The sequence below is a fragment of the Anolis sagrei genome, chromosome 6, assembly GCF_037176765.1.
Source record: "Anolis sagrei isolate rAnoSag1 chromosome 6, rAnoSag1.mat, whole genome shotgun sequence".
In the NCBI taxonomy this organism is placed as follows: domain Eukaryota; kingdom Metazoa; phylum Chordata; class Lepidosauria; order Squamata; family Dactyloidae; genus Anolis; species Anolis sagrei.
Window position 1 is genome coordinate 39,493,757 of NC_090026.1, and position 144,179 is coordinate 39,637,935.

At 42.0% G+C, this 144,179-nt stretch overlaps 1 protein-coding gene across 1 annotated transcript; it reads right to left on the minus strand.

Moving 5' to 3' along the window:
• Nucleotides 1–25,915: 25,915 nt before the first annotated feature.
• IGFBP4 (insulin like growth factor binding protein 4) lies at nt 25,916–103,218 on the minus strand. Its single transcript, XM_060781029.2, has 4 exons — nt 102,708–103,218; nt 34,314–34,483; nt 33,663–33,797; nt 25,916–32,339 (listed from the first exon to the last, which is right to left on the minus strand). Exons 1-4 carry the CDS (start codon nt 103,054–103,056, stop codon nt 32,205–32,207), a joined length of 789 nt encoding a protein of 262 aa, XP_060637012.1. The 5' UTR covers nt 103,057–103,218; the 3' UTR covers nt 25,916–32,204.
• Between the last annotated feature and the right edge of the window lie 40,961 nt (nt 103,219–144,179).

Below are 144,179 nucleotides of genomic sequence, written 5' to 3' on the forward strand. Positions count from 1 at the left end.
AAGTCAATATCTTGTATCCACATTTCTGTCCTGCTGCTTCCAAAGAGCCAAGACGGTCCAAAAAGAGAATCAAGAATATACCACGTTTTTAATATACTAGCAAAATCTCCAAAACTATGAGGGGCGATTTGGATAGAAAGATGTATATGGAGTAAGGGGCTACTTTATACCATGCAGCAATTCTCTTTCATAAATGAGTTTGTGGGAAATTCCTCATTTCATGTTGGTTACAGTCAGGAAACCCGTGAGGCGTGCCTCAATAAAAGACTGGGCTGGAATAGGAAATAATTCTCTAACTTGAAAAACTGTCCATCTGCTTCCAGATGACAGAAACCACCCACAAATCCCTCTAGTCCTACTCTTGTTGATGATTTTTGAAATTCAAAACCTCATTTTTGTTAAACGTTGTAATATACTCAGCTGTGTTTGGCTTCTTTAGGCTAAGGTTTCTCCCCTGATACCTAATATAGAGGTTCTGGAATAACAAAGGATATGACTGCTTTTCATTCTGTCATGATTTCCTACTCTGTCTAACATTTTCACCACTGTGTGCAAATTGGATTTTGCATCCAGTGTAAGTCCCAGAGTAAGCCCTTAATATCAATTAAATAACAAGCACCATTTATTTATTTTTGTATGCATATGCACCTTCAAGTTGCATTTTGACATATGGTGACCCCCATGAACTTTATACGGTTCTCTAAGGCCCATTCCACATTGCCCCTATATCCCAGGATCTGATCCCAGATTATCTTCTTATCCCAGATTATTTGCCAGTGGAAACTCATATAATCCAGTTTAAATCAGGTAATTTGGCCCCTACCACACATTGAGTTGGATTATATAGACTCACATAATCCAGTTCAAAGTGGATATTGTGGTTTATCTGCCTTGATATTCTGGGTTATATGGTTGTATGGTAGGGCTCTAAAACACAATACTGAAAGGTGGCTTTGCCAATTCTGTCCTCTAAAATATAGCCTACAGTACCTGATGTTTGTTGGCAGTCTGCTATCCAAGTACTAACCATTGCTGACCCTGCTTAGTTTCCAAAATCATGTCAAATCCAGTGTTCCTAGGACAGTGATGGGCAACCTTTTTGAGCTTGGTGTGTCAAAACTCGCCAAAAAACTGAGCATAACTCAGGTTGGGTGTCACTTCGAGAAAAAAACCAATGTAACAAAAATATATTATTGTAATATACTGTATAACTGTATTTAATAAACCAAAAACTAATTATTTAACTTACCTGCTTTTTTCTATAATGTCATATATCTCGGCATTATAGAAAAATGCTGGTGCAGGAGCTGAGGATGAAATGTCCTCGGGATGCAGCCCCATTCTTCTGTGTATGTGGCTGCATGTGGCCGCGTGTCATCAAAAATGGCTACACGTGTCAGTGCTGACACACATGTCATAGTTTCGCCATCATGGTCCTAGGGTATTTACATGGCTGTTTATTTCAATAGCTTAGGTCAATTCTAATTGGAAGGGAGTCGGTGTAGTCAGTGGTTTTACTATTAGACTGGCAATCCAAGAGCTCAGGGCTTGAATTCTTACTCAGGCCCCCTCTACACTGCCATATAATTCAAATTATCAAATCAAATAATCCACATTATCTGATTTGAACTGGATTACCTGCGCCCACATTGCCATATAATCCAGTTCAAAGCAGACAATCTGGATTTTATATGGCAGTGCAGAAAGGACTTTAGCCATGAAAACCCAATGGATGTCGTTGAAGGCTTTCATGGCTGTAATCACTGGGTTGTTGTGAGTTTTCTGGGCTGTATGTCCATGTTCCAGAAGCATTCTTTCCTGACATTTCACCCACGTCTATGGCAGGCATCCACAGAGGTTGAAGGGTAAAGGATGTTTGCCATAGATGTGGGTGAAACGTCAGGAGAGACTGCTTCTGGAACAGGGCCATACAGCCCGAAAAACTAACAGCAGCTCAATGGATGGTAAATCACACTATCTCATCCTTATAAGAGAAGCAATGTTAAACCAGATCTAAATATCTCTGAGCCCCCAGTGGCACAGTGAGTTAAACCACTGAGCTGCTAAGCTTGTTGACCGAAAGGTCACAGGTTCGAATCCAGGGAGCGGCGTGAGCTTCTGCTGTCAGCCCCAGCTTCTGCAAACCTAGCAGTTTGAAAAGGTACTGCTCTGGTACTGCTCTGGTGGGAAGGTAACGGCACTTCATGCAGTCATGACCTTGGAGGTGTCTACGGACAATGCCGGCTCTTCGGCTTGGAAATGGAGATGAGCACCACACCACAGAGTTGGACACAACTGGACTTAATCTCAGGGGGAAACATTTACCTTTACCTAAATATCTCCTGCTCAGAAAACCTTAGGATAGAGTTGCAATAGATTGGAGCTTATTGAAGGCAGTTAACAACAACGCTAGATGGAGTAAGTATTGATCCTTTTGTGTTTATTTCTGTCTTTCTATTACCTATACCAAAAATGCTATTTCTCACCTTCAGTAGAATTTTTTCAGTCCAGTTTCTGTCTTTTCTCAAACCTTTTCCTAGGATCATAATTATTCTGTCTTCCTCCATCTGAGGGTCTATCCATGGATTAATTTTTAATTCCTGCTATGATTTCCTGTAATGATTAATTGTTTACAACTTCATGTTGTTGATGTAATTTCCTGGTAATCCCATTTGCCATTTCAAAGATGTCAGCGCTGACTGCTGAGCTTTGAGCTCATTGCAGTGTCATAATGATCTACTACTGCATAAGAACAATAAAGACACCCTCGTTATTGCATCAAAATTACAGTGCAGGTCACTTTCTTGACCTAATCCTTCCTTCTTTTCAAATTTCTATTCACCTTTTGTGAGGAGAAAAGCCTTAAATGTTACCTGTATGCTTTATTTCCAAAGAACAAATAAAGGTCTTGCTGGAGTATGTCATATTATTATTCCACTCGTTTTCATGAAACTGCTTATTGTGACTAATACTGAATTTAGCTCAAAAGAACAGAAGGGCAAATACACCAGCTTTAGCAAGAAATCATAACTGAATGAAACCTCAGTTGTGTCCTTCATTTTTCAGAAGATCTTTGTTATCCTGTAGCTTGAGAACAGCAGGGTAGTTTAGAAGGCACTGCGTAGAATTAGGGCACAGGGAAAACCAGCTGATCCCTAATCCATCTAAAACACAGACATGTGCCTTTCATCTCAAGAACAGACAAGCATCCCGAGCTCTGAGGATTACCTGGGAAAGAATCCCACTGGAGCATTGCAGCGCATCCAAATACCTGGCTGATAGCCAGGTATCAGCCAGCACATCAACAACTTAAATCAAGACATAGTTTTCTTAGATCTACAGAGACACTTGCTGGAACACCTCAGCAAGCGAGAGTCCAAAAGTGGCAGGACCAAACCCAGCACCTCAATCCGTGGGTGATACCAGATGAGAGAATCCCCCCTGGGCACACAGAAGACTGGGCGACTTGGAAGACGCTGAACAGACTGCGCTCTGGCACCACGAGATGCAGAGCCAATCTTAAGAAATGGGGCTACAGGGTGGAATCCACGGCGGAGAAGAACAAACCACTGACCATCTGCTGCAATGCACCCTGAGCCCTGCCACATGCACAATGGAGGACCTTCTTGCGGCAACACCAGAGGCACTCCAAGTGGCCAGATACTGGTCAAAGGACATTTAATCAACTACCAAGTTTGCAAAATCTGGGGGGGGGGGGTGTTTTTTTAAAAAATCTACAATGGTATGGTTGCTGATGACACAATAAATAAATATCCAAATACCTGGGAGTCACTCTGGACCGTGCCCTGACCTACAAGAAGCACTGCCTGAATATCAAGCAAAAAGTAGCCGCTAGAAACAATATCATACGAAAGCTGACTGGCACAACCTGGGGATCACAACCAGACACAGTGAAGACATCTGCCCTTGCGCTATGCTACTCTGCTGCTGAGTATGCATGCCCAGTGTGGAACACATCTCACCATGCTAAAACAGTGGATGTGGCTCTTAATGAGACATGCCGCATTATCACGGAGTGTCTGCGCCCTACACCACTGGAGAAATTACACTGTCTAGCCAGTATTGCACCACCTGACATCCACCGAGAGGTAGCAGCCAATAGTGAAAGGACCAAGGCAGAGACATCTCCAGCTCATCCCTTGTTTGGGTATCAGCCAGCACGTCAATGGCTTAAATCAAGAAATAGTTTTCTAAGATCTACAGAGACACTCGCTAGAACATCCCAGCAAGCGAGAGTCCAAAAGCGGCAGGCTCAAACCCAGAACCTCAATCAATGGCTGATACTAGGGCTGGGCAACCATGGAAAAATTTGTTTCTAAATTCGATTCATTTTTAAGGGGGTTTTTGCGTTTCGATTTTTGAAAGAATTCCGAATTTTTTTCTTTAACAAAGTTCGAAATTTACGAAATTTTGGAAATTACGAAACAATTACGAAACAATTACGAATCGATTCGTTAATGGCGGACGCGACCGCGCAATACGCTAAAAAACCTCCAAATGGGACAGGGGGAACTTCTGAAGCTTCCCTCTCCCTCTGTTGTTGATTGTTGGTGTGATAATTATATTTTTTTTCACTGATAAAACAAACAACTATAAAACTTGCACCAGACATGCGGAAATAATAACGAAACGATTTCGAAACAATTACGAAACAATTACGAAATGAATTGAAACATTCGTTTTGATTTTTAGTTGCTCCTGAATGTTCAATATCGCTTTGTTATCAAAAAAATAACGAATTAATAACGAATCACGAAATTAACGAATGAAACCGCCCAGCCCTAGCTGATACCAAATGAGAGACTCCCCCCTGGGCACACAGAAGACTGGGCGTCTTGGAAGGCGCTGAACAGACTGCGCTCTGGCACCACGAGATGCAGAGCCAATCTTAAGAAATGGGGCTACAAAGTGGAAACCACGACATGCGAGTGCGGAGAAGAGCAAACCACTGACCACCTGCTGCAATACAACCTGAGCCCTGCTACATGCACAATGGAGGACCTTCTTGTGGCAACACCAGAGGCACTTCAAGTGGCCAGATACTGGTCAAAGGACATTTAATCAACTACCAAACTTGCAAACTTTGCGTTTTGTCTGTTTGTTTGCTTTGTTTGTTTTGTTAAAAATGTAATACAACCGTCTGGTTGCTCCTGACACGATAAATAAATAAATAAATAAATAAATAAATAAATAAATACCCCATTGACATATCTGTTGCCTCAGGAAGGATCATACTTGGATAAAATCAGTTTATTGGGTATGTAAAAGGTTTCTGGAAGAAACAAACTCTACATTGATTTGTCTCTGCTGTGATACAGCCAGACAGAGAGAAAGAGAAACACATACCTTGGGCCCAATTAACTGCTCAGTTATACAATTGCTCATTTATTTATTTATTTCATACACTTGTACCCCGCCCTTCCCAACCGCGAGGGGGGACTCAGAGCGGCCTCACAGCAAGCACCATTTGGTGCCATCACAATCATAAAAACATTCAACAAATTCATTAAAACAACATTAAATAATAACATTAAATAAACAAAACGCCAGTTAAAACCAAAGTCCAGGTCAGTTCACTGTCACTTCAAATTGTTTATGTCCTCTTCTCACTTGCCGCTATTCAATTATCAAATGCTTGGACCCACAACCAAGTCTTGAGTTTCCTTCTAAAGGACAGGAGGGAGGTGGCCAATCTGGGGAGGGAATTCCATAGGCGGGGGGGGGGCACTGCTGAGAAGGTCCTGTCCCTCGTCCCCTCCAATCGCATTTGCGGTGACAGTGGGATTGAGAGCAGGGCCTCTCCAGATCATCTTGTGGCCCCCAAGTTAGAAGGTTTGCCCATGCATTGACCTTGAGTTTGGGAATTGTAGTTCACCTACAACTAGAGAGCCCTGTGGACTCAAACAATGATGGATCTGGACCAAAAACTTGGCACAAAAACCCAATATGCCCAAATGTGAACACAGATGGAGTTTGGGGAAAATAGACCTTGACATTTGGGAGTTTTAGTTACTGGGATTTATAGTTCACCTTGGATTTTGTCATTTAGGAGTTGTAGTTGCTGGGATTTACAGTTCACCTACAATTAAAAGCATTCTGAACCCCACCAACGATAGAATTGGGCCAAACTTCCCACACGGAACCCCCATGACCAACAGAAAATACTGTGTTTTCTGGTGGTCTTTGGCGACCCTTCTGACACCCCCTCATGATCCTCCCAGAGGTCCCAACCCCCAGGTTGAGTAATGCTGCCTTAAGGCCATCCAGTCCAACTACCTTCACCAGGGCAAGAAAACATAATCAAAACCCTCCTGACAAAGAGCCATCCAGTCATAGATAAAGATAGATGATAGATAGATAGATAGATAGATAGATAGATAGATAGATAGATAGATAGATAGATATGATTCATACACACACATACACATATGTATATGACAGATATAGTATCATAGATTTGAAAGGGACCCCTAAAGAAGGACAATTATTTGTTGCCTGTTCCAGAGTAGGCAAACCAGACAATCTCTACATCAACACTGACAAAGAAACAAGAAGGAATACTTCAACCATCTACATAGGGACCACCAAACGCAGCGCCCAGACACGCATCAAGGAACATGAAAGGCACTGCAGACTACTTCAACCAGAGAAGTCAGCCATTGCAGAGCACCTGATGAACCAGCCTGGACACAGCATATTATTTGAGAACACAGAAATGCTGGACCACACCAACAACCACCATGTCAGACTACACAGAGAAGCCATTGAAATCCACAAGCATGTGGACAGTTTCAACAGAAAGGAAGAGACCATGAAAATGAACAAAATCTGGCTGCCAGTATTAAAAAACTCTAAAATTACTACAGCAAAACAACAGAGAGGAAACAACCAGGCACATCTTAACACCTCTCAACAGAACATTTTCCCAGACTCAGCCAAGCCTTCAAATGCTAATGAAGGTGATCAGTTGAAACATTCACACCTAGCTCCAGCAAGGAAGAGCTCCTTGCCCCACCCCAGCCATTCCACAGATATATAAACCCATTGTCCTAGTTCCAACAGACCTCACTACCTCTGGGGATGCTTGCCATAGATGCAGGCGAAACGTCAGGAGAAATGCCTCTAGAACATGGCCCTATAGCCCGAAAAAACCCACAAGAACCTAAGAAGGAATACTGTTTACCCACAAGCATAAAGAAATCACATATATTAGAAACCAACAAACCATAATTTTATTTTCCAGATCACCAGAATGGGCCACAGCAATGCATGGCAGGGGGCAGCTAGTGATATATAAAATAAGTTTTTCTCAATTAATAACATACTCAAAAAATCATTTGAAACTTCTTTGCTACCAGTTTACAACCTTTGGAGGAAAGAAGGCATCCTTGACCAATGATAGAAAAGGAGTGTAATTTTTACCTGGAAAGAAGGGAAGGGGACAAAACGAGGGGATGGAGTTTATTGTTTCCTGTTCAAAGGTTTTGCAACTTTTCCTTTCCCTCATACAGAGATTGCAAAATTTAGTGGGAGGCAAATTTCCTGCCTGTCATTCTCCTACATCATCAACTTGGTTCTCAGAAGCTGTAGCAGAGTTACTGTATTTCTCATTAATGTGGCCTTTTATTTATACCCTTAACCAGCAGGGGGCAGAAGTATTATTGGGATTTTACATTTAGATTTGCTGTTAGGATTGATGTGTGTTGATTTTATGGGAAAACCAAAGCTCAGAAAGTTTATTTTTATTTTTAACGACACTTTCTGGAATCACCCAGTTGGCATAGCCAACTAGATTCTGGGCACTGTAGCCCAAAATACAACTTTTCTAATCTGTGGCTGCTCTGAAAAGAGTTTTATCCTGCAAAGCACGATGTAAACATACTATAATGAACAAAGTAGCAGCATATCTTTCTTTTGTACAATATTGTTACCCATGTTCATTTCTTTCTCTGTGTGACTTTCAAAACGCCTTCGCCTTAAGTGTATGTTCTAATAATAGGAAAGGGTGTTTCTAGAGCAGTCTTGAGTTGAGAAGCAGATTTTGGTTCTATACTGGGATAGTCCTAGGGCTTGTCTACACAGATTAAAAAAAACAGAATTCATGTTGAATCAATTTCTAGCTATCTCCACAAAGCATGGGGACTTCCAGAAAATATCCTGTTTTTTCTGGCCTTAACCCGATTTTGCCCTGCTTTAGGCTAAGTGGAGGGATACTCAGAGTATCCTGGGGGTTTATGGCAGTCTGGACAGCTGGATTGGGTCCATTTGGCCAAATCTTCTGAGCAGATGGACACTGTCATCCTGTCCAGATGGACTCTCTTTTACTGCCTGAGTGATACCAACATGACACTACAATGACTTTGGGCTGGTACATCTGGCCACCATCATGGTCACTTTGAGACCATGCTCCAGACTGGCCCTGGCCTGAGTGCCCAGTGTAGACATGGCTTTAGTGTGTACTTTCCCTAGAGTCCTTAGACAAGGATTTAGGGTAGGCTTGGGCGATCAAGAAAAAAATTGGTTCTAAACTCGTTTCGTTTCTAGGGTGCGCTAGCGTTTCGAAATTCTGAGGACTTCCGAAATTTAAGATTTCAAAATTTCAAAATTTCCGAAATTTCGTAAATTACGAATTGATTCGTTGATGGCGGATGCGATTGCGCAATATGCTAAAAAAAAACCTCCAAATGGGACAGGGGGAACTTCTGAAGCTTCCCTCTCCCTCTGTTGTTGACTGTTGGTGTGATAAAACAAACAACAACTATCTTCAGAGCAATTAGCCCACTCTAAGCAGAGTTCTCTATATGGCTAATCTACTCTACCCAGAGAGCAAACCACTTGTGCAAAACCCACACAAGTACCCAGGTGACTACTTGACCATCCTGGCCAATAATGCAGCCTTGCCTGTCACAACCGCTCTCTGTCAGAAAAATCCTAAGCTCAAAAATACCTCTCCTCTCTTCAAGTCCCAAATCCAATCTCCCTGCTCTCTGTGAAGCTGACACTTTTCCCTCTCTGGACTTAGCTCCTCCCATCTGTCCTAACCAATCCCAAGAGAGCTCCACCTCCTCCACTCTTCTCATTTTACACTCTCAAGATGTCTGCTTCCTTTGCTGACACTCCCAAAATGGAGGCCTACCTCACTGATATCCCAGGCTTCTCCTTTGGCCTACGAGGTAAGAATCATTACACAGGATCATCTCTTGCCCAGAGATTTCTAAGACAAAATCTGAGATCTAACAACAACAGCAACAACAGCAACAACACTTTATTTATATTCCACCCTTCTCCCTGAGGGGACTCAGTGCGGATTACAGCATATAAACAGACACAGGCAAACATTCAGTGCCTTGTTACAATGAAATACAATGGGACAAATACAAGACAATGGCAAGGGCCTCTCCTTTCATTTCCAGCTCTGGAGACGGTACTTGTCTCCAGTTCTGGGGGACGTAGCCTTCTCAGTTTCCAAGCCGAGGAGTCTGCATTATCCGCAACACCTCCTGGTTGTGTGGCTGGCATGACTTCTTAGAGTGTCTTTTTGCCTTTTCCCGCCAAAGTGGTACCTATTGATCTATTCATAATTGCATTTTTTTTAACTGCTAGGTTGGTAGGAGCTAAGGCTAACATCAGGAGCTCACCCTGTTCCATGGATTTGAACTGCCAACCTTCAGGTCAGCAGCCCCAGGGTTTAACCCATTGCACCACTGTGACCCCTAAAAGTAAGCCCTGGTGAGGTCATGAAGCCTGGTGATGCTATAAAGCAGTGGATCCCAAATGTTGGCCCTCCACTGATTTTGACTTCCAGCAGTCCCAGCCAGTTTGGCCAACAGTCAGGAATTATGGGAGCTCCAAAATACCAGGAATACCCAAGTTTTGAAAACATTTCTATACAGCATCATGCATTAAACAGCAATCACAGTTGCTCACAATTTGTCATTTGGAGAGACATGCATAGGCAGAACCTATTTTGCTGGTTGAAAATTAAGTTACAAAGCCTGTTTTAAATCAAATAACCTTTGCAAAATGCAGCACATTTCACAGCCAGCTAGAAAGTTCTCTGCCTGGTTGGAAGCTTACATGTAGCCTCATCTCTTGCTTTAGAGCTGAAACTGAAACATGTGAAACTGCAGCATGTGAACCTATCCTGTCATCCAGGACCCTTCCAGAAAATGTCAAAATTACTTTTTTTTAAAAAACAACTCTCCAAGGCCCCTTCTACACTGCCATATATCCCAGGATCTAATCCCAGATTATCTGCTTTAAACTGCATTATATGAGTCTCCACTGCCAGATAATCTGGGATACAACTAGAATCTGGGATCAGATCCTGGGATATAGGGGCAGTGTGGGAGGGACCCAAGATGCACTGGCCCTTATATGTGCACATGCGGATATCTAAAACTACACACAAACAGATTTGTTATTCTGTCTCCTCACCCTGCTGAAAATTCAAGCTCGGTTTAATTTCATAAAGATCAGAACAAAGGAATGCTTGCAGAGATTTCTCATTGTAATTGCTTTCCAATGTGCTTCCATTTAGCTACCTGTGTGCCCATTAAAATGTGCACATGTGCTGGAGCTGTCCACCCCAGCATATATGAACAAAATCATGTGTTTTCCTTGACTGCAGGAATGCAAATATGCATATTTTCTGGCTGAAATCAGATTTTAAGCATACCTTTTAAACATGTGTTTTCTAGCTGTTAATCCAAATCAGCGCACATTTTCATGACATCATTTAGTGTCTCTTCCCACCCCACCCCACCCCCCCCCCCCCCAGTTTTATCTTGCTTTCTCCCATGTTTTAGGACTTGTGTAGAAGGGCCCCCAGAGGTAACTCACCAAATATGGGAACTCCAGGTGGCAATTGAGATCCAGACTCTGGGAACAAATGCACTGCTTTCTCAGCTTTTGTACAAGTTTTCTCCATGTTCCAAGAGGTCAAAGCGCTTCCCCTAAAACATAGGTGCTGTCAGCAAGAATTTTAAGTTAAACTATATTGGTTTGTTTGATTCCACACACACACCCTTCCCATGCCCACCACTAAAACACAACCCTCAAGCGGTTTGCTTTACTCTTGCTTAAGATTAATGTACTATATTTCTTCATTTCTGAGATGCACTCCCCCCCCCCCCCCATATAAACAACTCTAAAAATAGGGTGTGCCTTAGAGTCGCAGGTGATATATATATATATATATATATATATATATATATCTGTTAGTAGTACTGACATTAGTATGAATCTTACAATTGATGGTGTCTTAGAATCGAAGGAATATGGTAATTGATTGTATCCACGCTTCAGGCAGAGAGCAGTTTACATTGTTAGTGATTCATGCCCTACTTACAATATATACAAACTTTAGCTCCAGTGTGCATTTTGGCAAGTACTATATCATAGCTATGCAGATATAATACTATGTAGATATGTGGAAAATGTGAGATAGTTACTGTTCGGAACTGTGTATGCCCAGAGTGAAATAGAAGAGATTAATCTTTGAGCCCCACATTTTCTGTTGCTTTTCAGTGTCCCATTTTTTTTTCCTTCTTCCTCTTCCCCCCTTTATTATTAGCTACTCCTTCAGATTTGAAAAGCATGCCCTCTATTCCATCATCTGACTAATTGATAAAGATGTTGAATAGAACTGAGTGCATGACAGAACTCTATGGCACCACACTAGTTGATTCTCTCCAAGATTATTGCTATTTTTGTTGGTGTTTATGTTTATTTGAAGTTTATTTGTCTGACTCTGGGGGGTGGTGTGCATCTCCATTTCTAAGCTGAAGAGCTGGTGTTGTCTGTAGACGCCTCCTAGGTCATGTGGCTGGCAAGACTGCATGAAGCACTGTTACCTTCCCGCCAAAGCAATACCTATTGATCTACTCCCATTTGCATGTTTTTGAACTGCTAGTTTAGCAGAAGCTGGGGCTAACAATGGGAGCTCACCCCGTCCCACGGATCCAAACCGCTGAGCTTCTGGTTAGCAAGCTGTGCAGCTTAACAGTTTAACCCACTGTACCACCTCTCACTTTTTCTCTCCACAAAGGAGATTCAAAGCAGCTGAAGGGCACTTTTCGGTTCAGATCTTTTGGGTTTTCAGTAGGTTCAAACAAAAGCAACCTGCTGCAATCTCTTCTAAGTTGTGTATCCTTCCTCATTAATAACAGATGCCATATTGACCTCACTCTGATGTTGCTTGGCTGCACATGTTCCAATTTTAATTTGTGAAATATTTCAGGATATGAGATGGTGCAGATGGCACCACGTAGCTCTCTCTGGAATCCATTTGTATATGCAAAGCATATATCTCTCTATAGCTGGTCTCACAGCCTGAAGTGAGGAAACTGTTTCCTGTGGCTTTGGAGTTGAGTAGCATGTGTTTGCACAGCTATCTTGTTTTATTTTTCATGGCCTAAATTCAACGATTATCCCAACTAGCATTGACCCATTGAATCAGTGGGAACTTAGTAAGTCAGCATGTATATAAGTTCCATTCATTCAGCGACTGTGCTCAAGTTAGGACTAATAATTGGATTTAGATCCCTCTTTCCACATATACAGAGCACAAGTTGTCTTTGCTGATTAAGAAGGGATTCCTTCATAGTGATTCATTTGTTTCAGAAAGCCTCCCTTGTTTCAAAAGCAGAGAAGTTAGGTGCCAACCAGCTAGATGGGACTTCTCTTTTTGGCAGCTGGGTCACTGCTTTAAGAGCAGTAAGCACTAAGCAGCGCTCTGTCACAGTCATCTCAAATGTTAAAGCCTTCCCTTCTTTGGATATGATAACTGGGCGGATTGGCAGAGAACCAAGGGTGTGATTTTAACCGAACAAGTAAACTTGTCTCTCCGACATTCAACATATTCATGTGAAACAGAAGCCCGTGGGTTTTCCAAACATGAGAGCTTATTTATGCTGGGTGAAAACAGCCCTGTTTTTTGCAGCCCTTTTCATAGCCAATGTTGGGACTAGCATTTTAAACCCTGAAATGGGAGAATAACTATCCAAGTTCCAGTTCGTAATGTATTGTGCGATTTTATTTCAGTGATCAGACTGGCTCAGGTTAGAATAATATATAATAATGTTGTAATAATAATAATAATAAGAAGAAGAAGAAGAAGAAGAAGAAGAAGAAGAAGAAGACTGTGCAAGGAAGCTGATGAAACCATGGACCATATCCTCAGCTGTTGCAAGAAAATCGCACAGACGGACTACAAACAGAGGCACAACTCTGTGGCCAAAATAATTCATTGGAATTTATGTCACAAGTACCACCTACCAGCAGTAAAGAATTGGTGTGATCATAAACTGGCAAAGGTAGTGGAAAATGAACACACAAAAATACTGTGGGACTTTCGAATCCAGACTGACAAAAGTTTTGGAACACAATACACCAGACATCACGATTGTGGAAAAGAAAAAAGTTTGGATTATTGATGTCGCCATACCAGGTGACAGTCCAATTGAGGAAAAACAACAGGAAAAACTCAGTCGTTATCAGGACCTCAAAATCAAACTGCAAAGGCTCTGGCATAAACCAGTACAGGTGGTCCCAGTGGTCATTGGCACACTGGGTACCGTTCCAAAAGATCTCAGCTGGCATTTGGAAACAATACATATTGACAAAATCACGATCTGTCAACAGCAAAAGTTGGAGCCCCCAGTGGCGCAGTGGGTTAAACCCCTGTGTCAGCAGGATTGAAGACTGACAGGTTGCAGGTTCGAATCTGGGGAGAGGTGGATGAGCTCCCTCTGTCAGCTCCAGCTCCTCATGCGGGGACATGAGGGAAGCCTCCCACAGGGATGATAAAACATCAAACCATCCGGGTGTCCCCTGGGCAACGTCCTTGCAGATGGCCAATTCTCTCACACCAGAAGCGACTTGCAGTTTCTCAAGTCGCTCCTGACATTACCCAAAAAAAAAAACTGCAAAAGGTCACCTTACTTGGATCTGCACGCATTATTCCAAAATACATGACACAGTCCTAGATGCTTGGGAAGTGTTCAACTTGTGATTTTGTGATACGAAATCCAGCATATAGATCACTTTTGCTGTTACATACTGTGTTTTTATCTAATAATAATAATAATAATAATAATAATAATAATAATAATATAAACTTTATTTCTAGGCTGCCCTCTCTCCCCCAAGGGACTCAAGGCAGTTTAAACACACACAAAGGACAAACATCCAATGTCCAAAATAAATACAAACACATCAAAAATACAAATAATAACAGAAAATGTATAACAAAAGAATTAATCATCAAAATTAAAACAGAATAAAATAATCCAATAGAACATGATAACACTAATGGCATGAGTTAACATTAAAACATATACCCTTTAAGAGAATTAAAATACATTCGAAATGGCTACCACAGGTGTTCATTTAAAATGTGTCATAGCCGCCATGAGGTAGCAATAAGCCAGCGATCTGATGAGATTAATTTAAAGTGTTCTAGTCCTCCTCCTCTCCATATGCTAAAATGCATAAGTGTGTTTTCAAGAGTTTTTTAAAGGAGAGGAGGGTGGGGCCATTTTTATTTCTTTAGGGAAGGAGTTCCAGAGATGAGGAGTGGTCACAGAGAAGGTCCCCTTTCTCATTCCCACCAGCCGCATTTGAGACAGAGATGGGATGAAGAGCAGAGCCTCCTCCGATGATCGCAGTGCATGCAATGGCCTATATGGGGAGATGTGTCCAGACAAATAGCCTGGGCCCAAACCATTTAGGGCTTTATAGGTAACTGACAACCAGAACTTTGAATTTAGCCCAAAAGCGGACCGGCAACCAGTGGAGCTGCCGCAGCATGGGAGTAATCCTCTCTTGATATGATACTCCAGTTAGCAATTTGTCTGCCGATCTCTGCACCAGTTGCAGCTGCAAGTATCTTCAAAGGCAGCCCAACGTAGAGATCATGACAGTAATCCAAACAGGATGTGACTAAGGTATGGACTACCATGGCCAAGTCTGGCATCTCAAGGTAAACTTGGCTTCACTTTTTACTAACTCACCGACCCAAGTGACTGATCACAAATCCAGACCAATAAAATAGAGCATGGTTCACCTTCCTAACACTTAGGTCTATTTTTGTTTTGTGGTGTCTTCCAAACCAGCACAATCTGTCTTGTATATATCGCATGTCAATGGGATGAAGACATGCACAAAGTCAAAACCAAAGTCCATTTCAGAATCCCTCCTTTGCTCTCTGCATTTGCTGCAGTTTGCTCCCTAGGCTGCATCTGTACTGTAGAATTAATGCAATTCGACACTACTTTAACTGCTATGTCATAATTCTATGCAATTATTCAATTTTGTGAGGCACCAGCAGACTTTGGCAGAGAAGGCTAAGGACCCTATAAACTACAGCTCCCATGATTCCATTATATTGAGCCATGTCAGTTGAAATGGTCTCAAATTGCATCAAATTTCCTATTTTAAGGAGAGCATAACTGCAGGCAGTGAGCAGGTGTGTTAGTTGTTTCTGTGAGCATGTAGTAAGAGTGCAGGATGTGGTATATGGTGCCCAGCTCAGCATTCTGAGAAAAGGGAGAAGCAGTCGCATTTAGCCATTATTGTTGTGGTAATGTGCACAAAAGTGTGAACAACACCTGGTGAGAGTTCGGAAACCAAAGCCATGCTATATGAATTTCCAGTGTCAGGTTGGGCTGGGTTATTTCAGATTATTGCATAATACTTTGGACCATCCCATGATTAACAAAAACAAAGTAGATTGTGCAAAAGAAGCAAAATGATGCCAAAAAAAAATCTTAATTTGTCTGATTTATACAGCTTGTCTTTTCTTTATGCCAAAGTATTGTTATTTAGCACGTAGTCCATATTTACTGTTGTTGTTCATGTTATTTCTGACTTATGGCAACTTTATGGCATTTTCTTGGCAAATTTTCTGCAATAAGAGGTTTACCATTGCCTTCCTTTGACCTGTGTGACTTGCTCATGGTGTTTCATGGCTCAATGGGGATTTGAATCCTGGTCTCCAGAGTCATAACCCAGTGCTCAAACCACTACACCACACTGGTTCCAAGAGCCATAGTGGTTTCTTTTTATGCCTCTGGAAATGGAGCATTCCCCCCAAAAAGTGCACTTGGCAAGCCAGCTTGATTAAAGTTCCTCTCTTTAATCAAGGTGTGAAATAATGATTTTGTTGTTGTTCACACTTTACCATCCCTATAATTACCTGATTTCAAGATAACTTACACCAGATGTTCAATGATTTTAATTTTGGAATACCAATTTACATTTTCAAAGGGATGGCTCCCTCCACCCCTTGCAAGCTTAATATTTAGTTTAGAATTCTTAGTAAGGTCAACTTCCCACCACAATTCCCATCACAATATATGTTTTCTATTTTTTTTTTATTCAGATGTCACATAGACCTACAAACTTAGCTGGTATCAAATAGCAAACAGGATGATGTTATCCACTCTGACACAAGAGATTTTCCTTCCTGAAGTTACGGTCAAGATGACACTCCATTCCACGTATGGAATCTGATCTGACTTGCTTGTAGGAAAACAAGTCTGCAAAACAGAATTTTCTGTGGTTCCTTCAAGAGTGTGGGTGCACCTTCAGTGGAGAATGAATGCAGTTTGCCATCACTTTAATTGTCTTGTCTCAATGCTACGGAATCCAAGAATTTGGAGTTTGGTGAAGCACCAGCACACTTTAGCAGAGAAGGCGAAAGACCTTGTAAACCTACAACTTCCATGATTTCCATAGCACTGAAACAAATTAGTTAAAGGGGTTAAAAACTACATTAATTCTACAGTGGAGATGCATCCTTAAATGTCAGGCTTTCCTGAAAGACAATTTGACCACCATTGCTGAAATTACTTTTCTATATGAAGTTGAAGGAATGAATTGGGTACATTTTTAGGGCATGGTTTCACTCACAGCAGTCCAGCCAACAAGGTCAATGACTCAGCTTAAGTCAGTGTTTCTCAACCCCGGAGTCGGGACCCCTGGGGGGGTTGCAAGGGGGTGTCAGAGGGGTCACCAAAGACCATCAGAAAACACAGTATTTTCCGTTGGTCATGGTGGTTCTATATAGGAAGTTTGGGCCAATTCTGTTGTTGGTGGGGTTCAGAATGCTCTTTGATTGAACGTGAACTATAAATCCCAGCAACTACAACTCCCAAATGTCAAGGTCTGTTTTCCCCAAGATCCATCAGTGTGCACATTTGGGTATATTGATTATTCGTGCCAAGTTTGGTCTAGATCCATCATTGTTTGAGTCCACAGTGCTCTCTGGATGTAGGTGAACTACATCTCCAAAATGTAAGGTCAGTGCCCACCAAACCCTTCCAGCATTTTCTGTTGGTCATGAGATTTCTTTGTGCCAAGTTTGGTTCAATTCCATTGTTGGAGGAGTTCAGAATGCTCTTAGATTGTAGGTGAACTATAAATCCCAGCAACTACAACTCCCAACTGACAATATAAATCCTCCCCAACCCCACAGTATTCAAATTAGGATGTGTCAGGTACTGTACCAAAGTTGGTCCAATAAATGAAAATATATCCTGCGTATCACATATTTACATTATGATTCATAACAGTAGCAAAATTATAGTTATGATGTAGCAATGAAAATAATTTTCTTATTGGGGGTCACGACAACATGGGGAACTGTATTAAGGGGTCGTGACTTTAGGAAGGTTGAGAAACACTGGCTTAAGTTGTTGTTTTTTGAGACCGTTACCCAAAATCCAAGTTGGAATCCGTAGGAATTCCTTGGCAGAAAAATCAATGCAGAAAGAGTTTGGTGAAGGTAGAAATTTTGAAAATAGCTATAGTATCTTAAGCAGATATGTGATATCCCTGATATATGAGAACTTTCAACTAGAGATGTCTGGTATTGAACATGAGACTTCCTAAATTCTAAATATGTGGTCTGTCACTCCAACAAATACTCCAAATACTTGGCCTTTCTCCAAATGTTTGCTGATGTAGAATTCATCTTTTAAAAATGGATCGAGAAAAATTGAAAAAAGGGGAAGGATGGCAGTAACATATATCAATTCCTGTATACCCTAAAGTTCATCAATGAAAAATGGAATGTGTGTAATGTCAGAAATTGGCCAATATAGCAAATGTTATTAATGAGAAAGAGCACAAAAGCTGAGAAAAACTGCAGCACTTTGTCTTTGCCTAAGCCTACTGGGAAAGGCAAGATTTCATACCCCTCCTCACTGTTCAGCCAACTGAGTGCAAACTACTTTTGCAATTCAATCTCAATCTGGAGCAATTTACTTAAACTGGGGAGACCAATGGAAGCAGCAAAAGGAGAGAAAAGCAGGGACCCTTAAAAAGAGATGAAAAGAGGGATCACAGTGGATTCACTGAGATTATCCCTGCCAAATGGGGACAATTGGAGGCTATAGTTCATCTAGAGATAATTCATTGGTGATTTTGTATTCTTTGATGCAATTGGTATGCATGAATGCATCCTGTCCTTCTTCTTTATTAAAGATTTTTCCAATTAACATAAAAAGATAATGGGGGGAAGGATAGAAAGGGAAAGAGAGGAAGGTACGTGTAGGCTGTGTCTAGGGTAGAGGGGTTAGGGTAGGAAAGATGATGATATTCATTGGGTGAATTAAAATGGGTGGGGTAGAGGGTAAGGGTTAGCTATGGAATTAGGGAATGATAGGCTAAGAGGGGAAAGGGGGTATAGGGTTGGTTGACTTCCCATCTTCTACTTTGTAGGATCTATTTTCTATTATTCTGTCTTCTTTTGTGTTTCATCCTCTTCTTCTTTGTAAGTTAAGGGATATTTACCCTTCTCCTAATAAGATTATATTAATATTTCCATTTTCTCTTGTTCCATAAACTTCATAAATAAATTCCAATCTGTTGTTAAATTACCTTGTTGATATCTAAGTTGTTTTGTTAGGCTATCCATACTTCTGACTTCCAGCATCTTTATTAACCATTCTTTTAGAATCGGGTTTCTTTCCCCCTCCAATATCAAGTGTACAGAATTCTAGCTGTGGTTATTATGTAATTAAATTTTATATCCTTATTTCTATCTAAATTAAAGTCTATAATTCCCAATAGGAAGTACTCTGGTTTAAATTGAAATTTTATTTGAATAATCTTTTGGACCGCTCCATGAATTTCTCTCCAATATACTCTGGCTTTGTCACAACTGTAGTGGAATGCACCTCTTTCTTTGTCACAGTTCCAACAGTTCACATTTAGAGCTTTAGATTCACTGGTATTGAATACTAGAATATTTATCCAACATTCCCTGAGTTGATGTTGTTGATTTCACTTATGATATAAATGCAACAAGCCTTTAGGTAATAGAATAGAATAACTTTATTGTCATTGCACATCGTACAACAAAATTAAATGCTTTCCCCAGCACACAACACATCCATCCCTCCACATTCCCACCACCACCACACAGCCCCCAATGCCGCATCAATGCAAAACCATGGAGTTCAACATAGCCACAACTCTAGGATAAAATCTGTCTCCTAGTCTGTGTGTCCTGGACTTTGTCGCCATGTATCGTCTGCCAGATGGTAATAACTGGGGGGAAAAAAAAGAAAATGCTGAGTGAGATGGATCCTGAGTGAGCTTTCTTTAGGGTGCGGGACTCATGAAGTTCTTCTGACGAGGAGGGAGGGCAACCAATGATTCTTTGTGCAAAAGTGGTGACCCTTTGAAGCGCCTTCCTATCTGCCATAGATGCAGTAAGTTAGGACACTCTCTATAGCACAGCGGTAGAAAGTCACCAGCAGTTTTTCATTCAGTTGGTGGTTTTTAAAAAGTCTCAGGTAGTACAGTCTCTTCACTGACACTGCTGTATGGGTGCCCTAGGTCAGATTCTCCTTAACAGTGACATCCAAGTACTGATAGCAATTTCTTTCACATCAAGTTTCACACAAAATATATCCAAATCAGCATTTTTTGGAGAGAAAATTCGTGTTTTCTCAAACATGAACAAAAATGTTTGCATTGTCAATTTCACTTGAAATTCGTTAATGTACATTCCATATATATATATATATATATATATATATATATATATATACACATTAGGGCTGGGCGGTTTCGTTCGTTAATTTCGTAATTCGTTAAAAATTCGTTATTTTTTTTATAACGAAGCGATATTGAACCATTCAGGAGCAACTAAAAAACGAAACGAATTTTTCAATTCGTTTCATAATTGTTTCGTAATTGTTTCGTAATCGATTTGTAATTGTTTCGAAATCGTTTCATTATTGTTTCATTATTATTTCCGTATGTCTGGTGCAAATTTTATAGTTGCTGTTTGTTTTATCAGTGATAAAAAAAATATAATTATCACACCAACAGTCAACAACAGAGAGAGAGGGAAGCTTCAGAAGTTTCCCCTGTCCCATTTGGAGGTTTTTTTTGCGTATTGCACAATTGCGTCCGCCATTAACGAATCGATTCGTATTTGTTTCGTATTTGTTTCATATTTGTTTCGTAATTTCCGAAATTTCGTAAATATCAAACTTTTTTAAAGAAAAAATTCGGAATTCTTTTAAATAACGAAATGCAAAAAATCCCTAAAAACAAATCGGCTTTAGAAACAAATTTTTCTGTGGTTGGACAGCCCTATATATATATATATATATATATATATATATATATATATATAAAATACATATTTGAATGGCATCAGCTCAATTGATGCATTGATTTTCATCTTCATTTTGGTCTGAATATATAATATACCAGGTTTAGTGATTTTGTGAGCAAATGGGGATTTGTATAGCATAAAAGATAGATGATCAGACAAACAACCAGTTGAAATTCTAGTACAGAATAATTACTTTATTATGTACTGTCTATTTTATAGGCCCTGAAGACATGTTACAAAATGAAAATAAATTAAAGAGCATTGGGTTGTCGAAGGCTTTCATGGCCAGAATCTCTGGGTTGCTGTGGCTTTTTTGGGCTGTATGGCCATGTTCCAGAAGCATTGGGTTGGTTTTGGAATGCAACAACAACGCAAGAACCATAAGTCAGCATCTTGGGACATGCTGTTACTTTGTTTCTGATTTCCCAATGGTGCTTAACTGTGGCAAAGCACACCTTTTAAAAGTTACTTTTTGATCCCAAAAGAACTTTTCCTTGTAGTGTGACAGACCTATAATAATGGCAATGTATTATGGTCATCACATACCTTTCAACTGACCCAGACTGGATGGGACAGTCCCAATTAACCTTCTGTCTTCCCCACTTTTCAGCTGCTTTTACAACTTTCCCTTCTGCATATACACTTACCCAAATAATCCAGAGTACTGTACGCAGGAACTGCCACAGATGCAGCACAGGGGCATCCCCAGAGCCCTTTTGGTGTCCAATGGACAGATTGTCTGAGATCACATTGGGGTCACCATTGCCACTGATGTTTCAGCCAAAAGTAGAGCCTTGCTGTTGACATCACTTCTCATGAGATCATAACAGGTCATCAAGTCATGTGATCACTAAAAACAATGCCACACCAGCAATGCTGTGCTAGCAGGGGCGGCTCAACCCATTACGCAAAGTAAGCATTTGCAGTATAGTTGATTTTGCCCAAGGGCGCTCCTGAGGCGCTCTTGGGGGAAAATAGACCTTGACATATGCGAGTTGTAGATACTGGGATGTATAGTTCACCTACAATCAAAGAGCATTCTGAACTCCACCAATGATGGAATTGAACCAAATATGGCACAGAGAACTCCCACGGCGAACAGAATATATATATATCAGTGATTGGTGGTGGGGGGGGGGGGGCGCCAAAATACTGTTTGCTTACCATTGAAAATTACCTAGGGCCGCCTTTGTCTGCTAGGTAGCTGCTTCTAGCTAACGCCACAGTAATGGGTCAGCTGCATGTGTGGATTCTGGATCAGGCTAGATTTAGGGCAACCCAACTGTCCACTCCCCCAAAATACTAGGGTAACTCTGATACTTCCCAGAAACTCCTGAGTAAATTCTGATTCCCTTTTCAGTAGATTAATGGCTGATGCTGTGAAACCAGTTGTATGTCATGTAGACAGGATTTCCAAAGCGAGTTCTCTTTATCTGACCCATGCAGATGCGGTTCCAAATTCTCTCTCCTTCTTCAGCTCTCCCTCTTTGCCCTCAGCTTACTTGAGTTGTTGCAAAAGTGTTGAGTTCAAAATGCAAAAGTGCCATAGTTTATGTTCAATTAACTCAGCAGAAGGAAGAGACAGAATCACACCCTTCCCAGTAGGCTCAGGAAAAGGAAACTGCTGCAGCTTTTCCTGGAAGTCTGTTCTCTTTTTTTGCCATCTTGAATTCACTCTGATTTGATTTGGCCACAAGTATTCCAGTTTTCTAATGCTGGAGGATGTGTCATCATTCCTATGGTAAAATGACACAGGAGGAATTATTTTTTTCACTTTTCTTCTACATGCCTGCACACATATTCAGAGAAAGAGCAACTTCTTTCACCACCACCCCTTCTTTGCCCTTTGGAAGAAATCTATCTGCGAGTGAGGGACGCAGCTGCCTTCTTTCCAGGCCGTCTTGCCCCTGCCTCTATTACTATATGATCTCACTGTCTTCTCTCCTTTCTATTCCCCTCTTTTCAGAAAGCCGATATGCCCAAAGAGGCAGGACAGCCTGCCAGAGGTGATGGGAGAAGACTTAGCGAGCTTTTGGCGTTTGTTTAGAATTCATGCTGATGGGACCCTTGGCCAGCTGCCTCTGTCTTGTGCTGCTTTTCTCTCCGTGTTTACCAGGCAAGTTCTACAAGTAAGGTAGGTCGAGGGGGAACAAATAGGCTGAGAGCTCTTGGACCACTTGCCAAGAAATGAAGCAGCAGCTGGAAACAACATTTATCTTATCTGCACTTCATTCCCAAATGGAAGGAGAATTAAAATGAAATATTCCAATGTGAAGGCCTGCATAACATTTGTCATTAGCTGGCATTGAAGACAGGGGTGGAGATGCATAAATCTATTTTCTGTGCACACAGTTCTTGCTGCAGTCTTGATACATGCTTAGGCAACAATCAGCCATTTTTTCATCAATCAACCACCACAAATAATTAAAACTAAGTCACCTAGCCAAGATGGGAATAACTAGCTGTCCGATCATGTTGCCAGCAAGTATAAAAGGGTTAGAGCTGAAGAAAAACTAAACATGTTCCAACAATATCATGTTCTGGGACAAAAGGGCATGCTAGATTTCCTCATAGCATCCACGTGTTTATATGGCTTGGCTGTTGGGTGTCATGAAGAGGTTATTGGGTTGGATTTGGTTAATACATGAGTTTGGTGAACCAGTGGTCTACTGTATGGAAAACATTATCAAGTTCGAAGGGTCTTAGATGAGACAGAGAGAAGTCAAACACAAGTTCTAGGCTTTAAGAGAGCTGTCTTCAAGAAATTTAAGGAAATATTGAGTGTCATTCCATGGACAGGAATACTAAAAAAGAAGGGATTTAATGATGAATGGGAGTTTCTTAAAAGCGAGTTACTGAAGGCACAATTGCAAACAATGCATGCACAGAGAGAGAAAAATAAGAGAATTATAAAACAACCAGAATAGACCTCTAAAGAACTTTTAACTGAGCTAGTTTTAAAAGAGACATTCACAACATACAGAATGGGTAATGCCTGGCTTGACAACAGTCCCTATGAAAAAGATCTTGGAGTCTTACTGGACGACAAGTTGAACACGAGCCAACAGTGTGATACATCAGCTTAAAAAGCCAATGAGATTTTGGAATGCACCAAAAGGAGTATGGTGTCAAGATCAAGGGAAGTCATGGTGCCTTTCTATTATGCTAGTTAGACCTCACCTGGAATACTGTGTCCAATTCTGGGCACCACACTTTAAAAGAGATATTGACAAGCTAAAAAGGTGTCCAGAGGAGGATAACTAAAATGGTCAAAGGTCTGAAGACCATGAATCCCTATGAGGAGCATATTAAAGAGCTGGGCATGTTTAGCCTGCAGAAGAGAATGTTGAGAGGAGACATGATAGCCATGTATAAATGTGTGAAAGGATGCCGTAAGGAAATCAGGCCTTGAGTAATGGGTTCAAATTATGGAAGATTCCATCAGAACATTAGGAAGAACTTCCTGACTGTAAGAGCTATTCAGTGGTGGGACTTTCTACCCTCGAATGTGGTGGAAGCTCCTTCCTTGGAAGTTTTTAAACAGAGGCTGGATGGTCATCTGTCCAGGGTACTTTGTGCTTTTCCTGCATGGAAGGGGGTTGGACTAGATGGCCCATGTGGTCTTTTCCAATTCTATGATTCTAAAGGACGAAAGACGGGGCCTTCTCAATAGTGGCCCCTCGGCTGTGGAATACCCTTCCTACAGATATCAGATCGGCCCTCTCCTTATTGGCATTTCGGAGGAAAGTGAAGACCTGGTTGTTCGAACAGGCATTCGATTAGGCAGTGTAATTGATTACAGGAACACGGAATAACGGATGATGAGACTGGATTCTGATTCTGTTGACGAGACGCGAATGATTTGTCGTATTGATGTTTGTTGTTATGCTATTGTTTTTAAATGTTCCAATGGTTTTGTAATGTGTGCATTGAAATTGCTGCTGTTAACCGCTTTGAGTCGCCTAAGGGCTGAGAAAAGCGGTATATAAATGAAGTAAATAATAAATAATAAGGATTGAATTCTCAGAATTTGAAAAACTGAGTGTTATTGGTATAGTGGCTGAAATGTTGTACTTTGTTGTTCATTCATTCAGTCGTCTCCGACTCTTCATGACCTCATGGACCAGCCCACGCCAGAGCTCCCTGTCGGCCGTCACCACCCCCAGCTCCTTCAAAGTCAGTCCAGTCACTTCAAGGATGTCATCCATCCATCTTGCCCTTGGTCGGCCCCTCTTCCTTTTGCCTTCTACTTTCCCCAGCATAATTGTCTTCTCTAGGCTTTGCTGTCTCCTCATGATGTGGCACTAGGACTTCAGATATCGAAGTGCAGAATCTGTAAAGTTTCATTGATCAGCTGGGTCATTTTCTCTGAAGTCCATAGGAAGCTTGTTGTTAATGTGAAGATACAATGGGGATGAGAAAGCCATGTTTGTAGCTTAGAGTCCATTCAACACAGATGTAAACAATAAATAAATAATTGCATCCAAGATGATGTGGCAGTACGAAATCTGTCACTGGATCTTTGGTGGATTTTACAAAATCAATTCCAACTATGTTGAAAATACAGTTTCCATTTGGACAATAAAAGAGGGGAAATTAAACTTTTGTGGTTTGCTTTTTCCTCAGTTTATATTCATTGCTTGAGACTTGGACAATGCTTCAGTGTGTCAGATGCTGATGTCTGGAACATACCCATTAGCAATGTGTGCTTGCTGTACCATTTGTCATTTAGGTGTTCCTTAGACATAGGTTTTCCCACTGTGATGACAGCCAGTGAGATTTGAATTTTGGCGATTATTACTGACTGTGGAATAATCTCATTTTATTCCTTTCATGAACTTTAGATAAATTCAGCTGGCAAATGTTGACTTGGACAAGGTCACCCGCTTTGCTTCAGAACCTAAACTAGATGTTTTATCAATTCCAGCTCTTTGTCCTGTGCAGTGCAACACATTGCTCCTAATTTTAATTGTATCAAGTCATCTGTAACAAACACACACGGTCCTTAATGTAGAAAGTCCCAAATCTACTTTGTAAAATGAATATGAAGTTTACAATTACGACGTTTGACACTAATGCTCTAAAAGACGTGCATTTCATCTCCTACTATCTGTGGCAGGAAATGTAGTAAGCTGCCTAAGAGTTGTGTTATGTGATCCCACTTCTCTAAGTGGAATTGGAGCTCAATTCCAGAACAGTAATAATAGCCCCAGGAGTTTGATTTCCTTTGGATGAGAGATTGCTAGACAGCCATGGTTTCTTTTTAACATTTGCTTTATTTACAAATATACAAGCAGAGCAGAAGTGGAAGCAAACAGACATTCTTAATGCAGGTTTCAAAAATTATTCAAAAAGCAACTTTAATTTCCTCCGTCTCCTCTTCCCCTTTCCCATTGCATTGGCTATCTCTGAACAAAAAATTCTTTTGAGTGTGTCTACACTCTAGAATAAATGCAGTTTGACACCACTTGAACTACCATGACTCAGTGCTTTGGAATCATGGGAGCTTTAATTTGACATGAAAGTATCTCTGGGAAAGAATGTTGGTATCTCGACAAACTACAACTCCCATGATTCCTTAAACCCCGGTGGCGCAGTGGGTGAGCTTGTTGACCGAAAGGTCGCAGATTTGAATCCAGGGAGCAGCGTGAGCTTCCGCTGTTAGCCCCAGCTTCTGCCAACCTAGCAGTTTGAAAACATGCAAATGTGAGTAGATCAATAGGTACCGTTCCGGCGGGAAGGTAATGGCACTCCATGCAGTCATGCCGGCCACATGACCTTGGAGGTGTCTATGGACAACGCCACTCTTCAGCTTAGAAATGGAGATGAACACCACACCCCAGAGTCGGACAGACTGGACTTCATGTCAGGGGAAAACCTTTACCTTTACCTTAAGCCATGGTAGTTAAAATGATGCCATGCTGCATTAATTGTACAATGTAGAATCAGCTTTAGTCTTTCTGAACTAAAATGTGCCAAGGTAAAATGAAGCATGTTAAGATAGAGGTGGAAATCATGTGGCCTGTAAGTAAATAATGTGGCCTGGATTGCTGTTTCTAGCAATATTCAGCATTAGCTATACACTCTCCCTCCTTTTGCTTAGTTATTCCGAGTACAATATTTAACCATGTGAGACAAAGGACACAATTTCTTTGGTGCACACACATAAAACATATCAAAGCAAAAGTTTCATTCTTATTTTAACCCTAGCACTGCCCTGTTTTCAGGGTTGAGGACACCATATCTAGAGAGAGGAAAAGACGGAGGCTCAGAGCAATAGTTGCCAATGCCCCAACATCTTCAACCCTAATGGTAAGCCGGCTCTTTTGGTTCTCCACTTTTGATCCCTGCTTGCAGGAGCTGCCTTTGCAAGTGTGGGAGGGTTCTCTCTTTCTCCCATTGCTACAGCCCTAAGAAAACTCCCTTATCTGAGGACCCTACTTGTACTGGAAGGAAATTTCTCATTGTATTTCCTCTGGAAGGGGAATTATCCTGAAAAATGCAACAGGAAACTTTTAAATTCCTTCTCACTGCTTGTAAGGACCCTGTTCATTACGCTCCCCAAATACACAGACATGGCTGATGTTAAAGTTGCATCCAGCTTGGCCCTCCGTTTTTTTCTTCTTAACATTGAAATGTTTGAATTGATCTTTTATTTATTTATTTACTTTGTATCAGGAGCGATTTTCGAAACTGGTGTGAGAGAATTGGCCATCTGCAAGGACACTGCCCAGGGGATGCCCGGATGTTTTGCCATCCTGTGGGAGGTTTCTCTCATGTCCCCTCATGGGAAGCTGGAGCTCAGAGACGGGAGCTCACCCTACTCCCCAGATTCAAATCACCAACCTTTTGGTCAGCAGTCCTGCCAGCACAAGGGTTTAACCCATTGCGCCACCGGGGGCTCCTGAATCGTTTATGGCCAGCCCAAATGGTTAGAGGCAGCACACAGAAGCAGCCCTTCAATTTGGCAGTTGGAGACAGTTTTATCAATACCATACTGTGAATGGTTATATCATTTGAAAACTGTTTCAGCTATATGTCTCTAGAACATGGCCATATAACCCGGAAAAACCTACAGCAACCCAGAAGTACAGAGTGTTTGAGGACTGGGACATCCGTAGGGATACCAAGATGCTTGTTTATAAAGCTATTGTCCTCCCAACCCTGCTATATGCCTGCGAAACGTGGACTATTTATAGATGTCACATGCAACTCCTGGAACAATTCCATCAACATTGCCCCCCAAAAATCCTGCAAATCTCTTGAGAAGGCAGGCCGACAAATATCAGCATGCTGGAAGAAGCAAAGACCACCATCACTGAAGTGATGGTCCTCTGTCATCAACTCCACTGGACCGGCCACATTGTCCGAATGCTGATCATCGTCTCCCAAAGCAGTTACTCTACTCCGAACTCAAACACAGAAAATGTAATGTTGAACGACAGGAAAAGAGATTTAAAGATGGGCTCAAAGTCAACTTTAAAAATTGTGGCATAGACACAGAGAACTGGGAAGCCCTGGCCCTAGAGCACTCTAGTTGGAGGTCAGCTGTGACCAGTAGTGCTGTAGAATTTGAAGAGGCACGAATGGAGGGCGAAAGAGAGAAACGTGTCAAGAGGAAGGTGTGTCAAGCCAACCCTGAACCCTGACCGGGACCACCTTCCACCTGGAAACCAATGCCCTTACTGCGGAAGGGACATGCAGGTCAAGAATAGGGCTCAACAGTCACCTACGTACCTATCACCAGGACACCGCACTTGGAGAACAATCTTACTCGGACAACGAGGGATTGCCTAAGTAAGTAAGTATTTGGGGATTGCAATTCCCTGAGTTCCTCGACAAGTATGTCTGCGGTTAGAGGATTCTAGGAATTGTAGCATCAACAATCTTAGGTTGAAATTTCATGATCATACATATTCAACCATCCCCCACCCTTCGAAAAAAAATGAGAAAATGTAAAAACCAGAATGACAAGGGAAAAATATACTTCCCTCACCTCGCCTTGTCTTGCTGGAGCCAGCCAGATTCTTGGAGCAAGAAAAAGTTTGAAGATAAAATTTGATCTTCTGCCCTTCTTTAGATAAATTATTTAGCGTTTCTTTTCTTTTTGTTCCTTTTCTGTTTGTTGTTTGCTCTATTTTATTTTCAAATATTTTCTGTTGCTAGGCCTTTGTTGCTACCATGTGTTTTGTTATTGCATATTATATTGTCTGTATTATTGGAATAATAACAGGTTTTCAAAAAAAGAAACTCTGCATTTAATATTGTGCTGGGGGGGGGGGGGGGTTAGTTAAAATATAGACCCCTTTTTAACATGTGGGTAATTTTTCTTTCATGGGACAATATTCCAGCATGTGATTTCTGGTACCCACAGGCTGCCAGATCATCCAGATTATCAAAACAGGCAAACCAAATTGTCTGCTTTGAACTGGATTATATGAGTCTACACTGGATAATTTGGATTTTATATGGAAGTGTAGATGGAGTCACATTTTAACAGGAAGTTGAGCCATGGCTCTTCTAATCCAGCTGTGGCTCCAATTTCATAGAACATACTAGGACTGGGCAAGAAAATAGATCCACCATTGTTAGAGTCCCTTCTTAATGGAAACTAAGGCCCCTTCTACACTGTCATATAATCCAGATTATAAAAGCAGATAATCTACATTATTTGCTTTCAACTGGATTTCGGAGAACAAGCCCTATAAGGAGCAACTTAAAGAGCTGGGCATGTTTAACCTGCAAAAGAGAATGCTGAGAGGAGACATGATAGCCATGCATAAACATGTGAAGGAGGAGGGAGTAGGCTTGCTTTCTACTGCCCTGGAAACCAGGATGCGGAGCAATGGCTTCGAACTACAGGAAAGGAGATTCCACCTGAGCTTCCCGTGAGCTGTTCAGCAGTGGAACTCTCTGCCTCAGAATGAGGTGGAAGCCCCTTCTTTGGAGGTTTTTAAACAGAGGCTGGATGGCCATCTGTCAGGGGTGCTTTGAATGTGATTTTCCTGCATCTTTGCAGGGAGTTGGACTGGATGGCCCACAAGGTCTCTTCCAACTCAGTGATTCTATATGACTCTACACTGCAGATAATCTGGATTTTCTATGGCAGTGTAAAGGGGGTCTATGATCTTTCTGATATTATGCTAAAGAGAGAACTCTTGAATCCAAAAGTTTGATTCCAAACTTCCAATGATGCATTTTATGGCCCTACGTCCTGCCACACTCTCCAAAGAGTTGAACTGCTGCTCCTAGAAGTCCCTAAAACAGCAATCTTTTAAATATATTGCATTGTCATCATCCCATGCCGTTTTAACATCAAAAATACCAACATCAAAGCCAGAAGTGAGTTTCTTAACATTGATTGGCTTTGCAAGGGAGGGATTTCTGGCAAGCCAAGCACCTCCAATGCTGGGGAAAATAGAAGGAAAAAGGAAGAGTGGCCAACCAAGGGCAACATGGATGGATGGGATCCTTTAAGTGACTGGAATGACCTTGAAGGAGCTGGGGGTGGTGACAGCCGACAGGGAGCTCTGGCGTGGGCTGGTCCATGAGGTCACGAAGAGTCAGAAACGACTGAACAAATGAACAACAAAGCACCTCCAGGAGGATGGAAAATTGCTCCCTATACCTGGCATGCTTGGCCTGGTCTTAAAATAGGGTTCCATAGGCCGATGGGAGCCATTTCACTGTATGCCTGTGACAATCTGAACATGATGCTGCTACCCTTCATATTCATATAACCAGAATGCTTATATATTCTCAAGGTTTGCATACTGGGGGAAAGCTGGCTTTGCTTCTGGATGCTGGACTGGATGCCTTGAGCCATGAACAGCTTAGTATGTTTATTCCCTCAAGTTTTTAAGGCTGGCTTGGAACTATACCTAATCCAAATATTACTTCTTATTTGGGTTGCATGTGTCTTCCCTTAGAGCAGTGGTTCTCAACATGTGGGTCCCCAGATGTTTTGGCCTTCAACTCCCAGAAATCCTAACAGCTGGTAAACTGGCTGAGTTTGGGGAGTTGCACCTGGCAACCCACAGGTTGAAGGCCACTGGCTTAGGGCCCTACCACATAGCCATATAACCCAGAATATTATGGCAGAAAATCCCACAATATCTGCTTTGAACTAGGTTATCTGAGTCCACACTGCCATATATTCCAGTTCAAAGGAGGAAATGTGGAATTTTATTCAGCTGTGTGGAAGGGGCCCTAGAGAGAACAGTGAAAGCAAATTTATATGCTGGACAGAGCTAACCCCCACCTTGTATATAAAGAAAACCAATTAAGCCATTTCTGCATATACTTTTCTTATTTTATTTAATGCTGCCGATTATGAAGAGGGACAAAGTGCTAACATTCCAACCATAAAAATCTTGGTAACCTCCCGCACCTAGCTTCTGAAATATCCGCTACACTCACAATTTCAAACCCATCATCACAATCCAAAACTCAAGAAAATACCCTTTCTTTTTTAAAAAAAAATGTACACCCAATTGTACCCAACACCAAAGTGAATTTCCCACCGTTTGGAGTGGGAAATAATTTTGTGCAGATTATACACAAGCATTTTGTTTGTTTCTTTTTCCTTACTAGTTTTGACAAAAATTGTGATTCTTAAACTTACTTAGAGTAGCCTAGTTTCAGGGTATGAATTGCCCTGCTGATACATCCACTCCATTTATCTGTTTCTGAATTTAAAAACAAAACAAAGCCGAGCCAGTCCTTTCATTGAAGACCAGGAGGCTGGGTGGACGGGCAGTTTGGAAGTATCCCATTCTTTCCTCTGACTGTAAGACTTGCATCCTAATCCAGAAAAATGGAACCCAAGATAAGCTGTTTTTGTTGTTTCGCTCTGGGAGGTGCACTATTTACATGTTCAAAAATCACCCTTATTGCTTCGCATGTTCCAGGCCTGAGCAATGCACAGTGCAGAAAACAAACTCCAGCTCTGGATTTAAATTATGCTGGTTTTGCTCATCCTTGGTTTAATCGATCCCTTATCCCCAAAATAACAGAGTACACTAGGATGGGGAAGGGTCCGGCATTGTTGAGCCTATTTGGTTTTTGTTGTGTGGAGCCCCACAAAAGGGTGAGGAAGAACACACCGGTCATCTATTCCTCTTTTTTGTTTCCCCTCAGCAAAAATACCCTTAAAGAATACACAATTCTGCTGTGTCTTGTGCTGAAAGCAAAAGCAGATTTACTTGGGGAAACCCTCTTTCGACCCATCAGATTACGTAAAGCTTGCAGATTGTGTGTGTGAAAATTTTGTAATCAGTTATCATGTAATCTCCAAAGTCTACATAGGAACCAAATTATATACCAGAGTTGAGGGCTGGTTGAGCCTCATTGATTAATGCAGTTAAAGTTTGTACAGGGATGTGTGCTGATATTACTGCTGTTACAATTCCCATCTCAGGGAACAAAAAAATAAGTGTCATGGTGATAGCCCCAGTTTGCATTCCATCTGCTCATCAAACAGCACCATTTGTTTCCTTGACAGTTCATCAAGGAAAGCCTCAGTGTCCGCTTCTCTTCAGCCCAGTCACTCCTGCACGGCATCTGCAGGTTGATGGCAATCCAGATCTCCTTTCATCTCCACACTTCCTGGCAACTTGACTCCAGTTTTCCGATCCACACACCAACATTTCCCTCGTTGCCCATCCAATGCTGGGTGACACTGAAGAAGAAAAACAGAAGGACAACTCATTATCAGGATAGGAAATGAGGGAGTCTAATAGTAGACTCTTCTATCCACCCTATCCTTTAACTAGTTTCACATATTGGCCCCTCTCCCACTCCAAAAAATGAGTCCGTTGTTGCTTGTTTATTATTGTTTATGCTGTTTTATGCTGTTTTAATATGCTATTGTTCTGTTTTTAATTGTATGTTGCCTTGGGCTTGGCCCCATGTAAGCCGCCCGAGTCCCCTCAGGGAGATGGAGGCAGGGTAGAAAAATAAACTACTTCTTCTACTTCTTCTTCTTCTACTACTACTACTACTTCTTCCTCCTCCTCCTCCTCCTCCTCCTCCTCCTCCTCCTCCTCCTCTTCCTCTTCCTCTTCCTCCTGCTCCTGCTTCCGCTTCTTCTAGAGCAATCATGTCTGCCTCCTCCTTTACCTCCCCTTCATACAACAATTATAACAGGACAGGAGAGAAGGGGCAGACCTAATCTCGCCAGGGAGAGAGTTCTATAACCGGGGGGGGGGGGGGGGGGGAGGAACCACAGAGAAGGCCCTGACTCTCATCCCCACCAAACATGACTGCGAAGGTGGTGGGACTGAGAGCAGGGCCTCTCTGGAAGATCTTAAAGTCCTTGATGGTTTATAGGGGAAGATATGTTCGGACAGGTAAACCGGGCCAGAGCCATGTAGGGTTTTGTAGGTTAAAACCAACACTTTGAATTGTGCTCGGAAACTAATTGCCAGCCAGTGGAGCTGGTGTAAAAGGGGAGTTCCAGTGGTTTTCTTCCTGTGGATCCCCAGACGTTTTGGCCTTCAACTCCCAGAAATCCTAACTGGGATTTCTGGGAGTTGTATGCCAAAAAAATCTGGGGACTCACATGTTGAGAACCACTGATCTATCTAGTAACCATTGACACTCAGTTCCCCCCAACACAATACATGGTTGTGCTGATGGAAAGTATAGGATGGGAATAACCAAACAAGGATCATCTGTCAATTGTTATCTAGCAGCCATTGACACACAGTCCTCCTTGCTTGGCTGCCTCCCTCTTCCTGTTGACCACAACATGGTTGGAGAGAGAGCAGAAAAGAGGACAGGGGAAATTTTCTCCTCCCTGTGGATTTTTAAAGATGTCAAAGAGAAGTTTGTTTAAATTACTTATTCTCCCCCACTGGTACAAATAATTTTAACAAGGACATCCTTATTACTGGCTGCTAGAAGCAATAAATGCAAGTAAAAATCAGTCAAAAGCAAACAGACTGCTCAGAATTGAAACCCACCCATCTTTGACATAGGTGAACCTATACTCTGGTATTACCTGTTTGGGGTGAAAGTTCCCATTGCGGTCACAGTTGGGGATGGGGATTAGGTACAGATCCTCATGGGTTCGGGTTTGGGATGCTGCTAACCTCTCCAGTGCTCTCTGAAGTTCACTTTGACATGAGCCTTGGACCTGTTGACAAAGCAATGGATGGAAATGATGTCCAAATGTTGTGACAAGAATAAGCAGAAAGGCAATTAAGAGTAATTCTATACCTATTGAATTAACTCTTTGCATTTGAAGAGAAAAATGTATATTTAGAGCACTAACAGATGAATCTCAGCCCTGTATTTTTTCTCTCCATCATAGACATAAGAGAGTCTGCAAAACAATACCTGCTCCCTTAAGAAATAAACTGCTGCCGATTGGATGAAAGTAATTGCTTAGATTAAATCAAATGTAGGCAACTGCGGCCTTCCAGACATAGATGGACTACAAGTAGGAGAGAAGAATGCTGGTCCTCTATATGTTCATGAATTCCATTTCCAACAGCCCTAAGGAATCATGGGGGGTGGAATTCAAAAATACTCAGGGGACCACAAATTGGTGCCCCTGCGTCAAAGGAACAGCAAAGTGAAGCAATGGATAATGAGATTCCTCACATTCCTGGTGGTTCCCATCCCCAGAGGAGAAACCAGAACACCTCACCACTGGTCGTGTCTCCTCCCGGATAGGTAGGATCCCACTGTTCCTCATCTTGACACCACTGTTTATCCTCTCACGTGCTCTTGCTTGCTGCTTCTGGAGGCATTTTCTGTCATGGCTGCTGCAGGGGCTGAAGTTGTTGGGCTGCGGGAGTTCAACAACTTCCTCCAGTTCTGAAGAGAAAGAGAAAGACAAGACCATGAAAAGAGTCAACAAAAAGGGGATTTGTGTTGTGAGGTTGCAAGAAGCAGTCTTTATATAAGATTAAGAATACACTGTTTACTACAATGATTACTTTATTACAGCCCATTACTGCAAAGATTTCTTTTATTTTAAGTTGTTCTGTCGTGTGCTGGGCCTGTAAAGAATTTCCTTTAGGACAGGACGTGCAACGTTTGCCCAGCGGGAAGCCAGGGGGCCAAAAGAGAAGTTCTCAGAGGTTTTCCTCCACAAATGATCTTTAGATGGCTTGTGAAGTATAACAAAGTACTTTATTAATGAACAAACAGAAACTTTTCTTGTCTTCAGTAAAGTTAAACAAATGATTCCAAGCTTTTAGGCAACTGGTGAATTCCTAATCTTGCCCATGAAGGACAGGCAACTGTCTTCAATAACTTCTTCTTTAAAGGAAAATCCCCTTTTTAACTTCTCCCTGGCTGACTGTAATCTAACCCTTACTGATGTGGGCTCCACTACTGGGTCAAACTGCATCTTGAAGCACTGAGTGGACCTACCAGTTAAGGCTTAGATATTCTCCAGCTGGAATTCTTTGGTCTTTAGGGCTGTTTCCCTGGAAATCTTTGGAGACTCTTAAGACTGTTCTCCCCCGGAAAGTCTTGGATGCTCTTAAGACCCCGGAAAGTCTTAAGGGTTGAAGCTTTTGTACAGGGGAAGCTTGCACGCGTCCTGTACATTAGCTTTCCTTGCTGAGACTAATTAAAAATTGCTCCCTTCCCTTCCCAATTACCCTGAGCAAGGGGCGGGACAAAAACTTAACGATGATGGACAGGTGACTTGCCCTATGACTGCAACCAAAGGAAGCCACCTATCTGCAGAGTCCCTGAAACCTAGGACTGCAAACAAACATTTAATACAAAGTAAATAAAGTTGGAGCTCCTGGTACAGCCGTACCAGCACATAAGTAAACAGCAAAACAATGGCTTTCTCCATCAATTCCCAAATATGCTTGTTTAAACCATGGAACAAACATCAAAACTTTTATTTTCAAAGCTAGCCTTAGCAAAATTTTGGAGGCAAATGCTTTTTGAAAAAGAAACTATAATTTTACAAATCTGTAACTACATTGCACAAATGTAATGAAACCCTGCTAATGAATTACAAATATATAAACCGAGGAACTACCAAGAATGTATGGATGCACTTCGTTGTTGTTGTTTATTCGTTCAGTCACTTCCAACTCTTCATGACCTCGTGGACCAGCCCACGCCAGAGCTCCCTGTCAGCTGTCACCACCCCCAGCTCCTTAAGAGTCAAGCCAGTCACTTCAAGGATACCATTCATCTACCTTGCCCTTGGTTGGCCCCTCTTCCTTTTTCCTTACATTTTCCCCAGCCTAATTGTCTCCTCTAAGCTTTCCTGTCTTCTCATGATGTGGCGAAAATACTTCATCTTGGCCTCTACTATCTTTTCCTCCAATGAGCAGTTGGGTTTTATTTCCTGAAGTATGCACTGGTTGGATCTTCTTGCGGTCCAAGACACTCTCAGAATTTTCCTTCAACACCACAGTTCAAAAGCATCTATCTTTCTTCACTCAGTCTTCCTTATGGTCCAGCTCTCACATCTGTAGGATACCACGGGGAATACTATTGCTTTAACTATGCGGATCTTCGTTGGTATGAATGCACATCACAACTGAATTTGGAATTTCTTAATCTGGCACTCCTGATGAGTACCTGGCACTTCTGATACATGCTGGGGCTTCTAATGTTCACTGGGAAGTTCTTATGCACATTGGACCCTTTTGATGCACATCAGGAATTTTTTTTTTCGGTCACCAGGCACTCCTGTTGTGCTTAGGCACTCCCTATGGTCATTTTCGGATGCACATCCAGATGCCCATAGGTATCCATCGCAAATTGAAACTGTGGTGTATCTATCACTTAACGGCCTATCACTGCACGTTGGAAGCCTGTACACTGTAACATCATGGCAGCCCCAAAGTGAATTAGGATGTTGTGAAACTTCTATTTCTTGCACATACAAGCCCCATGCCAAATATCAAACACACCCTTCCCTCATTAATATCATGTTACAGCAGCAAGTGATATATCTTGTCACTCAAAATGTTAATGTTATTTGCATTATGACATGTAAAATAACCACGATAGAACTTCTTGCTCAACAAGACACCAGAAGCCTATATTGGTTTGTTAGTCTCAACTAGAAGAGAGCGGCTGAATAATGGATCCACATTTATGTAAATCCCACTGATCATACAGAGCTACTTTAGCATGAATGAGAAGCTGGAGTGAGAAGTGTCAAAGCCTCATCCAGATGGTCAAAATTTATTGATGAATACAGATTTTCTTTTCAATTACTACAAAAAAGTAAATATTCTATCTTTGGACCAAAATTTCCCCTATACATCCATATGAACATTATGCTCCAGATTTTGAGGCCATGTTACCATGTACACTTTTACAGGTTCATCTCTAGTTTCAAAAGCCACGGATACATTTTTAAAACCACATGATAATCATCTTTATGCAACTTTAATTAAAATTCATTTTCTCCAACCTTTACGGCTGCATTTCTCTACTCACTCCGGTCATCTGGGGAGGCCCTGCTCGTGATCCCACCTACGTCGCAAGCGCGCTTGGTGGGGACACGGGACAGGGCCTTCTCTGTGGCGGCCCCCCGACTTTGGAATGCCCTTCCAAAAGAGCTTCGTCAGGCCCCTACTCTAGCAGTTTTCAGAAGGAACCTAAAAACTTGGCTGTTCCGATGTGCCTTCGCAGATTAGGAATCCCCATCCCAAGTCCTAGATGCACTTTAGCACAACTATTGTTGCTGCACACTGCACTTTTAATCTTACGTTCCTCCTGCCATCTCAGCACTTTTAACCCTGTACCCCATTGCGCTGGCCGAACCAGTTTTAATAGTGTCTTGATGTATTGTCATTGTGGTTATTTTGCTTAATTGTTTTGATTTGCTTTGTTTATTGTTGTGTTATGTTTTCTATTGTATTGTATTTGAGGCTTCGGCCCGTGTAAGCCGCATCGAGTCCTTCGGGAGATGCTAGCGGGGTACAAATAAAGTTAATAATAATAATAATAATAATAATAATAATAATAATACTGTAAATCAATTGTTAAGTTGTCAATAACGAAACCAGTTAAGATCCTTGCCTTCCTTAAGAAGCAATGTTCAAGATGTCTTGTGAATAATAATAATAAAATCATCAGTCAACCTTGATTTTAGTCTTTGTTTCAAAAAGGCTTCTGTAGTGAAGTGACTAATATTTTCTTAGGGGGGAAATCTGCTTATGTATACAAAATTTGTAGCATAGTATACCTAATACGGTAATTTTTAAATGCAGCATGTGCCTTAACTTTATCATACCAAAGATAACCATGCCACCCAAATCTTACATCATGACTTTCAAATTGCAAAACTTTCCAATCTTTAAGTAGTATCAATTTCTTTAGCCAAACAAAACTGCAAGCTTCGTAATATAATTGAACATTAATTATTCCCAAGCTGAGTTTCTTTGCCTTCCAAACAAATCTATAAATCTTTTTGCCATTGCACAAAAAGTTTTTTTTAATCTTTCTTATAATACAAATCATTTGAAAGAGATATAATACCTTTGGCAAAACATTTGTTTTTTTATTTCCCCGGTTATCCTAAATCTCTTTTAATTTCTTTCTCTAGTTTGTCATAGCTTATTACTGTTTTAAAACAATTTGTAACTGTAACTACCAAATAGTTAATCCATTTTTTCCTATTTATCATTTGAAAGAGTAGTTCATTATCTTCTAAAGTCTTATTTTTAGTCAGAAATTTTATTTTATCACAGTTCACTTTAAACCCTGAACATGTCCCAAACAAATGAAGATCTTCCAAAACAGCATTTATTGAGTCCAATGGAGTTTGTGTCACAAGGTCATCCACACTCTCCATTTATACTCTTCTTTTGACTCTCACTTCATAGATTCTGACATCTTGTCTAATATCTCTTAGTAAGATCTCTAATGTCCGATAAAAAGTAAAAGCCAACTTTGTCTACTCCCTTTTGTATTTCAGTTGGACTTGTTACATTACTACCCCTTTGAACTGAGTAAATTGCCTTTACTGTTCAAATAATATTTTCACCAAAGGTCAATCTCGCCAATCCTTGATATAAGCAATTCCAAGAAATAGTATCAAATGCTTTCTCTGTGTCCAAAAAATCAAAACAGACTTGTTGTCATTATGATGTTCCAAAAATCCAATTATATTAAAAACAGTTCTCACATAATTCCTTAGTTGTTTTCTTGGCACAAAAATATTATGATCCTCATGGATATTCCTAGAAATAGGTTTTCTCAATCTGCTTGCCAAGATGGTAGTAAAAAAAGTACTCCAGATGTTGTTGGACTGCAACTCCCAGCAACCCTAGCCAGGATAGCTAGGGATTCTAGGAATTGTCTAGCAACATCTGGAAGGCCACATGACTCTCATTCTTGACCACAAAGGGTACTGTGGGTCAGTGTTTGTGTCTTCTATTTTTTTAACCTTAATATTTGCCATGTTCCTTTAAATCAAATCTGACACGTTAAGAGAGGCAGTTACTTTCCCCACCTACTCATTTGTATGGTCATTTTGGGTTATGTTCTGCTTGGACAGTAAGACACTTTTATTTTAAGGAATGGAGAAGAAAGTGAAGCTTTTCAGATGTGGCTGGACTGGCCTAGAGGTGATGGGAGTTGCAATACAACTATATCTTAGGGCGCTTCCAGGCAGCACTAAATTGCGGGTTTTAAACAGGGGCAAAAAAATCCCAGGACTTCAGAAGAGGTCCACATACAGACCTGCTGGTCCCGGGATTTCTGCCTCTGTTGTCCAGACTAGATGTTTTGTCATGAGATTTGGAGGCTTCCAAGATGGCTACTGCAGGGCTTTGGCATTAAAAAAAAAAACCTTGAGTGCATATATGCGGAGAATCACTGAGGCGAATCTCTGCAAAAGTTCTGTCCTTTGTCCTGGACAGAGAAACTGTGCCCTCCAAACTTTTCATGAAGTTTCTGGCACACAAACAAAGTTTTTACCTTCTACTCAAGTGTCACCTTCTTTGTAGTATCCTAGCAACCAATAGTGAAAGGACCAAGGTGGAGATATCTCCAGCTCATCCCTTGTTTGGGCATCATCCAGCATGTCAACGACTTAATTCAAGAAATAGTTTTCTAAATCAATCAAATCAAAACATTTATTTCGGTCATTGACCAGCACAGGAAATAGTGTCACGTTTCCATACAAACCTGGCATGTTTGGTACATTAAAAATATAAATACAACTACTAAAAACACAATATGGGTGAGGGAGCAGAAGGGGAAACAGGGTAAAAACATACAATGCCCAGATCCATCACCAAATTGTAGATTCAGGGAAGACGATTACTGGACACACAGTTGACTTTTGGAACTAGTCATTCCCTGGCGGATTTTGTATGCTGCTGCACAAAACTTTGCGACATTGTAGGTTGTAGCTGAATTAGTATCCGCAAGTAGCAGGGAGGTATAAAATTGTCCTGAATGGCCTGGGTGCTTGTCTATCAAGGGTAAGATAAGCCTGGCACGGGTATCCCTGTAGAACGGACACTGAAGGAGCACATGTTCTATTGTTTCCACATGACCCGAGTCACAGGGGCAGAGTCTCTCTGGGAAAGTGATCTTCCGGTAGCGGCCTTCGAGTACAGCTGATGGGAGAGCGTAGCATCGGGCCAGGGTGAAAGCCCTTCGATGAATAGGAACCTCTAAGTATGTTAAATATGCCATAGGGGAGGCAAGGTATCTGCTCTCTTCACTGATAAGGAAGCTTGGAGCCGAGGCCAGATCTAGTTGGCGCTCTGTGTCTGTGATACGTTGTTTAATAAGTGCTTTGGCTTGATTGTAATCCATAGCTAATAGTAGACCTGGAGAAAATCCCAACGAGGAGATTTTGGATGCTACCGCCTGCTTCCATGTGGATTGGAAGTCATCCTCCATGGTTAGTGGGGCAAGGCCAAGGGGTGCACGGGACAGTCTGAGCCAGAGGTTAAATATGGCCACCCACACCCTGGCCTCCACTCTCATAAAACCCGTCTCTTAGTTTTCTAAGATCTCAGCAAGCGAGAGTCCAAAAGTGGCAGGCTCAAACCCAGAGCCTCAATCAATGGCTGATACCAAATGAGAGACTCCCCCCTGAGCACACAGAAAACTGGGCGACTTGGAAGGTGCTGAACAGACTGCGCTCCAGCACCATGAGATGCAGAGCTAACCTTAAGAAATGGGGCTACAAAGTGGAATCCACGACATGCGAGTGTGGAGAAGAGCAAACTACAGACCACCTGCTGCAATGCAACCTGAGCCCTGCTACATGCACAATGGAGGACCTTCTTGCGGCAACACCAGAAGCACTCCAAGTGGCCAGATACTGGTCAAAGGACATTTAATCAACTACCAAGCTTGCAAACTCTGTGTCTTTTGTTTGTTTGTTTGTTCTGTCAAAAATGTAATACAACTGTTCGGTTGCCTGACACGATAAATAAAAAAAACCTTCTTTGTAGAAACTGACCAATCAGGAGCAAAAATCTAAAACCCGGGAATATACCCAGATTTTTTAAAAAAACATGATTTAGGAGTGCAGGGACATACAGACATGCAAAGATCCGCATATTCTGGTCAAAACTCCGATATTCCCACATATGGAAATCTCACATTTTTTGCATTTTTGTAGTGATTGCTTCCGCATTTACAGGTAATGGCGTCTGACCACACTCCCATTTGCTGCGGAAACTCCTGGGATAAAGGTACTGTCTGGATGGGCCCTTAGAGGCTGCATTTTGTCCACCTTTTATTTAAGGGAACCGGGCAAATTTCCCAACTGTGACTTGGCAATACTAAGAGCGCACTAGGGAAGAGTGCTATTTTTGAGTAGCCTTTGCATCTGATGAAGTGTGATAGAAACCGCAAAAGCTTGTGCCAAATAAAAGTTGTTTTTAAGGCACCCCAAGACTCTCTGTTGTTTTAAATTACCTTCTGTTTTTTTCTGCTAAACCACAAATGTCTAAAAAGCCCATATGCTTAAAACTGTTGATGCTTTTTATTGCAAAGCAAAATGACAACTTGTTTTCCATCAGCTACTACGTTACAGCTCTTAAGCCTCAAACACAATGCTACTGCCCTCCCTTCTCTGAATAGAGAAGATCTTTCCTGAATATCTCAGTAAAAGACCTCAAAAGGAAACTATGGGTGGTTCTTTATCTGCCCCTGGTGGCACAATGGGTTAAACCTTTAATTAATTAATTAATTAATTAATTAATTGCCACATTTGTGTACCACCTTTCTTAGCCAGGGGCGACTCAAGGCGGTTCACAGTCGGCAGCGATTCGATGCCGTAACAAATATCAAAATACAGTTAAAACAAATTATAAAAACAATTCAACATTTGAAATGTAATATAAAAAGCAAATATATCTGTTTTCCATCAAAATCCTCAGCATCTCCTTACTAAAATCATTGACCAGTTGCAACGTCAGTCACTCCATATATTCGTTTACGTCTAATTATGCTCCAGCAGAAAAAGCTTGCTCAAAGAGCCAGGTCTTAACCATTTTGCGGAATGTTAGAAGGGAGGGAGCTGATCTTATATCCCTGGGGAGGGCGTTCCATAGCGGAAGGACCACCGCTGAGAAGGTCCTGTCTCTCGTCCCCACCAAACGCATTTATGAGGAAGGTGGGATCAAGAGCAGGGGCTCCCCAGATGATCTTAAAGTCCTAGATGGTTCATAAGGAGAGATATGTTCAGATAGGTAAGCCCTTGTGCCGGCAGAACTGCTGACAACAGGTCAGAAGTTCAAATCTGGGGAGAGCGGGTTGAGCTCTCTCAGTCAGCTCCAGCTCCCCATGTGGGAACATGAGATAAAACCTCCCACAAGGATGGTATCTATTTATCTTGTCAGTATCAACCAGACAACAAGAATGGTAAACATCAAACATTTGAGCATCCCCTGGGCAACGTCCTTGCAGACGGCCCATTCTTTCACACCAGAAGCGACTTGCAGTTTCTCAAGTCATTCCCGACACACACAAATAATCTGTCAAAAGAGAGGGAGCTGGACTACAAACCTGTTTGGAATTCATAGAAACTTAGGTAAAGGTTTTCCCGACATTAAATCCAGTCGTGTCTGACTGGGTTGGTGCTCATCTCCATTTCTAAGCCAAAGAGCCGGTGTTGTCCATAGACACCTCCAAGGTCATGTGGCCGGCATGACTGCATGGAGTGCCGTTACCTTCCCGCTGAAGCAGTACCTATTGATCTACTCACATTTGATCTACGGTTCTGGCCCAGCTTACTTGTCTCAACGCATCCACCCCTATGTCCCACCTCGAAACCTAAGATCAACTGGGGAGGCCCTGCTCTTGCTCCCGTCAACAGCACAAATACGCCTGGCGGGGACGAGAGACAGGGCCTTCTCGGCAGTGGACCCCCACCTATGGAACACACTCCCAACTGAGGTAAGATTGGCCACCTCCCTCCTAGTTTTTCAAAAGAAACTAAAGGCATGGTTATGGGACCAGGCTTTTGGACAATAGATGCAAGCAGCACTTTAAGGGAATGTGACTGGAATGACGATATGGCCAAAGAGCCGGTATTGTCCATAGTCACCTCCAAGGTCATGTGGCCAGCATGACTGCACAGAGCACTATTATTTTCCTGCCAGAGCGGTACCTATTGATCTACTCACATTTGCATGTTTTCAAACTGCTAGGTTGGCAGAAGCTGGGGCTGACAGCGGGAGCTCACACCACTCCCCAGATTCGAACCTGGGACCTTTCTATCAACAAGTTCAGCAGCTCAGTGCTTTAACCCACTGTGCCACCAGAAGCTCCTCTGCCAGTAAAGATGTGGGCAGATTCTGTTATTCCTCAGCAGAAGCAAAGGGATTCTGTCCTTTCTTACAACTATGTGATTGAGGGATGAGAGCACTGATAACAGCTTCCAGAGATAATTTCTCTCCCCATGTTTTTGCTCAGATGTCAGCCCTGTTTGAGTGGTAAGATCAAGGATGTGGGGCGATGAAAGTTTACAGGTTCCATTGTGGGCAAATGAAACAGGAGCTGACTCTGTGTCCTCACACAAATTAAACCTTATACAGGATGTGTGGCCGGTAAATTGAACCACAAAAGAGTCCCTCTGCCTAAACCAATTCAGAGCTAGCCCACACACAGAGCCTGCGTGGTTTCCTCCAACTTCCCTCTCCCCATCCTTTCTTCTTTTCAAATCCCTGCCCAGCTGGCTGCGTCCAGGTTTCCAAAGTATGGCTGTTCTCTCTTGGGTCCCTCCTTTCCAAATGATCTGTGTCCAAGTTTCCATGAATTTATGTGCAACTTTGGCATCATAAGCTGACAAACAACAGAGATGCAGCTTGCTTGTTTGCTTCCTTCCAGAGAAAAATGAGATTTTCTCTATAGGTGAAACCTCCCTCCTCTTCCTCAACCTCATTGAGAGAAACAAACTTCACAAACTACAAGAGAAACAATCTGGTTTGTTTACAAAAAGTACCCCAGTGTTGCATACTTAGCACATTTTAATAATCATGACTTGTCATCAGACCAAATAGTTCTGTCTTGTTCTTGAGGAAAAGCCCTAAAAATGGTTACATGAGGGTTGAATGAAAAGTAATGCCTCCACCTTCGTTACTTGGATTTGGATGGAAATATTTTAATAAATGCAGAAATAATCCTTAGAATGTGCTCTTTAACTACCACTATTCACTTTTCCACATAATCACCAGACAATTGCCAACTGCCAATGATGAACAAGTTTTCTGAAGCCGTCACGGAAATCGACACTCGGTTTCAGCAACCCATCATGCACAGATCTTCCGATAGCCAAGGAAAGCAATAATGTGACCCACACGTTCTTGTGAAATGCCGATTATGCTTTAAATTTCTCTCTGAGTGATACGATGACTGTCCTGAATCAATCTGTCAACCTTTTGCTTATAAAACTCGGTGGTTGCTGTCACAGGACGTCCTACTCTTTGTCACACAAGTCAGATGTTCCCACCTCAACATCATTAAACTTACTTGTCCAACGACACACAGTACTCACATCAACACAATCACCATAAACAGCTTTCATTCTCTGATGAATCTCCTTTGGGGTGACACCTCCTGCTGTCAATAATTCAATGACTGGATGTTGCTTAAGTCACATTGACCGACCGTCTGTGTAGGGTTCCATACTTCGCACTTTAACAACACAACCTTTCAATTCTAAGGCTTCCCACCAAAATGGAACTGTAGAGGAGAATCTACTGAACAAGCCAGTACCTGCCACATACCAGTACTGCCAGCTGTTGAGGAGTTACGAAGGTGGAGGCATTACTTTTCAGTCAACCCTCGTATTTGCATATATTTCCGTAAACCACAAATGGGAATGATGTAGGCTGTTGGATGTTGCTGGTTTGGTACACCCAGAAGCCCTCAACAGCACAAGCCCTCAAAATGGAGTCTTCCACAAGAAGACTCCACTTTGAGTCTTCTTGTGGAGAGATAAAGCAAGATATGAATACCATAAACATAGTAGGAGCAATAGCAGTAATAATACAGAATGCTTGGAAATGAAGTTCAATACCCCTTGGAAAGTTGATTCCCACCCCTGTACTGAACAATAGTTTTGTTAGATACCAATGAGTAGGAAGGAACCACAACTTTGCACACCCCTGCACTCATCTATCCTCCAGTGCAGCCAAGAAATCCAGTTCCGAAGCTTTTAGACATCTGCTTTTAGTTAACAACAGTTAATCTTATCATCTGTTTATGCAGACTTATGATTAACATGAGTTATAGCTTGGTTATAGAAGCCATATTCAGAAACTGTAGTTTTAAGGTAGCTTGTTTGAAACTAAGCATGTTTTGAGTTGCTGTGAGTTTCCCGGGCTGTATGGCTATGTCCCAAAAGTACTCTCTCCTGACGTTTCACCCACATCTATGGCAGGCATCCTCAGAGGTTGTGAGGTCTGTTGGAAACTAGGCAAGTGAGGTTTATATATCTATGGAAAGTCCAGGGTGGGATTGCTTGCAACTGACTAACTTCATTAGCCTGAAATGGCCTTGCAGCTTCAAAGCCTGGTTGCTTCCTGCTTGGGGGAATCCTTTGTTGGGAGGTGATTAGCTGGCTCTGGTTGTTTCTTGTCTGTAATATCCAGTTTTTCTGAATGTTATTCTTTATTTGCCGTCCTGATTTTAGAGTAGCATATTATTTCAGAACACAGAAACGCTGGACCACTCTCACAACCACCATGTCAGACTGACTACACAGAGAAGCCATTGAAATCCACAAGCATGTGGACAATTTCAACAGAGAGGAGGAAACCATGAAAATGGTCAAAAACTGACTACCAGTATTTTAAAAACTCCAAAATCAGGATGATAAATAAAGAGCAACATGCAAAAAATAGGGGAATTCCAGGCAAGAAACAAACAGGGCCAGCTAATCACTTCCCAACAAAGGATCCCCTGGGCAGGAAGCAGCCTTGCATTGAATAGCTGCAAGACTATTCAATGCTAATCAAAGACATAAATTGCAACAACAACAACAACAACAACAAAACTTTATTTATATACTGCTTTATCTCCCCAAGGGGACTCACAGCAGTTTCCAAGTAACATCATCAATACATACAGAGTAAACAACATAAACAAAAAATTAACAAAGCAATATAAGCATAAAAAATCACAATAGCACCTATATATTTAAACTAATCCTCCCTGTTCAAGGCAATTTAAAAAGGCTGGGCCGAGGCTAGTGCAATTTCTAGAGGGCCCAGGAAATTAGGTGCAATGCTATAGCAGGCAACAACAATAATAGGTATAGTCTATGGCTGTTCATTTCCGGGGCCTAATAGGAGGAAGTGACCTGGATAAGTGGTAGAAAGAGATATGGCCATATTCAACAATATCTGGGGCTGAGCTAGAACTAGTCATTCTCAAAGGCTTGTTTAAACCACCATGTCTTCAAGCTCTTATGAAAGGAGGGGAGGGATGGGGCCTGTCTTATTTCTCTAGGAAGGGCATTCCAGAGGCGAGGGGCCACCACCGAGAAGGCCCTCTTTCTCATCCCCACCAACTGTGCTTGTTACAGTGGTAAGAGCAAGAGAAGAGCCTCCCCGGAAGATCTTAAAGTTTGTGCCAGTTCATAGAGGGAGATGCGATCGTGAAGATAGGTGGGGCCTGAACACTTGCCTCCAACAGACAAGATTTTTTTCCCCCACCCTGGACATTCCACATATATATACACCCCACTTGCCTAATTTCCAACAGACTTCACAACCTATGAGAGAGCCTGCCATAGATGTGGACAAAACAACAGGAGAGAATGCTTCTGGAACATGGTCATACCGCCTGGAAAACTCATAGCAACCCAATGAATTCCGGCCATGAAAGTTTTTGACAACACAGTAAGCATGTTTTGTGTTAGTCGCAAATTTCTGTATCTGTGAAACCACATTGTTGATCATAGGAGACTCTAAGGACTTTATCAGAGATAGTAAATTGGAAATCAGGGATAGTAAATTCTGGCAATGTGTAAGAGAGCATCTTGCTTGGTGGGTGCCTACTATACAGCAGGGGTTCTCATAGTGCAACGGATCCCACTGCAGTCTGATGCCCATTACACAGAGGGTCCCACAGTAATTAGATGTCCATTGTGCAATACGACACATTGGCACAACGACTAGACTGCAATGAACCTGGAGACATTGCAATGTCTCTGCTCCCTTCTTAAGAATGCAAACATTGCATAACATCGCAATTCACTTTGACATGAATGTATATCAGGTTAATGTGGCATAAATGCTTTACAAGATGCCAGAATTGGTTGCGCAAAAACAAGGAGTTTGTATGGTTCCAGGAGCCATGACAATCTGCAATAAAAACCCAATAACTTTAACATACAATTAAAAAACACTGAATGAAGTGATAAATCAAGTTGTCCAGAAAAACCATCTGCAATGGAGTTTGCCCCAGTGAGTGGTGAAGCACATCAACATTGAAGTCATGCCTATACAAAGAAAGGATTGTTATAAGGAAATATATCTGAATATGTGAGGAATTGATTTACTGCCTTCTTGGGCTGCCAGATTAGTAAGAAATGCAAACCACAAATCCTCCAACTAACTTGATTTTTTTCCCAAGTCTCCTAATTTCTCAAACATGACAAGTTAGACCCTATAATATTCTATCTTATAATTTGGTCAACCACTGAAACAAAGTAGAGGAGATTACCAATTCTGATGACAATTTATAGCCATCTTGGTTGCCAACAAAAGACAAAAAAACTATTTTGGAGCAGACAATGTATGCTTCAACAAATTATTAAGGGTAATACTGGACTATATCCCGGCACAGGAATGTGCTGCAATATATTCAAGTATTACTTTTAACTTATTGAAATATTCACTGTCTTCTCCAAAATAAAGCCCTTACAATACAGAAGCCCCTTTAATCAGAAACTGAACATTTCAGTAAGGAGAAAATTGCAGATTAGCATTTAATGGGCATTGCATGCTAGCATTTGATAGTTTTAGCTGTGTAAAATGGTTATATCTTATCTGCAGGTAAAGGTTTCTCTGACATAAGTCCAGCCGTGTCCGACTCTGGGGGTTGGTGCTCATCTCCATTTCTAAGCCGAAGAGCCGGGGTTGTCCATAGATGCCTCCAAGGTCATATGGCTGGCATGACTACATAGAGTGCCGTTGCATAGAGTTCCCGCTGAAGCAGTACCTATTGATCTACTCACATTTGCATGTTTTCGAACTGCCAGGTTGGCAGAAGCTAGGGCTAATAGCAGGAGTTCACCCCACTTCCCGAATTCGAACCACCAACCTTTTGGTCAGGAAGTTTACCAGTTCAGCAGTTTAGACAAAATGTCTTGTCTATATCTATGGGCAAATCTGAGACTTTTGAATACTATACCCTCCAACACTGGGCAGATGAACACTCACCAAGCAATATCACAATGTGGTCAAGATAGTAAACACTATTAATGAGAAAGAAAAGACAACATAGGTTGCAACTATTTTCCTTTCCTCTCCTTTCCTCTCTGGGCACTTCCACACAGCCCTTTATCCAAGGAGCATCCGCGTTCAAAAAGCACAGATGTTCCTGGGCCCCTATCCACACACAGAAGTGGAGTGGGCAGATCAAAAGACAACCTGGAAAAATGGCACTACCTAAAAGAATCCCATACCTTGTGTGACTGTGGAGCAAAACAGACAACTCCACATCTGTATGCTTGTCCACTATACCCTGCCACGTGTACAGAGGAAGAATTGTTGGAGGCTACAGACAATGCCATTGCTGTTGCCCATTTTTGGTCAAAAGATATTTAGCCATCTGCGCTCCTTCTATTTTTATCGGTTTTATGCTAATTTATGCAATGCTTTTGATGTGAAATAAATAAATCCACACACCCAGAAAATGCATGCTTTCTGGGGTGGGTGTCCAGATGTTCTTCTGGAACTTCCCAGGAGGACACCTGGACACTCTAACCCCTCCCCAAAAGACACCAAAACCAGTGTAAAAAAAACTTACCCGGCCTCCATTAGAGGGCTGCCGGAGCTACCCTGGCATGTACAAACTGATTTTTTTCCCCAAGTCTCCAGGAGAAAAGTGGAGTGGCAGGAACAATTTGTATGCACCAGGAGAGCTCCAGCAGCTCTCTAATGGAGGCTGGGTAAGTTCTTTTGTTTTTTTACACTGGTTTTGGGGTCTTTTGGGGTGGGGATTGGTATTCTCACAGTTTTTCAGGCTAATTTTGCCCGGAAAACTATGGAAATACTGTCTGGACTTGCAGCACAAGAAGGTGCAGAATAAACCCACTATCAAATTATTCTGCACCTTTCAAGAAGGTGCAGAATAAACCCACTATCAAATTAATTCACCACAAACCAGGGTTTTCCTGGTTTGTGGCAAATTAATTCAGTTTGTCCAGGACGTCATCTGGACAGCCCCCTTTTTACTGCAGTAACTCCTGCATTAAAGGGGCTGTCTAGATGTGCCCTCTCTTTCCCTCTCCCACTTAGGCTGGATCTACACTGCCAAATAATATGAGTTGAGCTGAATTATATGGTCAGTGTAGATTCAACAGCCTCCGCATCCCACGGTTTCTGTTGCATGTAATATCTAGAATAAAGGTTTTGTTATTCCAACTTTAATGAAAAGTTATCTCTTTTTGAAATCCAGTGTAATATTCTAAGATTTACAAGGCCATTTTGTGCCAAAGATGATAATCATGATCCTACTTGCCAATTTTTTCCCCCAAACTATGGCAAATTCAAGAGTTTACAAGCTGGATTTGGCTCTCAGAACTGCATAAAGATAGTTTATACATACTCTTTATTTGACATTGGCTCCACCTGCTTATACTTCACAAAAGAGGCCTTTCCTGTTGTTTTAAGAGCCACAGATCATAACAGATAATATCAAAGTTAATCTTAAGCAAATGTACTAGAAAGTAGATTCTAAGGACTGGCTTCTGAAAGTAAACATCCTTAGGGTTGTACGGTAGAATTCCTTCCATCTATATAAATAAAAATGTTATGTTGGTTTGTGGGATGAACATAACTCAAAAAGCACTGGACAAATTGACACCAAATTTCAACACAACCTACCTATCAGGCCAATGAATGACCATCACTCATAAAACACTGAAAAACACAGCGGAAGGGACTTTAAAAGCCAAAAAGCAAAAAGATGCTACAGCACATGCACAAAAAGACTTCCCCGGCAAAAAAAACCCCCCACACAATAGCATATCCACACTCTCTTCTGAACTAAAGCTCCCAGCCACCCCTAGACCAGACCCTTTAGGAGAGGAGGATGATCCAAATGCACTGCTTCCAAGATGCAAGCTTTCTTCTCCTTGTATTTCTTTGAGAGCATCCAAATCCCCGCATATTTCCTATTTCTGGACAGCAACTCCCAGCAATCCTCCAGATAGCTACAGATAGATAGGTAGGTAGGTAAATAGATCAATCAGGAGAACTGCTGGGAGTTGCAGTCCAAGAATAGAAAAGGAAGAATTGGGAGAAAAGGGAAGGGAAAGAAAAGGGGGGAAGGAAAAAAAGAGATGGAAAGAAGGAGAGAAGCAAGAAAAGAAAGAAAGAAAGAAAGAAAGAGGGAGGGAGGGAGGGAGGGAGGGAGGGAGGGAGGAAGGAAGGAAGGAAGGAAGGAAGGAAGGAAGGAAGGGGAGAGAGAGAGAGAGAGAGAGAGAGAGAGAGAGAGAGAGAGAGGAGTGATATTGGCCACAGCAACGCCTGGCAGGTATAGCTAGTCATTTATAACAATGAGAAATATAATTTGTTTTATGAAACAGATACTGGGGGAAGAAATCTATATAATATCCAATCTCATTTTACTTCAAGATTATGCCAAAACAAAGTTTATGTTGTTGTTGTTGTTATTGTTGTGATTATATTTATTTAATATAATCTTTTTTCTCTCCACAAGGAGAATAGTTGCAAATAGTTTCCAAAGGCATCAACAGTGTCAAGAGCTTTTCTTAGTAGTGACTGTACTGGAAATGATTAAGAGAACTTTGTATTAGGATGGATAGCATTCTCCTAACCTTCTCAGCTTATTTTTCCCAAAAGTCTCTAGGTAATGCTAAGTCAACACATCCTTGGCATCTATGTGTTTCCCCCAAGTCTCCTAAATTCTCAAATGTGACAAGTTAGACCCCATATATTCTATTTTATAATTTGTTCAACCACTGATTTTGAAAGCTGGGAATAGCTAGCTAAACCAGACAACTGCATCTCACAAGTAATTGGTAAGAGCTGGGAGTCAGATCAAGAAAAGTGTAAGTATTGAGGGGCATGCGTTCAGCAGAGAACAGATGTGAATGATTTAGGACTCACCCAGACTGCCCAAAAAGCTCCACATCTGGCATGAATTGTACCTGTGCTTATTGAGAATTTCAAAAATATCCATACAATGTATCTCCTGTCCTGGTCTAGTTTTTAAGAATTTCCAAGGCAAACCAGGACAGGAGGTGGCTCTATTCTGTCTAAAGCATGCATTGGCAAGCTTTGGCCCTACAGGTATTTTGGACTTCAACTCCCAGAAATCCCAGTCTCCTTACCAACTGTTAGGATTTGTGGGAGTTGAAGTCCTAAACACCTGGAGAGCAAAAGAGTGCCCATGCCTGGTCTAAAGTGTCCCTGACACAAACAGAAATAAATTCATACATCCATATCCATAGTTTTGGGTGATTTGAATGCAATATTCCTGCTTCTTGGCAGGGGGTTGGACTGGATGGCCCATGAGGTCTCTTCCAACTCTTTGATTCTATGATTCTATGATTCCTCTGTACTGGAAAGTTCTGCAGCATTGCCCTGAGTGAACTTAGTATAAAATAGAAGACCTGGATGGTGCTCCATACCATTGACCTGGGGTGATTTCACTCGTTTCCCAAAAGCAAGATGTATATGCCAGTTGTCCTGTGGCATGTGCTTCCCATATAGGACTTGCATGATAAAGGACTAATTGGGATTATCCCTTAAGTTTAGTATGGGTTATCTCAATTCTAAAAGGCTGAAAATCCCTCTCCATTGATTGGCAATAAGAACTTCAAACCAAAATAAGTTTTAATCCCACCTTTTTGTCTCTGGCATTGGCCAGTGCTGGAAGGTGGCCCAATAACACTTCTCTGAAACAGACTTTGTCCCTTGGGCTAAATGGATTCCAACCACCCTTGCTTTAGATTGGGAGAGGGAGATTATGTGCTACAACTCCCCACAGCCCCAGCCAATACAACCAATACAGGTGAACCTCAGAAGTTCTAGTCCAGCTACACCTGACAGGCTACCTGATTCCCATCCCTGCTTTAGGCTAATATAATCTATGGCATCCAATGACTCATATACCTCAGACTGAAAGAGTATATTTCTCTTGCTGTTTTGCATTGGTTTTCAACCTTTCTAATGCCGTGACCCCTAAATATAGTTCCTCATGTTGTGGTGACCCCCAGCCATAACATTATTTTCGTTGCTATTTCATAATTGTAATTTTGCTACTGTTATGAATCATCATGTAAATATCTGACATGCAGGATGTATTTTCATTCACTGGACTAAATTTGGCGCAAATACCCGACACATCCAAATTTGAATACCGGTGGGGATTGGGTGGGGGGGGGGGGATTGATTTTGTCATTTGGGAGTTATATTTGCTGGGATTTTTAGTTCACCTACAAAGATCATTCTGAACTCCACCAATGATGGAATTGAACCAAACTTGGCACACAGAACATCCATGACCAACAGAAAATACTAGAAGGGTTTGGTGGGCATTGACCTTGAGTTTTGGAGTTCACCTACATCCAGAGAGCACTGAGGCCTGAAACAATGATGGATCTGGACCAAACTTGGCATGAATATTCATCAAGACCAAATGTGAACACCAGTTGAGTTTGGGGAAAATAGACTTGGGATTTGGGAGTTGTAGTTGCTGGGATTTATAGTTCAGCTACAGTCAAAGAGCATTTGAAAGAATTGGGCCAAACTTCCCACACAGAACCCTCATGACTAACGGAAAATACTATGTTTTCTTATGGTCTTTGGCAGGCATGTAGCTGGGGGTGGGGGGGGAGTTGAGGGCCTTCAGCCCCCCCCCCCCCCAAATTCTCATGGTGGTCCGCGAGAAGGCCTTACTGGTGCATTATTTAAACTGTTATGTTTATTCATATCATGATCTGATCACCATACTCAATATATCTCATATGCATGGGGGTATTGGGGTAACAATACAAAAGGTTTGCTAGGGTAGACCCACTTTCACTCAGAGTCAGCCCCCCCCCCCCAAATCAAAATCCTATCTATGAGACTGGTCTTTGGCGACCGCTCTGACCGCTCTGACCACTCTGACACCCCTCGTGACCACCCAGGTGTCCCCCCCCCAGGGGTCCTAACCCCCAGGTTGAGAAATGCTGCTGTAGTGGAAAAGTCTGCATCTCAATGATAAAATATATGATGTACATTCAGAATTTCCAAGCTAAATTACAACTATGCCCAGTTAAAAGAATTCGAGACCAAGAATAGGAAAATTCTCCATCTGAGAGCTTCTAGCTTGTGAAGAGAGATCAATGCTGTGTGTCCATAAAAGGCAGCTCTTTGTGTTTCCCTATATTTCACATTTCACTTTATTCTGCGTGCGAGTTCAAACAGCATAGCCCTGCACAGTCACCTTTCTGGTGGGTTGCCCATGCCCTTCTCCTTTCTTTGCTGTCTCTGAGACGTTTGGCCACAGTGCATGTTATACTGGCAGGCCTCTTTGGCACACAGATACCTTTGAAACTGGCAGCAGGCCAAGGGTCTCCACAGCTACCCAGAAAAGCCTGGTAACCATTACAAAAGCCATTCCCCACTTCCCTCCCCCACTCTGCCCCACTTCTATTTATATGTCTTAAGCCAGAGGAAGCAGAAGGCACAATGCCAGGGAAACAGCTGCTGAGAGTTTAAAGAAGGCTGCGGCCTCTTTTCAAGGACCCTGAAGGAACTAAACTCCATCAAGAGAGGACTGGTGTGTGGCACTTACAGTCTGCCTGGGCTTATTTATTTATTTGAAGTAGTTCTGCATCACCTCCCAGCTCACATGGGCTCCTGCCGCACCAAACAAGTTAAAGCCAATTAAAACAATACAAAAATAAAAAAACATTTTACAAACACATTTTAAAAACTCGTCATAGACCTCTGAAATAAGTCTAAATTATCCTAGGATTCGGTTTTAGAACAATGCACACAGCAATTTCAAACAATAAATGCCATTCAGGACAGCACTGTGTTCACTGCCTTCTGGAATCTTAAAAGAGATTTTTGTTGTTTATTCATTCAGTCATTTCCGACTCTTTGTAGCCTCAAGGAACCATCCCACGCCAGAGCTCCCTGTCGGCCATGGCCACCCCCAGCTCATTCAAGATCAAGCCAATTACTTCAAGGATAACATCCATCTATCTTGCCCTTGGTCGGCCTCCCTTCTTTTTTCCTTCCATTTTCTCCAGCATCATTGTCTTCTCCAAGCTTTTCTGTGGCCAAAGTACTTCATCTTTGCCTCTAATATCCTTCCCTCCAGTGAGTAGTCGGGCATTATTTCCTGAAGTATGGACTGCTTTGATTTTCTTGAGGTCCAAGGCACTCTCAGAATTTTCCTCCAACATCACTGTTCATCCATCTCCCTTCGCTCAGCCTTCCTTATGGTCCAGGTCTCGCATCCATAGGTTACTACGGGGAATACCATTGCTTCAACTATGCGGATCTTCATTGCCAGTGTGATGTCTCTACTCTTTTATTTTTTAATCGAGATTGGTCATTGCTCTCCTCCCAAGAAGTAAACATCTTCTGATTTCCTGGCTGCAGTCTACGTCTGCAGTAATCTTTGGGCCGAGAAATACAAAGTCTGTCACTGCCTCCACGTTTTCTCCCTCTATTTGCCAGTTATCAATTAGTCTGGTTGCCATAATCTTGGTTTTTTATGTTTAACTGCAACTCAGCTTTTGCACTTTCTTCATTCATCTTGGTTAGAAGGCTCCTCAGCTACTCCTCGCTTTTGGCCATCAAAGTGGTATCATCTGCATATCTAAAGTTGTAAATGTTTCTTCCAGCAATTTTAACTCCAGCCTTGGATTCGTCAATCCCCGCACGTCGCATGATGAGTTCTTCATACAAGTTGAATAGGTCAGGTGAGAGTATTGAGCTCTGCCGTACTCCTTTTCCAATCTTGAACCAGTCTGTTGTTCCATGGTCTGTTCTTACTGTTACTACTTGGTCGTTACACAGATTGCTCAGGAGATAGACAAGGTGACTTGGTATCAAGAACTTGCCACAATTTATTATGATCCAAATAGTCGAAGGCTTTAGAATAGTCAATAAAACAGAAATAGATGTTTTTGTGAAGCTCCCTACCTTTCTCCATTATCCAGTGGATATTGGCAATTTGGTCTCTTGTTCCTCTGCCTTTTCTAAACCCGGCTTGTACATCTGGCAACTCTCGCTCCACGTATTGCTGGAGTCTATCTTGCAAGATATTGACCACTTCCGTACTGGCATGTGAAATAAGTGCCACTGTACAAAAGTTTAAGCATTCTTTAGCATTTTCCTTTTTTGTATGGGGATATAATCTGATGGGCATTCTTGTGGTTTCCATATTTGCTGGTATATAAAAAAAGGGGGGCCAGCCGAACTTCCTTGAGTTCTCTATGGGATGCTAGGTGCATCCATCTACCCAGTTTCACAAGGCGTTGGGATTTACATCATCGGAAGATCTCAAATTTCTGGCAGGTTTAAATGGGAGGAGGTAGTTTTTCAGATATCTGGACTCAAGTAGTTTAGGGCTTTGTAGGTCAATGCCAAATGCTTGGTAACACTAGCCAGTGTCATTTTTGTAAGCTCAATGTTATATGGTCTCCCAAATGCACACCTGACGCCAGTCTGGCTGCTGTGTTTTTCACTAGCTGTAGCATCTGAATACTTTTCAAAGCAGCCTTACACAGAGTTCATTACAGTAGTCAAACTGGAAAGTAACTTCAGTTAAGGTTGCTTGTCATGCAACCAGGTAACTGGCAACACCTGCTGAAATTTCTTCTGAGCATCCATTACAGATACAGGAGCCCTCTCCAGTTCTCAATCTGGCAACACTACTAGGTCACTGAATGAAATGGAATCAAAAGAGGAAAAACAGGCCACGGGCAGATTGAATGACTTAAAAGCAGAAGTAAATGGTTTAAAGATTGAAATTGCAATTAACCACTTTCCTTTATAACTAAGGATAACTTTGGGTGTATCTCCACTGTACAATTAAAGCAGTTTGCCACCACTTTAACTGCCATGGCTCAATGCTAAGGACTTATGGGAGTTTTACAAGGTTTCTAGGCTTCTTTGCCAAAGAGTGCTAGTGCCTCACCAGACTACAACTCCCATGATTCCACAGCATTGATCCATCACAGTTAAAGAGGTGTCAAACTGCATTAATTATACACTGTAGAGTAGATGCATCCTATGTCTCATTCTAAGATAATCTATTTCCAGAAAACCCCAATGGACATTACTGCATGCTGGGTTGTTGTAGGTTTATGGCCATGTTCTAGAACAGTGGTTCGAGGTATATGGCCATGTTCTAGACAGTGGTTCTCAACCTGGGGTCCCCAGATGTTTTTGGCCTACAACTCCCAGAAATCCCAGCCAGTTTGCCAGCTGTTAGGATTTCTGGGAGTTGAAGGCCAAAAACATCTGGGGACCCCAGGTTGAGAACTACTGTCTAGAAGCATTCTCTCCTGACATTTTGCCTGCATCTATGGCAAGCATCCTCAGAGGTTGTGAGGTCACAACCTCTGAGGGTGCTTGCCATAGATGCAGGCAAAACGTCAGGAGAGAATGCTTCTAGAACATGGCCATATAGCCCGAAAGACCTACAACAACCCAGTGATTCCAGCCATGAAAGCCTTCGACAATACATTACTGCATGCTTACTGCTATCCCACACCATTCAGGCCATGCAGGATTGAGGTGGCAGCTTTCCATACTGAAGTCCAATAATGCAGATGTGTGCACTTCCATGTGGATATCGTAATTCTGCCCTCCCATTGTGCTGTTTTCCCTACTTGTTTATTCGTTAATGTTGTTATTTTTATAAGCATTTCACAATTGCAAAGTGCCTTGTTGATTTTTTTTAATTATAGTAAGTAGAGCATGGCACATGCTGCCATAAAAACTCTTGTACTCGCTATACAAGGTAAGTTCCAGGACTGCTATGTGGCCAAGGACTATTGCTGGCCTTTGCTCCTGATAGCTTCATTGCGGGGAAATCGCAGATCAGCAATGGGTATCACCTAACATTGTGAAATAGAGACCATTGTGCCAGTTCTACCCCCTCTGCGTGGTAAAGCCCGTGATGTTTATTGGAGGTTTATAGTGACATCAGTAATGATGTTTCAGCTTCCCTGAAAAACAGATTGCTCACAATGTCCAGCCTTCCAGATGTAGAATGCAAAATATATCTGGATGTACATACTGCTGTCTCTTAAGGGCAAATGCTGAAGTCAGAGCTTGATAAAGTTGCTTGTTTGTATTATTATTATTATTACTACTACTACTAGCCATCCCCTGCCATGTGTTGCTGACTTTGTATATGTGTTTTTGTGTCTATATATTTGTGTATATGTACGTTTACATATGTGTGTGTGTGTGTGTGTGTGTGTGTGTGGTTTTGCACTTGTGTGTGTGTGTGTGTGTTGTAATGTATTTTTTATTTTTTGGCTTTTTAAGTCTCTTCTGCTGTGTTTTTCTGAGTGATGGTCACTCGTTGGCCTGATAGGTGTATTCTGTCCAAATTTGGTGTCAATTCGTCCAGTGTTTTTTGAGTTATGTTAATCCCACAAACGAACATTTACATTTTTATTTATATAGATTATTATTATTATTATTATTATTATTTCCCAAAATTCTAACCCGCCCTTCTCAACCTGCAAGGGGGGACTCAAGGCAGCTTACACCAGCAACAAATCAATATTACAGCTTCCATAACCCCTCAGCCAGAATGTCAAGGGGATTGTGGGACTTGCAGTCCAAAACAGGGACTATCCCATGTTCTTGGGGAGAGTCTCTAAACTCAAGAAAGGCCCATGTAAAATGAAATGTATGCTTGTACTCTTCGACACCATCTGTATCCTATGCTCATTTTTATAAGTTATAAATCATCCCCTTTTGGGGTTGCTGTGAGTTTTCTGTGCTGTATGGCCGTGTTCCAGAAGCATTCTCTCCTGACGTTTCGCCCACATCTATGGCAAGCATCCTCAGAGATTCTCTATAGGCAAAAACTGTTCCAAGACACACGGAGACTGGAAAAACTATGGACTAACATCTGAGGATGACTGCCATAGATGTGGGCAAAACATCAGAAGAGAATGCTTCTAGAACATGGCCATACAGCCCAGAAAACTCACAGCAACCCAGTGATTCCAGCCATCAAAGTCTTTGGCCACACATTGAATATCTCTACAAGGAGAAATTGTTACAAGACACACAGAGATTCAAAAATCTATGTACTAACATCTGAGGATGACTGCCATAGATGTGGGCAAAACATCCCAAGAGAATGCTTCCAGAACATGGCCATACAGCCCAGAAAACTCACAGCAACCCAGTGATTCCAGCCATGAAAGCCTTCAAAAACACATTGAACATCTCTTCAAGGAGAAACTGTTCCAAGACACACAGAGATTGGAAAAACTATGTACAACCTCTGAGGATACCTGCCATAGATGTGGGTGAAACATTAGGAGATAATGCTTTGGGAACATGGCCATACAGCCTCAAAAACTCACAGCAACCCAGTGATTCCAGCCATGAAAGCCTTCAAAAACACATCCACTTTTTGTGGGGGTGATTTATAACTTTTGTGACATGTTGCTGTATAGCAAAGCAGCTAATGAGACCTTGTGTCAAACCAATAAGCATTTCATGATATCTAAAAACCAGTCAAGTTATTTCGGCACCTTAAACCGGAGTTCCACATGTGTCTTTTTATCTCTCTTGGCGGTAAAGACAAATAATAATAAATTAACTCATCAATGATTTATTCCTTTGCACAACTTCCTTAAAAAGCTGCCTGAAGTATTTTGCCTAATGCCAAAGCCAACCCTGACTCAGATGTTCAGAACATTCCCAAGAGTCAACATGGAACAAGTTGATTGTTTGAACACTACTCGTTTGATTATGAACTATTAAGTAATATAGCTGGAAGAAGGCCAATGTTAACAGAAGCTTATTTGGGGTTTCTTAATGTTTGCTGGGAGCAGACATTAGAAAAAAATGATGTATCTGCCCGTTCATAATAGGGCCCAATAACCTAAAAGGCACCAGATCCCATCCAATCTTGGAAGCTAAGCAGAGTCTGTCCTGATAAGTTCTTGGCTGGACACCAGGTGCTGTAGGTGATGTATTGGACAAAGGAACTGGCAAATACACCTTTGAGTATTCCTTGCCATGTATGTCTGAACTCCACTTACACCAAGATGAAGGCAAAAGTGACACTACCATCGCCTTGTTTCCCATAGAGAAACTAGTTCATAAGTTGACAGTGATTTGAAGGCACAACATGGATGCCTGGCTCGATAGCAGTATGTGTGAAAAAGATCTTGGAGTCCTCATGGACAATTAGTTAAATATGAGCCAACAATGTCATGCAGCAGCTAAAAAAGCAAATGAGATTTTGGCCTACATAAATAGGAGTATAGTGTCAAGATCCAGGGAAGTCATGATGCCCTTCATGATGTCTTGGTCAGACCACACCAGGAATACAGTGTCCAATTCTGGGCACCACAATTTAAGGGAGATGTGGACAAGCTGGAATGTGTCCAGAGAAAGGACCCATAAAAATCTGTCCAGAGAAAGGACTCTATGAGGAGCGGCTTAAAGAGCTTGGCATGTTTAGCCTGCAGAAGAGAAGGCTGAGAGAAGACATGATTGCTGTGTATAAATATGTGAGATGAAGTCATAGGTAGAAAGGAGCAAGCTTGTTTTCTGCTGCCCTGGAGACTAGGATGCAGAACAATGGCTTCAAACTACAGGAAAGGAGATTCCACCTGAACATGAGGCAGAACTTCCTAATTGTGAGAGCCATTCAGCAGCGGAACTCTCTGCCCCAAAATGTGGTAGAGGCTCCTTCTTTGCAGGCTTTGAAACAGAGGCTGGATGGCCATCTGGCAGAAGTGCTTTGAATGTGATTTTCCTGCTTTTTGGCAGGGGGTTGGACTGGATGACCCAAAAGGTCTCTTTCAACTCTATGATTCTAGTGAATAAAATTGTTGTAATTAATGTTGGGATTGTTAGTGAAATTGTTAAACAATAAGGATGATTGGTGACACATAAACCTCAAGATAGCGAAGCAGAATACCTCTGATGCAGATGTTAGTGTACACTGCTCATTGGAACTAGTTATTCAGTTCAATTTTGCTACATTTTAATTGTCAGGAACAGTGAGAGATGTATATGTGGATCTCCTGGTTTGTGGGTCAACATAACTAGGCTAAGTTTGGGTATTTTGTACCAAATCAGGAGAAACTTCTGAAAGTTTCACCAACCCCTCATTAGGCATTTGGTGGTTTGCCTGTCCGGCATGAAAATGTCAGGCCCAAATTTTTTGTCTCCCTATAGACATAATATGTAGAAAAAGATTATATAGAAAAAGATTTATTATGACTTTTGAAAATCTATGAAAGACTGGGCAACGTTCTAAGACCACCCAGTCTTTGCCTATTCTTGCTCCTGGTTATTTAACAATTAGCTTGTTTTCATTTTCGATTCTCCACAAATTATAAATTCTAAACATAGCATCAATCCATTCTTAACCAGTCAAAATAACCGTGCTTGAAGAAAAAAAGGAAGAAAAATAAAACTTGTTGTTTAGCTTCTCAATCTTATCTCCAATAGGCTTCAAGGCTGCTGCCCTCTTTCAGCTCTCCTTTTAATTCTTTATTTGGCTAAGCAAATTGTTTTCTGAATTCTTGCGACAGAGTTGTGCTTCCTGTCACTTTAATATTCACCCTTGTTGTTTCAGTTTGAGTGTCCGTCATGTTATCAGTTTTCTCCTAGGATTCAGCTCTCTTCTATTTCTAGATAATAATCAGTAAAGACTCATTTTCCCTTTCTTATCACACCTAGCCTCCAGTGGCGCAGTGGGTTAAACCCTTGTGCCGGTAGGACTGAAGACCGAAAGGTGGAGGTTCGAATCCAGGGAGAGCACGGATGAGCTCCATCTGTCAGCTCCAGCTCTCCATGCGGGGACATGAGAGAAGCCTCCCACAAGGATGATAAGACATCAAAATATCTGGGTGTCCCCTGGCAATATCTTTGCAGACAGCCAATTCTCTCACACCAGAAGCATGTGCAGTTTCTCAAGTCGCTCCTGACACGAAAAAAAAATCACATCTATTGACATTCCCTATCATTACTAAGAAAGTTTGCTACAAACACATTCTTACTTCATGGGCTGTTTATCTGATGGCCATATGCCAAGCAAAGACTTTAAACAGCCATTTTCAATGCTGGCATCACATGGAGCTCTGCAAATGTAAATGCTGAAGTGCAGGCCCACACCATGACACTTTGCACTTCAACGTGTACCACAAGACCACAGATCCCCATGTTGATTCCAACGAGCTCCAAAATAAAGCTTTTTAAAACAAGATGAAAGGAGGCCGAAGAGGAAAACTCAGGGCCAAAAGCATTAAAAGTGAATTTCAGCTGCAAAGTTTCTTGGCCACAGATTTTGAGGTTACATGCAATTCCAGCAGTAGGATAACAGATGTTGGCAGCCAGGAAGGGAAGTGTCAAGAGAGCACATCTGGTTAGTATGACATTATTTCATTTTTAAAAGAGAACACAAATGAAGGAAACTGAAATTTAGGGCATTTGAAGCGTAATATTTTGCTACAGCAAACTTCTCCCCAGCGTGCACTTGTGTGTGTATGTGTGTGTGTGTTCTCCTGCTCTCTCTTTGCTGAACATATTTGCAGCTGCAAGGTCGAGATGTCGTGCTGTTAAGCACACGCTCCCACGCCCACCATGGTCTGTATCGAATTATCGATCTCTGCAAACGGAAAAGCACTCCATGGTGCTCTTGCTTTGAGGATGAGCAGCACCAGCAGACTGAAACAGTACCGCTTGCCAGAACCTCCAGCCTTTTGCCAGCTCCTCCAAGTAAAACCAAAGAGGGTCCCCTCCATGAAACATGGTGAGAAGCATTTCAGCATTGCTGGGTCGAACGAGGCTCGATCCACCAGCAGAAAAGGCTTAGAATTGTGGCTTCTTAGTGAGTGCCGGAGAAAAGGAAAACCAAATCTATACAAAACATGGGATGACAACATACTCCTAATATGGATAATCCCTTAGGCCAGTGGCTGCTCATGAGAGCTGTGAATCCATTCCATATTTTACTCGGAATTATTAAAGAGCTATCCAATGCCTGGATCCATTTAACAGACAGTATTCAGCACCCTGGACAGTCCCTTTGAACTACAAACTAAAGCGCAGAACAGATTTGCTGTCCCAGTTACATGGAAACTATCAGCCACCACTGCTTCAGACAACAGAGTGCTGTCTAATTTTGCATCTTGGATACACATTTTCCTGTTTACTACTAACTGGCTCCTAAGTGCTTTTGCAAGGTTTCTGACCTTGGGCTGAGAAAAACATCTTCATGCATGAGATTGTCTTTCACTGAGTCAAAGCAGTCAAAAGTCTGTCAGTCCTTTTTGAATTAAATGCAAATCCAGAAGTGGGATCAGAAGTGGGAAAACATGTCTCTAGGCTGATAAAAAGATGCCAAATTTATTTATTTTATTTATTTATTTGGGGTGCTTCTACCCTGCCCTTCTCAACCCCCTAGGGGGGACTCAGGGTGGCTTACAAAGGCACAATTTGATGCCTAACAATTACAACATACAATGGAATATACAATACACAAATTTACCATATAATATCACAGTTATGTAGTTTGTGTCCTTCTCTGGCTGCACCAATATAAATGCTGTAAATAATAATAATAATCTAGCTCACTACTGTCAAGTTGGTAGCCTCTCCTTTATAAGAACATCTCTACCTTGCTACCTACCTACATGTACAGTGGAAGTGGAAGAGTCTTAAAGTAAAATGATAGATTGTACTACAGTTGACCCTCCACATCTATGGGTTTGACTTTTGTTGATTTGATTTTTCATGAATTTGACTATAGAAATTCCTAGATTTCTAGGGGGAAAACATGTCTCTAGGCATTTGTAGATCCTAGATCAGGGGTCCTCAAACTTTTTAAACAGAGGGCCAGGTCACAGTCCCTCAAACTGTTGGAGGGCTGGATTATAATTTGAAAAGTTGTTTCAAGTTGTTTCAGACTTAGGTTGACCCTGAGTGAGGGTCGGGTAAATGACGTTGAAGGGCCGCATCCAGCTCCTGGGCCTTAGTTTGAGGCCCCCTGTCCTAGATAATGCTTTTCTAGGCATTTGTAGGTCCTCCAGTGGTGGAGGCTGTCCATACAGTCATGCTAGAGCACTGCTTCTTAAACTGTGGGTCCCAATCCTTAGCTCAATGTTGGGGTCCAAAAATCTGGCAACAGTAAACGTTTTCTGAATGTCACCTAGTGGATGTTTCAGCTATTTACACAAATTGTTGTGGAGTGTTTATAGTGGACTCTGTGGAAGGTGCTTCAGCTATACTTCATAAAATGGGAAATCAGTCTTTTTTGCTAACCTTTATTTATTTATTTGCAAAATTTATATGCCACCCTTCCCACCTCGAAGGGGACTCAGAATGGCTTACAAGATATATATACATACAATATATTATATTATTAGCATAGTACAATATCAGTATTAAATATTACTATATTGTACTGTACCATTATATTGTAATATTATTAGTAATATTACATGTAATATACATATATAATTATAATATCATAATATTAGTAGTAGTATTATATTGCATTACATTATAATATTATAAATATTATATGTATATACAATATATTATATTATATTACGTTACATTACATTATATTATTAGAATAGCACAGGAGACAAGGTGGAACTGTCTTCCACCCCCCCCCCCCACTTCACTTTTCACACAGCCTTGCAAATGCTGATTTGTTATCGATCTCTGTCATTAATGTTTGATTTTCTATTTAATTTATTTATCTAGTTATGTAATAATTTCTCGAACAGAAAAGGGTCACAAGTAGAAACGTTTAAGAAGTTCTGTGCTAGAGGACCTAGAGATTCCTATAGAGGTGTTCACCTGATTGAAAAAATAGTTTCTTAAAAATATCTGCAGTTTTCCAGTGTTGCGTTCCTAACCTCAACGAATGTGGATGGCCAAATCTACTTTCATATTATATAGGTGGGGTCACGTGTTTGAAATGCTCTCTAATAGGAGAAAAAGCCAAAGCTTGGCAGAATTACTTTTTCAGGAACTCCTCGCAAAATCTTTCATTGTGGTTGCATGATTTTGGGAACTTCATCACACCGGCGGGGGGGGGGGGGGGGGGTATCATCTCCTTAGCATTGCGTTTCATGTTGCTTCATCTCCAAAAGACCCAAATAACTTTCTTACCCAAATTACACATGTTTTCCTTCTCCTGTTTCTACAGGAATCACCCATTTGCTTTGCTATCTAACAGGAGAGTGGAAGCTCCTCCAATTTTCTCTCCACTTCCTTTTTTCTAAACCAAAACTTCTCAATAGAGGAAGTACTCCATGAAGTATAAGATCGAAAATGAGTTATCCAACTCAAAAACAACACCCATGAGTAACTTGGGATGTACTGAAGAACTAAAGGTTTCCTGGAAAAGAAAACTTTCTAGTATAGAAAATTACCCTTATTTCGGCATTGCAAACAGCAGTTAATAAAAAAATAGTATTTACTGCTCTGTCTGCTGTCCTCAGATATGCAGATGACACCACTCTGACGGCCGAAAGCGAGGAGGAGCTGAGGAGCCTTCTAATCAAGGTGAAAGAAGAAAGCACAAAAGCTGGGTTGCAGCTAAACATCAAAAAAACCAAGATTATGGCAACAAGAATTATTGACAACTGGAAAATAGAGGGAGAAAATGTGGAGGCCGTGACAGACTTTGTATTTCTAGGTGCAAAGATTACTGCAGATGCAGACTGTGGCCAGGAAATCAGAAGACGCTTACTTCTTGGGAGGAGAGCCATGTCCAGTCTCGATAAAATAGGAAAGAGTAGAGACATCAGACTGGCAACAAAGATCCGCCTAGTCAAAGCCATGGTATTCCCTGTAGTCACCTACGGATGTGAGAGCTGGACCTTAGGGAAGGCTGAGCGAAGGAAGATCGATGCTTTTGAGCTGTGGTGTTGGAGGAAAGTTCTGAGAGTGCCTTGGACTGCGAGAAGATCCAACCAGTCCATCCTCCAGGAAATAAAGCCCGACTGCTCACTTGAAGGAAGGATACTAGAGACAAAGTTGAAGTACTTTGGCCACATCATGAGGAGACAGGAAAGCCTAGAGAAGACAATTATGCTGGGGAAAGTGGAAGGCAAAAGGAAGAGGGGCCGACCAAGGGCAAGATGGATGGATGGCATCCTTGAAGTGACTGGACTGACCTTGAAGGAGCTGGGGGTGGTGACGGCAGACAAGGAGCTCTGGCGTGGGCTGGTCCATGAGGTCACGAAGAGTCGGAGACGACTGAACGAATGAACACTGCTGTCCTTAGAGTGATGGCAAGAACTGCATCTTTGGAGCACTTTTAAGAACTGCCCATGAGACAATGTCATAAAACAGAAAGAACACAAGAAACAGGCATGTAGCCGGGGGGGGGGGGGGGGGGCTTAAGGGGCTTCAGCCCCCCCCCCAAAAAAATTCTCATAGTGGTTCGCGAAAAGGCCTTACTGGTGCATTATTTAAACTGTTATGTTTATTCATATCAAGATCTGATCACCATACTCAATATATCCCATATGCATGGGGATATTGGGGTAATGATACACCAAGGTTTGCTAGGGTTGACCCTCTTTCACTCAGACTCAGCCCCCTCCCCGAAACAAACTCAGCCCCCCCCCCCAATCAAAATCCTGGCTACGAACCTGACAAGAAAAGAAAACAATTCCCATCACAGCTAAATTTTGCCGCTTTAAACCATCTCTATGTGGAGGGAACTATCTGGAATCAATTCCCAAGCGGCTTTAAAACTGTTCTGTTTCTACACACTTAAGAAATGGGCTCAAACGGGGCACCCATGGGACAATCTTGCGTTGTGTGATGGGATCCGTGGGACTCAGCATTTCAATTGTATGGAAACGCTTTCTAGGACACCATGGGATTAAGTCCTAAGTCTTGGATATCAAAACAAGTAAAGCCAGCAATTAACTGGATCGTAAGAAACGTTTGAGTTATTGGATAGGCTGTTTTTTGCCTGATACTGTCAGTGATAAAACAGCAATCTTTTTCAATATAGTTTTTCAAGATCTCAATCAACATACTCAATAGCATGTCTGTGCACATGCTGTTAAAGTCCCACCATGGTACTGGTGTCCCATGTGCACTTGGATGGCTCTCAAAGCTTTCTGCAAGAAGCAACATTGTTCTTGCTACCACCACTGCAACCAAAAAAAGAAAGAAAATGGTGGAGCCCTTTTTAAATTGGAAATACCAAAAAAAATATCTAAATGGTTTCTTCTACTGAGCTCTTTTGCATGTAATGCTGAACTCGTATGCCTGAATGTTCAAAGTTTCTGCATGTTTTTGGTCTCAATCACTCTGATAATAATAATCTCTTTGGAACGGTGGGGAGATTTCACATAATGCCATTGATTCCACTCCAGGTATAGTGAAGCCCCAAGTATAGTGAAAATTTGAGAACTTAATTGCAACTCATGTGCCCCACTTATTTCAATATGCCTTCTCAAAGCATGAAAAAGTGTGGATCCCGCTCTCTGCATGGGAAACCATCTCTAGACTGAGCCCATTTTATCCCTCAAACTGGAAGCAGCGTCTTTTCTTAATATTTTGAATAGGAAAGTTGCGGCTGGAGAGAAATGCACGGGGAAACTGTGAAATGTAAGCCATGTCTCCTCTAATTTATCTCCCTAGTCTGTGGTACTTCCCTCCTCCATTTGCCTGCAGGGTTAAAGTCTGAAACCAGTAGTTATTAAATGTCTTTACTGTTTTCTTTGTCCTCCACCCACCCCCTTCTGTTCATTGTTTGTTTTTAGTTTAACCTGTAATGTTTGCTTTTTTTCTAGGAAAAGGCACTAATTCTTCAAAAGAAAGCTTGTCCTCCAAAACTCCAGCCAGGAGGCTTGTCAAAGCCTGTTCTACAAACATTACATGTTTCAACAGTCGCTCTTTCTCTGTCCAGGGACACCTGGAAACTGTAGTTCTGTGAGGCAGACTAGTTTAGTTTTCAAAATAAATTTTAATGACAGAATTCTCAGCCTCCTGAGCAAACTACAACTCTCAAAGCTATTGAGAGGAAGCCACAACAACAGAAGTCTTATGCATACTAGGATATGGAATGTTTTGGTTCCCTGTTCCAGCCCACAAGCTATGCTCTTGGTGGTTTATGTGTCAGTGGGGTGGAATATCTGATCTGGATAGTACCCCAAAGTGCTGTTTCCTAAACTGTGGGTCTCAGCCACAAATGTGGTTCCCTTAGCTCAATGTTAGGGTCACAAAAAAATTCGCAACCATAATGCCACCCATCTACACAATTCTGTTAGCAACAATGTGCACTGGATTGCTGTGACTTTTCCAAGCTGTATGGCCATGTTCCGGAAGCAGTCCATTATAAACTTTGCATGTTGTCTTGTTGTCAAAGCCTTTCATGATCATACAGCCCAGAAAACAAATAGCAACCCAGCGATTCCAGCCATGAAAGCCTTCAACAACACAACATGCACTGTTTACAATGGACTGCAGAAAATAGTTCATCTGCATTTCCCCAAAAAGGAAACTCAGCCTGTTTAGCAAGCCTTGCAAATGCTCATTTATTTTAGTAAATGTGATTTTATACCTATTTTATATACCTACTAGCCGTCCCCAGCCACGCGTTGCTGTGGCCCACATGGGGGTTCTGTGTGGGAGGCTTGGCCCAATTCTATCGTTGATGGGGTTCAGAATGCTCTGTGATTGTAGGTGAACTATAAATCCCATTGCGCCACCAGGAGGTCTCCTTCTGTAGTGATTTTATACCTATTTTATATACTTACTAGCCGTCCCCAGCCACACGTTGCTGTGGCCCACATGGGGGGTCTGTGTGGGAGGTTTGGCCCAATTCTATCGTTGATGGAGTTCAGAATGCTCTGTGATTGTAGGTGAACTATAAATCCCAGCAACTACAACTCCCAAATGTCAAGATTCTATTTTCCCCAAACTCCACCAGTGTTCACATTTGGGAATACTGAGTATTTATGTAGTTTGGTCCAGCTCCATCATTGTTTGAGTCCACAGTGATCTCTGGATATAGGTGAACTACAACTCCAAAACCAAAGGACACTGCCCACCAAACCCTTCCAGTATTTTCTGTTGGTCATGGGAGAACTGTATGCCAAGTTTGGTTCAATTTCATCATTGGTGGGGTTCAGAATGCTCTTTGATTGTAGGTGAACTATAAATCCCAGCAACTACAACTCCCAAATGACAAAATCATTTTTTTTGAGTGAAGGACATACATTGGGTTGTTAGATGTCTTGTGTCCAATTTTGGGGTCAATTCGTCCAGTGGTTTTTGAGTTCTGTTAATCCCACAAACGAACATTACATTTTTATTTATATAGATATACCTGAGGTCACATAAAGGTTTAAGAAGCCCTGCTTTAACAGAGATATCCAAGGTGCTGAACCTATCTGTTGACAGCATTCAGTACTTTGGATAACTCTTTTAAAAAATTCTAATGAAAGCCCGCAGCTAGTTCACCAACCCATGGATATAAAAGACATTCCCTCTTTCACGAGACAGCATACCATTTGTTTTAATATGTCAGCTTGTGTTGTATTTTGTCATACTGAATGGAAAACGTTTTCTACCCTGGATTCAGAAAAATAATCTAGTTAGTTACTTTTAAGAATTGGGAAAGTGATTTATTCTTCAAATTGGTCATGCCTCTATATTATGGTTTGTATTGCACATTAATGCATACTTAGCTACATATCAGAGGCAATAAGGAACTCTCCTAATAAATTGCAAAGATACATAACAAGGCAATGACAGGAATGCACTGAACTATACTAATGTTTGTAGCCACTTCCTCACTCTGATGTCACTAGCTCCATTCTGTGTTCTGAGAAACTGCAAGTTGCTTCTGGTGTGAGAGAATTGACCGTCTGCAAGGATGCTGGGGCTGACAGATGGAAGCTCACCCCACTCCCAGGATTTGAACTGCTGACCTTTCAGTCAAAAATGGGTTTAACCCATTGTGCCACCTGGGGCTCCCCTTCTGTAGTGATGTGATGGCAAATCCTTTTAAATATGGACTGGACAGTCCCTTACTGAATTCTGGCCATCATAACTACAGCTGCCTGTCCATATTTGTGGCTTTGGCTTTTGCGGGTTTGATCATTCATGGTTTTGATTAAAATCATCTTTCTAGGAATCTCTATGTTCTCTTATGTAATTCTATGGTCAGTTTCCAGCTGGAGGACCGTCTAATTCTCAAAGAGATGGTCTCTCAGATATTAAATAATACAGTTTTTAATTCATACATTTTCATTTTCATGATGGTCCTTTTCCCCAAAGTCCAGCGTATGTGGAAGTCTGATTGTTTAATAGTTTGCTAATAACTTTTGGGGCCTTCAAACTAATGACTTCTTAGAATTGCAAATTGTACCTGCAATCAATTATTTTTAAAAAGTAACTTTCCTCTCTGTTAGAATCATAGAATCAAAGAGTTGGAAGAGACCTCATGGGCCATCCAGTCCAACCCCCTGCCAAGAAGCAGGAATATTGCATTCAAATCACCCCTGACAGATAACCATCCAGCCTCTGTTTAAAAGCTTCCAAAGAAGGAGCCTCCACCACACTCCGGGGCAGAGAGTTCCACTGCTGAACGGCTCTCACAGTCAGGAAGTTCTTCCTCATGTTCAGATGGAATCTCCTCTCTTGTAGTTTGAAGCCATTGTTGTTGTAACCCTGACCTAGAAGGTTTTTCTTCACAAATGGAGGAAATATTAAGAAAACTTTCATTAATCACCTCCCAACAAAGGATTCTCCTAGGCAGGAACCAGCCAAGCTTTGAAGCTGCAAGCAGAGGCGGCCCTAGGTAATTTTCAATGGTAAGCAAACAGTATTTTGGCGCCCCCGCCCCCCAACCAATCACTGTGTAATGGGTTGAGCCACCCCTGGCTGCAAGGCTATTCAATACTGATCAAGCTGATCAAACTACAAGAGAGGAGATTCCACCTGAACATTAGGAAGAACTTCCTGACTGTGAGAGCCGTTCAGCAGTGGAACTCTCTGCCCCGGAGTGTGGTGGAGGCTCCTTCTTTGGAAGCTTTTAAACAGAGGCTGGATGGCCATCTGTCAGTGGTGATTTGAATGCAATATTCCTGCTTCTTGGCAGGGGGTTGGACTGGATGGCCCATGAGGTCTCTTCCAACTCTTTGATTCTATGATTCTATGATTCTAATTACAACTTTCACACTTGCCTCCAACAGACAAGAGTTCTTTCTCCCACCCTGGACATTCCACAGATATATAAACTCCACTTTTCTAGTTTCCAACAGACCTCACAAGCTCTGAGGATGCCTTCCATAGATTTGGATGAAACGTCATGAGAGAATGCTTCCAGAGCATGGCCATACAGCCTGGAAGACTCACAGCAACCCAAAACCTTCACTAGTTTAATTTTCATAGTTGCAACCAGCTGCTTTTTACAAGGGAAACTTTGCAGCATGGAAATCCTGGCTTCATTTAATGTCTTAAGAGTATTTTCTTTTTTCTCATTGGCTGCTGTGACAGGCTGCTTTGGCCGAAGCGCCTGAGGAAGTTCAAACCTCGAGAGACTATGCTGTAAATGTTTAATTTGTGGGAAGCTGAAAGGAACATGGATTGCAATATTTGGCATAAAGCAAATACCAATTCGGAATTCATGGACAGAATTGTTTATTTGAGAAAGCATCTCATGCAGAAATCTAATCCCACATGCATTGCTTAGTTGCCAGGGAAATGATATGACAAACACAAAATGCACATGTGGGTATACATGCACACATACATACGCTTGCAATTTGGATTGATCCGGATATTAAATTATCTGACCATATGTTTAGGTTAGGATTTTGTCCAGTGCCTATTTGTACGCCTATTTTACTTTTCTGTCCAGCTGTGCATTGCTCATGCAGTTCTCAATGTAGCTGACTGTGCTATAAAACTATATTAAAATTAATTAAAAACGCTTCCCAAAATGATCACATAAAAACAATATTGCAAGCAAAAAAATACTATTAGAATTATTGAATTTCTACGCTTAGAATGATATTATTTACAAAGCTGCATGGGTAGAGATGGTAAAGTATTTAGGACCAAAGTCTTGTCCATATCTATACTATCAACACTGTCATATGCATGAGAATAAATTGATGTGAAGTCCCATATAACACACTAAGTTATATGGGACTTCACATCAAGGAGGTGTAAATAACAAAGAGTAAAGCAGCCCAAAACTTCATGTGTCCCTTGAGCCCTTTGGATTCCATGAATACCTGCTAAGTCCCTTTTCTGTCCCAGAAAGGGTGATTTACCTCTTCTGGAAGCTTTCAGAAGCAACTATTCAACTTTTAAATAGGTGGCCAGGCCTCTTCACACTTTTTAACATTTTAAAAATAACAGCTGGCATCTGTTTCAGTATTTACGAGATCACAAGCCAAATTTATGATTTTGTAACTTCTTGGATTCATATTTAAGGGCCTGAATGACTGAATGTGACCCCAAAAATCTACCCTTAAGCCAAGCAGCACTGCAGACTGAGAATTTTTAGGGGGGAGCTATAAATTGAAGCACTGGAAATATTGAGGCAAGCAATTGCAATAGCCTAAAAGACCCTCCAACTGCCCATCTCAAAATCCCCCGGCAACAAGACAGTGCTGGAGTAATAGTTGCTCAGGTCCCCTGATCTGCACTGCCTCAGAAACCCTTTGTTTTGGGTGCTACCTGGCTTAAGAGGCAGGGGTTTGGCAAAGAGGGATTACATGCAGCTCCGTAATGTAAAGGTAAAGGTTTCCCCTTGACATTGTCAAGTCATGTCCGACTCTGGGGGTTGGTGCTCATCTCCATTTCTAGGCTGAAGAGCCGGCATTGTCCATAGACACCTCCTAGGTCATGTAGTCAGCATGACTGCATGGAGTCCCATTACCTTCTCGCAGAAGTGGTACCTACTGATCTACTCCCATTTGAATTTGTTTGAACTACTAGGTTGGCAGGAGCTGGGCTAACAGCGGGAGCTCACCCGGCTCCCTGGATTCAAATAGCTGAACTTTTGGTCAACAAGTTCAGCAGCTCAGCGGTTTAACCTGCTGCACCACCAGGGGGCCACATTATCTATATATATATATATATATATATATATATATATATATATAGTAATGTTCATTTGTGAGGTAATATAATAATAATAATAATAATAATAATAATAAAAAAACTTTATTTGAAGGAGTTGGGGGTGGTGACGGCCGACAGGGAGCTCTGGCGTGGACTGGTCCATGAGGTCACGAAGAGCCGGAGACGACTGAACAAATGAACAACAACCATCTCCCCAAGGGACTCGGTGCAGCTTACATGAGGCCAAGCCCACAATACAACAATAAACAATAGCAACAGTAATATAAAACAATAAATAAACTCATAAGCAGAAAAAAGCAATAGACATTAACAATAACACAACGCATTTAAAAACCTATGGCTGGGCCAAATGTAATAATTAGATTTTTAAAAAAATTGGGCATGACAAGGTGACATATAACTAGGATAGAAGTTTTGGAGAGGGATGAAGTGTGCAGACAAGCCTAGATCACTAGTAACATAACTAAAAAACCACTGAACGAATTGACACAAAATTTGGACACAATACACCTAACAGGCCAATGATTGACCATTGCTCATAAAAACACTGAAAAACATGGCAGAAGGGATGAAAAAAAAAACCAAAAAAGCAAAAAGACACTACAGCACATACACAAAATCAACTCCCTGGCAAACAAAACACACAATAGCATATCCACGCTCTCTTCTGGGCTACAGCTCCCAGCATCACCTAGACCTGGCCCTTTAGGAGGATGATCCAAATGCATTGCTTCCAAAATGCAAGCTTTCTCTTCCTTGGATTTCTTGAAAGCATCCCAATCCCTGCATATTTCCAATTTCCTCTTCCTGGATTGCAACTCCCAGCAATCCTCCAGATAGATAAGATAGATAGATTAGATGGAGATAGATAAGTAGGTATATAGATTGATCAGGAGGTCTGCTGGAAGTTGCAGTCCAAGAATAGGTAGAGAAGGAAGAAAAGGGAGAAAGAGGAAGGGAAAGAACAGGGGGGAAGGGAAGGAAGAGGATGAGAAAGAAGGAAGGAAGGAGAGAATGAAAGAAAAAGGGAAGGAAGGAAAGAGGGAGGAAGGGAGGGAGGGAGGGAGGGAGGGAAGGAAGGAAGGAAGGAAGGAAGGAAGGAAGGAAGGAAGGAAGGAAGGAAGGAAGGAAGGAAGGAGAGAAAGAGGGAGGGAAGGTTGGCCACAGCAATGCGTGGCAGGTACAGCTAGTCACAAATATATCTGATGACAATCTTGGCCAATAACGTTTCAAAATTAGAAATACACATCTGAACACTTCTGGTTTGTGGGAGCTTTTTTTGACAGTCCAAGTGTCACTTGAATGGTTCCAGGGCAGAAAATTGACCCATGGCTGCCCACCTCTCATGCATAGGACTGAATCCTTAGTATTTCAATATCAGCTACATTATCATGATCCCCCAGGTATTATCATTTTTTTCTCATATCCTGGATACCAACAAAATCCCTTTAATTCACTTCCTACCGGATAAGACAACTCCTCCTGGATTTTACCTATCATCTGACACTACTTTTCTGCTGCCATGAGCAGGACTGGGCATTATTCAACAGGTAAAGCAAAGCAATGGAGAAAGGGAACAGGTTGGCAGAAGAATAGCAGATGATATTATGTTCCAGCCTTGTGAGAGAAGTAGAAGGAAGTTATGCCTCCCATCCAAGTTGCAACGTGGCAACAACTCTGCTGAGAATTGTTATTCTAGGAAGTTCTTGTTAAGAAATCCAGCACTCTTTGGCTTTGTTTACAGATAGAGAAGAATAAAGTAGCTCCAGTTTAGAATGAGAAGTTGGGAAATGACCATGTTTTGAGGAGCTCTTCCCAAAGTACCTTGAGCTGGTGGATCCCCAAAACTGACTTTATCTGAGAGCAGGAGGCAATTTTAAATATACCACAGTACGACTGACACATTGTATTCCTCTAGAGCAGGGCTCCTCAAACTTTTTAAACCGGCAGCCAGTTCACTGTCCCTCAGACCGTTGGAGGGCCAGACTATAGTTTTTTTTAAAAAAAATCAATAAAAAAATTCCTATGCACATTGCACATATCTTATTTTGCTGTGTGGAAGGGCCCTTAGAGGGGGTTCTTTCTAGCCCTCTTTAGGCAGTAATTCCAGGAGCAGAGAATGGGAAATCTTCCTATTTCTAGTCTGAACAAAATCTGGCTACCAGTATTAAAAAAAACTCTAAAATTATAACTGTAAATAAAGAACAACACTCAAACACAGGGGAACTCCAGACAAGAAACAATCAGGGCCAGCTAATCACCTCTCAACAAAGGATTCTCCCTAAAAACTGTTAGGCTATGAAATGGTAATCAAGGTGGCCAATTGAAACATTCATACCTACCTCCAACAGACAAGAGTTCTTTCTCCCACCCTGGATCTTCCACAATTTTTCTAGTTAAAGGTTTTCCTCTGACATGAAGTCCAGTCATGTCTGACTCTGGGGTGTGGTGCTCATCTGCATTTCTAAGTCAAAGAGCCGGCGTTGTCCGTAGACACCTCCAAGGTCATGTGGCCGGCATGACTGCATGGAGCGGCGGAGCAGCCTCCCTTGGCTGGCTCACGCTGCCCGTTGGGCCTGACGGATAGCATGAGCCAGCCAAGGGAGAAGCAGCCCCGCACGGCCTACTCACGCGTAAAGCACCTCGCGAGGTGCTTTAAGCGTGAGTAGTCCATGCGGAGCAGCTGCCCTTGGCTGGCTCACGCTGCCCGTGGGGCCTGATGGATAGTGTGAGCCAGCCAAGGGAGGGGCACTGTGTGTGGGGGGGGCTTCTCCTCCACGGGCCGGATAAGTGACCTAGGCGGGCCGGAATTGGCCCGCGGGCCATAGTTTGGGGACCCCTGCTCTAGAGCAATGTGAGAAATTAAAATGGAAACTTGCAGTCACAAGTGCGTGTTGCAAAGGGTGAAAGGTAAAGGTTGCTAAGTCAGCAGTACCCAGTAGGTTTGGATAGGTTCATGTCGGATAACTCATAACTCGTTATAAATTCATTAAAATTACCTTTTTGAAGCAATTTCGAAGTATTTATAAAAACCAGAAGTCTCTTTGTCCTTCCAAAGCTTTTTTCACCATTTTTGTTTCAACTCAGGAAATGATTCAGCATTTTTTTAGCCCTCTAGCCTGCTGGGAGGCAAGCAGCTTGCATGCTGGGAGGCCTGTTTAAAGAGCCAGGTTTTCACTCCGGGGGTGGGCGTTCCAAAGCCAAGGGGCCACCACCGAGAAGGCCCCCTCTCTCATCTCGTTTAAATAATATATAAAGAATTTCTGCAATTGGCTGGTGGTAAAGGTAACATGACAGTAGAGCAGTGACTCTGCTTTATGTTTTGGTTAGAGGTATCCAACATGCTAAATCCCATGATGAAAATAGATTCCAGAGATTCTATGAAATTAAGACTCAACTCCAGCCATACTGATTCAGGCATACCAGAGAGAAAGGTTCTAGTACACTCCACTCCTTGATGTGCTCATCCTCTCTTTTGAGGCACTATTAAAATGCAATCTTCTACCCACATGCTGAAATCAACATCTTTTAAAATCATCACGTGCATATATCTGCATGTGCATATCAAGCTTTAGACTACAGTTCCCATCATTCTTGGGGTACTGTACATTCAAGTCATTTCTGTCTTATGGTAAAGTATTATTTATTTATTTATTTCATATACTTGTACTCCGCCCTTCTCACCCCCTCGGAGGTACTCAGGGCGGCCTCACAGCAAACACCATTTGGTGCCATCATAATGATAAGAACAATCAACAAATTCATTAAAACAAAACATTACATAAACAGTTGTTAAACCACACCAATTAAAATCCGGGTCTGGGTCAATTAATTGCACTTATGTCTTCTTCATACAAGCTGCTGTTCAATGGTCAAATGCAAGGTTCCACAGCCAAGTATTGAGTTTCCTTCTAAAGGAGAGGAGGGAGGTGGCCAATCTGATGTCTTTGGGAACAGAATTCCACAGACGGGGAGCCACTGTTGAGAAGGCCCTGTCTCTCATCTCCACCAATCGCGTTTGCGACGGCAGTGGGATCAAGTGCAGGGCCTCTCCAGATGATCTTAAACTTCGTGATTATTTGTAGTAGGAGATACATTTGAACATGTAGTCTGGACCAGAACCGTTTAAAGCTTTAAAGGTTAAATAAAACCAGCACTTTGAATTGTGCTCGGAAGCTGATCGGCATCCAGTGGAGCTGGCATAACAGAGGAGTTGTATGCTCCCCGTATGCCGCTCCGGAGAGCAACCTGGCTGCTGACCATTGGACTAATTGAAGTTTCTGGGCAGTCTTCAAAGGCAGCCCCATGTAGAGCGCATTGCAGTAGTCTAATCGGGATGTAACAAGAGCGTGGACCACCGTGGTGATCTTATCACAGGATTTTCTTAGCAAGGTTTGTTCAGAGGAGGCTTGCTATTGCCTCCTCCTGAGGCTGTGAGAGCATGATTTGGCCAAGGTCAGCCAATGGGTTTCCATGGCTGAGATGGGATTTAAACCACAACACGATGTTGGCTCCTAAGAAGGAGCCAGGACATCTGCAATAGCTTCAAAACTATATAAATGTGTGCATGTACGCCAATATTTTTTTTGGCTTTAGATCTGTTGGCCAGTATCAATGTTAGCCTTAGCAATTTCTTCACAGTGCTGACCGTAAGGTAGACTTGCTAGGTTGCAGAACTAGGTCATTTTTAAGAAGTGTCCACATACTTTGTGGAATTGTGGGATGAATTTTGCCTTCAACTGCCTCCTTCCACCTCCTGCCTGTCTGACCAAACTGCATAATATTGTTCAGAAATGTTTGCATTTCTGGTGCCCATTATGGAAACTGCTCAGGGCAGGGGAAGTAGGCTTGGCCTACTCTACAAATATTTAAATCACTCTCTTTCTTTCAAAGTGTTGAATTTAAATGGGAGCAAATAAAAACATCTTGAATGAAGCCAGATGTAAACAAAACCTTTTTTTAATAAGGTCAGTGGAACATAGAAGCATGATGAAAAGGAGAAGGAGTTAGAGACTGGCCACTGGGAAAGGAAATTTGATCGCAGATGGAGATTTGGAAGGCAAAGCTGGCCTTAATTTCCCACTCTCCACTAGGACACAGGCCCATTTTTCAGGATCTTTCACGTGCCAATGGTCAGCAGTCTCATGCACCAGTTTCTTAAGCAACTCATTCACATTCCAGACCAGAAATCTCTGTTTCCTGTCTTGGCATCACAAAATTAGCCCATCCAGGTGGGATGTAGACAAGCACTTTAAAAGCCAACAGAATATGGCTGTTTCTCTGACTTTCCCTTTATGTTTAACTCTCTTAGACCAAATGTTTAAAGTCTGGAGATTTCAGAATAGTTTTCTGGATGTACAGACATAAGGTGTGGAAGCAAATGCTGGTTTTTAAGTGCCTAAAATGTAAAGAAAGGACTTCTTCCCATTCCTCCTTATATGTAACTCAAAATTTGGAAATGTTACTTTTAGGGACTACAGCTCCCAGAACTCCGCAGCCAACACAATCGGCCATGTTGGACAGGGTATTCTGAGTACAGTCCAAAAAATGACCCACCCACCCCCACCTACCCCAAAATGCTGGTTTATATGAAGAATCTTACATCCAGTCCTATCATACATTCATTAAACTGAATATGTGGAGTGCTAAGAACTTGCAGTCCTCCACATATTTGGCAATTCCCTTCAGTCCTAGCTAATATAGTCACATTTGGAGTATAATGGGACTCACAGTCCAACAATAATCAGAGGGCCATAGGCTCTGCAGCACTGACTAGCCCAACAATATCTACACCTTCATTACTTGGGTTTGCCTCCACCTTCATTACTTGGGTTTGGATGGGAATATTTTAATAAATCAAATGCAGAAATAATTCTTAGAATGTGCTCTTTAACTACCACTATTCACTTTTCAACATAATCACCAGACAATTGGATACATTTCTGCCAACAATGAACAAGTTTTGTAAAGCTGTCACTCTGTTTCCGCAACCCATTGTGCACCGATCTTCTGATAGCCAAGCAAACCAATTGTGAAATGCCGATTATGCTTGAAATTTCTCTCAGACTGATACGACGATCATCCTGAATCAATCTGTCAACCTTTTGTTTGTGAAATTCGGTGGTTGCTGTCACAGTACGTCCAACTCTTGGTTTGTCACACAAGTCAGATGTTCCCACCTCAACATCTTTAAACTTACTCGCCCAACAACACGCAGTACTCACATCAACACAATCACATTAAACAGCTTGCATTCTCTGATGACTCTCCTTTGGGGTGACACCTTCTGCTATCAAGAATTCAATGACTGCACACTGCTTAAGTTACATTGACTGTCCGTCTGCACAGGGTTCCATACTTCGCACTTTAACAACACAACCGTTCAGTACTAAGGCTTCCTGCCAAAAATGGAACTGTAGAGGAGAGTCTACTGAACAAGCCAGTACCTGCCGCATACCAGTACTGCCATCTGTTGAGGAGTTACGAAGGTGGAGGCATTACTTTTCATTCAACCCTCATATTTTAACAGCACTTTTCAATTTAAAAAAATTGAAACTGAGCACCTGGCGTTTCCATTTTTCCTGGATGATTAGGATCCCTGACTTTGCTTATAGTGGAGCCTTTCTGCTTAATAGCTGGAGTACAAACAGGAACCCCACCGATGAAGCTTCTTGTTGTAGATGCTTTGACTGGAAAAACGTCTTTAACATTTCTTTTGATATCATGCTTGTTATATGCACAAACCTCTTATCAGAACACACACACACACAAATACAGGCAATCACACTATTCAAAAGCTTGCATACTTATTTTTGATAAATTTATTTTTTTTTCTTTTCTGTCTACAATTCCCAGTGTCCCCAAGCCACCAGCTATGCTGGCTGAGAGATGTGTTATAAGTATTGAATTTTAACACATAATCATTGTGACTATTATGCAAGGATTCCCACCCCCCACCCCCACCCCCCCCCCCCCAGCTGCCAGCCAAGGGAAGCCACCTGCAAACATGCCAATGAGAGTTACAAGACCTCCCTCGGCTGCTGCCAGGTAAGGAAAACCTCGCCGTTCTCACTGGCAGGCATGCAGGTAGGTCAAGACTCGCCCACACTTCTGCCCTCAGCTCAGAATGGAGTTGCGATTCTGCGGGGTGAGTTCACCCACCAGATTGCCTCTCCGTTCCGAGTTCTGGATGGAAGAGGAGGAGGGGATTTGCCCATCCTACTCCTTTTCCCTCTGAACTCTTGAGGGCTACCTTGGCCAAGGGTAGCTTGGAGGGAAGAGGTGACCAAGCAGGTGTTTCTCCTTTGCATAATAGTGATACCTGTGAGCTATGGGTGCAACTATTATGTGAGGAATTGCAAAATACCTAAACCAGGGTTGTGACTATTATGTGATGAAATACAATTTGCTAAGCTCCGTTATCTCCTAAGAAAGGTAGGCCCTTGAAGATATCTCTTTCCCATTAGACCACATATTCAAAAAAACACATATTCTGAGTTGTCCAAGCTGAACTCCCTAGTCTGTATGCTATGTCCAGAGATGGACAGTTATTAAAATTAGAATTTCTGTACATGTAAACGTTTTAAGGATACATTTTTGGGAAGAGGTTGTCAGAATCAGCTTTTCAAACCATTTACTGCACCAAGGTATCTCTAGGAACTCTTTCATCCACAGAACCAGGTAAGATACAGAATCTCTAATAGCAGAGGCTTGACCATTCCTGGCTAAAGGAGTCCACTGTAGGTCCGATTAGCTCCAGATGTTTGGCTGCTCCTGCACATTCCAAAGTCTACTCTCTTCTCTCTTGCAGTACAGCAAGGCTGTCTGGCAAAACACTGGACTGCAGTTATCAGCAGAAAAATCTGACCGCCATTCTCAAAGCTTTTTTTCACAACATAGCAAGAGTTCTGTGGCCCACCTCAGATTACACTAATAGCATGGTTCATGTTGCTGTGCTTCCTAATAGACCAAGGTGGACTACTCTGCCTGGCCCAAGCTTTGCTTTACCTTTCCAGGACCCTGTAGTGGCCAAATGGACTAACAAAAACTAAAAGATCCCAAAAGATCTCAGACAGGCCCCTTCTCTAGCCGTTTTCAGAAGGAATTTAAAAACTTGGCTGTTCCGTTGTGCCTTCTCAGACTAGGAATCCCCACCCCAAGTCCTAGTAGCACCTTAGCATAACTAATCGTCGCTGCACACCGCACTTTTAATCCTACGTGCCTCCTGCCATTTCAGCACTTTTAACCCTTGTACCCCAGTGCGCCGGCCGAACCAGTTTTAATAATGTCTTGTTGTACTGCCATTGTCGTTATTTTGCTTATTTTTTTTGATTTGCTTTGTTATTGTTGTGTTATGTTCTCTATTGTATTGTGTTTTGAGGCTTCGGCCTGTGTAAGCCGCATCGAGTCCTTCGGGAGATGCTAGCGGGGTACAAATAAAGTTAATAATAATAATAATAATAAAAGCCCATAGTGTCCAGAAGTCCATGGATATTTTTGATATTAAGCAGTGTGAGAAGATATTTTGCAACCTGATCTTTGGAGATGTATAGATGCTAAAATTGATCCTCCTTTTGCAAAAAAAATGTCATTCTGAGATTCTGATGGTGTTGAAGGCCATAACAACATCTTTCAGAGGCACTACACAAAGCAACAACAGTTTGCCTGCCTTTTACATCTGGCACTAGATGTGCCTTTCATCGTGTTTTCTTATTGCTGTGCAGCTTCAAGTCACTTTATGGCAACCCTAAAGAAACCCTAACCTGGGGGGTTGGCAAAATTTGTTTAGAGCAGAGTTGCAATTGCTTCCTCAAGAATAAGAGGGTGACTTCTTCATCTAGTTCACCTAGTAGGTTCACCTAGTAGGTTTCTATGGCCAAGCTGGGATTCAAACCCTGGTCTCCCAGAGCCTTAGGATGTAATCCATGCAGTCACCCCCCCCCCCTCCACACACACACACACACCTCATTTCTTAAAACTTCTGAAATAGTTCCCTAACAAAAGCATCACAGATCCCATCAAACGACAGACAGATCCTTGCCTCTTGACCATGATGCTTCTGTTGTAAACATGGAGTCTTGTCACAATGATTCCCTTCTGGAGAGCAGTGTAAAGATCATTTAAAAAGTCACAAATTTATAACCATAAATACTTTAGAGAAGACTTCTCCTTGAGGGCATGGATTCCTTACTCTCTTCTAAGTAGAAGTTTATAAATTTGAAAATCAATGAAAAGATAATTCTCTAATGAAACTGTTATATGGAGCTTCCTCTTCCTTGTAGAGGATTTCCATGTAGGATTTCTGATTCCCAGACCAGTTTCAACTATATTAAGTCTTCCCCAGGTTGTAAAAAATCATTACTACTGTGATTGGTGTACTACTGTTTGTTGTGGTTTGTGTCTTTGTGCTTTCTGTTTAGTAATTCATGATGTTTCATCAGCGAACTGTTTTAGAAGTGTTAAGAAATTGGGAGAAATAATCTTTTGAGCTCATTGTTCAAGTAGAAACGGGAGAAAATAGAGAGATGGGACAGGATTTGTCAAATTTGCCAATGTTGAATACCTGTTATATTTTAACTCTGTTGATTAGGCATGGCTCTATGTAAGACGTCCTGAGTCCCTTTGGGGAGATGGAGGCGGGGTATAAAAATAAAGTTATTATTATCATTAGAAATGTCACAATTTCAAGATATCACCACTTTGTTTTTCCTGTCATTTCTCTTTCATGGTAATCTTGGCTTTCCAAATTGCGCTACTGCTAACTATTTAAGTTTCGGACTTCCGCAATTGAGGGTAATGAGATGGAGGACAGGAGAGGAGCCCAGAGAAGGCGGGTCTACCTTAAGAATGAAGTGTCCCCTATCCTCAAAAGTAACAGGACCGAGGAGGAAAGTCAGGTATCCCAGAAATGGTGTCTGTCTTAAGAACGGTAACTCAGATATCCTCTCAGCAGGTGGTTGAGGTGGGAAGAGGTGATCTTGTGTGATGGTGGTAGTCAATTCACCGACTAAAGGTGGAATACCACACAAAGAAGACAATTCTACACGCAAGGAGATGATTTCCCCAGATGTCCCCAGCTCCGTCTGATGAAGCCCCTAGTCCAACATTCATAACTACTACTAGCTGTCTTCATCTATTTACCCTTTTAGTGGTTTTTAGCAAGGCAGCCAGCTCGACATCCCATGCAAACACTTTTCTTTAGATTAACTACCTGCAGTATGGAAAGGATCCGTCCTTTTATTTGCTTTAGCTGATAAAATGCTGTTTCAAATTTCACCGCAGACCCAAATCTTGCTGGGTGGCCTTCTGAGCACATTCTCCACCTTTCTTCCATCCCCTACAGTTTTGCAAACAAAATGATATAATATCGGCTTACCTTGTCATAAGTATTTCTGAGCGAATTGATGTAAAATGCCCTCAGGGAGAGAGCTATGTAAATTGCTTGAATAAATACCAGAATTGCTGTGCTAGGCATACTTTCTGGAGTGAAGGCATAACTTTCCGTTCCAGTGTTTTTCATCAAAACTGTATGATGACTTCTCTCTATTCTATGTCCTTTCTACCCATTGTTCCACTGCCCTTGAAAATGGCTTCAGTTTCCAAAGTGAGGAAATGTATTCAAAGAGACAGGCATGTTAATCTGTTTAAGGATTTAAACATATAAAGGAATCCAGCAATGCATTTATTATCACATAAACCTTCACGGACTCCAGTCCACTTCAGTGGAACCATGGAGAAAAGCCCCTATGTATAGACATATACTGTATACAAATGAGTGGAAGAAGAGCGGGGTTTGAAATGAAATGAAAATGCAAAATTTTAGAATATCGTGATTAATACAGTCTTGAGGATTATAAAAAGTAGTTGGAATGATTAAACTGGAATAGGGTTTGCATAAAAGCATAGTTTACACTTGAAGATCAATGTGGGATAATGCTTTTGAGTGTTGGACTTCCAGGAGACCAAAGTTCAAATTCCCACTCGGGACCCTTCCACACAGTCTTATAACACAGAATATCAAGACACATAATCCACAATATTTGCTTTGAACTGGGTTATCTGAGTCCACATAGCCATATAACCCAGAATATTAAGGAAGATAATCCACAATATCTACATTGAACTGGGTTTTATGAGGCCCCTTCCACACAGCTATATAAAATCCCACATTATCTAGGTTATATGGCAGTATGGACTTAGATAACCTAGTTCAAAGCAGATATTGTGGATTATCTGTCCTGATATTCTGGGTTATATGGCTGTGCGGAAGGGCCCTGAGTCCTCACTGCCATATAATCCAGTTCAATGTGGATTTTATACAGCAGTGTGGAAAGGGCCTCAGACATGGAAACCCACTTGATGACTTTGGGCCAGTCACACTCTCTCAGCCTCAGAGGAAGGCAATGGCAAACCCCTTCCACACAAATTTTGCTTTAAAAAACTTATGATAGGTTCACCTTTGGGTCGCCATAATTTGTAAATCGCAAGCAACAAATAGATAAGCAGGTGAACACCTATGTAGCAGAAAAAAGTCTTTGTCAGTCTTATTCATTGGAATGTTTAGTATCATCAGGGTTTTTTTTTTCATATCAGGAGTGACTTGAGAAACTGCTAGTCACTCCTGGTATGGGAGAATTGGCTGTCTGAAAGGACTTTGCCCAGGGGACACCCAAGTGTTTTACCATCCTATGGGAGGCTTCTCTCATGTCCCCACATGAAAAGCTGGAGCTGACAGATGAGAGCTCACCCCACTCCCCGGATTTGAACAACCGAGCGTTCGGTCAGCAGTCCTGCCAGTAAATGAGTACGTAGTATTAAAATAAATTAGAAAATGTTCTGTCTTATACAGACCAAACAAGAATAGGACTTGTAAGAATTGCATTCTCTGACCTGTAAATGTGAGCAGATAGCATTCTGAACAAAGCTGAATGTTTTCAACATATTCTCACCTTCCAGAACAGAACTTTATAAAGCTCAGTTGTCTTTCTCAGATTTAAAATAAAATCCAGCTTTCTCAACAATGAGTTTTCAAATATCTTATTTCTCTGGCACCAGGCCGACAAGCAGCCTTTCACAATTTGTTGCCATATAGGTGTGTTGAACTACAACTTGTATTTATCCTCTATCACACCTGAAGGGCACCCATTTGTGGAAACCAACATCTGTATGAACTATTTATCCATTTCTTACATGAGATCACACCACTGATTCTGCCAGTTTGAAAGATTTTGTGGCATAGAGATCATCCCAAGGAGGAATTGCACTCTGCACATGCTCAGAATCACCTCTCTTCATTATGGCTAGCTTTACTCCAGGTCTGAGTGTGGACAAACTGAGAAGAGGAGAAGGCCACAGAAGTAAGCTGGCAGTAAAGGACTCAAGCAGGAAAAAAGGGACATACATTGTCTTCAGTTCATGTAAACCAGGCAGAGGCATACTTTGACCCTCCAGGTGTTTTGGACTTCAACTCCCACAATTCCTAACAGACTCAGGCCTTTTTCTTTTTTCCCTTCAGCCACTTAAGTAGTAGCTGAAAGGGAAAAAATGCCACAATACTGGCTTTGAACTGGATTATCTGAGTCCACACTGCCATATAATCCAGTTCAATGTGGATTGTATACAGATGTGGAAGGGGCCTCAGAGCTTTCTACACCATAACACAGCAAAGTTTCATCTTATCTTCTCTATTACCTGAGAAAAAGAGAGATATACAAACCGTACCTTTCCTTTGCACCATACTCTGCTCAGTAATCGGCAGAGGACAAAACCCTGTTTCTGAAACAATTGGGTTTTTCTGTTCCCAGAAGAAAGCATTATTTCATGCCAACTTGTAGAATGGGACCACCTTTGCTCCTTCTCTCCCTTTGTGCTTTCCTATTTCCATTCCCCCCCCCCCCCCAACACCATTGCCAAGGGCACCCATTCACCTTTGTCACTCAGTAAAGGACAGCGCCAAAAATAACAACTTCAGGAGATTCTGTTCCTGGTACTGAGATGACATGAGGCAGAACTGTTTGCTCTCTCGGCTACACATTAACCTGCCCGGGCCAATGGCGTCTGCCAGGTAAATGGCCTAAATCAGAAAGGGACCCAGTGGTTTCAGTCCAAGAGAATCCAATTCATCTATGGGTTACTAAGGGACATCCTATTCTGGATTAATAGACAGCCCAGAGATGTTACCGCAGGACATGATCAGAGATCCATTATTCTTTGTCAGATAGGGCTAACAATCATTTAGGTGGAATGAAACAGCTGCCTCCGTCAGCAGATTTAGGGTTGCTGACCAATAGTTCAGTGGTTTAAATCCGGGGAGCAGGGTGAGCTCCTGTTGTTAGCCCCAGTTTCTTCCAACCTAGTAGTTCAAAAACATGCAAATGTGAGTAGATCAATAGGGACCACTTCAGTGGAAAGGTAACAACACTCTATGAAGTCATACCGGAAAGGCAGCAAAGTATAGATATTTAGGTTGGAGCTGCACTGTCCTATATCCCAGGATCAAGTCTACACTGCCAGATAATCTGGGATAAGATCATCTTGGATCAGATCCTGGGATATTGGACAGTGTAGATCGGGCCTTAGTTTACAATAACACCCCATGTCTAGGGGAATCAACTCAGCAGGCTCAAAAGATAGGCAGAATGGATGCAAATTATTCTTATAAAAAAAGGGGGGGGAGAGAGAGAGAGAGATTTATTCAGAAAGAAAAATACTGATAATCAAACATGTGGGATCTAAGGCCCCTTCTACACTGCCAAATAATCCAGGTTATCAAAGCAGAATATCCACATTATAAATAATAATAATAATAATAATAATAATAATAGCTTTATTTATACCTCGCCACCATATCCCAGAAAGGACTCAGGGTGGCTTACAGAAGCACATACAGCATAAATGCCATCTATCTAAATAAAAATGTAATGTTTGTTTGTGGAATTAACATAACTCAAAAACCACAGGACGAATTGACACCAAATTTGGACACAATATACCTATCAGGCCAATGAGTGACCATCACTCATAAAAACACAGCAGAAGATACTTAAAAAGCCAAAAAACAAAAACATTACAATGCATGTGCAAAACTACACATATATATGCAAACACACATATACACAAATATATACCCACACATAAACACACATAAAAGACATATACACAGACTAGGCCACAGCAACATGTGGCACGGGACAGCTACTAAGAAATAAAGATAAACATATTAAACAATGACAACATAAGTTGAGATAAAAGCAACGTGTTAAACTTGTTTTATTTTAGGCCCTTGAGCTGGTATGGAGGTTCTAGCAGAGGAGAGCAGCTATCCTATATCTGGGTCAAAGAAAGGAATGTTTGGTACAGTCTTTCTATACCTGGGACACTGTCCTCTTCCACTGAATGCGCAGCTTCAGGAGGGGTGCACAACAAGCAGTGCGTAAGGGGACACCCGCCTAGCTAGTCAGATCAGCCAAATCAAACTTGGCAATCAATGAGATGGCAGATGTCACAGCCAGATTGCCCCCTTTCACACGACTGTGCGAACCCCACATTGAACTGGATTATATGACAGTGTGGACACAGATAAACCACTTCAAAGCAGATATTGTGGATTTTATGCCTTGATATTCTAGGTTATATTGTTTGTTTGTTTGTTTGTTTGTTTGTTTGTTTATAGACTTGGCAGGTAATTTAACTAATTTACAATGCCAAAAAACCTTCCAGCAGCATGCAGAAGAATGAGGAAGCACTAAGTCAAAGGACCTGGTGTCACAAGTTGACGGTGAAGCGGTGGCTCCCCCTGTGTTCAGAACCGAGCATACTCTCATGAAGCAGGAAAAAGCTGGAATGTTAAATTGCCTCTGTGTCTGTCTATATATGTTGTATGTCTAAATGGCATTGAATGTTTGCCATGTATATGTGCATTGTAATCTGCCCTGAGTCCCCTGCAGGGTGAGAAAGATGGAATATAAATACTGCAAATAAATAAATAAATAAATATACTACTAATAATACTATAACATCAACTGGGTTGTTGTAGATTTTTTGGGCTGTACGGCCATGTCCTAGAAGCATTCTCTCCTAATGTTTCACCTGCATCCGTGGCAAGCATCCTCAGAGGTTGTCAGAACACTTGCCACAGATGCAGGTGAAACGTCAGGAAAGAATGCTTCTAGAACATGGCCACACAGCCCGAAAAACCTACAACAACTCAGTCATTCCGGCCATGAAAGCCTTCAACAATACATAACATCCTTGCCTGACCAAAGAACACTGCTAGGGTGAACAAAGCTGTTGCAGTAACAAGATTCATCTCTTTCCGTCCTCTTCCATCCTATGAAATTCTGGGGAGGAATATTTCGCATTCTCTACCGGACAGTGCCTCACCAGATTGCAAACCCCGGGACATAAGATGACAGTTAAAGTGGAATCATAGCACTATAATTCTGTAGTGTGAAAGGGCCCACTGTCTCAGAACTATTCTAGTTTGTTGCTCAGTCCTCAACCTTTCTCATTAAGTTTTTTTCCTTTCTTTTTTAATTCAAGCAGCCCAGCTGACAATTTGTCTCACTGAAGCTGGAAACGTTGTGTTGCCAGGTGCTTTGCTCTCAAGAAGTTGGCTTGCCCACAGTCATGCCATCATATCATACACGCTCCAGCAGGACCAGAAGCCTCATTGCCAGAAGTATAATATAGCAGGGATATCTCAAGCCTTGGGGAGGATAGCTATTTTTGTCCACTGATAGATGAAGCCTGGATGTAGGTTTCCTTCTCTAAAAGAAAAAAAAAGAATGTTCCTCTGATGCCCCAGCTGTTTCCCAGATGTCTCATTCCTCCCCAATTTCCACAGGAGGCAGGAAAACCAGTTTCCTGTTGCAATTTCCAGGGTAGCATCCTTTGGGATGTCATGGTTCTAAACAAAACAAAGGAACCAGGAGGATGTGGAAGGTTGACAAGCAGAAGGCTTGCCATGTTTGAGCCAAGCAGCAGGAAGGTGTGCGTACAATCCATCAGGAGAAAACGCAAAAGAATTAAGAGGTATCCTGGCAGAATGAGCTACACAGGGTTTGCTTCATGAAAAGAAAGAAACAAAAAAAGCTGAACCCAATTATCTGAACTTGGAAATTCTTTACCAAGGCAATCTCAATCTGTACAAAAGCAAGTCAAGTAAATTGTCATGAATTTTTCTTTTCTGCTGTTATCATGTTGGATGGGAGAGATTTACTTATTTATCGTATCAGAAAGAAATTGTGTTGCGCCAAGCGAATTTCAGTCAAGTCCAATGCAGAAGACACAATAACATTGCACCCAAGTAAGGGGGGGGGGGGACAGAAAAAAATCACTCTTATCAGCAGAATTAAAACATAAACTTGCAATGTTACAAGCAGTGCAACAAACTTACATAGTCTTTGCAAGCAATGCAGAATAAGGCTTCTTCATCTTCATCCAAATGAAAGAGCAGTAGAAATGGTTGAGCAAAATGCCTGAGCAAAGGCTCCTCAGAGCAAAAGCTAAACTGTATTCCAAAAACCATAGTTATACCCCAAACTTACTAGTTGACCTACATTAGCAGCTGCACATAATAATTAACAGCATAAGGTCTTTAACACACACACATACTTGATCCTGTTACAACTTACTGTAACAAATTGAGAATACAGTTATAATGTATTTAAAAAACCACAAACAAAGTTGAAGCTTGGCATTACACTAAATTTCCTTTGACAGAAGCTGGTCATTTCAAGTGCCTTTGGTGTCGTTGTAAGAAGGTCCTCCGTTGTGCATGTGGCAGGGCTCAGACTGCATGATAGTAAGTGGTCTATGGTTTGCTCTTCTCCACATTCGCATGCCGTGGACTCCACTTTGTAGTCCCATTTCTTAAGATTGGCTCTGCATCTCATGGTACCAGAGTGCAGTCTGTTCAGTGACTTCTAAGTCTAAGCCCAATCTTCTGTGGGCCCATGAAAAAGTTTCTCATCTGGTATCAGCCACTGATTGAGGTTTCGAGTTTTAGCCTGCCACTTTTGGACTATTGCTTACTGAGGTGTTATTGTCAGTATCTCTGTAGTTCTTAGGAAGCTATTTCTTGATTTAAGATGTTGGCATGCTGGTTGATATCTGAACAGAGGATGGGCTGGAGATGTCAATGTCTTGGTCCTTTCATTAGTAGCTGCTACTTCCTGACAGATTTCAGGTGGTGTGATACCGGCTAAACAGTATAATTTCTCCAGTGGTGTGGGACATAGACATCCTGTGATAATGCAGATGGGAGGGGGAAGCATGCAATGAAGTCTCTTTCCTAACTACTATAAAACAGAGCCACCTGTGAGTTCTTTCAAGACTATGTTGTTGTTATTGCTGTTGTTGTTTTTAGTAGTAGTAGTACTAGTAGTGTATATACCCAGTATTGCTACTGAGCCCCCCTCCCCTCCTGCTTTCATCCCTCTTTCTTTCCTCCCCTCACAGCATACCTTTCCCTCCTTCCCTCTTCCTTTTTCTTCCTACCTTTCTTTGGGCCCTTCCAGACAGGCCCTATATCCAAGGATCTGATCCCAGGCTTTCTGTTTATCCCAGATTATCTGGCAGTGCAGACTCATATAATCCAGTTTAAAGCAGAAAACCTGGGATCATATCCTGGGATATAGGGCCTTTCTGGAAGGACCCCTCCCTCCCTTCCTTCTGCTTTCCTTTCTTTCCCTTCTTTTTTTCATTGTTTCCTTCCTTTCTTCCTTTGTACGCATGTCACCTTGCTTTCTCAGTGATACTGCAGTGGGTCACTTCACCTAGAAACAGCCAATCCTTCACCTAGCAAGGGCCAATCCTTCACCTAGCAAGAGCTAATCCAGTGATATCACACAGGGCAACTTCAACCTGCAGCAGCCTTTGTGATACAAATGGACAAATTAACGTACATCATTTGACTTTGATATATATAATTACTCCCCTTTTCACCAAGTAAGTAAGTAAACTTTATGACGGTCAATGACCAGATTATAACAGGGGGACCCAGTCCTGCACATCCACATCAAGCCCATGGGGTTATATACTTCATACTTCAACAAATTTTAAAATCTAAGCTAAAAACCACATACAAGTAGTTATTAAAACCTAATTCACCCCACAAGATCATCCGAAGGCAGCCTAAAGAGAGGTAGAGGGGATGGCACCGGGGAGGGGGCAATATCCAACACTATAAATATCAGTGTATATCTGATTTCCCATCTATATTCCAGCGGTGAAGCTTAGGTCTTTTCACCAAAACTGAGACTCAAAGTGCCTTACAGTTTTTAAGCCACTGAATAATGCAGCTGAAAACAAATAAGAAGCTAACATTAACATAGATTTAAAATTATTCAGAATGTTAACTTTAAACATACACAAAAAAGGGTAAAACTCAACCATAAACAGTTTAATTTGAAGCGATATCACAAGGAAAAGGCAATTCTGACCTCCCTGGAAAGGACGTTCCAGAAACTTGGGACCGCAGACTGCTTGAGCCTCAAAACCCTTTTTGTAGACCACCCTCAATTCCTCAAAAGTACTCAGTTATTTTTTATTTGGGAGAGAAAACAGTGCCTTCAAATTGCCCAAACCATTCATAACCACCCAACAAAACACTGCTCATATCTCACAACCCACAATATTCACCAAGACATTAAAACTGAATGAAAACCAGCCCAAAAATCAAATAAATCAAAACCAGAAGTTATCAAGTAAATGAAAAATGGAAATAAAGGTATCCAAAAATGGCTAGATATGTGTGGGTACAGCCCACCAAAGGAGCGCAGGGTTAAAGTTTGCCTCCACTAAAGTTGCAGACCCTTGAAATAAAAGCATGCAGGATTTACCACCCAGAGAGAAAGAGAGTGAAACAATGATAGAAGAGGAACAATAACACAGGTTAAATAGATGTTGAAATGTATGCATGTTACATGTGTATACGTGTGGGTGTTGAGACAACACAGAATTGTAAGAACACAGTCCATTTTTCCGTATTCTGATAACATTTTGGGGAGGTACATTTCCCTCTTCTGCGGTCAAACCTTTGAAAGCCCTTAATTACCCTAAAGAATTTGGAACTCAAATGTCCCCTCCTAAATAGTTGATGGGAAAGATAAAGGAATCCCAGGGTATTCCCAACCTGACAGCTCCTAGGCAATGCTGATCAAAAGATAATATGCTGCTACTCTATCTTTTCCTCCTTAAGAGACTTTTTGTTTTGTTTTAATGGGCCCAAAAAGATTAAAGAAACAGTGGGAAAACAAAGGAGGCTTACAAGTGGGAGATAATGACATTTGGATACATCCCCTCTTGAAATTCCTTGAGGCTAGACAATTGCACCATTAAAAAAATCATCTGTATGCTCCTCCAAACAGCAGCTGCAAGGAAGGAAGCAATTGCTGGTATCTTGGGTTAAGCCTGCTGTTTGCCTTCAAATTGTTTCTGACTCAACGCAGCTCTAAATCTCACCTACCATGGAATTTTCTTGGGAAGATGTCTTCAGAGAGCATTTACCCTTCACTTTAGGTGATCCCTCATTGTCCGAGTATGATGGCCTTCCAAGTGTAGTGTCTTGGCGGTAGATACGTAGGTAACTGTGGAGCCCTATTCTTGATCTGCATGTTTTTCCACAGTGAGGGCATTGGTTTCCAGGTGGAAGGCGGTCCCGGTCAGGATTGGCTTGACGTGCCTTCCTCTTGGCACATTTCTTCCTTTCACCCTCCATTCATGCCTCTTCAAATTCCGCAGCACTGCTGGTCACATCTGACTTCCAGTTAGAGCACTCAAGGGCCAGGGCTTCCCAGTGCTCAGTGTCAATGCCACAGTTTTTAAGGTTAGCTTTAAACTCATCTTTAAATCTCTTTTCCAGTCCACCAACATTCTGTTTTCCGTATTTGAGTTGGGAGTATAGTCATTGCTTTGGGCAACGGTGATCGGGCAATTGGACAACGTGGCCAGTCCAGCGGAGCTGATAGCATAGGAGCATCACTTCAGTGCTGGTGGTCTTTGCTTTTTTCCAACATGCTGACATTTGTCCACCTGTCTTCCCATGAGATTTATAGGATTTTTCAGAAGCAATGCTGATAGAATTGTTCCAGGAGTTAAGCATGGTGTCTGTAGACAGTCCACATTTTGCAGGCGTATAACAGGGTTGGGAGGACAATACCTTGTTCTCCCTATAGATGTCCCAATCCTCAAACACTCTCTGCCTCATTCGGAAGATTGCTGCACTCGCAGAGCTCAGACAGTGCTGTATTTCAGTGTCAATGTTGGATTTTGTGGAGAGGTGGCTGCCAAGGTAGCGGAAATGGGCAACATTTTCTAATGTTACACCATTGAGTTGTATTACTGGCATTGCAGTGGGATTGGCTGGTGACTGCTAGAAGAGCACCTGGGTTCTTGATGTTAAATAAGAGGTTGAGCTTCTTGTATGCTTCTGCAAACGTGTTTAGTGTGGCTTGTAGGTCTTCTTCTGAACATTTAGATATCCACTCAAACGCATATGAGTGCAGAGCATCTAAAAGAGTCAATTTTTAAAAAATGTAAACTTCCACCAGATGTCTTGCATCTATTGTGCAGATATCTGAAATCCACTACAAAGGAAGGTGCCAGAATGCTGGGGGAGCATTTACCAGGACTGACAGGTCTATGTTTGGACTTGCTGTCAGGTCCTGTGATTTTTTGGTCCACTTATTTGTCCCACATTTTGACACTGTCTGGAAATGTCCTCAGGCATGACTTTATTGACTTTCTTAAAACAAATGTGGGGCTAGGTCCCAATGAGACTACTGTTTGTCCCTTCATGGAAAGGCTTAAGCAGACCACTGCTGGATTCCAAGACATAAAGCAAAAACATATTATTTTGCTGGCTTTCCTCTTGCATTTTTACTATCGTTTGACACCTTAAAATGTATCAGGTGACTTTTTTTCCATTGCTGAGGTCCATGTGAGAAAAATACACTTAATTCCTACCAGTCAAGTTATTTGGCAGACTCAGCCCAACTATTAGGCTTAATTTGGCACAGCCAAATGAGACAGTTTGAGCCTAAGGCAGCAGCAATGGTATTTCTCACCTGCCCAAGTCAGGACACATTGTACCCAAGGCTCATAATCCACAAAGCCCGCCAAGGTACTCTTTGACACATGTGGCATAAAATCCCACAAACATCTTTGCAAACAGAAAATCACCCCCACTGCAATTGTTAACAGCCTTCAAATCAACTTCAACTTATGACAACCCTTTGAATGGAACCCTTTGATTGTGTTTTTTCCTGCACTGCAGGAAGTCGGACTAGCTGGCCCATGTCGTATCTTATGGCTCTACAATTGTATGAAATTCCTCCATGATCCCATCTACTCTGCCATATAATATAGTTTAAAATTGCATTATGTAGTGGTCAGTGTAAAGTTATACAATGCAGTTTAGCTGGATATGGTTTATCCTGAGCATAAAATTCAAATTGGTTACCATTTATGCTGTTGATGATATAGTAACAAAAGTTGCTATATCATCAACAGTCCTGCTCAGGTCTTGTAGGCTTAGGGTTGGTGCTTCCCTGATTAAGCCTCTCCATCTGGAATGAAGTCTAAGGGCCCTTCCACACAGCCCTATAGTCCAAAATATCAAGGCAAAAAATCCCAGATTATCTGGGTGTGGACATAGGGCGCTTCCAAACAGGCCATTATCCCAGGAGCATCCACGTTTTAAAAACACAGATGTTCCCAGGGGCCCATCTACACACACCCCAGAAAGTGTGCACTTTCTGGGGTGGGTATCCAGATGTTCTCCTGGAACTTCACAGGAGAACACTTGGACACTCTAACCCCCTCCCCAAAAGCCCCAAAAAGCCCTTTAAAAAACAAATGTACTTACCCGGGCTCTATTAATGAGCTGCCAGAGCTCTCCTCGTGCATAGAAATGACACGCCAGGAGAAACGGGGGGTCAGGAGTGATTCCCCCCCCCCTTTCTCCTGGCATGGCATTTCTATGTGCCAGGAGAGCTCCGGCAGCCTTCAGTTTTCCCAGTTTTTCTGGTTTGTGGCAAATTAATTTGTGAGTAGGTTTATTCCATGGGTCTACATTTATTAGTAGGTTTATTCCATGGGTATGCATTTCCATATAATCCAGTTTAAAGCAGATCATCTACATTCGGAAACTGGATTATATGGCAGTGTAGATGGGGTCTGAGTCTACATTGCCATATAATCCAAATTATCAAAGCAGATAATTCACATCATGTTGTGACTCAACACATCATCTGCTTTGAACTGAATTATATGAGTCTACATAACCACATAACCATATAATCCAGTTCAAATCAGATAATATGGATTTTATATGGCAGTGTTGAAGGGGCCTGGATTATCTGCTTTGATAATCTGGATCATATAGCCATTTAGATTCAGCCTAGGGAAAGTTCAGGACTGGTTTACTGTAGGACCCATTTATTTTTCTTTTTAGTACCCATGGTTTTGCACAACTTTTCTCCTGTACCACTACTCAAATGTGCGGATTTTCTTCCTACCATTTTTTTCCACACTTTAGCTTTCACAGCCAGACATAGTGGAAATACAAAGGCATGGACCTTAGTATTCAGTAATATATTCAGTAAAAAGGCAAACAGGTCTTTTTCCATCTACGACAAGCGAGGCAACTGGCACCCTATCTATCTGACGAGGCTCTGGCAACAGTCATCCATGCCACGGTCACGTCTAGGCTGGACAATTGCAATGCCCTGTATGTTGGCCTTCCGATGTCTACAACCCAAAAGTTCCGTATTGTTCAGAATGCGGCAGCCAGGTTACTCACAAGAACGCCCATGAAATGCCATATAACACCAGTGCTGCAACATTTACATTGGCCTGTATAAGATGTTAGTTCTGACCTTTAAAATTCTTTACGGCCAGGGTCCATCGTACCTTAGGGACCGCCTCTCCTTCTCCCATCATCGGAGGTTGCAATGACCAGCCCAACGTGACTTACTCTATATACCGGGTCCTAGAGAAGTGCACTTGGAAAGTACCAGACGCAGGGCTTTTTCTATTTCTGCCCCTGCCTTATGAAATTCCTTGCCACCCTATATGAGAGCCATGTGTGACTTAGGGCCTTTTACTCTAGCAATTAAGACCTGGCTTTTTACTAGAGCATTCGATCTCTGTTAATTTTTAATTTCTGTATGTATGCATTTTATCTTTTACAATTTAGCTGTAAATCGCCTAGAGCATTCTCGGATGGAGGGCGATTAATAAGTAATTAAATATGATGATGATGATGATATTTTTACATTTCAGAATCCTGCCTACTTTCTTCATTTAAAAAACCTGTTGTCCTCATTATTGTTTTTTTTTAATGTTCAACAGCAAACCAGCCTTTGCACTTTCTACTTGACTTTCTTTAATAATTATTCCAAGTCCATGATAATAAATTAAATAATTAACCATTAGCCACCCTTTCATGATACTCAAAAGTATGCCTTCAAATTGCCCAGTATGAGAGGGTCCGGCCCTGATAAATCCTCTGCTCTCCCACTTTTTCAATTGCTTCTAAAGTGTCAGACTTTCTCTCCTCTCCTTCCAATTTCCCCTTTTATACTTAGCATGTTTCAGCTGTTGCAAATGAAACTGTGTTCGAAGCTCAAAAGTAGTCTGCACTCCATTAAAGCTGGATGTACGCTGCCCTATATCTCAGGATCTAAGTCTTACCTGGGAATTGAGCATGGGTCCCCTATTGTGCTAGTGATCTATGGGCCCTTTCACACAGCCATATAACCCAGAATATCAAGGCAGATAATTCACAATATTTGCTTTGAACTGGATTATCTGCAACATAAAAATGTAAAAGTTTTCCCCTGACATTAAGTCTAGTCATGTCCGACTCTGGGGGTTAGTGCTCATCTCCATTTCTAAGCCGAAGAGCCAACGTTGTAAACATCTCCAAGGTCACGTGGCCAGCATGACTGCATGAAGCTCCATTACCTTCCTGCCGGAGCGGTACCTATTGATCTACTCACATTTGCATGTTTTCGAACTGCTAGGTTGGCAGAAGCTGGAGCTGACAATGGAAGCTCATGCCGCTCCCAGGATATAAACCTGTGACCTTTCAGTCAACAAGCTCAGCAGTTCAGTGGTTGAACCCACTGTACCACCGTGCAGTGGGTTAAACCACTGCCACATAATCCAGTTCAATGTGGATTTTATACAGCTGTGTGGAAGGGGCCTTTGCAACCTTTTTCTGAGCAAATATTTTCCCTGCAGTGTAGACTTCACTGCTACATGGTGCACCTCTATTATTGGCAATAAGACTGCAAAACTATGAAAGCAAAATCTATCGATACAGAAGTCTAATAATAATTTGTTTATTATAGATTTTTAATCTATGTCATGTTTGAAGGAGCTGGATAGTTTTATTGCACTGGATTAGTGTGCAGATAAAAGTTGCTCCCTGAGAACAGAGAAAGTGACCAAGAGATGTGAAACAGCTTCTAGATTCTGCAAAACACAATGTTCCATGTCTTATATATTGTGTTGTAGAAACATATAAGGCTTATATATTGGCACGTTTGCTTCACTGTACAAACAATGAAGTTGTTTACATGATTGTTGTTAAAGATATAGAGACTGTAATACTGTAATTCCTAGTTTGTGACTGAATGTGCATTACATTTATTACCTACTAGGAATTCAGTAGGAGTCCCCAGTGACGCAGTGAGTTAAACCACTGAGCTGCTAAACTTGTTGACCGAAAGGTCGCAGGTTCGAATCCGGGGAGCAGCGTGAGCTTCCGCTGTCATCCCCAGCTTCTGTCAACCTAGCAGTTTGAAAACATGCAAATGTGAGTAGATCAATAGGTACCGCTCTGGCGGGAAGGTAAAAGCGCTCCATGCAGTCATGCCGGCCACATGACCTTGGAGGTGTCTACGGACAACACCGGCTCTTTGGCTTAGAAATTGAAATGAGCACCAACCCCCAGGGTCAGACACGACTGGACTTAATATCAGGGAGAGACCTTTACCTAGGAATTCAGAGTTGCCAAGTCACAATTGCACACCGGTGGGGGGGGGGGGGGAATCAATATGATGATTATGATGGTGATGATGACAACGATGACAGTCCTGGTCTTCATAGTTATGTAATTTACAGTTAGTAGATCAAAAACAATCGTCAGATGATTAATGTTTGTGTCCATGTTCAAAAAGCATGGGTTCCAGAGCAATCTAAACTAATAAACAGAAGCTACCCAACAGCAATCTAAACTAATAAACAGAAGCTACCCAAAGTTATCTAAACTAATAAACAAAGGCTACCCAGTGTACCCACGACTCTGGAGACCAGGGTTTGAATCCCTGCTCAGCCATAAAAACAATGGCAAACTTTTTTCTAAACGAAATGTTTCAAGACCCTGTGACATGGTCAACATAGGTTGGAAAGGACTTGAAGGCGCCATCACCAAAACAACCACCACTTCTGGCAGACCTTTCTTTTGCAGCCATTCCTGAGCTTAGCATATCAAAGACCTACATCAAATTTCAGTCTCATGTTCAGCAAACTAACAGAAACCTATGGGACTGACTTAAGTAAAAAAGGTAAAGGTTTCCCCTTGACATTAAGTCTAATCAAGTCTGACTCTGGGGGGATGGTGCTCATCTCAATTTCTAAGCTGAAGAGCTGGTGTTGTCCATAGACACCTCCAAGGTCACGTGCTGCCACAATTGCATGGAGCGCCGTTACCTTGGTAGCTATTGATCTACTCACATTTGCATGTTTTCAAACTGCTAGGTTATAAGAAGCTGGGGCTAGCAACAGGAGCTCACCCTGTTCCACGGATTTAAATCGCTGACCTTCCAGTCAGCAAGTTCTGCAGCTTTGCGGTTTAACCCACTGTGCCACCATGGCCCTCTACAAATCCCTTTCATTTCAGTGGGCCTATTCACACTGAGACTAAATTTCATTTTAGTCCAGAAGTGAGACCCACATGCCTCTCTAAATGCTGTTGAGCTTAGCCCATATAGCTAATAATGAATAATGCTGAGAGTTACATCTAGAGAGACCCATTATTCCCATATTGGGTTTCGTCCAAAGTGCATTCGTACAGAAAGAGAGATCATGGCAACCTCTTTCTTTCCAACATCATCCTCGCTTTCATTTCAGTATGTAGTTCTGTGCTGTGGAAACTGGGAATGTGTGTGACCTTGTCAGCCCCCAGATCTTCCAAGTCAGAGGCACTGATCAGTCATGACCAAAGGCTGCTTACATCTCACCACCCACATTTCAAGAGGGTTTGTCAGGAGGCCATGATCTACAGTTGCAACACATGTCCAAATTGCTTTTAACAGTCATGAAAAGGAAGAGATTTCAACACTTTCTTCTGCTCAAAATGCCAAGTGCATCTGCTCAAATGCCTATTAAAAACAAAGAAGCTTATACCTTTTCCACTCCAACAGCCTTTTCCACTCCAACAGCCTTCCTGTATCTAGTTACTTCCAGATATTAAACTACATATCCCATCGGTATGTTAGCTGAGGATGATGAAAAACCATGTTCAATACGTCTGGAGGGAGCCAGGTTAAAGAAGGCTACCAGCTTCTGCCAACGTAGCAGTTTGAAAACATGCAAATGTGAGTAGATCAATAGGTACCACTCCAGCGGGAAGGTAAGGGTGCTCCATGAAGTCATGCTGACCACATGACCTTGGAGGTGTCTACGGACAATGCTGGCTCTTCAGCATAGAAATGGAGACGAGCACCAGTCCCCAAAGTCAGGCACTACTGGACTTAATGTCAGGGAAAAGCCTTTACCTACCCAGCTATGCCATTTGCATGTCCGCCTGTATATCTCCCTCAGCACTGAGCTTGAGAAACTTACTTCTGAACTACAGCTCCCAGAATCCCCCAGCCAGCATGTCTGATTCTGTGCACTGGAATGCAAATATGTTACTTCCCACCCCCAGCTCTGCTCTCATACACCTGAATCGTGTGAGCGAGGGGGCCTCACACTCACAGGGAGGGTAGTTAAAAAGGGTGGGTCTGCCACATTTTTCTCTGGCAGCACTTGAGTGCCTTGAAGAGTAGCGTGGCAGGCAGAAATTCCAGGAGACATTCCTTCCTCTGCCCTGAGCATGGAAATACCATGGCCACGGGGAGCGGTCAGCACACAAGAGCTTCATCTGTTGCATTTCTGTCTGTCACGAAGCTGTCAGGAGTGCAGCGGAGGCTGTGCAAAAGAGCTCAGGAAAGTTACTTTCTGGAAATACAGTTACACAGATTCCCTCAGAAAACACAGAGGATTCTGGGAGCTGTAGTTTAAAATAATAACTATGTCAATGTTTAGAGGACAAAGTCTTAGCAACTCTGCAGAAAAGAGGTGAAAGGGTTTTTAAGGGCATTCCTTCCTAATGCAACCTTGTGGGCATAACACAGATGCGGACGTACATTAGAGACTTAGCACCCCAAGAGCCATAATTATCTTGGATTTATTTAATTCACAGAAAACGGGCAGGGAAATGTGTGCGCCGTTAGAACGCATACTTATCATAACTCAGTGGGGATGATTAATTATATCTCTTGCACTTCCAACAGCTTTTCGGTTACGGATTTTGAAGAATGGAATTTACAAGAGGATCAGAAAAGTCTACCCTCTCATTAAATGCATTTGAGTGAAGAAAGACACTAAACCTGTGTTTGAGACAAGTGCAGAGCCTGAGGATGGCAACTATTTTAAACAATGGTAACATGAAATAAAAATTGTGTATATCTATTGGTACATCTGCATTGCTCAATTACAGCACTTTGATACCAATGGAACAGATGCAGCTCAGTTTTATAGTGTCCTGGGACCTATAGTTTGGTGGGCTATGTATAATTTCTGTCTAGAGAGCTCTATTATAATACCCTAACCTACAGCAGAGAATCCTCAGCATTTCAACAAACTATAGATCTCAGAAGCCATTGGATGAAGCCATGGCAACTAAAGTGGCATCAATGTGCCATGTTTGTATAGTGCAGATACAGCCTATAAAGGATAATTTTGTTCCATGGGGAATCATAGAATCATAGAGTTGGAAGAAACCTCATGGGCCATCCAGTCCAACCTGCTGCCAAGAAGCAGGAAAATTATATTCAAAGCACCCCTGACAGATGGCCATTCAGCCTCTGTTTAAAAGCTTCCAAAGAAGGAGCCTCTACCACACTCCAGGGCAGAGAGTTCCACTGCTGAACAGCTCTCTCAGTCAGGAAGTTCTTCCTCATGTTCAGATGGAATCTCCTTTCTTGTAGTTTGAAGCCATTGCTCCGCGTCCTAGTCTCTAGGGCAGCAGAAAACAAGTTCGCTCCCTCCTCCTTATGACTTCCTCTCACATATTTATACATGGCTATCATGTCTCCTCTCAGCCTTCTCTTCTTCAGGCTAAACATGGCCAGCTCTTTAAGCCGCTCCTCATAGGGCTTGGTCTCCAGACCCTTGATCATTTTAGTCACGCTCCTCTGGACACATTCCAGATTGGAGGTATTTGAAAGCCATATCCATCTACTTCCTGTTGAATTATTGCAGCTCTGTAATGAATAATTGCTTATCTGGATGCACCTACATTTTAGAAATCATGTATTTTGATATCACCAATTCCACAGCATTTAGCCATGGCAGTTAGAATGGTGTCAAACCGCATTCATTCTACAATGTAGATGCACCCTCAGATGTATAAATACTTAGGAGATAGCAGAGGGCTACCAATAACTATGATTTCCAGTTATTATGAGAAATCATAATCTTCAAGGCTCTCAGGATAAGAGTTTGGTTTTGAAAATCCCTGCTATAAATTGTAAATAGGTGGTATTTTGGAACTGGAAAATCGCAGGTCCTCAAGATCTCCTTCTGCAAAGCAAATATTCCCATTGTCGCTTTCAGCCTTTCCACTGTCACTTTCAGCTTTCCCTTTTGTTATTATAACAAAGCAGGAAGTATGCAGAACAATCCTATGCATTTTCATTCAGAAGTATAGTCCACCAAATTCAATTAGACTTATTTTCAGATAATGTGCATAGTAGGTAAAGGTAAAGGTTTTCCCCTGACATTAAGTCCAGTCATGTCCGACTCTGGGGGTTGGTGCTCATCTCCATTTCTAAGCCAAAGACGCCTCTAAGGTCATATGGCCGGCATGACTGCATGGAGCACCGTTACCTTCCCGCCGGAGCAGTACCTATTGATCTACTCACATTTGCATGTTTTCTAACTGCTAGGTTGGCAGAAACTGGGGCTGACAGAGGGACCACACACTGCTCCCCGGATTCAAACCTGCGACCTTTTGGTCAACAAGTTTAGCAGCTCAGCAGTTTAACCCACTGCGCCACCGAGGGCTCCAATGTGCATAGTACTGCAGACTAAAGTATAGGTCACTGACAGCAATATCTTTTATGTGCCTGTTGAGAAATAAATAAACTTGAATGAAGTTTCCTCCCAGTAAAGGTAAGTAGGATGGGAATTGGAATGGTGCTGTGAAATGGATTGGATTCTTCCTGCTACACCTTCAACGCATACTAACTTAGGTGCTGCAAAGTTGGAGAAGGATATCCGATTCTTATCTTTCGCATTTGTCTTGCACTGCCCACATACCTGCACAGGTGAACTGTCCTTGCCACAGAAGACAATGCAAAAGATGCTAAGGACAATCTGCAAGTCCTTAGCACTAATTATGACTATGTGCCAAAGCGAAACCTGTGGACAACCTATTTGTGTGCTCGTGGTGGCATCACAGAATGATGTTATTACCCCAAAAGAACAATACAAAGCTCTCCCTTGAGAGATCTATCAGAAGTCCATTCTGGCAGCTTAGGTCAATTGGCACCAATGCTGATATGGTGCCACTTTCTTGTCAGACTGAAATCAACAGGGATGCTTCTCCCAATAGGTTTTCAGAGTTAGCTACCTGAAAACTGTCTATTGCACACGTTACCCAGAAAATAATTAAAATAATCCCCAGACAGGCCCTTTTCCACATCTGGAACATACAGTACCAAAAGGTGTTCTGTACAAAGAAGGAAACTTTTATGCCAGGCGATGTGCCCACTTGCCAGGTGTCCTCTTACCTGTGGACTGGATGCTCTCCTGGATGGCTTCCACTTCTGCCAGCTCCATGCACACCCCTTGGCCATGCATAAGCGTATGCAAGGGCTTCTCCATGCCCCGTGGTGGGTAACACCGCAGACCAGACCCACATCGCGGGGTGTAGACCCCACAAAGCATGCCTTTCGCCAGGGCGCAAGTGGCACAGCAGCCACAGCCGGGCTCTTGGACCAGCTCCTCGCATCCCGAAGGTGCCCTGCATCGGGCCAGCTTCTCCTCGGAGCAAGGTGGGCACTGGATGGCCTCCAGGCTGAGCGACAAGCCCACTTGGGCCAGGAGAAGCAAAGTGATGTGCACACTTCCCGAGGGCATGGCAGGGCAAGGCTTAAACAAGTTAGATTGGGTCCTGAGAGCTGGACAGCAGAGGCCAGGAAGATGTGAGAATGCCTCTTGAAGTGGCTGGCAAAGAAGAGCAGGGGGGATAAAAGCCTGCCTAGTTTCCAGCAAAGGGGACTCTGCACTGAAGGCGAGAGCAGCTCATGCTTTGGACTTTATACCACTCTGAGCTGGCCACACCTCCAAGGCTGGAGGGAGAGGCGGAGGAGAAAACAGACCGAGCTGCGGCCACTGAGCCAGGCTTTGCCCCAAGGCTGAGAAAAGGAGACCTTATTTGCCCTGAGGAAGGAAGGAAGGCGCAGAAGACTGACTTGCAAAGGGGAAGGAAGGCGATTGCTGCCAAAGGCTGCATCTCCACCGTAGGATGCATGCAGTTTGACACTACTTGAACAGCTCTGGCTCAAGGCTATGGAATCATAAGGGTTGCAGTTTGTTGAGCACCAGCACTCTTTGGCAAAGAAGGCTCAAAACATTGTGAAACTGGCACTGCCATGGTTCTATGACCATAGCCAAGGAAATTGAAGTAGTGTCAAACTGCATTCGTTCTATGTGTAGATGCACCCAAAGGCAACCAGCTTTGGAGTTTGTAATTTTTTCCTTCCACTGCAAAAGCTCAGCTCCTTCACTAGGGACTCGGCCCCATCTATAATACCAGATAATGCAGTTTCAGAATGCAGATTAACTGAATTGAACTGGATTATATGACAGAGAGCAGTGCAGGATCAAAGGCTCAGAGCTCACTCTGACTACTTCATCACACTAGAGATGAAGTGGGCCATCCAGTCCAACCCCCTGCCAAGAAGCAGGAAAGTCGCATTCAAAGCACCCCCGACAGATGACCATCCAGCCTCTGTTTAAAAGCCTCCACCACACTCCGGGACAGAGAGTTCCACTGCTGAACAGCTCTCACAGCAGGAAGTTCTTCCTAATGTTCAGGTGGAATCTCCTTTCTTGTAGTTTGAAGCCATTGTTCCGCGCCCTAGTCTCCAGAGCAGCTCCCTCCTCCCTATGATTTCCTCTCACATATTTGTACATGGCCATCATGTCTCCTCTCAGTCTTCTCTTCTTCAGGCTAAACATGCCCAGGTCTTTAAGCCACTCCTCATAGGGTTTGTTATTCCAACCCATGATCATTTTAGTCGCCCTCCTCTGGACGTATTTAACATCTCCCTTAAACTGCGGTGCCCAGAATTGGACACAGTATTCCAGGCGTAATCTGCTTCTAGGCACTACAATTTAAGGGAGATATCTGCATTACTTATGTCAAAAGTCCAGACCCTTGATCATTTTAGTTTCTGCCTCGTGCAGAATTCTGAGGTTTGTAGTTGAGTGAGGCTGTTAAAGGCTCCTCCCTAATCTACAAACCCCAGAATTCTGTAGTAGGCAGCAATCAGAAAGAGGATTCATTCTTTAGTGTGATGAGTGCAGCTCCACTTTAGAATTAATGGAGACTGACACCACTTGAATTTCCTTGGCTCAATGCTGTGGATCCTGGGAGTTGTGGTTTTACAAGGTCTTTTGTCTTTTCTGACAAAGAATGGCAGTGCCTCGCCAAGCTACAACTCCCAGCACTGAAACATGGCAGTTTAAGTTGCGCTCCGTTGCGCTCCGCTGCGCTCCCTCTGAATCAGTATCTGGCACCCACAGATAGACTGTGCTTAACTATGGAGGCACCATTCTTTGGGTACATCTAGATTCAATGCAGTTTGACACTACTTTAACTTATATGGTTCAATCCTATTGAATTCTGAAAACTGCCATTTGCTGAGAAACTAGCACTTTTGGAAAGAGAAATAGCATGCAAAACTGCAGCTCCCATGCTTCCGTGGCAGCTAAAGTGGTGTCAAACTGCATTAATTCTACAGTGTGCATTCACCCTTAGCTGGAGGCTGGGGAAATTAGTTCTTTTTTAACTACGCCTCCCAGAATCCTTCCACTGGGGATGCACCTGCACTATATATTTAATGCAGTTTGACATCACATTAACTGCCATGTTAGGGAATCATGGGAATTGCAGTTTCAAAGGGTCTGTAGCAGGGGTCCTCAAACTTTTTAAGCAGAGGGCCAGGTCACAGTCCCTCAAACTGTTGGAGGGCCAAATTATAATTTGAAAAAAAGCATGCATGAATTCCTATGCACACTACACATATCTTATTTGTAGTGCAAAAAACACTTAAAAACAATACAATAATTAAAATGAAGAACAATTTAAACAAATATAAACTTATAAGTATTTCAATGGGAAATGTGGGCCTGCTTTTGGCTGATGAGATAGTGTTGTTCTTGTTGTTCTTGTTGTTGTTGTTGTGTGTCTTCAAGTCATTACAGACTTAGGTATACGAATATGGTAAATAAATAATAAAATAAATTAGGTTGACCCTGAGCAAGGGCCGGGTAAATGACCTTGGAGGGCCGTATCCGGCCCCCGGGCCTTAGTTTGAGGACCCCTGGTCTGTAGCTTTCTCTGTCAAAGAGTGCTGGTGTCTTGCCAAACTACAAATCCCAGGATTCAATTGCATTGTGATCATGGGAGCGAAAGTGCTGTCAAACAGTATTAATTCTACAATGTAGCTGTACCCTTGGATTCATGGGAGACTAAAGTTTAAATCTCCACTCAACCATGGATACCCACCGAGTAATCTCAGGAAAGTCACACTCTCTCAGCCTCAGAGGAAGTTAAAGGCAAAATCCTTCTAATCTGGCTGTTAGGAATTATGGGACTCCAAAATACCCAGAGGGTCAAAGTTTGCTCAAGCCTGCTCTAAACAAACCTTGCCAAGAAAACCCTGCAATACATTTTGACTTAAAGTAGACAGTCAGAAATGACCCAAATCTGCGCAATAAAATACTTAGGAGATGTATCTCCCATACATATGGCCAATAAGTTCAGTGGCAGCATAAGAATTCTGCATGCAAAATTCTACTACAGCATCCCTTTAATGAATCCAGGACTCACCATTGCACTGTGATAGCTTTTCCATTGCTGGTGTATATCTGTGTCATAGAAGCATCTGGCTGTGTCCTCATACACAGATTCATCATCTTCTGAGATCTGCCAGGTTCCTCTAGAGATTTTAGCAGATTATGTCATTGATCTGCATTTGGCTATGAGGCCAGAACCAGATACTTTTCTGATTCCCTCAACTTTCCACCAGCAATGGAATGGCAGGGAGAGCAGGCATCATCCCAGCAACACAGATGAGTGAGTCCTGACGGAGCCTTTGGAAGTTGCAGAGGGAGAAAGAGAATACAGCAACAAAATGCATATGCAAGTGTGAGGTAGACGACACATACTTGCATACATCACTAAGAAAATGCAGCAAATGAATGTGTTGGAGATCATCTGAAAGTAGTTAGAAGCAGAGGGGGAGAGAGAGATCTGTATTGTCGGCGGCTTTCATGGCCAGAATCACTGGATTGTTGTAGATTTTTCAGGTTGTATGGCCATGTTCTAGAAGCATTCTCTCCTGACATTTTGCCTGCATCTGTGGCAAGCATCATCAGGAGAGAATGAGGAGCCCTCGGTGGCACAGTGGGTTAAACCCCTGTGCTTGCAGGACTGAAGACCGACAGATTGCAGGTTCAAATCCGGGGAGAGGCAGATGAGCTCCCTCTATCAGCTCCAGCTCCTCATGCGGGGACATGAGAGAAGCCTCCCACAAGGATGATAAAAACATCAAATCATCCAGGCGTCCCCTGGGCAACGTCCTTGCAGACAGCCAATTCTCTCACACCAGAAGCGACTTGCAGTTTCTCAAGTCTCTCCTGACACGACAAAAAAAAAATCAGGAGAGAATGCTCCTAGAGCATGGCCATACAACCCAAAAAACCTACAACAAATTGGAGGACCTAGATATTCCTAGAGGTGTTGTGTTTAGAAATTTTTAGGTCCTCCAGCATTATTGGAGGAAGTTAACCATAAAGTTACAGAATCATAGAATTTATTTATTTATTATTTATTTAGAACTTTTGTATACCAGTCTTCTCACCTCCATGGAGGGACTCAGGCCAGTTTCCAACAATAATACCACAAGCAATCGTTTAAAAACATCACATTCCATAATCATAGAGTTGGAAGAGACCTCATGGATCATCCAGTCCAACCCCCTGCCAAGAAACAGGAAAATCACATTCAAAGCAGCCCCTACAGATGGCCATCCATCCTCTGTTTAAAAGCTTCCAAAGAAGGAGCTTCTAGTAGCTTCTGGGGCAGAGAGTTCCACTGCTGAACAGCTCTCACAGTCAGGAAGTTCTTCCTAATGTTCAGATGGAATCTCCTGTCTTGTAGATTGAAGACATTGTTCTGCATCCTAGTCTCTAGGGCAGCGGAAGTTTGCTCCCTCCTCCCTATGACTTCCTCTCACATATTTATACATGGCTATCATGTCTCCTCTCAGCCTTTTCTTCTTCAGACTAAACATGTCCAGCTCTTTAAGCCACTCCTCATAGGGCTTGTTCCCCAGACCCTTGATCATTTGACTCGCCCTCCTCTGGACACATTTCAGCTTGTCAAAGTCACACCAGAGGACCCCAAAATTCCTAGATCAAATCAGCAAAAGTCAAAACTGCAAATTTGTTGGGGCTACTGTATAGCCAACACATTAAATTACGTTCAGAAATGGTCAGTAGACAATGGGGTTTTGTGACCAGGTCACTGATTTGAGCCACTACATTTATTTCATGCTAATATTACCTGATAGCTTTTTGTTCTGCTTGAAAAGTCACTTGTGGTAGATGATCCTGGGCTCACAGGGTCAGAGCATTGGGATTTTATAATTGACAAGGACAACAGTTCCTCCTGCCATCCTCTGTTACTTAGCTGCCGTCTTCACCAGAGCTGGAAGAAAAATGGGCTGTCCCAGTAATAATATATAGTAGTTGCCTCTGATGTAACACAAAGTATTGGGACATGGCTTTGCATCTCCCATACGCAGTTATGACTCTATTGACTTTACAAAGTAGCTGCTGATTGGTGGAGAAGAGGTTAGAAATCCTTTGCTAGTACAGACCAACCCAACTCTTTGGGGTGGTTTCTATGGGATCGTAATGCGTAACTGAAACTCAGAATCATAAAATCATAGAGTTGGAAGAGACCTTGTGGGCCATCCAGTCCAACCCCCTGCCAAGAAGCAGGAAAATCGCATTCAAAGCACCCCTGACAGATGGCCATCCAGCCTCTGTTTAAAAGGCTCCAAATAAGGAACCTCCACCACACTCCGGGGCAGAGAGTTCCACTGCTGAACAGCTCTCAAAGTCAAGAAGTTCTTCCTAATATTCAGGTGGAATCTCCTTTCTTGTAGTTTGAAGCCATTGTTCCGCGTTCTAGTCTCCAGGTCAGCAGGAAACAAGCTTGCTCCGTCCTCCCTAAGACTTCCTCCCACATATTTATACATGGCCATCGTGTCTCCTCTCAGCCTTCTCCTGGCTAAACATGCTTGGCTCTTTAAGCCACTCCTCATAGGGTTTGTTCTCCAGACCCTTGATCATTTTAGGCACCCTCCTCTGGGCACATTTCAGCTTGCCAACATCTCCCTTCAATTGTGGTGCCCAGAATTGGACACACTATTCCAGATGTGGTCCGGCCAAAGCTGAATAGAGGGGTGACATGACTTCCCTGGATCTAGACACTATACTCCTATTGATGCAGGCCAAAATCCCGTTGGCTGTTTTTGCTGCAGCATCACATTGTTGGCTCATGACTCATGTCCATATGGAGTGGGGCACTTGACTCACTTGACAAGTGCCCCACTGCATATGGACAGAGAATGGGAATCTTCGGGGCTATGTAGTTTCTACTTTATCTTAAGGGTATATGTTGGCTTTTAGCCCACAAGTGGGAATGAAACAACCTTCAGATGCTGATTCATTACAAGTCCCAACATCCCCCACCCTTGCTGTGTTGTCTAGTGCTGATGAAACACGTAGTCCAACAACATCTGGGAGACTTTACAATTCCCTCACCAAAGATGAAGCAGAACATTTTGTATTGTCTATAATTAATTCTGTATACATACAAGAGCCAGGTTTCAAAACTTCTCTGAATGGTCTTTCTCTAACCTGGTTGCCTTACTTGGCAGCTCTAGATGTCTGGACACCAGTTATGTTTACTTGGTTATTATTTGGGAAGGGGACATGCTGAATATCCTTAGAAGCTCTTCCTGTGTTATTTCTTCGCTTGTTCCAGGACTGCGTTCTGGCACCGAAAATGAATTCCAGCAAGAACTTCCAATGTGTTCTGGTTTAAATTAAATAATTCTGTTGGCCAGATACAAAAGAGGACATGGCTTTGTCCTCCATGGTTCATAGCAATGTACAAGAGGGGCATTCAGCAGGTGCATGAGCTATTTCTACTAAAATGTCATTTTTAGCACCTCAATTAATGGTGCAGAGCACATCTAGACATAGATTTTTCACCCAACATAGCTTTGTATAGGATTACGTAAGCTTCTGGTTTTGGTAATGTCTTCCTGTCAAATGCAGAATTTTTTGAAACTCAAATGTCTTCATATGCCAACTTCAGCTTAAACTAATTCAATAACATTTCTCATACTTTAAAAATGCAATAGAATGGTGTAGCATAGTGTAGTGCAGGCATCCTAAAACTGCGGCCCTCCAACTCTTTGGGACCCCAACAACCAAAAGACCTAACAAGCTTGTTCAATTGTCAGGAATTCTGGGAATTGAAGGCCCAAACAGCTGGAGGGCCCAGTTTGAGGATGCCTGGTTTAGTGGATAGTGTGTTGAAGCTGAACTTGGGTTTTCCAGGTTCTAGTCCTCACTAAGCCATGCTGTTCAGTGAGTGCCTGGCCGCTGTGGCTGTCTGGATGAGGATGAATAAGCTGAGGATAAATCCTGACAAGACAGAGGTCCTCCTGGTCAATCATAAGCCGATCGGGGTATAGAGTGGCAACCTGTGCTTGATGGGGTTGCACTCCCCCTGAAGGCTCAGGTCTGCAGCTTGGGTGTCCTCATAGACTCATCGCTAACGCTTGAAGCCCAGGCATCAGCGGTGGGTGGGAGGGCCTTCGCACAATTAAGACTCGTGCGCCAGCTGCAGCCGTACCTCATGAAATTGGATTTGGCCAGGGTGCTCCACGCCTTAGTCACCTCCAGATTGGATTACTGTAATGCACTCTACGTGGGGCTGCCCTTGAAGACAGCTCAGCAATTTCAACTGGTCCAATGGGCAGCAGCCAGGTTACTAACTGGAGCGACTTACAGGGAGCGGTCAACCCCCCTGTTTAAGAAGCTCCATTGGGTGTCGTTCATTTTCCGGTCCCAATTCAAGGTGCAGGTTCTTACCTACAAAGCCCTGAACAGTTTGGGACCCGCCTATCTGTGTGACCACATTTCTGTGTACGAACCCACGCGATCCCTTCAATCACCTGGAGAGGCCCTGCTCTCGCTCCCAACTCCTTTGCAGGCGCGATTGGTGTGGACAAGGGAAGGGACCTTCTCTATGGTGGCCCCCCGACTCTGGAACTCACTCCCCAAGGATATCAGACAAGCCCCCACATTGGCAGTCTTTAGGAGGAGCCTGAAAATGTGGCTGTTCCAGTGTGCCTTCCCTGAATAAAGGACACAATCCCCTGCAAAATATCCTGAGAAGCACTTTAATTACCTGTTGGACTGCTCCCCCTACTTCTCATTTAAAACTCTCCTACTAGATACATCCTACCTCTGTTAATGTCCAGCATTTATTTTTAAAGTTTTAACTACTACATTTGGCCCCGCCATAGGTTTTTAAATCTCTATGTGTTTTGCCTATATGTGAGTTATATTAATTGTATTGTTTATTTGCTTATTGCTTGTTGTTTTTATTGATGTGTTGTTGGGCTTGGCCTCATGTAAGCTGCCCCAAGTCCCCCTGGGGAGATGGTGGCGGGGTATAAATAAAGTTTTATTATTATATTATTATTATTGATAGTGGACCAATCATGATCTCTTGGCTTGTCCTACCACTCAGGATTGTTGTAAGGACAGAGTGGGAAGAGGAAGAGCATCATATAAGCTGCCTTGAGCTAATTGCTAGAAAGATGGAAAATAGTGAGGACCCATAACCACAGGTTTTTTTCTCAGAATTTGTTTTCAGGTGATTCTGAGGTATCGTTCCTCCAAAAGTTTTCATAACTTTGCTTTGGAAGATCTAGCCAATGCCTACAGAGGATGCTTCTCTAAGAATCGCTAAGGGCCCTTCCACATAGCCACATAACCCAGAATATCAAGATAGATAATCCAAATTATCTGCTTTGAACTGGATTGAGTCCACACTACCAGATAATCCAGTTCAATGTGGATTTTATACAGCTGTGTGGAAGGGGCCTAAGTCGTCCAAAGCAACTTTGTGAAATGCTGCAACTGGAAGTAAGTTAATTTAATGGCTGTCGGTTATAACTTCAGTTTTAGGTAAGTGCTGTCTGGCTGGAAACATATCCTTTGTGGAAGCAAGGCGCCTTACATACACATGTAAAAATAAATAAATAGCTTGCCAAGAACATGTAATCATTGAAAACAAGCTGTTAAATGGCTGGGGCTCTGGATGCTTATCCAGAAAAATATTTTACTATAGTCACAGGGGCTTATACCCTAGCAAAAGACCTCACAACCCCTGAGGATGCTTGCCATAGATGCAGGCAAAACGTTAGGAGAGAATGCTTCTAGAACATGGCCATATAGCTCGAAAAACCTACAACAACCCAGTGAATAGGATTATTTTCCCCTCCCCTTTCCCATTTCTTATATCAGACATTTAATTCCCTTGGTTTATTCCCTGATCACAGATTTTAAATGTATCCAAATGAGAGTATGGTGTTTTCACACAGCTTAAATTGGCTTCCGTTGTGTGAAGAAATATAATTTTTACATTGGCAGAATGCTTACTAGTGTTACAAATGCCCCCATCTTTTGTCTGTTCTTATCTCCTCCAGGGAAACTGAAGCCTCCGTATCATTTTCAGCTTTTGGCATCTCTGTGCTTGCCTTTGCTGTTGCTGCTTGTTCAAACTTGGGACAAAAAGCATACCAACAACAGAGACCTAATACGGTATAGTGGTTGGAGTGTTGGACTTCGACTCTGGAGACCAGGGTTTGAATCCCTGTTTATACATACAAACCCTCTGGGTGCGTTTGGGCAAGGCACACTCTCTCAGCTTCACAGGAAGGAAAGCAAATTCCCTCTGAACAAATCTTGCCACGAAAATCCCCTGATAGGATTGCCTTGGGATCACCATAAGTCGTACATAACCTGAAAGCCAATGACAACAAACTGACACATTGTACTGTGACAAAAGGAAGGAAACAGAACCAATCTCCCTCTGCCGGGCAATATGGGGCAAACCATAATATGCCACAGAATTAGTAATAAACCAAGGAAATCAAATATCTGATTTAAAAAAAACATTGATGGAGCAAGAACTTTTACTTCATGTATACATCAGTAAACAAAGTAAATATATTCCTAGGCACTCCTTAGAATCATAGGATCATAGAATCATAGAGCTGGAAGAGATCTCATGGGCCATCCAGTCCAACCCACTGGCAAGAATCAGGAAAATTGTATTCAAAGCACCCTCGACTGAGCCTCTGTTGAAAAGCCTCCACAGAAGCAGCCTCCACCACACTCCAGGGCAGAGAGTTCCATTGCTGAACAGCTCTCACATGAAGTTCTTCCTCATGTTCAGTGGAATCTCCTTTCCTGTAGTTTGAAGCCATTGTTCCTCATCCTCATTCTGCTCCAGGGCAGCAGAAAACAAGCCTGCTCCCTCCTCCCTATGACTTCCCCTCACATTTTTATACATGGCCCTCATCATTTATTATTTATTTATTTATTTATTTATTATTTGCACTTGTTAACCGCCACTCTCAGCCCGAAGGCGACTCGTGGCGGTGTACAGAACATAGAACATAAAGACAACAGTTACAGTAAATTCAGGGCCATAACACACATCTTACTAACACACAGCTAATTAAACTAAAAATCCGCTTCGTCTTGTTTGGGTCATAATCAATCTCGTAGTCATAGTCCATTCCGGTGGTCATTCCAAAGCATAGCACTTAATTGAAGGCCTTTTCGAAGAGCCAGGTTTTCAGGCCCTTGCGGAAGGCCATGAGGGAAGACGCCTGTCTAATTTCAGCAGGGAGGGAGTTCCACAGCCGGGGGGCCACCACCGAGAAGGCCCGCTCTCTAGTCCCCGCCAAGCGTGCCTGTGAGGCAGGCGGGACCGAGAGAAGGGCCTCCCCGGATGATCTCAAGGTCCTCGTGGGCTCATAGGCCGAGATGCGGTACTCAAGGTATTTTGGGCCGGAACCGTTTAGGGCTTTGTAGGTTAGCACCAGCACCTTGAATTGGGCCCGGTAGCTGATCGGCAGCCAGTGGAGCTGGGACAGCAAGGGCGTTGTGCGCTCCCTGCGTCCCGCTCCGGTTAACAACATGGCTGCCGCGCGCTGGACTAGCTGGAGCTTCCGGGCCGTCTTCAAGGGCAGCCCCACGTAGAGAGCGTTGCAGTAGTCAAGGCGGGATGTGACCAAAGCGTGTACCACCGTGGCCAAGTCAGACTTCCCAAGATACGGGCGCAGCTGGCGCACGAGCCGAAGCTGTGCAAATGCTCCCCTGGTCACCGCTGAAACCTGGGGATCCAGGCTCAGCGATGAGTCCAGGGTCACACTCAAGCTGCGAACCTGCGCCTTCAAGGGGAGTGCGACCCCGTCCAGCACAGGCTGTAACCCTATACCCTGTTCGGCCTTGCGACTGACCAGGAGTACCTCTGTCTTGTCTGGATTTAATTTCAGTTTGTTCGCCCTCATCCAGACCGTCACAGCGGCCAGGCACCGGTTCAGGACTTCGACAGCCTCCTTAGTAGCAGGTGGGAAGGAGTGACAGAGTTGGACGTCATCTGCGTACAGGCGACACCGCACCCCGAAACTCCGGATGATCTCACCCAGCGGCTTCATGTAGATGTTAAACAGCATGGGGGACAGTATGGAGCCCTGAGGAACACCACAGGTCAAAGGCTGTGGTGTTGAACAGGAGTCCCCCAATAACACCTTCTGGGTACGACCCTCCAGAAATGACTGGAGCCACCGCAAAGCGGTGCCCCCAAGGCCCATCTCTGCAAGGCGACCCAGAAGAATACCGTGGTCGACGGTATCGAAGGCCGCTGAGAGGTCCAGAAGCACCAACAGGGACACACTCCCCCTGTCTAGCTCCCGGCGGAGATCATCCACTAAGGCGACCAAGACCGTCTCGGTACCATGTCCCGGTCTGAAGCCAGACTGTGCCGGATCCAGATAATCCGTGTCTCTCAAGAATACCTGGAGTTGTGAGGCCACCACGCTTTCCATGACTTTGCCCAAGAAGGGAAGATTGGAAACAGGCCGAAAGTTGTCAAATTTAGTGGGGTCCAGTGATGGTTTCTTCAACAGCGGCTTTATAATAGCCTGTTTTAGGCTCGCTGGAATCGTGCCTTCCCGAAGGGAGGCATTAACCACCACCGTTACCCACTCAGCCAATCCCCCTCTGGCCTCTTTCAGAAGCCAGGATGGGCAGGGGTCTAGGATGGACGTGGTAGGCCTCATTCCTCCAAGTATCTTGTCCACATCCTCAGGTTTCACAAACTGAAAAGAATCCATCAAAATAGGACAAGCAGGTGCTTGTGTCACATCCACAGAGACTGCATTTAATGTGGCGTCCAGTCCAGAACGGATCAAAGCGACTTTGTCTGCAAAGAACCGAGCAAATGCTTCACAGCGCGTGTCCGAGTTGTCAGGGCTTCCACCTGAGGTAGGGGGAGTTAAAAGACCTCTGACAATCCGAAACAACTCCGCCGGACGGTTTTTTGCAGACGCAATAGTAGCCGCAAAGAAAGTTTTCTTTGCGGCTTTTATTGCCGCGGCATATGCCCTTAAAAAGGACACAAACCGTGCTCGATTTGGCTCGCTTGGGTCCGAGCGCCACACGCTCTCTAGTTCCCTCTTCCTTCGCTTCATCGCTGCCAGCTCCTCAGTGAACCAAGGAGCTGGTTTAGCTCGGTTACTTGAGAGGGGACGTTCCGGAGCGATCCTGTCAATTGCCCTGGTCATCTCCCCATTCCAGAGAGCGACCAAGGCCTCGACATGGTCACCTACCGAGGTGGCGGGAAAATCCCCAAGAGCTGTCAGGAATCCATTCGGATCCATAAGCCTCCTGGGGCGGACCATGTCTCCTCTCAGCCTTCTCTTCTGCAGGCTACACATGCCCAGCTCTTTAAGCTGTTCCTCATAGGGCTTGTTCTCCAGACCCTTGATTATTTTAGCCATACTCTTCTGGACACATTCCAGCTTGTCAACATCTCCCTTCAATTGCAGTTGGACAAAGTATTCCAGATGTGGTCTAACCAAGGCAGAATAGAGGGGTAGCATGATTTCCTTGGATCTGGACACTATACTCCTATTTATACAGGGCAAAATCCCATTGGCTTTTTAAAGCTGCCGCATCACATTGTTGGCTCATGTTTAACTTGTTGTCTACAAGGACTCCAAGATCTTTTTCACATGTACTGCTGACAAGACAGGCATCCCCCATTCTGTATCTTTGCATTTCATTTTTAATTCCTGAGTGCATTTGTCACTGTTGAACTTCATTTTTCTAGTTTTGGTCAATCATCTCTCTAATCTGTTAAAATCCTTTTGAATTCTGCTCCTGTCTTCTAGAGTATTGGCTATCCCTCCCAATTTGGTGTCATCTGCAAACTTGATGACCATGCCTTCTAACACTTCATCTAAGTCAATAATAAAGATGTTGAACAGGACCGTGCCCAGGACGGAACCCTGCTTATGGCACTCCACTCGTCACTTCTTTCCAGGATAAAGAGGAAGCATTAGTGAGCATCCTCTGGGTTCATTCACTTAACCAATTAACAGAAGCATGGTGTCATATGTATAAACAGCATAGAAAGGCTGGGTTCCTAGAAAAGGAACAACCAGCTCCCATGAGCCTTGCATAAGTAAAGAAAAACAAACTAAATCTAGAAAAGATTATCTTTTCTTCCCTATCAATCTCCACTTTTCTTATGATTTCATTTTGGTGGAAAACATGTGTGGGCATCTTATATTAGGCTTATATGTTCTATCTCTCTTTTTTGTCACTATTGTTATATTACCTGTGGTAGACAGGTACACACAACTATAGTAGGATTAGACAGAGTAGACTCCAAATCTTCTCCAACTCAAACTTTATTGCATTGTTACTGTATTGCAGACATACTCCAACTCAACATCCAAAAAATGTGTTTCTCTAGGCCTCCTATACCATCCTTCCAATGCTGACGCTGCTATTAAAAAAAGAAATGCTGAGCAGGCATTAACAGACTTTATAAAAAGGAGCCTCTTTGGCCCCTTCTACATTGCCATATAATCCAGATGATCAAAGCTGATAATCCACATTGTCTGATTTTGATTATATGAGTCTACACTGCCATATAATCCAGTTCAAAGCAGATAATCTGGATTTTATATGGCAGTGTAGAAGGGGCCTAAGTCAGAAGCTTTGTCAGTTAAGTATACCTGTATATTTTTATGACTGTCCACATATCTCAAGGATGGATTCCAAAAGACTTTGTGTTGTTGTTGTTGTATTGTTGTTTATTCGTTCAGTTGCTTCCAAGTCTTCATGACCTCATGGACCAGCACATGCCAGAGCTCCCTGTCAGCCATCACCACCCCCAGCTCCTTCAGAGTCAAGCCAGTCACTTCAAGGATACCGTCCATCCATCTTGCGCTTGGTCCGCCCCTCTTCCTTTTTCCTTCCATTTTCACCAGCATCATTTTCTTCTCCAAGCTTACCTGACTTCTTATTATGTGGCCAAAGTACTTCATCTTTGCCTCTATTATCCTTCCTTCCAGTGAGCAGTTGGGCTTTATTTCCTGAAGTATGGACTGGTTGGATCTTCTTGCGGTACAAAGCACTTTCAGAATTTTCCTCCAACACCACAGTTCAAAAGCATCTATCTTCCTTCACTCAGCCTTCCTTATGGTCCAGCTCTCCCATCCATAGGTTACTATGGGGAATACCATTGCTTTAACTATGCGGATCTTCATTGCCAGTGTGATTTCTCTACTCTTCACTATTTTATCGAGATTGGTCATTGCTTTATGGGAGAGTAGATTTTTGGACAAGTGAAATAATACTTCTGAATATCTGCTTTACAATTACAAAAAGGAAATGTTGGATGATGTGAAATATTGCTTTTCCCCTTAAAAATTGCATGATTTGAAAAAGTATTACACTATTGAAGAAAGCAACTGGGATAAATCTTAAGAGAAAAACATTTTGAAAGTAAACGTAGTGATGCTATTAATATGTCAGAGTTTCATTGGCTGATAGCTTGGATATAAGACTACAAGAATATGTAAGTATATCAAGTATATAGAGGGGGGAACCAAGTTTATTAGAATTTTGTCCCATGTCCTTTTCTTAGGGGAGCAACAGGTTAAACCAGTATACTCCCCTCCATTTAAATCACTTTAAGATTTTATTTTTAATTTATCTCTCAGGATCAATCCAAGATGTTTTGCTGCCTCATCTCCACTCTGTTCCATGAAGAGAGGGAGACACCCAGCCACAGGCTTGTTCAGCATACACTCCAACATTTCACATGTGAAAATCAGGACGTGTGTGGCCAAGCAATATCAGTGTGGTCAGAATGGTGAAAGCTATTAGGACACTGAGATCCTCTGGAAGTCTCTGTGTCTCTGTGACCGTCATCCAGAGGACCTTTTCAGCAGCCACCCAAAGACAGTGCAATGATCTGCCAAAACAGCTCTGGCAGCTAAATGAACTGCTGGAATTTAAGATACAATGCAAAACCTATCTCTTCTTGCAGGCCTACCCATCTAATTTTAACTATGACTTTTAAATCACACTCTATGTTCATTTTGTTTTCACTTTTGTCTCAGGTATTTTAATATGTGTATGTCTTAATATATGCTTTTACGGTTGCATTTTAACTGTGTTTTAAATATCTCCTCAAGGGGAGATGGGATGGGATATAAATAAAGTTTGATGATGATGATGATGATTACCTGCCTTGAGCAAAAAGGAGAGGTGGATAATAAATAAACATTTATTTTTATTTTACTGACACAAAAACACAGTATGTCATAGCAAATGAGATATATATGCTGGATTTCATATCACAAAATCACAAGTTGAACACTTCCCAAGCTTTTAGGACTGTGATGATGTATTTTCAACTGATACACGCAGATCCAAGAAAGGTGGCCTTTTGCTGTTGACAGATCGTAATTTTGTCAATGTTTATTGCTTCCAAATGCCGGCTGAGATCTTTTGGCATAGCACCCAGTGTGCCAATGATCACTGGGACCACCTGTACTAGTTTATGCCAGAGCCTTTGCTCTGGCATAAACCAGTACAGTTTATGCACTGTTTGTTGTTGTTGTTGTTGTTGTTATTATTATTATTTCCATATAATTTTATTGCAAATGTATGAAGAATGGGGAAGGGTACAAGAGTAGATATAAAACAGCGGCTACATCTTGGTCTTCTTCCATTGTTAACTAATACAAAAAAGGTTTCTATGAAGTTAAAAAAAAGAAAGGAGAAAAAAAGAAAACATTTCTTTTCTGATCTAAAACAGAAGGATATAAAATAGAGCGTATGGCATTTTAACACAGAAAAGTTGAGAGAGAGAAATAGAAAGTCCCAAATTATGCTTCCCATTTTGTCTCTGCTGTCTTCTTCATAATCAAAAATATATATTATTTTGTCATAAAACTTCTTGTCTCTGGTCGATTAACTTTCCAGGATCCTTTGGATATAATTGGGGATCCTATTATTCTTGTCACTAACTTTTTTTTTCTTTTCTTGTTATTTCTACATCCTTGTACTACTAATTTTCCCTTAATGATACAAGACCCCAATATTTTCTTTTCTTATTTTACTACATTCAGATTGTATAAGCCTCATCAGTTTGTCCATCTCTGACACATCTAACATTTTTGTAATCTAGAAATCTTGGATGGGAGTGTCTTCTTATTTTCAATAGTAAGCATAAACAATCCTTGCTGCAGTTACCATGTATAGAAAGGACATCACAATTTTTTGGCAGTGTTGAATTTGGTAATCCCAACAGAAAGGCTTCTAGCTCTAGTGGTACTTTAATTTTTAAGATGTTTTCAATATGCTTATTAATTATAATCCAGATTTATTTTTTTGCTTTAGGACATGTCCACCACATATGGTAAAAAGTTTTTTTCTTTTTGATGTCAGTCCAACAACTTTTTTTTAAAAAATGGTTCAATATTTGCTAATCTTTCCAGCTTCATGTACAATATATATATTATCCTGTAAAAAATTATCTTAGTCCATAATATCTTGTGAATTTAATCTTTGTTTTCCATATCTGTTCCCACTTGTCTAGGTGGGTATTATGGCCATTGAATCTTTGATTAGATGTACTTCTGTGTCTAATTTTAATAATATTTTTCCTTCGACTGGAAAAAAGACTATATATTTCGTTATCTTTCCAGTTGATGTCTATCTTCTTTTCCATTTGGTATCTTTCTTGTAGTTGTCTATATTGGAACCATGAAATGTGCATGCCCTCTTGTTGTTGGATTTGATTTTTTAGATGAGCTTCATTTTGTTGTCCAATTAATACCTGTTTATTGGTGAGCCATCAATCTCCACCCATCTCTGGATGGAAGGATATTTTTAAGTACTGGTAGGTTTTTGATTTGTACTTTTTCCATACTCTGTATAGTGTATTTCTTAGCAAGTGACTCATAAAATTAGAGTCAATTAATATTTTTAATATATTAAGTACTCATACCATCCATAATTTAAATCATATCCTTCTAATGTCAGTAATCTTTTATTATCTAGAGTTATCAGTTCTTTTATCCAACTGGAGCTGCAGCTTATTCTTATTTCTATTAGGGAAAATACACAAGCTAGGAACATCTTCAGTAAGTTGTGTTTGCCTGACCAAGTGACCATATATTCAAGTTCTTTCTCTCTTCTCCCTCTTTTGTGTTGAGTACAAACCATTTTTGTTTGATTTGCGGCATTTGAAGTAAATCAAGGATAAAAAAAATGGGAAAATCAAAGGAACCGAGAGAAACAGAGACATTTTAAATGCAGCTGAAAAAGTGGGATGGCGGAGGAATAAATGGGACTGTCCCACCAAATTGAGAGAGTTGATGGGTATGGCCTAGATATGTAAGACAACATATGGCACACAAACTAAACACACACATACATATAACAGTTTGTAGCTTAAGAAGAATAGCTAGGACATAAGAAGAATATAGCTGGGGGCTGAAGGAGTTAACTTTCTTTGTCTGATGATACAGCCAGCTCTGTGTATGCTTCAAAACATTAATTTTATGTGTATTAACAGTATTTTTGAGAACCAAGTGAAAGCTTTGGGACACGTTCCCAGACAAATACACATAAACATGTTAACACAAAACTTTACATAGAGCATTGTTGATTTATTGCACATATCTTAGTCTGCAGCATGCATGCACGCACATACCGAGCATTTGGAAACACTTTTTCCCCATCTTAAAATTCAGGAAAATTGAAAGTGGAAGGAAATGAAAGAAAATGTTTCATTCTTACCCCAGGCCTCAGGGTCCTTGAAACCCATCCATATGAGTATTTATTTATTTATTTATTTATTTATTTTTAACTTTTATATCCCGTTCTTCTCTACCTCTGTGGAGGGACTCCAAATGGCTAACAGCAAAAATTCAATGCTAGACAATAAAAGCATTTTAAAACAGCATACATAATTGTCACGTTGACAGGGCTCTGCCTTATTTAGGTAGAGATGAATCAAACTCCCAGTTTTAACACACGGTTTAATTAAAACAGGACTTACTTGCTGGCTGTTTTAATAGACCAAAACATAAAACATAAAGATAGCACCCAGCCACAAAATAAACAAAAACTGATAGCAAAAAAAACTCCGTAGTCAAAAGGGTCCAGTCCAGTGGTCAAATGCCAAAAGTTCAATAAACAAAGTCCAGGGATCAAGAGTCTATACCGTAGTCAAAAGCCAGTCCAAAGGTTCAAGTTCCAGGGTTCCAAGACTACAGGAGACAGGTCAGGATACCGAAAATCCAACAGACTTGGGGGGAAAACCAGCAGCATCCACCACCAAAATTCAACAAATATCACCATCAGCTGCAGAAAATATGACAATAATACAATAGGTTAAAATATATATAAGTTAAAATACATATAAAAACCATTCGCCAAGTTAAAAACATCATCCAACTCAGTCCGCACATTGTGGTCCAATAATTTTTAATCTTTACCAAACTCTGAGAAAGGCCTAATTTCACAGCCAGGATTTCAATTGCTTCTGAAAGTCAGGTGGGAGGGGGCAGACCAGACCTCATTCGGGTAAGAGTTCCATAGCCAGGGGGGCCACCACAGAGAAGGCCTTGTCCCTCGTCCCCACCAAGCACGACTGCGAAGGTGGCAGGAGCAAGAGCAGGGCCTCTCCGGAAGATCAGGAGAGAATACGTTTAGACAGGTAAACTGGGCCAGAACCATAAAGGGTTTTGTAGGTTAAAACCAGCACTTTGAATTGTGCTCAGAAGCTAATTGCCAGTGGAGCTGGCACAACAAAGGAGTTGTGCGCTCACTGTACCCCGCTCCCGTGAGCAACCTGGCTGCCAAGCATTTGACTAATTGCAGCTTCCGGGCAGTCTTCAGAGGCAACCCCATGTAGAGTGCGTTGCAGTAGTTTATTCGGGATGTAACCAGAGCATGGATCACCGTGGCCAAGTCAGACTTCCCAAGGTACGGGCGTAGCTGGTGCACAAGCTTTAACTGTGCAAAAGCTCCCCTGGCCACCGCCGAGACCTGGGCTTCCAGGCTCAGCGTTGAATCCGGGATCACTCCCAGGCTGTGATCCTGTGTCTTCAGGAGGAGTGTGACCCCATCCAACACAGGCTGTAACCCTATGGTCTGTTCAGTCTTGCGACTGACCAGGAGGATCTCTGTCTTGTCTGGATTTAGTTTCAATTTGTTCACTTTCATCCAGTCCATTACAGTGGCCAAGCACCACTGGTTAAGATCCACACTTTAACACTACTGTTTAGTTCTGTAGTTCTTAATCTTTGTTCCTCCAAATGTTTTGAATTTCAGCTGCCAGAAGTCAAAAACATCTTGGAGACCAAAAGGCTGAAAACAAACCATTTAGGTGGATACATAGCTTTTAGATTTATGCCCCTTCCAAGAAAAAAAAATCCCCCCAAAACTTCTGGTCTCTTTCTACAGGTCACATTCCTGGACCCACTTTGAATCTGTATATCACCTTGCAGCAAATCTATTCTTTTCAAAAGTTTGCAATACTATATTCAACAATTTGCCCAGAGGTCTCTATGAAGTAAGATAGGATAAGGACTTTATGCTAACAATAAAGATACTTTTGTCCGCTCTCTCTAAGATATTTTCTCTCTCTATCCACATGCCAAGCAACTCATCTTTTTGCCATCATGTATAAGTTAATCTTTAGCTTTAAATATAAATACCCACAATTACTGAATATCACTTTCAGACAAATAAATAAACAGAAACCTATCCAAAGTCCTAAAGCAGAATTTTTAGTCCCTTACATTATCATATTATTGCCTCCTTTTGAGACAGTTTTTTTTTTCTCCAGGACTTTCCCCTTTTAATTCCCTTATTGAGGCCAAATTAGCTATGGTGCTTCACCAACCATCTATTCTATTGACAGATGCAGTAGAAAAAAATAAAACTTATGTCTCATATCTGCAATAATCTCCTTTTTCATATATTCTCTATTTAAAGGCAGATAAACGCAAAAGCTTCAAGTCTTTGTAAATGGCGCCCTCACATGGTTTCAAAATAGAAAAGGTATAAAGGACTCTCGGAGAAACATAGAAACATGGAAGACGTTTTGTAGCATAAGCTTTCATAGATTCGGGCTGCTTTATCAGGTAATAATAATAATAATAATAATAATAATAATAATCCCAGGTGACAGCAGGATTGAAGAGAAACAACTGGAAAAGCTGACACGATATGAGGATTTAAAGATCGAACTGCAAAGACTGTGGCACAAGCCAGTCAAGGTGGTCCCAGTGGTGATCGGTACACTGGGTGCAATGCCAGTGGCCTGCACTTAAACACAATTGGCACTGACAAGATTACCATCTGCCAGCTGCAAAAGGCCATCTTATTGGGATCTGCACGCATTATTCGTGGATGCATCACATAATCCTAGACACTTGGGAAGTGTCCAACATGTGATCCAAAACAACAGCCAGCAGAGTGATCTTGTTTGCTGTGGACTCATCTTGTTGTGTTTCAAAGAATAATAATTGTATTACTCACCTCTCCTCGTGGCACAAGGTGGGTTGCAGCATAATTAAAACACATAAACATTGTAAAAACTCTATAAATACATGTATTAAAATGTATTTTAAAATACATATTAAAATGTATCTCTATAAGATACATATTAAAATACATATAACAGAGATTAAACACAAGGCACGAGTTTAAAATTCATGCTTAAAACTGGCTGGTCTTAAAAATTAGATTTAAAACCCTCTTTGTATCTTCAGCAGTCTTCATTAATTTTAGGGTTAAACCCTTGTACCAGCAGGACTGCTGACCGAAAAGGAAGGCGGTTTGAACCCAGAGAGTGGATTGATCTCCCATCTGTCAGCTCCTGCTTCTCATGTGGGGAAATGAGAGAAGTCAATTCTTTCACACCAGGAGCGACTTGCAGTTTCTCAAGTCGCCCCTGACACAAAAAAGAAATAGAAGAATTAGAAGAAAGCAAAACTTGGTCCTGATTGTGAGGGAGTTCTTGTAATCAATATAGAGGTCTGCAGTCATAAAAAATAGAGTCATGAAGATTTGAAGCATCTCAGACGAGTAGTCAATTTATATACAGAAGCATCCACACTCCATCCCTTCAAGGTCAGATCAAACTCAGGCTTAAGAATTACCACAGAAATTATATCACAAATAGCCTGAAGGTGCATCTACACTGTACAATTACTGGTTTGACACCCTTTCAACTACCAAGACTCAATGCTATGGAATCATGGGAGCTATAGTTTTACAAGGTCTTTAGCCTTCTCTGCCAAAGAGTGCTGGCGCCTCACCAAATGAAACTCCTGTGATCTCATAGCACTGAGCCATGGCAGTTCTAGTGGTTTATTTATTTATCCTGTCAGAAGCAAATTGAGAATACAGTTATGATTTATAAAATGTATTTTAAAAATCCAAACAAAGTTTAAAACTTATACTAAATTTCCTTTGACCAGAAGCTGGCGACTTGGAGTGCCCCTGGTGTTTCTGTAAGGTCCTCCATTGTGCATGTGGCAGGGCTCAGGTTGCATTGTAATAGGTGGTCTGTGGTTTGCTCTTCACACTCACATGTCAAGGACTCCACTTTGTAGCCCCATTTCGTAAGGTGAGCTCTGCATCTCATGGTCCCAGACCACAGTCTGTTCAGCGCCTTCCAAGTCACCCAGTCTTCTGTGTGCCCAGGAGGGAGTCTCCCATCTGGTATCAGCCACTGATTGAGATTTCTGGTTTTAACCTGCTAATTTTGGACTCTCGCTTGCTGTGGTGTTTTTGCAAGTATCTCTGTAGATCTTAAAAACCATTTCTTGATTTAAGACACTGGCATATTGGCATGCTGGATGATATCTGAAAAATACAACTTATCCCTGGTATCTGCAGTTCAAGTGGTGTCAAACTGCATTAATTATACAGTGTAAATGAACCCTAAAACTCACACTAGTAAATGTAAAGTATTTGACAACCTAAAAATGCGGCAGCGTAATAGTGCCTTACATCCGAATGAAACAGCATCTCAATGAAAAGGAAGTCAACTGGGTTGGACTGAGTTCTACACACAAGAGGTATGCTAGCTTTGAATCTGAAAAACAGGTTGAAAATCCCATTATTGCCAACTCAATACATTTCTGCATACTAGGTTCTGAACCTCCTCACGAAGAGGTGTGATCTACAACCCTCTAGCTGCGAATTGTGTGTTTTTCGAAAGTGGTCTGATAGGAAAAAAGCTAGAGCACCAGCTTTCATGTATTGAACCAATTGTTTTAAATGAGATTTGAATGTGGACATATAAGGGACTGACCCGGAATCCCACTTTAGGTCAGCAGGTACTTCAGATTTTAATATGTGAAATGTTATTTGCATATATCTGAGAACAAAGCTTCCTAAATCTAGGCTAAAACATTATTTCCTTAGAGAGAATGAAGTTCTTGGTTTTTTTCCCCTGATTTATGTGGCATTGTATATGCTTCTGTATACATGTACTCAGAGATGGCCCTAGGTAATTTTTAATGGTAAGCAAACAATATTTTGCGCCCCCCTCCCCAAACCAATCACTGATATATATTTTCTGTTCATCGTGGGAGTTCTGTGTGCCATATTTGGTTCAATTCCATCATTGGTGGAGTTCAGAATGCTCTTTGGTTGTAGGTGAACTATACATCCCAGTAACTACAGCTCGCATATGTCAAGGTCTATTTTCCCCCAAGAGCACCTCAAGAGCGCCCCTGGGCAAAATCAACTATACTGCAAATGCTTAGTTTGCGTAATGGGTTGAGCCGCCCCTGCATGTACTTGATGTTTGCCTTTACGATGCAACTGTGTCATTTCACACATTTATCTAACCCAGCAGTGGACATATGGACCATGGATCCCCATTTTCTGGCCTCCCAGGCCTCCTCCACTTTTAAAAAGTGGTGCAATTTGAGGAATAATCTTTTCTTTCCAGTCCCTTTTAAAACAGTGAAGTAACATCACATCTTGTTCCTGTTTTGAAATAGACTGCAGAGCAAAAATAGAATATTTGGCTTGTAATAGTGGTGGGAGACCTCCATGCAATCGCTCACCTCAGCTCTAATGGTACCAGAAAAATAATCAGAAAGCAAGATATCAATACACTACTACCTGTAGACATAACAAAGAAGAAAGAAACTCTTAATTAGAACTGTAAGAAATACCACAGAGTGATGTCTCCTATGGCAGTGGGGTAGTGAAGTCAACAGATTTTAGTCTAAATCGGTGCTTACCAAACTGGTTTTCTGGGTTTTTTGAAGTTCAGCTCCTACAATTCCCAATTGCTGAACTAGTTGGCTGGGGCTTCTGAGAGTTGAAGTCCAATACTGTTGGAGGGCTAACGTGGGATCCACTGGTTTAAATTACAGAACCATTATCCAAGCTCTGAGCTCCAGATTAGATTCAGCACTTTGGATAGTTCCCCTAAAATTCAGGCTGACCCACAGACTGGGTTCACCAATCCACTCATATGAATGGCACCAGCCACCACTGACATGTCTACTGCAAATGTTCCAGAAGTGCATCTCATTTTCTGGCACTTAATTAGTAGACATTCCCTTTCTATGCACACACACAAATATGTGAATTGCCAGAAAATTGGTATCACAACTTCTGGAAGTTGCTGGGAACAGCAAGTTTCCTTTAAAACAAAGTTCCATCTTGCATTGTTTTGCCCCAACAACCCCCATTTTAAAAAATAATAACTGGAAATGAACTGGGCTGAAACTGGGCCCCAAAACTCCAGAGCTGGGCTACCCTTGTTCTAGTTATTCTCAACCTGTGAGTCCCCCAGGTGTTTTGGCCTACAACTCCTAGAAATCCCAACCAGTTTACCAGCAGTTAGGATTTCTGGGAGTTGAAAGCCAAAACATCTGGGGACCCACAGGCTGAGAACCACTATTCTACAGCCCGGGTGTCGACTCCAGAGCAATATAATGCAATTTGTTGTCATTTTAGTCTCGCAACCCTGTAAGGCAGAGGTTCTTAACCATGGGTGACCTTCAAGGAGTCCATGAACCTCTTTGGTTTTCATTCCATATAAATTTGAGTAGAATTGCATTTATTTCTGGAAAGAGGCAATCCATAGCTTTCATCAGATTTTCAAAAAGATATGTGATCCCTACAAAAAGTGCTGCTGTAAGCTGAGATAGGCTAAGTTACAATGACAGATCCAACATCATCATATAACCATATAATCAGCAAGTCCCCTCCGGGGTGAGAAAGGCAAAAATGTTGTAAATAAATAAATAACCTTGGATTTAAGCAATGGATTGGCAATATACCGTATTTACTCGATTCTAGAGCTCACCTTTTTTAGTTAAGTGACCTTGCCAAAATTGGGGTGCATATTAGATTCATATCATGCAGTAATGTTAGTGCTGAGCTCAAGCAAAAGGGAAAGCTGCTTCAGGAGCTGCAACTGGAGCTCCACTTTGAAGGACATCATCTCTAATTAAATAGCCAGGACTCAATGCTATGGGATTCTGGGATTTGTAGTTTGGTGAGGCACTAGCATTCTTTGGCAGAGAAGGTTCAAAACCTTGTCAGACTCCAGTCCCCTAGGATTCCATAGTATTGAGCCAAGGCTATTAAAGTGGATTCATTCTACAGCATAGATGCACCCCAACTAGTGCACAAATGTTAATTATGCAAAAGCTCCCCTGGCCACCACCAAGACCTGGGGTTCCAGACTCAGTGATGAATCCAAGATAACTCCCAAGCTGTGAACCTGTGTCTTCAGAAGGAGTGTAACCCCATCCATCACAGGTTGTAACTCTATACCCTGTTCAGCCTTTCAATTGACCAGGAGTACTTCTGTCTTGTCTGGATACAATTTCAATTTGTTCTCCCTCATCCAGATCATCACAGTTGCCAAGCACCAGTTGAAGACCTGCACAGCCTCCTTAGCAGCAGGTGGAAGAGTTACAGAGTTGGACGTCATCTGCGTACAAGTGACATCGATCTCCAAAACTCTGGATGATCTCTCCTAGCAGCTTCATGTAGATATGAAACAACATGGGGGACAATACTGAATCCTGCAGGACCCCACGGGACAAATTTTGAGGGGTGATCATGTGTTCCCCAACAACATTTTCTGAGAACAGCCCTAAACAGTGCCTCCAAGCCCCATTCCTGTGAGATGTCCCAAAAGGATACTATGGTCTACTGAGAGGTCCAAGAGATCCAACAGAGACACACTCCCCCTGTCAAGTTCCCTGCATAGATCATCCACTAAGGCAACCAAGGCTGTTTCACTTCCATTTCCCAGTCTAAAGCCAGACTGCACCAGATCCAGATAATCAGTTTCCTCCAAGAACACCACATGTTCCAAGACTTTGCCCAAAAAGGGAAGATTGGAAATTGGCCAAAAATTGAGTGGGGACCAGTGATAGTTTTTTCAACAGTAGTTTTACGATGGCCTCCATTAGGCCTGCTGGAATCTTGCCTTCTTGTAAGGAGGCATTAACCACCACCTTCACCCACTCTGTCAAACCCCCTCTGGCCTCCTTTACCAGCCAGGATGGACAAGGGTCCAAGTTGTTTGTATGATTCTGTCCCTCTGACTTCTATCAAAAGTTTTATTGTAGGTTGAAAACAAGAATAATTTGCCCCCAAAAAACCAAGAAGAAACATAGAGGGAATGAACAAGTTGACATTGCTGTAAAGACCTTGTTCTCTCCAAGAACATTTTCTGCCAGGGCAGCAATTTTTGTTTAGAAAATAGACAAATCCTGTGCAGTCTTTCCTGGCACGTTTGGAGAGACCTAGAATTATTTTGTCGATGTACATGTATTGTTTTATCAGCTTCTATAAAGCTGTCAGCTATAAAGAGCTTCTTTAACTTGTTCTTGGAGATGGGTCTTCACATCATCTGTAGTTTTCCCTCCTCCCTGGTTGAAGAGGATGGCCAACCATGAGTCAAAGCAGCCTTGAGCTGTTTTCCAAACCCAAATAGGTACTCTAAATGCACCAAAACCTTATCATCCACTGACGCCTGGGAATGGTGTTTAGTCTGTAGATTACTTAATGAACTGCAGTTCCTGACACGGGCAAAAGACAAGATGGAGAAAATTAATTTGCTGGTTAATAAAAGATGTTATTTCTTCTCTCTTCCCAGAAATCTGTACCGAACATTGACCTATTATTTCCTCTTCTAGTTCTTGCTTTCTGCTATTCCGCAGCCTTCAACCTTAATTCCTTAATCAGAAATCCTTGATATTATTTTCCCAAACATGAAGAGGACCCTGATTTCTGAGTATCAAGGCAGGAATGGAAAAATTTAGCCCTGCAGTTGTTTAAAATTTGAATTCCCCAAAGCACCAGCCACCATGGCCAATGATACTGTATATGCAGTTCTTGTGGGTTTTTTCGGGCTATATGGCCATGTTCTAGAGGCATTTCTCCTGACGTTTCGCCTGCATCTATGGCAAGCATCCTCAGAGGTCTGCTGGAGCTGGGAAAAAAAGGGGTTTATATATCTGTGGAATGGCCAGGGTGAGACAAAAGGCTTTTGTAAGTTGGGCTAGGTGTGAATCTTTTCAACTGACCACCTTGATTAGCATACAATGGGCTGACAGTGCCTGGAGCAAACTCTTCTTGAAAGGTGATTAGATGTCCCTGCCTGTTTTTCTCTCTGCTGTTTTAATTTTAGAATTTTTTAATACTGGTAGCCAGATTTTGTTCATTTTCATGGTTTCTTCCTTTCTGTTGAAATTGTCCACATGTTTGTGGATTTCAATGGCTTCTCTGTGTAGTCTGACATGGTGGTTGTGAGAGTGGTCCAGCATTTTTGTGTTCTCAAATAAAATGCTGTGTCCAGGTTGGTTCATCAGGTGCTCTGCTATGGCTGATTTCTCTGGTTGGAGTAGTCTGCAGTGCCTTTCATGTTCCTGGATTCTTGTTTGGGCGCTGCGTTTGGTGGTCCCTATGTAGACTTGTCCACAGCTGCATGGTATACGGTAGACTCCTGCAGAGGTGAGAGGATCCCTCTTGTCCTTTGCTGAACGTAGCATTTGTTGGATTTTCTTGGTGGGTTTGTAGATTGTTTGTATGTTGTGTTTCCTCATCAGCTTTCCTATGCGATCAGTGGTTCCCTTGATGTATGGCAGGAACACTTTTCCTCTGGGTGGATCTTCATCTTTACTCTTGTGGCTTGTTCTTGGTCTTTCAGCTCTTCTGATGTCTGAGGTGGAATATCCATTGGCCTGTAGAGCCCAGTTGAGGTGGTTCAGTTCATCTTGGAGGAGGTGGGGTTCACAGATTCTTTTTGCACGGTCTGCCAAGGCTTTGATGGTGCTTCTTTTTTGACTTGGGTGATGGTTGGAGTTTTTATGTAGATATCTATCTGTGTGTGTGGGTTTTCTGTAAACGGTGTGACCCAATTGTTGATCTGGTTTGCGGACGACTAGGACATCTAGAAAAGGCAGTCTTCCTTCCTTTTCTTTTTCCATAGTGAACTGGATGTTAGGGTGGATGCTGTTAAGATGTTCCAGGAACCTGTTGAGTTCTTCATCTCCATGGCTCCAAATGGTGAAAGTGTCATCCACATATCTGAACCATATAGTGGGCTTTTTGGTTGCTGTTTCAAGAGCTTGTTTTTCAAATTGTTCCATGTAGAAGTTAGCTATGACTGGGCTGAGAGGGCTCCCCATAGCTACTCCATCTTTCTGTTCGTAGAATTCATTGTCCCACTGAAAATAGCTGGTGGTGAGGCAATGGTGAAACAGCGCCGTGATGTCTTCTGGGAACCTCTGGTTGATGAGTGCCATGGTGTCTGCAACTGGGACCATGGTAAATAGAGACACCACATCGAAGCTGATCAGTTTGTCCTTTGTATTTAGCTTGAGATTGCTGATTTTTTCAATGAAGTGGGCTGAGTCCTTGATGTAGTGTGTTGTGAGCCCAATGTGGCTTTGTAACTGTGCAGCAAGAAATTTGGCTAAGTCATATGTGGGGGACCCAATGGCACTCACGATTGGTCTGAGTGGGGTGGAGTCCTTATGGATTTTGGGGAGTCCATACTGTATATGATTATGGAAATTGTAGTCCAAAACATGTACAGGGGCTAAGGCAGGCATGGATAAACTTCAGCCCTCCAGGTGTTTTGGACTTCAACTCCCACAATTCCTAACAGTCAGTAAGCTGGCTGGGACTTCTGGGAGCTGAAGTCCAAAACAATTGGAGAGCCAAAGCTTGCCCATGCCTGGGCTAAGGTAACCTATATTGTGAGAGAGAGTTGCTTCCTTACTTTGCTTCTGACTGGGTTTTACCCTGTGGCTATGATGCTGGCTGGGGGAAAATCTAGTATTATAACTCAGTTTCCAATACACTTTCACATGTTGAAATTTCTTTTTTGTGCAATCTATTCTGCCTCCCCAGGAGGAAATAACTGTAAAGCATTTAAGCTGTTGCTTAAGTTTGGGAGGACTGCTCTTTATCACCCCTTTCATTACCCCAAATGCTATTTTACCTGAACAAACCTTGTGGTATCTTAAAGTCTGACAAATTTGTTATAGTGTAAGATATCATAGACAGTAGTCCATTTCATTAAAAATGAAGAGGTAGGTAAAGATAAAGGTTTTCCACTGAAATTAAGTCTAGTCATGTCCGAGTCTGTGGTGTGGTGCTCATCTCCATTTCTAAGCCGAAGAGCCGGCTTTGTCCATAGACACCTCCAAGATCATGTGGCCGGCATGACTGCATGGAGCACCCTTACCTTCCCACCAGAGCAGTACCTATTGATCTACTCATATTTGCATGTTTTCGAACTGCTAGGTTGGCAGAAGCTGGGGCTGACAGCAGAAGCTCACACCGCTCCCTGGATTTGAACCTGCAACCTTTAAGTCAACAAGCTTAGCAGCTCAGTGGTTTGACCCACTGTGCCACTGGAAGCTTCCAAAATTGAAGAGTAATCCTGAATTATAGGTTTCCTTGCAGAAGAAGGTAGTGAGTGAGTTGTAAACAAGCAAGTCAGAGGAAAATGAAATATAGAAGTATAGGCTGTGATCATGGTATTTTTAACAGTGACCTTTCACTAGAAATATGTTGCTAATAACACAAGTTATTCTAACAGTTGTGAGCAAATTAACACTAGTAAAGGAAGCCACAAACCAAAGTTTAGAAGGAATAAGCAAGCTTGACTTAATTATCATTTTTGAGCTCTCTCTTTCACTTGTATAAGTCAAAGCTGGCTTGCTGGCACATAATAATACCACCATGAAGATCCCAAAAAATCCACCTTGATCATGATTCATGTCACAGGTACTGGAATTAAACTTTGATCTATTGTTCAGGATTGGTTATGGATAATGGAGGTGTCACTGTATAAGTTAGTAGTCCAACAAAATCCAAAAGCCAGTGTGGTGTACAGACTTGAGTGTTCAGTTATGACTCTCGAGACCAAGGTTCAATTTTCCACTTCACTATGGAACCCACTGGAAAGGTAATGGCAAATCAGTGATAGGTTCACTTTAGGATCACCATAAGATAGAAACAACTTGAAGGAACATAAGAACTATGTCCAACAAAATTGGGAGAGGCTGAACTTCTTAGCACAAAGGTTTGTGTTACTAACAATGCTAGGATATCTAGGATATTAAGACTGTTTTTGTGAGTGACCATAGATATAAATAAAAATGTAATGTTCATTTGAGGGATTAACATAATTCAAAAACCACTGGACGAATTGACATGAAATTTGGACACCACACCCTTAACAGACCAACAAGTGACTCTCACTCATAAACCCTCCCAAAAGTTCTTAAAACCCCCAAATAGCTAAATGATGATACAACGCATGTGCAAAAATGACAGCTTCCAGCATTCCCCAGACCGGGCCCTTTAGGGGAGGAGGATGCTCCAAATGTACTGCTTCTAAGCTGCAAGCTTGCTTCTCCTTGGATTTCTTTGAGAGCATCCCAATCCGTACATATTTGCTATTTCTTATTCCTGGACTGCAACTCCCAGCAATCCTCCAGATAGATAAGATATATAGATTAGATAGAGATAGATAGTAGGTAGATAGATCAGTCAGGAGGACTGCTGGAGGTGCAGTCCAAGAATAGGTAGAGAAGGAAGAAAGGAGAGAAAGAAAAGGGGAGAGGAAGGAAGGAAGGAAGGAGAAAGGAGAGGGGGGGAGGAAGCAAGGAGAAAGAAAGAAGGAGAGGAAGAGGGAGAGAAGGTTGGCCACAGCAACGCGTGGCGGGTACAGCTAGTCATTAATAACAGTGATCACACTGACTACACTTCTTTGATTTAGTTCCTTTTGATTTTCTGTTTACCTTCCTATCACCAGAGTTTTTCAACAACGTGGGTCCCCAGATGTTTTGGCCTTCAACTTCCAGAAATCTTAACAGCTGGTAAACTGGCTAGGATTTCTGGGAATTGTAGGCCAAAACACCTGGGGATCCACAGGTTGAGAACCACTTACCTATAAGGAATGGCTTAGGGAACTGGATATGTTTAGCCTATAGAAGTTAAGGCAACATGTTAAAGAGGCTGATGTACAAAATGCAATAGTATGTAATAAATGTGATAAATCAATAAAAATTATATAAAAAAATAAAGCAAAATAAAATATTATTTTTGTGAAAAAAAAAAGAAGTTAAGGCAACATGATAGCCATGTTTAAATATTTGAAAGGCTATAATGTTTAGGAGAGAGCAATCTTATTTTCCACTGCTCTGGAGGGTCTGACACAGAACAATGCATTCAAACTACAGGAAAAGAGATTCCATCTAAATGTTAGGAGGAACTTTCTGACAATAAGAGCTTTTTGGTGGCAGAATACACCGCTTCAGGGTGTGGTGGGGTCTCCTCCTCTGGGAGGGGGGGTTCTAAACAGATGCTGGATGGCCATCTGTCAGGAGTGTTTTGAGTATATATTCCTGCATGGCAAGGGGTTGGACTAGATGACCCTTGTGATCTCTCCCAATTCTATGATATAGGATACACAGAATTTTTTTAAGGCAAAGAATAATCAGACATGGCTCTGCTAGTTCCAACCTACAGCCCATGATATTCATTGGCAGCCTCCCATCCAAGTAGAAATATCTCTCCATACTTTCTTAGCCTTGGAGGTGTTATTTTTCTCTCTCTCTCTCTCAATAGTCTAATCTGGCTACCCTCTGGAAATTAAATCAGAATGCAGTGCTCTAGAGTGGGATGCCAGCTGATTGGCGAAGGGAGTCCAGTAGGCGGGCATAATGGGCGGATAAGAGCTTGGATGAGAAGTGCCAAAGGTTGGCATAGAGAGAAACAGAGACGTGTGTGTGCGCATGCTGAAGACTCAAAACACAGAAACAGACATGGAAGCTCCGAGGGGAGCACAGTCTTTGTGTTACCTTTGCCTTCTCTTGATGTTAGGGGAGCTGGTTCCCCCCATTACTGCTCAGCTGTGGTGGGTCTTTGGTGAAACTAAGGACACCAAAACTACAACAGTTGTGATCCCTACAACTCCCAAAGGTAGGTCCAAATGATATACTCTCACCTTTACTATAGAGGAAGGGGTTAGGACAAACATGGACAACTGTTGTTTAGGACTACACACTCCATAATCCAATACCATAGGCTTTATTGGATTAGGTCATAGTTGCCTGCTCCTGGATTAGAAGAACAAGGGAGGCTTCTGTTTAAATAGCATTTAATGCTAAACAGTGTGGAGGGTAGAAACGGCATTGATGTACATGGGGATGTGTCAAGAGTTTGGAGCATAAATTATGAGGAATGGGGTCACTTAGAATTAGGGTGGCCACTTCTTTCACAACTGCTAAAGTTCAAGAATCCCTTACAGTTTCTGTTAAGTATCCCGTGTCCAGTATTCCAAAATACTGTACTCCAAAATGTAAAATTATCCGCATGGGTGGCTGTCTGAAATAGTGAGTCGCCCTGAATCCCCCCTCAAGGGTTGAGAAGGGCAGGATAGAAATATTGGAGATAAATTTATTTATTTATTTATTTATTTATTTACTTATATACCGCTGTTCACAACACACAAATAAATAAATCTTTGCTTTCTGATCGATAACTGTACATTGTTTCATACACAAAATTATTAAAATATTTTCTATAAAAGTAGTATCAGGTATATAAGGTGTATATGAAATATAAATGAATTTCATGTTTCGACTTTAGTTCCATCTCCAAGATATCTCATATCGCATATGCAAGTATTCTGAAATCTGGGAGTGGGGAGGAATGAATGCGGAACACATTTGGTCCCAAGCATTTCAGATAAGAAATAGTCAATCTGTTTAATTTTAGGAAGGATTGCAACATGTTCATTTCCCCTTTGTGGTAATGTAGTGATATTAAAAAGCTTTTGTTTCTCAACATTCAACATCAGAGCAACTATGCAACAGAGAAAGGTTGCACCTGCTTAATTGCTCCCTGCTGTGAAAATCTGAAAGTTATACAACCCATGCCAATATGGGGATAGCATGATGAATTTTGCCTAAGGGGGATTGACCTCAGATCTCTGTTTTGCTCTGATGCTTGCAGGATACCTCTAGCAAGCTCTCTTCACCTTATTTAACCTTATAGAGTACAAGTCACATTCTGAACACCATGAAAGGTAGATGGAATAGCGCTCTAAGTTAAACACACAACGATGGAAAGGTGGAGTCGCAACTTTGGTTTTCCTGTCCTATGCATCAGGAAAATTGTTGCTGTTGTTTATGTTTATTTATATAGATGGTATCCTTGAAGTGACTGGTTTGACCTTGAAGAAACTGGGGGTGGTGATGGCTGACAGGGAGCTCTGGCATGGGCTGGTCCATGTGGTCATGAAGAGTCAGAAGTAACTGAACAAATAAACAACAACATGTTTATTTATACCCCACTTTCTTCAGTTGGTTTCTATTTTATTTTACTGTATTGTATTTTTGGGCTTGGCCTCATGTGAGCCGCCCTTTGGGGAGATGGTGGCAGGGTATAAATAAAGTGTATTATTTATTTATTTATTTTCTCTCCACAAAGGAAACTCAAAGCAGAAAGAGTGCAGTAACTAGAATTATTTCTTCTATATTTTGCCAGAGCATGGGAAACTTTTGGACTATAACTCCCAATGTCCAAACTAGTTGAGATAGGTATGGGTACTGTAGTTTAAATATACTTTTTTTGAATGCTGTGTTGTGATAACCATCCCAAATGTGGCTTTGTATTATCTTGCCAGGTACGGAAGCTGATGTAGAGCAGCCCTCTGAAAAGACAACTGTCTTGACCACATCCTCTTCTTGGAATACACTTGACACATTTACAGAGGAAGCAGCCACGTCTGAAGAAACACTGGATCCGGTGAGCACTTTCCACGTGGTGGCTGGTTGTGGTGGACCATAATCGAGCAATTTTAGTAGAAAACAGAACTGGGGGAGAGAGACATTTAGGAAGTTACTCCAATGCTTATATCTTTTTTTCCTGGAAAGGCTCTTGTACCTTTTAAAATCAGTGCGATCAACAGAAATTGAATAGTTCACACTCTCCTAGGTATTGGCAAGTGTAGGAGAAGAGTACTGTGACAAACAGAAACATGTTTTGGTAGCTGGATACATAGCAGCCATGATAGCTGGCATTTATATAAATGTTCTGAGTGGTCATCATATTCCCAAAATTATTTCAGTAATAATGTCTAACACAAGTGCCTGAACATGTCCAGAGAAGCTGTTTTCTTACATTTGTTGCTTATGCTTCTGTCCTGCCTTTCCTCAGTTGAGATCAAGTCAGCATACACATTTTTCCTTGCAACAACCCTGTAGGGTTGGTCAGGCAGAGAAATAGACACTGTTCAAGATCATGTATTCATGACTCAATAGAGCCTGGCTCAGTCAGCACTGAATGTGAATTCACAAGTGAGTGAGTGCCTGGTGGAAGTCAGAACAGAGATGTACAAAAAAGAGGGGAAAGAAAGTAACATCTTGTGTTTACCTCTTCCTTCAAAAATTCATCTACAAGATGGATCTTTCACTAAAAAGACAACACAAATAATGACTTTCACCAATCTCTAGCTCCCGCTGTTAGCCCCAGCTTCTGCCAACCTAGCAGTTTGAAAACATGCAAATGTGAGTAGATCAATAGATACGGCTCCAGCGGGAAGGTAACGGCGCTCCATGCAGTCATGCCGGCCACATGACCTTGGAGGTGTCTACAGACAACGCCAGCTCTTCAGCATAGAAATGGAGATGAGCACCAACTCCTAGTCGGACAAGACTGGACATAATGTCAGGAGAAAACTTTAACTTTTATTAACCTCTAGTTTTGTATTCTCAAAGACTTATCTAAGAATGTTTTTGCAGTACAGCATTGAATACAATATTAAATACTTTATAATTAGGATAATGGTGATTACAATAAATTTGTATATAGCTCTTTCTATGTGTGAGGTGTGAGAATGAAGGAAATCCTGTCTTTTAAGCAAAACAGTGTTCAAAATAGTATTTTTTTTATTTTATTAACCATATTTATATATTGCCTTTCTCAGCCCGAAGGCAGCCCAGGTTGGTTTACAAATGGCACAATTTGATGCCTACAAAGCAAAGAACAATTAAAACATTTAGCACAAATAACATTTGATAAAATAAAACTGATAAAAATATATAATATAATAATTAACTTTCTTCTGTTTTGGCTGATTTGAGAGCAGCTTGTGCCTCTTTGTTAAATAGTGGCTTTCAGCCCACAGAGAAAGTGTGGGGAATGGTGTACATTCGTCTACCCTTGTACTCTGTAATAATTAATCTGGAAGAGAGAATTCTTCTCATTCCATTGAATTATAAAATGGAGAAGGGGAAATCTTCTGACACAACGTGCTGTTAAGAGAGTATGAAGGTCATTACAATCTAATCTAATGAAGTGATCTGGAGTGTGCGCCTTTTATGTGTGCATATCCTCCAGATTGCCTGATTTTGTTCCAATTGTTCTGTCCACTTTTTCAACTGCTTTTAAAATTCCCCAGTTTCTCTATCGTTCTCCAAATTCACCCCTTTGTCCTCAGCTTGCTTCAGGTGGTGCAAATAACTGCAACCTCTCCTAGCTTGTATGTTTGTCTTTGTTTATAACTTTTGTTATCTTGACCATACCCTGACATTGCTTGACCACACGTGTCTTGGTTTTTATCTGTGACAGGATGGTGAGTTTGTGTGTGGTTCCATTATGAAAACAAACCACATTCTCAAAATGAGCAATACCTTGGTTGAGATCCAGAAATACCACAAAAATATAGTATTTGTCCCACCCCACCCCCTTTTCCTCCCTTGTCATCCCTTCTCTTCCCAGACCCTACTGGTCCCCATAAATTGGGAAAACACTTGTTAGGGAACCCCCCCCCCTTACTTACCTCACACTTTCCTATCCCCCTAACACTGTTTTTAGCTATTTTGTATAACTAACAAAACCCCTCTTTTGCTGTATGTTGAAAATTTTTCTTAATAAAAATTATTTCCAAAAAAATATATACTATTTGAAATTCTCCAGGTCAAGTGATAAAAAAGGAGAAAGAAAAAAATCCAAAAACATCTTCTCCATTCTTACATGGGATGCATCAATAGCATTAATGCAGTCAGATGCCACTTTAAATGCCATGGCTCAATGCCATGGAATCATGGAAGTTATAGTTTAACAAAGTTTTTAGTCTTCTCTGCCAGAGAATGCTGATGTCTCGTGAAATTACAGCTGCATTAATTCTAATGTGTAGATGTCGTCTAAATCTATGAAAGCTAATGTTAAAATTTATTTCTATCAGCCTCAGAGGTACTACAAGACCCCTTTCCATATCCATAAGTAGCTATTGGAGTGGCTTAAGAACAGTAGACATAACTGATATCTAAAATTGCTTTTAATGTTAATCTTAATCTGCTGTGAGATTCCGTCTGGGAAAAACAGGTAAAGTGAATCAATTAGATATGCCAATAAACTACCGATAATTATTTTTAAAAGTAACTTTCAAAATTTTACTCTTCTTGTACTATCTATTCTCTCTCCATGCCATGCAGACAATTGCAACAGTGTTCCCTCGGCTTCTTCAACTCATCCAGTTGCCCATGTCTACATGAAAAACTAGTAATAATGTAAATCAGGCAACTATTAATCTGACCAGGATGAGCCCTTGATGTGGGAGACACGGACCAAAGTCCCAAGGCCAGCTCTCCCACCCAGTGACAGATGCATCATGCCAAGCTGTCCCTTTTTCTGCTAGCCTTATCAACAATTAGGGTCTTGTGAGACATAACAAAACCTTGAATGCTATGGCAGAATGCCTGGACTTACAGGGCAAACCTTAATTCCTCCTATCACAAAATTTGAAGAAAAAACTCCTTTAGGATTAAACCTCCCAGCATTCACCAGCCAGTATGGTCCCTGATGGAGTTGCAATCCAAAATCTCTCTCCGGTCCTGCCCTGTAAAGCAATAAAACTCAAAAGTGGTGGTCAATGAACAAGCAGCTGGTCCAATAACTTTACAAGAAACTTTGTAACTAAAGATATATCTACATTGTTCAATTTATGCAGTTTAATACCACTTTAACTGGATTTGCTGTATGCTATTGAACTATTGGAGTTGTAATTTCACAACATCTTTAGCTTTCTCGGCCAAAGAATCCTGGTGCCTCACCAAAGAAAAGAAGTCAGGATTTCATAGCATTGAGCCACAGCAGTTAAAGGGATGTCAAACTACATTAATTCTACAGTAGAGAAGCACCTTAGGATAGAAGTAAGACACAAATATGGTCCTGGTCTTAGGCACATTGGGGAAAGTGCCAATTTTCCACATCAGAGCTGTTTTGGTCTGTTTGATTTTTAAAATGTATTATCTCAAATCTATATTATAGTCTCGATAAAATAGTAAAGAGTAGAGACATCAGACTGGCAACAAAGATCCGCCTAGTCAAAGCCATGGTATTCCCTGTAGTAACCTACGGATGTGAGTGCTGGACCTTAGGGGAGGCTGAGAGAAGGAAGATTGATGCTTTTGAGCTGTGGTGTTGGAGGAAAGTTCTGAGAGTGCCTTGGACTGCGAGAAGATCCAACCAGTCCATCCTCCAGGAAATAAAGCCCGACTGCTCACTGGAGGGAAAGATACTAGAGACAAAGTTGAAGTACTTTGGCCACATCATGAGGAGACAGGAAAGCCTAGAGAAGACAATTATGCTGGGGAAAGTGGAAGGTAAAAGGAAGAGGGGCCGACCAAGGGCAAGATGGATGGATGGCATCCTTGAAGTGACTGGACTGACCTTGAGGGAGCTGGGGGTGGTAACGGCCGACAGGGAGCTCTGGCGTGGGCTGGTCCATGAGGTCACGAAGAGTCGGAGACGACTGAACGAATGAACAACAACAACAACAACATATATATATATATATATATATATATATATATACACACACACACACACACACACACACACACACAATCCCATACAATGCATATATACATTTACATTTGCTACTACCCTACTCTGCACATTAACAACTACAAACTACTAACCAAAAGAAATACACAAATTACCTCCAAGTACCTTTATGTAAACAAGCATTTCAAATAAGGGATGCTCTACCTGTTAGACAGACTTCTGAGCATGTGTGAAGAGTGCTGGAGCCAAGCCCCACATATATAAATCAGTGTATCTGGACTTATGGATCAAAGTCTGGCATCTGGGGGGTGGCGGGATCCAACAAATTAATACATACAGATATCATTATAAAGCAACTTTCAATTTACACGCTCACCTTCTTTCAAACATAAATGCTATCATGTATAGCTATGGTCAACAAAGCACGGATGTTGGGATGCAGCAAAATATATAGCTTTCTCTCTCCACACAATATGAACTCAATACTCTTCCTATATTATTATATACTATAGGTGCCTAGCTGACATACATATTCTGCTAATCTGGAATGTGCCCATAAATTCCACTTTTCTTCCCAGGTGACGTCAGCTGTTAGCAGAACTGAAGCATCTCCTGATAACACATTTCCTTTTACAACCATATTTGAAGGCAGTGCAGACAAGGAAGAAGAGACTGAATTTCTACAGGTAACAATACTGTGAGAGCTATTGCCAAGAAGGCATGCAGCCTCCTTTAATAATTTATGGTCTGCCTTTTTTCTTTCAATTTTGGAAGGATAACTTCATGCATTGGTTTTATCTGCTTCCAAAGTTAACTTTAAGATGTGTTGATCCTGTAAATGAGAGACCTCCAAAACATGGCTTCCTTAATCCACCTGTATTCCCCTTTTCCTTCTGTCTTCCGCTTTACCAAACATTGCCATCTTTTCCAATGAATCACAACGTAAGTCCAAAGTACAGCAGTGATCATTCCGTCATCTCTACTTGAGACTTCAGGATGTATTCAAGACCCATTCATAAGTCTTTTTGGTAGTTCAGAAGTATATGTAGGACTCTTCTTTAGCACATTTCAAATCATTAGAGTTCTTCACATTCCTTCTTCACAACTGTTCATGAAAGTTGTGAAATTCTAGAGCCTGGATAATTCTGATTTTGATATTTATTTAACTGTACAAGCAGTCTCTGAGTTACAAACATCCAACTTACATATGACTCAAGAACAGGGATGAGACAACAGGAAGTGAAAGAAATCTACCCCTCGGAAGGGAAATTCACTCTCAAAAGAGTTATCATGGGGAGAAGATGTCTCAACTGAAGCTTTATCACCAATCCTTGTTTCCACAACAAGCCAAATTGTTCAAAATCCAATTCTCACAGGGATAGAGAGTGAGACGAAATCTTCTGAACAGGGAGCACAGATGATAAAACAAACACCACAGAGGTGTTAACCCTTCCCTATGCTATCCAAAGCTGGTATAGGCATAGGTATAGGCATAGGTATAGGTATATATGGCTGGAATTACACTTAAAATGTACCTGTTCTGACTTACATACCAATTCAGCTTAAGAATAAACCTACAGAACCTGTCTTGTTAGTAACTTTGGAACTATGTATTGTTGAAGGCTTTCATGGCTGGAATCACTAGGTTCTTGTGGGTTTTTTCGGGCTATAGAGCCATGTTCTAGAGGCATTTCTCCTGACGTTTCGCCTGCATCTATGGCAAGCATCCTCAGAGGTAGAGGTCTATGTATGTCTTTGCCTCTGAGGATCTTAACTAATTCCTTCATGGATGCCTATCCAAGTATTCATGTTTGGATATCTTGATGAGGTTCTCAATTTTGTTAATGCACATCATGTATTATTGTCTCTACATCTGTGAGTCCACCACTCCCAGAACTAATTTTCCAACTTCCCAAATGTGAGAACTGACAGATTCAAACAAATTCTTTCCAGAGCTTAGAACAGTAAGTTTTTAAATGTCCATTCCATTAGTTATTGGATGATGAGTTTCAAGGTTTCTTTTAAAGGGCATTTCTTGCCCTCCTGTCATCAATCCCATATTTTCCATCCCTTCAAAGTATAAAAAAGTAATTTGAAAGTACTGTGCAATGCAACAGTGTGCCCCTCTAAAGCTGTACTAAGAAATGGCAATGAATTATAATTTAAACCAGGCATGAGCAAACTTCAGCCCTCCAGGTGTTTTGGACTGCAACTCCCACAATTCTGGCTGTGGGAGTTGTGGGAGTTACAGTCCAAAACACCTGGAGGGCTGAAGTTTGCCCATGCCTGGTTTAAATGCTATAATGAGCGATGAAAACTATCCGCTGGAATACAGGAAACAATTCATTAAAATATTCACTACCATTTGAAAGTCCATGTGGAGATGGACTCATCAAAATGCAACCCTAGACATTGTTGGACTGCAACTCCCAGCAGCCCCAGGCGGCATAGATTAGGAATCCTGTCCAATGAAATGTGGAATCCAGGAAGATCTAGACAAGGGGTCCTCAAACTAAGGCCCGGGGGCCAGATATGGCCCTCCAAGGTCATTTACCCGGCCCTTGCTCAGGGTCAACCTATGTCTGAAATGACTTGAAAGGACACAACAACAACAACAATCATATCTCATCAGCCAAAAGCAGGCCCACACTTCCCATTGAAATACTAATAAGTTTATATTCATCTAAATTGTTCTTAATTTTAATTATTGTATTGTTTTAAGTGGGGGGGGGGGGTTTGCACTACAAATAATATATGTGCAGTTTGCATAGGAATACATTCATGTTTTTTCACATTATAATCCGGCCCTCCAATGGTTTGAGGGACTGTGGCCTGGCCCTCTGTTTAAAAAGTTTGAGGACCCCTGATCTAGACTCAATCTGTTTTGCCCATTCCTATTGTAGGTGGACATTACATAGCAGCTGGATCTCCTCCATTATAAGAGGATACCTGATTTTGGGTTGTGCACATTGTGGTTTTAGATGATATCTAAGAAAAGATTGTTTCCTAACTGTCATTCCCTTTTGTCCTAGAAGGTCTCAGATCCCTCGACTCCTTCAGTTCACCAATCCACAAATAGAGGGGATTCAGTGGCAGAAGAGGTATGTTGAAACTTTGCTATCAAAGCATTATTGTGTGGGATAGGGAAGGAGACATGCTGCTGGTTTGTAGGATTTTTTTGTTTTTGCTTGTTTTAAATTTTGTAATATTTGTATCGATTTTCAAAAAGAAAAGAAAAAACATACAATCCATAATACACAAAGCAGAAAAAGCACACACAAATCAAGCAAACATAACATAATCCAATCTATATAAATAAAAATGTAATGTTCATTTATGGGATTAACATAACTCCAAAACCACTGGATGAATTGACACCAAATTTGGACACTACACCCCTAACAGACCAACGAGTGACCATCACTCATAAACCCCTCCTAAAAAACAGCGGAAAGGATTTAAAACCCCCCAAAAGCTAAATGACAATACAGTGCATGTGCAAAAACGGCAGCTCCCAGCATCCCCTAGACTAGGCCCTTTAGAGGAGGAGGATGCTCCAAATGCACTGCTTCCAAGCTGCAAGCTTGCTTCTCCTTGGATTTCTTTGAGAGCATCCCAATCCATACATATTTCCTATTTCCTATTCCTGGACTGCAATTCCCAGCAATCCTCCAGATAGATAAGATGTATAGATAAGATAGAGATAGATAATAGGTAGATAGCTCAATCAGGAGGACTGCTGGGAGTTGCAGTCCAAGAATAGGCAGTGAAGGAAGAAAGGAGAGAAAGAAAAGGGGAGGGGAAGGAAGGAAAGAAGTAGAGAAGGAAGGAAGGAAGGAGAGAAGAAAAGAAAAAAAGGGAAGAAAGGAAGGAAAGAGGGAAAGAAGGTAGGAAGGAAG

Bases quoted from the DNA above. Each gene is read 5' to 3' on its own strand.
- IGFBP4 (XM_060781029.2), bottom strand. From the start codon at position 103,056: ATGCCCTCGGGAAGTGTGCACATCACTTTGCTTCTCCTGGCCCAAGTG. The intron at 34,484-102,707 runs GTAAGAGGACAC...CTTTCTCTTCAG, and splicing joins GGAGAGCATCCAGTCCACAG to AACTGGAGGAAGTTGTTGAA. The intron at 33,798-34,313 runs GTGAGGTGTTCT...CTTTGTCAACAG, and splicing joins GGGAGGAGACACGACCAGTG to GTCCAAGGCTCATGTCAAAG.